This window comes from Toxotes jaculatrix, chromosome 1, assembly GCF_017976425.1.
Source record: "Toxotes jaculatrix isolate fToxJac2 chromosome 1, fToxJac2.pri, whole genome shotgun sequence".
Lineage (NCBI taxonomy): Eukaryota > Metazoa > Chordata > Actinopteri > Toxotidae > Toxotes > Toxotes jaculatrix.
This window is the reverse complement of record NC_054394.1, coordinates 11,688,229-11,798,400: the sequence shown is the minus strand read 5'-3', so window position 1 is coordinate 11,798,400 and position 110,172 is coordinate 11,688,229. Positions and strand designations below refer to the sequence as shown.

Below are 110,172 nucleotides of genomic sequence, written 5' to 3'. Positions count from 1 at the left end.
CGAGATTTATCGTATCACAGATAGATTGATATCAGTGTATTGGAGAGACTGAGACTACTGTGCCCCTCCATCACCCCCCCCCCCCCCCCCCCCCCCAATCTCTTTCTTTTCACTGAGTTACAAGGTGGGCTACAAGTCGAGTCCTTTTTTTGGGCCCACACTTCTAAATAAAAAAATTCTAAATTTTGGCAAATTTGCACCACTAAAAGTATGTCGAACAAGCCATTAGCAGTTCCTGTTTGCAGTGTACCCATGAATGCACAGACAACTAATAATAGATGACTATGATAGTGTAGAAACTTAAAATGTGATAATTCTCAGGCAAGTTCTGGAGTTATTAGTTTAAAATGATTTCTTATGGACATTTATTTGCGATGGACATCAAATGATATTCACAGAAAGTGTAAATCATACTTAATCTTCAGATTTGAGTCATGACTCCAAGTAGTAGTGTGATTTTTAATGCTAAACTGCAGCAAACATTATATAGTCTGTCCATTAGAGATTGTTGAAAAGTTTAAATTTAAAATTAAAAAAAAATCTGTGTACAATATAGAGCTACATTAAAAATGCAAAACAAGAAAAAAGTACAGTATAGTATTGTAGTATTAGTCTATAGTATTCAGTCATTGCAGTGTCACAAAATCCCTAATCTTATGCTACTTTGCATAAAATATCATTCAGTTGGATTCCAAATAGTCAGGTACAGAGATTTAAAATCTGGGGAAAATAGTGCACAGGTATCAGACCAGTACACAGTATTGGCAGATAACCTGAGTTGAGGTATTGGAATTGGTAGGGGACAACCTGAGTCAGTGAAAAAACTGCTGAACCCGTACGTGAAATTCAGGTGATACTGATACTCTTGGAAAGCAGACAGATAACATCAGATTTGGAATATATGGCACATTGTCAGTTTATGTCTTCATAGGACAGGATGAGCAGGAGAACACACGAGAACAGCTGACTTCCCAGGGTCAGAAATATTTTTGGAACAGAAAAGTCTGGATTATTCGTTTGGATGCTAGAGCACAAGGAGGGACCCAACATTACCATTATATTTCTAGTTGAAACCCAGATAGTGTGCATCTAACGTATAGAGAAAGTCAGAAAGTGACCACTCTGAGAGGTGAAAGGGTCCTGACACACCGAGCTGACCTCAAAGAACTAGTGCCAACACATGCAGACTAAACATCATGTCTTCTGTTCCAAAGTTGCACCAAGAGCAAATACTATGGCTGACAGCCTGTTTGAAGAATTAACTAGTCAGCAAATTATTTATCAGGCTAAATAGACAGTTAAACACGTTGAGCTCTAAATCTGCAGCTAAGGCGAGCTGGTGTTATGATAAAAGATTATTAAAAGCTGCAATTCTTAAAAAGAAGGTACATCAAAGTTGGATTTTTTGGTGGTAGAGTAAGTGCTGCTCCCTGAAGGTGACAATCACTGACATGCAGTTTGTACAACGCTGGTTCAGGTGTGCATTAAGTGTGAAAATGGGCAGTGCTCCAAGTGGCTCTGCAAATTCTCTTCTCCTTATTCAAACCCAGTGGCCTTGTGTGTTGGCAGCAACGGACAGGCAGGGATCACCTCCAGAGATGATGATACACGGGTGGAGTGTGACCATAAACGGGACAAAGTTTGGAACAACAGCTTGCGGAGAATTCGCTCAGCTTTTCACAGCTTCCCTCAACTTTCGTTACACTTGAACTCTGCGTTTTTCCACACTATACTTACACAGATGTCATGTGACACCAACAGTGGAATAATGTTCTGGATTTAAAAACATTTTGCATAGTTTATCATATTTAAGGCCTACCTCTAAATTTTCTGTTTAAGGCCATACACGCTTCAGATTATAATCTAATTTTTTGTCTTATTAAAGTAAAATAGTTTGAATTTGTCATCTTCTCCTTGAGGTTAAGCATGTGAAAGGTCACATCCAGTTCACTCGTGAAAACTCATGAAAGTAAACTATGCCATTGTTTACAGTCATAGTATAGCAGAGGAGGTCTGAAGTGTAGCTATATTCATGCACTATTTATAGTAACAACTTATAAATATTTGATTATGCTACAGCATGAGAACATTGACACAACATTTACACTACCCTTCTACGCACTCCACACACAAAATTGAAGAAAAATCTGGTGAAAAATCTGAATGAATGTTATACAGGGCAGGTAACAGTGACCCGGTCCATAAAGGGTCACTGAATAGTTTGATGAGTGTAAAAATGACTTGAATCTTACGCTGTGGCCATCACAGTCACCAGATCTCAAACTTGCTAAACACCTAGGAAATATATCAGGTGCTAGAAAGAATACCTTTTGGAGGAATAATGAACATCACTCAGGCTCCACAGGCTAATCTGAATCACGGCCAACACCTCAGATTTTGTTAGCGTTTTAAAAAAAAAAGTCTAGCGTTGCTGCATTTGTTATTGTAAAAGTATTGGAGACAGAAAATCCAGCATGTTCTGGATCTCACGCCCATCAGCACTGTGAAGGGAGGAAGCCCTCTCCTTAAACACATATGCAGCCAACATCAACACCAGCACTGGCACATGGGTTGCCAATTTGCGTCCATTTCAAATGTTGGAATCAAAGCGGTGAGCGCCAAGGTCGAGCACCACTAGCCAAGGAGTCGAACCGTACTGACCTGTAGTTCAGTGACCCATAAACCTTTCATGCTTTACTTCAAATTCCCCGAAATTAAGAACAAATGAAGCCAGAAGAATCAGGGCAGAAAGTCTGAAGTGTTGTATTTCTTCCTTTTTTTTTTTTTTTTGTTAAGAGTGCCAATAAACGGAAAAAAAGGATCTGGAACCAACACTGAATTTGCATCTATTACATGTGTCATCACAGCTTATAGCAGTTATAAATAGCAGATTTGAGTTATCCTATTTGCAGCACTTGAGGCAAGTATATAGTATATTTATGATGAGCTGTCCTTTGAGAGTAAAGTCCCAAAGTCCCAAACACGTGGTACATTAGCTGTAACATCTTTTCTTTCCTCTCCTTAAATGTGAGAGAAAGATGGTTTCATGATATAGTTCCTTCTGCTCATTGTCTCAGATTTTTTCATACAGACATAAAGGAACTGACGGAGAAGTCCGCTTTAAGAGGACATTAGTCCAAACCAACCTAAAAGCGTTAAAACATCGGTCCCAGATTTAATTATACTCCTACCATGTTTCACCCTTATGTTACAAATTCACTTGCAATAGCATAATAAAATATCGAGGCATGGAGCCATCACACAGAATCACTTTGAGTGGACGTATGAGAAAAGACAGTTTTAAGTCTCAATAAACGTCAGCTCTGCTGCTCTGTTAAATGCTGCTGTGGGCCTACCATTTTGTTCCAGTGCTTTGTAACTAACAGTTTCAAACTACATCACTCCTTCCTCCTCCTCCTCTCACCCATCACTCTTTCCTCATGTTTCCATGGATACACTCCCTCCCCTTTTTTCTTTCTCCCTTTCCCCACTTTTCATCACTTCCTTATCTTTTCTCTTCCAGTATCATCCCGATCACTCCTTCACTGCTCCGTTGTTCTCATCTCGACCAAGTTCTCTCTCTCAGATTTAATTTAATGCACATGTGGCGCAGTGATCAGGATCCCTACTCACACACATATGGGATAGAAAAGAAAGGACAAAACCCTTAACACCACTGCAAAGTATTTTGTGCATTATGGTGCACTTACCAAGTCTAAAAAGATGCTAAGCTAATTTCTGCTGTCCACTAAAACTCATAATCTTTCTCAAACATATCACTGGAAGCATTAAAGTGAAGCTTTGCTGTACATTGTTAAATTGATTAAAGAGCAAGAATTGAGCAATTTATTCTAAGCAGAGCTGCAACACTCGATTGATTAACTGATTGCCTTAAAATTAATCAACAAGTTTAAGTAAACAAAAAACAAATATTCACATTTATGTTTCTCAGACATGACAATTTGCTGATTTCCGTTGTTGTAACAATATTATATTATATATGTGTCATTTGAATATTCATAGGTTTTAGACTGATCGTAAGGCAAATCAAGACATCACCATGGGAAACTGTAATAGCCATTTTTTTTGAACTTCTACAAACACCTCAGCTGGAAGTTTGAGCCTATTTCTACAGAATGTTAGCCTATGATATTACAACAACCAGATCTGATTCATTTACTGTTAGTGGAGACTCTAGGAAAACCTCGACCTTGCAGCATTAAATGTGCACGTTGCAGTCTTGCACTATAAGCTCCTCTATCACAGCTAATTCTCAGCATCTTGCGCAGACAGTGTGTGAACGAGGCAATCTGACAGCACCATCTGAGGACTGCATCCACTGAGGCAAGTTGTGACAATGGTGATGGTGTGCATGTTTTGTTTTAAAAAACTTAAAGATCTGGTGGTTTGTGGTTATTTTTTAATAAAAATGAATAATAAATGATCAGAAAAACTGAATTTCCCCAAAACTACATCTAGAAGGCCTCATATTCACTGAAATCTGCACAAGAGATTTAGAAAGCTTTCGGTCCAATTGTCTTCTACAACAACTTTTAACTCATTCATGGCCTCAGTGTAAACTCAGTATCAGCAGTAATGGCAGAATAACACCAGATGTCAATCAAACCAACACTGTAAAATGGCTGTACTGTCTTTGTGCTCCCTTGAGCACAACAATATCCATCCACACAGGTGTAGCAAAGCAAAACATGCTTCACTAACTATAAAACTACTCAGATAACTAGCTCAGTATCACTTGCCCGAGTACTGCACAGTGTCTCCACAAAAGCCTCATCAGTGACAGTGACACAGAGACAGTGTGAAAGGACAGAGAGGGAACGAGAGAACAAGAAACAGAGACGGTGAGGGAAAGACACAAAACAGATAAGCGTGCACATGCACACGCACACAATGCATGCAAACAAACACACACACACAGCTAATATTACATTCAAGAGGGCATGAACTAGGCCACTGCTTTGCATTATGCTGGAAAGTGGTAGTTAGCTAGCTAAGTGAACAGAGGCTTGCAGAGACCTGAAGGCTAAAGGCTAACACTGAATATTGTTGCATACTGTATACTCTGCACTAAACCATGTCAGCCCAGATGATTATGGTCCAATCATGACTCAATACAGAGGCTAATAACCCAGACGCAATCAGAATGAAAGAGGACAAAAAAAAGGAGGGGAGGATAAACAACCGTCTCTGCACATGAGAAACGAATATTTTAAAAATAATTTCAGCCGTGAAATAATTAGCAGATTGTACAAAACCGTGTTCTGTTAAACTGCAGCAAAAATAAGTTCAACACTGCTAATCTTTTTCACGCAGAGAATTTGGCAGGATTTGGGAGGACTGACAGGCCCAAACCGACTCACCAGACAACTAGTAACAACTTCACACAGCAAAAGCTGGCAAGGACAGCATTTAGCCAGACCAGCAACGAGACCAAAAGTGACAGGCATGACTCGCACCTAATAAGCATTACATACTGGAGGTGTCTGTTAAAAGCTCCCTCTACATACGCTCCACGAAGAAGACTTAAAATTCATTAAATAAATATCCTGCATTACAGTGGTCAATTTATAGTGTGTATTTAGTCTTAACCTATTTATCAGCAGCACACAGATGTAGCTATTTTGCCAGTTGTCTGGATGCTCACAGAAAAGGAACACAACTTAACTTTAACACAATATAATTGATGCTGAGGGGAATGTCATTATTTACTATTTTTGCAGTGACAGTCATAAATCAAAGTATTGAACAGAATGTAACCTGATGATGGCACTCTGTAAAAAGTTAAGGGATGATCACAGTTATTACAGTCCATCCTGAGGAGAACATGAATGTATGTTCTAAAATTCATGGCAATCCACCTATCAGTTATTGCCACGTTTCACTTAGAAGCACAATCGCAAACCTCATAGTGGCACTAGAGGAAAAGTCAGGGGATCATTGAACTCAACAGGATTCATCCTCTAGAGACCATGAATATCTACAATATTCTGTGCCAGTCCATCTGGTAGATGTTTAGCGATTTCACAGATAAGTGGGGACTTTGACATGCTGGTGGTACTAAAGGAAAAGTCCAGGGATCAACAAAGCCACAATGATCCATCCTCTGGGGATCATGAAAAATTCATAAAAATCCAACAGTTGTTACTATAGACAAAAAAAAGTCAACCTTGTGATGGTGCTAGAGTGCAATTCAGAGGATCACCATTTCATGACAAACCGTTCAACAGTTGTTGAGATATTTCAGTCTGGACAGAAGTGGACTGAAAGACTGACACTGCAATCACTGGAGCCATGCTGCTAGCACGACAAAAAAACCCCACTGATATTTGCTGCCAATATATAATACTTGCCATCAGTCTTGTTAAATCATCAAAAAAGTGACACAGGGTGGTTTCATTTCCATCTGTTTTTGTTGTTTTTGTTTTGGACCACGCTCATATTTACTCACACGCTTCTTAAAAGTCAGACAATAATGACTGACAGTTGTGTTATTGTTATGCAATGTAAAAGTATCAAGCCGCATTTATCATTAATAAAGCCATATACAGTAAACTGTCAGCTTGCTTCAGGAACACAGGTAAACTATATTTGGTGTTATTTTTAACAATTCAACATTGCAACCTTGTGATGGTGCTAGAGTGCAATTCAGAGGATCACCATTTCATGACAAACCGTTCAACAGTTGTTGAGATATTTCAGTCTGGACAGAAGTGGACTGAAAGACTGACACTGCAATCACTGGAGCCATGCTGCTAGCACGACAAAAAAACCCCACTGATATTTGCTGCCAATATATAATACTTGCCATCAGTCTTGTTAAATCATCAAAAAAGTGACACAGGGTGGTTTCATTTCCATCTGTTTTTGTTGTTTTTGTTTTGGACCACGCTCATATTTACTCACAAGCTTCTTAAAAGTCAGACAATAATGACTGACAGTTGTGTTATTGTTATGCAATGTAAAAGTATCAAGCCGCATTTATCATTAATAAAGCCATATACAGTAAACTGTCAGCTTGCTTCAGGAACACAGGTAAACTATATTTGGTGTTATTTTTAACAATTCAACATTGCAGGCCTTTTTTTCCAGAAGGCCTGAGTATTGTGGTGTTTAAATGGGCCTAAACATTACACCCACACAGCACATACAAACAAACTGGCATTACACTCTAGAGGTCGTTCAGCATGGCTGTAACCAACAGGCCCTACACTACACATTAGGCCTTTGTGCTTCGAGAAACATCAGCCCCCCCTTTTTTTTTTTTTTTTTAACCCTGCCTGCAGCACAGCTGAGCGCTGCAATGTGCTGACACCATCATCAGCTATTCTAAACCTTTTACCACAGCTATATTCCCACATCCAGATAAAGAAAGGATGGAAAAAAAAGACAAAGCATAATTTCCATTTATCTTCATTTACGAGAGATGTGTCTAATTTTCTGCAAAGATGACTGGTTCAGTTTTTATATAAATACTGTGGATGCCCTGATGTGCTTTCTGTTTGGCCCTGCTGGAACTGATTCAACACAGTCACCCTGCCACTGATGATCCATGGACGAATGGCTTATGATCCCCTGAGTAGCATACAGATAACGTAGTAGCAGCAGCAGCAGCAGCAGTAGCAGCAGTGCAATAACACATTATCGATCCAAACTTGAGGAAATTCATTCATCACTGTTTAAGTCAAGCTGGCCAAGAAATAAAAAAAAAAAAACCCTGCACAGTTAAACTTGGAGGCATAAATTCTGCAGACAAAGTACGAGCCTGAATTGTTGAGAACTTGCCAGTGCTTTATGTTGATCTTGACAAATTTTCAGTGCACTAGTGTTAAATTAAGTTATGGGATCATCATACATAATGTCAAATACTATTCCACCATCATCAATCAATCTTTCAACACACCAAACAAAGCAGTCTGGTCCAAACCCCATTACACGATGCCTGTATCACTAAGCACAGTACATGAAAATCACAAGGCAGAGCAAACTCAGTGAGATAGTCCATTAACACAAGGTTAACACAGACGACAACAAATATAGCAGCCGGCTGAGAGATGACAAGTTTGCAAAGCAAATTAAAATCTGCAGAGATGCCTTCAAGCAAAAACAGACTGGTGAAGTTATCATCAAACAGTAGAAGTCAAAGAGCCTAAAAACTGCATTCAGGGAAGCAGAGCTCTCCGATCAATGATGTGGCCATGACTGGCCAGGCACTAGAGCTGCTTGGCAATTCAGGAAAAACTGTACAGTAAGAGACAGATACACTATTTAGAAGACAGAGGTGGAGGAGGACTCTACAGTGAGGACACAAAAAAACATATCAGGCCAACATCACTTGACAAAACACTCATAAGCCAAGAAAAGAAGACCGAGAATGATTGGAGATGTTCAATCTAAGAGCAGCAATGAAATGGGATCTTCTGACAAAGAGCTACAGTAACACTAGAAAAAGGGTGCGCTGGGCGGCAACCGTTGTCGCCCTACACTCCCTTGGGCACTGAGATGATTAAGTCAGTTAAAAGTGTCATTTCAGGACCCTCGTCTGTTCAAACTGACATCAAAAATGGGTCATTTCCAAATAACGCAAACAGTACGAATTAAGATCTGCACGGCAGCGATACCTTGTTGAAGGATGCTGAGTCATTTGAATGTTTCCATCTAAATGACCATCAATCAGATGACCCATTCACCACAAGGGGGAGGATGTCTTTTTAATTACTGCCAGCCACTGAAGTGCACTGACACTGAACTGCATGAGAGCACATCTATAGGCCCCGGGCTGCCAACTGGTATGCACAGTATGCAGCTGCCTCGCTGCATGCAGTGCACCATTATATGATTAGACACTGCATGGCAGGTATGCATAGGGTCGGCAGTGTGAGTACTCATTCTAGCTTTGCATTTCATTACATAAAATGGCACTAAAGCAGGCAAAAAAAAAAAAAATTGAGGGTATGCATTGTGCAAACCCAGACAGCCATACAGGAGCTTCACATCCCCTGACAGCCGGTGTTGAGATGCACTGCCCTCATTAGTACAGTGGAGGATACCTGTGGCCTATCAATGATCTCTGACAGAGCCCAAGTGACGAGTCAGCCAACTGTCTCCCCCCCTCACAGGAGCGAGCAGCCCGGGCTACAGGTTATCTGCTGCAGTGCATCTTCCCAGTGCGATGCGGTGTCAAAGAAAAAAAGAAAATATATCCCCTCTGTGCAGGGTTGTGACCACAATGTTGCCTCGACTGTACGTTACACACACAAGAGCTGACAGAGACGAGCGTTATCTTAAAACCCAGGGACACTATTGTCAGCTCAAAATAACCCATTAACACCCCCCACCCACCCCCTTTTAAAAAAAAGAAGAAGAACAAAAACTTGCACTGTATCTTTAAAAAGAAAGACCCGACAACTTAACGGCGAAAACTTTGTTGAAGACGGGCCTACGCAAGACATCTTGGCTCCCAGCGTCTCGGCATGGAGAGGTGGGATGTGTGTGTATATGTGCGGGGTATAGATTAGTGATGGGCAGGCCCGGGCTAATGTGGCCTGGTGTAGCCCCTACTCCTTTATGCGTCTCTTTCCCCATTCTCTCCATCCCCCCTCTCGACGCCATCTGTTTGTGGCATGAGAGAATGTGGAAGTAAAAAAAGAAAAGACGACATTTTGACTGTAGTTGCTGACCTACATCGACCATTTGTTTTTCGGTACAGCGTTAAAAAAAAAAAAGAAGAAGACAAGGGGAGAAGGAAAAAAAACCCACCCCGCACCGAGTGGACAGCCGTCCGAAACGCAGAGTCGGTAAAAAATCGCCATACATACGGCGCCATACATTTTTGTAGCCTGGTCAGGAGGAATTTAATAAGTTACGGTTGAAACACTCCTCCTCCTCCGCCTCGCCGGGCCAGACAAGTCACCGCTCCAGCGGCAGATATATCCTCTCTATTATCGGCAAAGGAAGAGAAACATAAAGCCATAACTCACCTGGTTCCAAAATCGGTTTATGGTGGCGACGTGACTGTGGTTAATTTTAATATGGGAAAAACAGTTACAACGGTGGGTCCCCGTTGTGTGTGTAGCAGGAAGGAGGGAAGGGAAGAGGGGCTGACGTGAATGAATAAACAACTGAGCTCCTCCTCAACGCCACAAGTAAAGGCGGAATGTGGCTGACTTAGTGCAATTCACCAGCAGCCATTAAACATCAGCTTCATGTAGTCTTTATCAGTTAATACTGATGTTTGTTTGTTTCTAACTGGCTTAAAACCTTTGATTTAGGCTATTATATCTATCCTGAGCTAGTGTTGGTTTGCTGTCTTGAAGTAATACTACTATTTGGATAATTCTCTAATTTTATATTTGTGTTATTTTTATATTAATGATAGACGACAAAAAGCTATTCATCATTTTTAATGTAAAACACATAATTTGTATGACATGAACAAAAGCCACCAGGTGGCACTATGTCTGCGCCCCAACACCAGGACTGGAATTTGTTATGATTTAAGATCCCATCCTGACACGTTGTAAGACGTGACATTATTTAACAAAAAAAAAAAAAAGCTAAACTACTTACAAATTCTTTGACCTCATTTTAAAAAACCTACAATCTGTGAATATGCAGCTAAGCACTACATTTACAGTGTGTGTGACCTGAAAGATTCAAGAGTCCACATTGTGGTTGGCTGTAAAATTAGTTGTGATGTCACAAAATCATGCTGTTACCTGCACGTCTTTAACTCAGGTTTAAAGTGAGCACTAAGGTGAGAAACTTTCCTGCTTCAAGAGATGAATGTGCAAACAGACTTCTAGTGTCAAACTGTGACACTAGGGGAAAAACAAACAAACAAACAAAAAAAAAAAAACAAACCTTAACCCCAAAATATAAAGGTTTATTGGTGGGACCCAGCTGTTTGTCCCCAAAATAGAATGTCTGTTTCCATAATGTGACTGCACACCCACAGTGTGTGTGTGATACCAGAAAACACACAAACACAGAGATAAAAACAACAAAAAAAAAACAATCAAAAAAAACTGTGACAAGCAATAACTTTGCATGATTTTATTGATATATTTATTTCAGAGCAAGTCTGTCACTTATGTACCAGCTTCAACTCCATACAAATATTGTGTTTTATTTGTTTGATTGATTGATCTTTAATTATGTCATTTAAAGAATAATCTGAAGAGTTGGGGAAAAAAATAGCCTCTTGATCCCCTTAATCAAATTAACATAGTTAATTTCTTCCATTGAAATTTGTCTCCCATAACCTCAAGTGAGCTGATTCTGATTTTTCATGTACGTAAACTATGAACTATAAGAACAAAAGTTTTGAAATTGTGCTGCAATTATGTGTCTTAAGAGAAGTGTACAACTTTGACACTAGAGGGCACAGTCACTCCACTGACCTTGTGTAACTGCATTAAACGTTTTTCTGTGTCCAGGGGATCAGTGCCTCATAAATTTAATCAGAAAGGTCAAAAGTGGAGGACATGTGATTGTCCTCCTTTTGCATCCTGTAGTTCAACAACAGAATGAGGTTCATCAAACTAACACACTGTCACAGAGATCTAATGCTCTAGAACTGTATGTGCAGACGTACTGGGACTGCAGTAAATTATGTGACCAGCAGGCTGTGTTGGTGGATTGGTTGAATGTGACTTTAAAAATAAATGTTTTCCTCTGCAATTCCTGTCACAGGACCTATTTTATGATATAAATATGTTTTGGTTACTTTTCCGTATTTCTGTACTGTATAATTACAGGGAAAGTTTTTTTTGTTCCCACTTTAAGGGAAATTCATCTTTGTCTTTTTTCTCCATTTTTCAGAAGAAACACTGAGAAATAAATGTCATCTGTTGACGTTTGACTGACTCTGTGCTCCATGTTTTCACTTCAGGCCAAAACCAAACATATATGGGGTCAGAAAGACGACTGAGCTCATTCTGGAGAAAAGCACAAACCATTTTAACTCTAAAAATACAAAAGGACTCTCGTAAATAATCAGTCGTGGGGGAAATTCACAGGTCCTTTTCTTAACTAAAAGTACCAGAACATCGATGTATAAATACTCCAAGTAAAAGCACTGCATACCATATCCTTCTTGGGTCAAAATTGTTCTTTCAGTATCAAAAGTAAATTATTATGATTAACGGGAGAGATAAAAAACTAAGTCCTCCTACGCAAATACGCGGTTTTCATTTTTGGACTTTTCTCTAATCTTTGCTAATTTTTGTTAAATACTGGATATAATTTTAACTCTTTGGGTGTTGAACAGTTTTTAAATTAAACAATTTCAGAGGTTTAGAAGATAAATGTCTCTTTGTTGGAGCTACCAACAACGCATAGACACCTGTAATGAAAAGGGAAGAAAGGCCAGAACTAGTCCCCAACCAAGAAAGTTAATGGTTTGATATTTCAAAATGTGTTTAACTTTATATATTTAACATAAAAGTAACTACTTGGTATCTGTCAAGAGATGTAGCAGAATGAAAAAATACAGAAATATAGTGGAGTGCAAGTAGAGAGCAACAAGAAACGGAAATACTCAAGCAAAGTACAAGCACCTCAACACTGTACTCCTACTACCACTGTAAAAAAAAATGTCAGGTGTTTTTAATCAGGCATAAAGTGGTGCCTCAGCAGGAAAAGCACAGGAGTAATTAAAAGCTGCATTACATGCAGGTGCAGCAGTTCCAGGGTTGTGGTATTGCACATGCTGATGTCCTGGACACTTCAAAGCAGCAGAGTCATGATTAGTTTTACTATTTGCACCTGTGCTTCTCCTGCTATGACAAGTCAAAATGTTTGCTAATAAAAACAGCATTAAAGCACAGGCACAAAGCAGTGGAGCGAAAATATATTTTCTAAGTTTAGTAGTTTTAGGCAGTTGTAATCAATAAAGTAACAATAGTGCACTCATTTTCAAGGCAACTTTATTTACACAGAACATTCCCATCACAGAAGCTTGTGCATGGCTTTCCAAAATAGATAAACAGCACCTGTGTTACATACATATACGTATATGATATACATCATCTGGCCTGTAACATGCCGACTTGTAATTTTGAAGTTGCTGATGTGCATTCAAGAAGATATTTTCTACTTACACTTAAAGAACTACTGTATGAAAATGAAGAGCAGGGATCGTGGAAGATATCATTATAACTCTTATTTTAATCATTTCAATTTTTTTATTTTTTATTATTTTATGTAGGTGTGTGTGCGTGTGTGTGTTGGGGGGGTAAACACATCCACCCACACACACGCACACAGAGAAAGAGAGAGAAAACTCTCTCTTTCTCTCAGAAAGAGAATAACTCAGAGAAAGAGAGAGGAAAAAACTCTCTCTCACTGATGAGGGAAGAAAGAGAGAGAAAACTCGCTCTTTCTCTCAGAGAGAATAACTCTGAGAGAAAGAGAGGAAAAAACTCTCTTTTTTGCTGTGGAAGGAAGAGAAAGAGAAACAGAGAAGCTGAGATAGAGAGAAAAGAGGAGGAGGAGAAGAAAGAGAGAAAACTCTTTCTCTCAGAGAGAGAATAACTCTTTGAGAGAAAGAGAGGTGAAAAAACTCTCATTGATGAGGGAAGAAAGAGAGAGGAAAAAACTCTCTTTCGCTGTGGAAGGAAGAGAAAGAGAGAACAGAGAAGCTGAGATAGAGAGAAAAGAAGGTCAGGTTCTCCTCGCTCCATCTCTCTCTCCCATAGACAGTATGGGGGAGAGAGAGGGAGCGAGGGAGCGAGGAGGGAAACTCTCTGGCGTCAACTCGCGCTCTCTGCCTGAGAGAGACGATCGAGGACCCAGAGAGAAAACACAGAGAGAGAGAGAGAGAGAAACACTGAGAGAGAGGAGCTCTCTCGCTCTCTCTCTCTCTCTCTCTCTGTGTCTCTCTCACTCTCTCCCTGAGAGAGAAAGAGAGAGCAATAACTCTCTCTTTCTCTCTCAGGGAGAGAGAGAGGAGGACAGCGTCTGATGGCCGGGGGTCACGTCTGTATTGAAGTTCTCCTGGATATTAACCACACAAACGCTCAAAATGAACCGAAAGCCTCCAGCAAAGACGTTGGTAGCGGATAACCCCGGCGACTCACCCCCACCAGAGCTGTCCCTTCCTCCTCAGAAACGTTACTGAGTCAGTGAAGGGAGGCTCCTAATTTATAGAGCTGCCATAGTGACGCCATAGTGACGCCATTGTCAGAGCCGTCACCTTGGTATCAAAGGCAGATGATATCGTGACATCATGAGCCGAACCTCCTTTGAACTGCTGCTCAATGGATGCCCTACAAACTCTACGGTGGCCGAGAAAGGCCACGCAAATGCATACGTCGCAACAGAAACGCAAAAGCCACAACACAAATGCAAAAGTTTTTGGTACGGGCGAACCTGTGCCGATAAGCGGTTTTCTATTATCTGCCATATTACTGTGTGGGGAATTGGCGCCCCCTGCAGCCGCAAGCGTCCCTGCTTGCTGAGGTGCTGTGCTCAGAAGCTGTGTGAGGAAGGGAAAGGGGAGGGGGGCGCGGGGGACAGTTCACCTCTGGGTCTCTCCCAAATGAAACAAAGGGGGGGGGGGGGGGGGGGGGGGTCTCGGAGGGGGTTTCGTCCAGGGAGTAATTCAATGTAGAACTGCCACTTCTCTCTCTCTCTCTCTCTCTCTCTCTCTCTCTCTCTGTGTGTGTGTGTGTGTGATTGCCTGCAGGTGCACCAAAGTCAGAGCAGAGTCACCAGCTGCATTTCATCACCATAATCAAACCTTCTCCAATACTTTGCCATTTCCACTCTGCCTGCTCATAGACTCTGCTACTAGTTAGTGTTTGCTAATTTTTGAGTCATTATTTACCAGTTTTTGCTATTTTAGCATCTAGTTCCTGTTGTTTGTTCTCTGAGACTCATCCTGTTCTCCACAGTCCTGCGTGTTCTGGCTCCAGCCCCCTGTCTCCCCCGTCTCGTCTGGTCAAGCCTGCTGTTCTGCCTTTGCCCTGCTGCTTCACTCTGGATCCCTGCTCAACTGACTTCCTTTGGATCTTACTCTGGACCTGCTCTCTGAGCCCCCAACTGACCCTTCCCCACCCTCAGTCCTTGGCTCCCAGGTACCAGCTTAAGCTATGGATATAATGGTTACCACCTTAATGACGAGAACCAGGCACGTGATTGGTCTTTATCTGTTCTCTGACTCGGCCTAAGAGCTTCTGTTGCAGTGGTGCCAAGAATTTTTACTGTATGCCATGTCAGCAGGTTATGATTGGCCTACTTTTGTGTTGGAAGTTTCTGTTACTTCAACTCTGTGCAGAAGGATGTAGGAATAGAGCACATATAAACACTAAAGGTCCTCAGAACAGTGAATGCTCTTACAGCAGCAAAGGCAGGTCAGCTCCTTGTTAATGCCCATGGTTTTGGAAAGAGATATTCAACATTCACATAAGGTTTTAATGTGTGGATGTCCAAACATTTAGAGATTTATTTTGAAAGGAAAAGTCTCCTGCACATGGTTCACTTCAAAACAATTAAAGTTTTTATTGGAAACATCTCAGTATCTAAAACCTTCATCAGATGAACTTTTAGACACACAGATGTGTATATTTTACCTTTGTCTGAAGCATTTGGACCATAGCGTATAGGATGTGCCCTTAACACATTAGTAATACTGTGTTCTGAACAGCTGTCTGATGTTGTATCCTCACTGGTTCATACAATGGTGTGTTCCCAATGGGTTTTCTAAATGATATTAAAGAGTCAGTAAAAGGATAATCTTTTTTATTGGGTGGGTATCTGATCAGTTTTCTGCTGCTGCCACACCTAAGGCCCACTAGAATTTAAATGTCAGAATCACAAGTCTTGACAGACTTGACAGGAAATGACTGGTAGAGAGGAAGGGGTGTGTTACTGGAAAACAGAAGTAAGCCAAGGATATTTAAATTTTAAAGTACTGATAAACATCATAACCATAAGGCCAAATGAAGGCAAATGAACTGAATAATTTTAATCTGCAATTCCAGTTCCCAAAAAAGCTTGTCCTCAGCAAAATGACGATTAAAGATCAGTGGCTTTAACTTCCAATGTCTTCATCCTTAGACATCCTTAGAGAGGATCATGTCTCAGGATCCATTCCTGTGACACACAGAGAGCTTGAACTTAGCTGTGCACTGTAGTTTAAATAAATAGAAATTGTGAGAATGATGACCAGTCAAGTCAATTTTATTTATATCGCACCAAGTGCAGATGTACTTAAGAGCTACAGCAACCTGAAACCAAACCTGAAATCTGTGTTAAGGCTGACATCTACTGGTGAACAGCTGGAACTGAACTTGCAATTTGCTATTGACTGCTAACTTGCTGTCTCTTGAATAACTCATAATAAGTGTATAATATTTCTGTTCATTTCTTTTAATATTAATTGAGAAAAAATGTATTTTTTTCACTGTAAAACACATCATTTGTATGACAAAAAAAAAAAAAAAATCAACCGTGATCTGTATAGGTGAAGGAAGTGCATAAATGTCAGAGAAAAAAATGGCCTCTTGTATCAAAAATATGCTTTTTTGCTCCCTCAGTCAAATCAAAAATAATTGGATTTATTCCATTAAATGCTGCCTTCTGTGAGCAGCTGTTATTTGATATTTTAATGAAGGAGATGTTTATGTCCTAAAAGAAATTTACTACTCTGACCCTAGAGGGCACAAGCACTCCACTGAACCTGTGAGCACTGAGCATGTCTTTTCAGAGTCCAAATGATTCAAGACTCATATGATTGTTTTCTTAATTGATTCATTGCTGCCATGTCAGTGCTCCTGTTGTAAATTGTTGAATGTTTATATTGAAGCAGGTCCCCTGTAAACAGCCTTAGACCATGTGACAGTGAGCTTTCTCTATCGACACCAGAACAGTGGAGCTCTCCTACTTCAAGGGGACCGATTTATTTATTTTCCATCATGAAAGATCACTGATCAGCTTAATTCGTTGCTGACAATCATTAATGGTGGGGCTTTTGTGTTATATAATTGTGAAGAATGCTTTTGTTATTTGTCTGTGCGTCACAACAGTGCCTTGCCACTGCTGTTGTACCATGCTGTCTGTCGACACAGAAGGCCGCGCAGTCCCCTGTGGCCTTTGATTATCCAGTTATTGACAGAATATGCTCTTTTACATAAAGATGCTCCCGTGCCCTTGAGTATTCAGAGGACCATCAATACAAATGCACAGTGATTTTAAATGTTTGCCACTCAAACTAAAGCTGTGTCAGCAGAGAAAGATGACTTTTCATTGATTATGTTAAAGATTCAAGGGTAAGAACTCTGCACATATTGACGTAAGGAAAATTCACTTGTTTTCCCACTGTTAAAGAACAGTTCAGGAGCATGACACTGTAGTTGTGTTTTAGGAAGTTCACTGGATTATAATTCATACTTGTTAAACATTGAGCATTTGAGGCTCTTTCACATCTATTTTCATAGCTATATGCCTCCACATTTCTGTCAGTTGTCAGCAGGGAAAAGTGGTGTTCTCATAATGGGCAGGATATGTGTGGTAATATGCAGCAAGTGCTTTGACTTAGATTAAACCATACTCCCTTTTTCCATGCCTACATATTAATATTCTAGTCTTGTACTGTTGGTTCATCATGATGCGCTACCATGATAATTTGAGAGCCTGCATTTTTGCACTCCAGAAATCTGTACAGTGGAGTCTTTGAAAACGGCTTTAAAATGTGGCTCCTGTGGGTGGTTGATTTAACAGCAAGGCCCATCTCCTCCTCGCCTACCTCCTCTCTGCCCTGCCTGTCTAGACTGTGATTACCATCTGCTTCATCACTTTGTACGGTCCACTGTTTACTGTGCTCTCTCTCCCTTTCTTTCTCTCTCTCTCTCTCTCTCTCTCTCACAAACACAAAACAGCCACAAACACTGTCAAATAAGACACTGAAGCAGATTCTTGTCTGGCTGATGTGCCATTTAATCCAGCTAACTTTCATTTAAATCGCTCACCAGTGATACGCAGCGTTAGAAGCTGGTGTCCACCTTGTAATTACAGACTAAAGCAGTAATATAAATATGAGTTTGGAGCTTGTGACTGCATTTGTTTCTCAGGAAGAGAAACATGTTGCACAATGATTAATCTGAAACAGGCATTGTGAAGGGAAAATACTTAAGAGCAAGAATATGCCATGTGCTACTTGTTATGGCCTCAGCTAGCTGAGACCTGTTTTGTGATCAAGTATAATTTTCTTCTGAAAACTACATATAATCGAGCCAACGATGATATAATCTGCAAGACAGTTGTGCAACGAGTTTCTGACGGCAAATGCACAGCAGAGTTTGTGAAAAAGGATAACTGGAATCTGGGCATTTTTCCCGAGGAATGCCTGAGATATAATAAAACTAACTTCAGTTTGACGACTGTGTAATACTGAAACTACAACTTTTGAGCCCACAAACCCACTTGAAGTCAGAGCAGCCCACTTTGTCCCTTAATTACATAACAAATCAGGCCCTTGATTTACATCCAGCCTTGGCAACAAGCTCACTAATAATCATCAGACTAAGTGAACAGAAGGTGAATTCTGGTTTAGGTGTGCAGCCACACAGGAGATATGGCTCTAAAGGTAACAATGTCAGTCCATTGGTCAGTTTGCACTTTGGTGCAAACTGAATTATGTTACCAACTATTGATGCTATTGAACTATTGAACTATTCATGACCCCCAGAGGATGAATCCTACTAACTTCAGTGGTCGCTTGACCTTTCCTCTAGCGCCACCATGACTTTGACATTTGTGGTTTTGAATTAAATTAGTACTTCTCATCTAGCACCATCAGCAGTTCAAACTTTAAATTTTGTCCAATACTTTGGTTTATGACCAAATATTGGATAAACTAATTCCCATCAGCCTCTGCTGTACTTTGTGTTTCTTTCTATTTAGCAAATGTAAGCTTACCAAACTGTGATGGTGAACATGTCATGATAGCTGTTATACCTGCTGAACATCATCATATTAGCACTGTCATTGTGAGCACGTTAGCATGCTGATGTTAGCATTTTGTTTCAAGAACCTCTGTGTCTAATTATGGCCTCACACTGATGCTATCATGGCTGTGGACCCTCAGTCATGTCCTATGATGATTTATGAAGAAATTATTCTTACAATTAAAATAAATCCAATCATTTCTGTCCATTACTTAGGTTATGAGGTTAATTTGCATCTCATGTAATGTCTCGGCTTGACCCAGCTGTTCTCGAAGACCATACTTATCAAACACTTCATATTTAATTACACACATTTGAGAGGGTATAAAAATTAAAGAGCCCAGCATGCACAGTTTGCTACACCAGTGGATTTTAACTTTTGGGCTGCCATGTGTTTGCTATTCATTCAAGGCAATGTACTACTCTGTTTTCCCATTCACTTGACAGCGTGTTTTTATTAGGGTGTAACAGAATTACCTCATTCCTCCTCTGACATCTCGCTCCAAGCTCTGAGTGCTTTCCAGAGATGTACAGGCAGGGCGTGTTGGGGCAACTGAAGTTCACATGTTCAAATTCAAACCAAATCCCCAGAGAATGCACAAGCTGTTGCATAAGACCCTCTTTCAAAGAAATATCCTGTGTTGTCATGAAGCATTTAAAACAGAGAGCATTCTCTCTGGCGTCTGCACAGGTGTGTGTTTAGGCTCTAAATTCAGCTTCATATGTGAAAAATGACTGAGTCTGTGTATATTACCTTTTTCTTTATGTATGCTACTTTACAAAGTGCCAAAATACTGCACATGATGTTGATTATTGCACACACATTCCTCAGGATTGTAGGGGAAGCATGCAAACTATGACAGCAGTGTGAATGCCACAGTGGGGTCAGAGTGTCTCAAGAATCCCACTGCAGTGAGGGGTCTAATATAGCCGAGGCTGTTCTCACCCCCTGATGAGACACCAATAATTAACACAGGGGTGACCCTCTTCTGCATGACAGCCAGCCTCACAGCCCACTGGACCGAGTTCTTGTGCCTATTTCGGGACATGTGGCTCCACTTAGGTTTGTTCAGGAGCGTACAGTGGTTAGTCTGTGAGGGCGTGCAGACAGACTGTCCACAGACGAGTAAAGGAAGAGACGTCTTCATCGACAACTGGGTAATAATCTCAACACATGCAGAATGGGAACCATCATGGTGGTCTACCCACCAGCCTAACAGGTCTCATTTAGCTACTACATTATTATTTATAACACCTGAATGAAGAAAAACAGAGGAAAATATATGATGAGAGTCAGAGAAGCTGTTGCATGAAAAAAACAGTATGTAGTTAAAAGTGAGACTTATTTGACAGGTACAGTCCAGTCCCCCTCTGTCGCAAGATGATTAACACTTGAGGAGAAATATATATATATATATGGATGTTCTTTTGAATACTGCACTTGATTTTATTACATGAGTGAAGAAGTGCTTGATTTATGAATCTTCAGCCAACCTTAGAATGTGTTTGCATCATTCGCAAGGTAACATAAATCAAATTATCCTTGTGTGTTGCAAAACGCAGTGTCTGGTCTGAGTGCACTGAAAGGGGGAGAAGCTCAAAGGACTTCTCCTAATCCAGACAAATTGTCCACCTGTTTGGAGTTTTGAAGAGTACATCCAGACACACCACAAAACTCCACAGACTCAGCAAGTAAGCAACTATTGTTAGAGGGGAATGTAGGGAAGCAGCATGATGTCAGGCAGCATGTGCATGACAGACAAGTTAGTTGGACTGACGTGTGCCTGGACAAGTGGCCTAAGACAGGGGTGTCAAACCTGTCCACAAAGGGCCGGTGTGGCTGCAGGTTTTTGTTCCAACCAATGAAGAGCACACAGTTTGACCAATCAACTGTCTGAAGACTGAGATCAGTTGATTAAATGAGTCAAGTCTGGTGTGCTGCTGCTTGGTTGGAACAAAAACCTGCAGCCACACCGGCCCTTTGTGGACAGGTTTGACACCCCTGGCCTAAGATGTTCTCTCTTGCATTAGCAGCAACTTAATGTAACTCTAATATGCTGCAAAGAGAGTAAACAATAAACAGTGAGATAAAATTGGATTACATGCTGCATGGTTTCCTGTAAATCTGTCTTGCATTTGCATAAAATGTAAATCCAGATGAGAAGGGATTGATTCAGCCACTAAATGAAACTTTCACATCAAGTGTCTTGTTGTACTCGGCTTCTTGACAGACCAACAGTGTGCTGTTTTGCAGCTAATGTAGGTTTTTCTTTTTAACATACTGGGAATGTATTAATGTCTGTGAAGGATATCCTCATTACAGGGCACTGAAAGTGGCACTGACCCATCAAGCTTCCTTGAAAACAGCACTTTTAATCAGCGTGTAAGCGAGACCAGCAAATGCTTCATTGTTCTCCTGCCACTTTTTCTTTCCTTTCAGGGATTGTGTGCATTGATTTCGATTGTGTTATTGTAGTGGGTGACTTTAATATCCATGTTGACAATCCTAAAGATGGAAGTGCTAAAGAATTCTTCAACATCCTGGACAACTTTGGACTTTTGCAGCATGTAACAGATCCAACACACAACAAGGGACATATATTGGATCTAATTATTTCAAAAGGTCTCAATATTTCTGAGGTTGTGGTGACTGATGTTGCTCTTTCTGATCACTACTGTGTTTCTTTTAAAACCATCACACCTGCTAATCATAACAAAGCTGAAGAAAAGGTGGTCAGAAAACGCTGTATTAATGATAACACCTGTGCAGCATTCACCCAGGCATTTGTACCATCACCAACCCTGCCCACAGCTTCCGTTGATGACCTTGTAAATAGTTTCATTTCCAAAGTTAAAACTATTATCGATCCAATTGCCCCGCTCAAGACCAAAGTTCTATCAGGAAGGAAAAGGTCACCTTGGAGAAATGCCACACTGGTTAAAGCTCAAAAAAGAATCTGCAGGCAGGCAGAACGCAGATGGCGAAAAAATAAACTCCAGGTTTATTATGACATCTACAAAGAAAGCCTACATAACTACAACCAAGAACTGAAAGTGGCAAGACAATCCTTTTTTTCTGACATTATTGATAGAAACAGTAACAATGCTCACACGTTGTTTTCTGTTATAGACAGACTGACAAACCCAGAAGTATCAGTCCCACCTGAACTGCTCTCCGAAAGATCATGCAACGACTTTGCACTGTTTTTCACAGACAAAATATCAAAAATAAGACAAACAGTTTGTAGTTCCAGCTCAGGTAAAATGATGATGTCACTTCTGCCTTCCTGTCCACCAGTTAGCCTAGCACATTTTAACCTGCTAGATAATACAGCACTTACAGAACTTGTCAAACAACTAAAATCTACAACATGCTCACTCGATGATCTGCCAACAAAATTTTTCAAAAATGTTTTTAACTGCTTAGCTTCAGATGTGTTGCAGATAGTCAACAAGTCTCTTGAGTCAGGGCAGTTTCCCCAAGCCCTAAAAACTGCAGTTATTAAACCTCTTCTTAAAAAATCTAATCTGGATGCTTCAGCTATAAACAACTACAGACCAATATCCAACCTTCCTTTTCTGGGAAAGATCATTGAAAAGGCTGCTTTTCAACAAATTCATGCATTTTTGGTGCAAAACAATCTTTTTAATGAATTTCAGTCTGGTTTTCGAGCACATCACAGCACTGAGACAGCACTTGTGAAAGTCTTGAATGACATACATCTGAATAATGATGCATCCAAAGTCTCTGTCTTAGTATTACTGGACCTTAGTGCTGCATTTGATACAGTTGATCACAATATACTCCTTGACAGACTGGAAAACTGGGTAGGACTCACTGGCACAGTGTTGAGTTGGCTCAAATCTTACTTACATGGTAGGGATTACTTGGTCTCAATGGGTAACTATGAATCTGACCGAACTAAGATTACATACGGGGTTCCTCAGGGGTCCATTCTTGGACCACTCCTGTTCAATATCTACATGCTGCCCCTAGCTCAGATCATCGAACATCACAATATCTCTTACCACACTTATGCAGACGACACACAACTTTATATATCAGTGTCACCGCACGACCACAGTCCCCTACGTTCACTAAGCAAGTGTATTCAGCAAATCAATGAGTGGATGTGCCAGAATTTTCTCCAGCTCAATGCAGATAAGACAGAATTGATTGTTTTTGGCTCCAAAAATGAAAGGTCCAAGATCAGTGCTCACCTTGACTCCATGTCACTGAAGGTTACAAATCAAGCCAGAAATCTCGGTGTAATCCTTGACTCAGACCTGAATTTCACCAACCATATAAAAGCTATCACAAAGTCTGCCTATTACCACCTGAAAAACATTGCTAGGATCAAGGGTTTACTATCCAAACAAGACACAGAAAAACTTATCCACGCATTCATTTTCAGTAGGCTAGATTATTGTAATGGCATCCTAACAGGTCTAAACAAACGATCTATCAGACAGTTGCAGCTGGTCCAAAATGCTGCTGCCAGAGTCCTAACTAACACCAGAAAAATGGACCACATTACACCTGTCCTCAAATCACTGCACTGGCTTCCTGTGAGTCAAAGGATACAGTTTAAAGTTCTACTCTTGGTCTTCAAAGCACTGAATGGTCTCGGACCAAAATATCTCATGGACTTACTGGTTCCTTATGAAGCATCCAGACCCCTTAGATCATCAGGGACAGGCCTACTGTGTGTTCCTAGGGTCAGGACTAAACAAAGTGAAGCAGGATTTAGTTATTCTGCCCCTCACTTGTGGAATAAACTTCCGGAATACCTGAGGTCAGCCCAAACACTCAGCTTATTTAAGTCAGGCCTGAAAACACACCTTTTTACTGACGCATTCTCTTAAATTGTCTTAACTGCACTCTTCTTACTTAATTATTTTACTGTTTTCTATTTTTTTTCTGCTCCAATGTTTTAATATATTACTTTTATTCTATTAATCTATTATTTATGATTTTAATGTAATATGATTTGCTTTTATTCTATGATTTTAATGTAATCTGTAAAGCACTATGAATTACCTTGTGTACGAATGGTGCTATATAAATAAACCTTGCCTTGCCTTGCCTTGCCTTCAGAGCCCACTGGTTATTTTCATTGTTTTAAAACAAGCAACTAGCCCATGGCATGCAGACCTGCCGTGGACTTTCTAAAAAAAAAAAAAAAAAAAGACAATCTCAATATTTTAAAATAATTTCAGTATATACTATAGTATAACAGTGTTTTTAGAATTATTTGGAAATGGAGAAAAAATCTTTAAAATGTCAAGACTTTTTTTTTTTTCTTGACATTTTAAAAAGTTTTAGAAAACTAGAATTAAAATATACACTTAAATATACACAGTCCAAATATTCTGTAATTTCCACTGAGGTAATACAAAAAGTAGACCTGTACTGCTGTTCTAAATGACCATCACATTTGTTCCCCTGTATTTTTTTATTCCTTTCTCTTAAACTTGTGGAATTTCTCTAAAGCTCTAGTCCCGAAGACATTACTAATGTTACTGCAACCCACTGAACAACAGAACAATGAACTGAGCGTGCTTTATCTTCCCTCTCTTTCTTGCCAACACTGAAGATCAGATCTCTCTGTACTATTTCACCATAGAAAAATTGAGATTGTTATCTGTTGAATAAAACAGTGTGTGCTCGCCTCTTCTGAAATAATGAATGCAGGTGTAACCATTCATTTGATACCCTGTTTACAGTGCTGAGGTTGGGCTGCCTTCCAGTACAATAAACACTGTTAGAATTATTCCAATTGAATTGCGAATATTCTCTATATGGACTGGTGCTGGGTTGTATTGGTTTTAGGAGAACACAGACACCAATACAGGCTGCTGCAGTGAAGCGTGTGCAGAAAAACTGGCTTACAGGCAGATGGGTGGGTGAATTGGCAGGTGAATTGACAGGCAAGCAAGCAGGATCAGGCAACAAATGCTGGTCGCAGGTTAACTAGGAACATAAGCAGGAATAAGACATGCCAGGAAAACACACAGGAACTAAATCAGACAAACTGACAAAGAGTGAGGTGAATACAGAGACTTAAATACACAAAGGGAGAACAAGGGTAATAGGGAACAGGTGAAAGTAATTTGGGCGAGGTGGGCAATCACACAGGTGGTGAAAAAAAGTCCCAAAGACAGGAAGTAAAACAACCAAATACACAACAGATAAGTGGTAACAAAATAAAACAGGAAGCACAGAGTCCAGATGAAGTCACTCAGGGGGTAGATTGTGACAGAAATGAATGTGGTTGATCATCGGCAACATGATGTATCATGTGCATTATTTTTCCAAATGCAGCAAAAACCCAAAAGTTTCACGTGCTTGTTTCTCCTCTTCCAGCTGAACACTTGGATGAAGCAAACATCCCGCCCCTAAAGCCGAGGGCAGATAATGCTGCATGCGAGCAAACGATTTTGTTCATCTGGGAGGAGAGAGAGAGAGCTCGCTGAGATTGTTCGTGTCTATCCGACTCCAGTACAAAGCTTTGATATAAACCTTGTGATTTGGTGGATGGGAGGATGTAAGCTGTGCACCTGTTAGGGGTTTCTCTGTCCTTCTTTGAAAAAAGAGAGTGTTTTGTAGCCCGAGGTGAGCGGCTAGCACAGGTGCAGCCTCCGTTTGATGTAGACACTCTGACTCGGGGAAATCCACCCACCTGTATCCATGTGAGTTATTGAAAACTTTACTCTGAATTCACGGTGAGCCTTACAGTACCTTCTGACACAAAGTCTTTGGCACATAACAGAAAAGACGGCGATGTTACAGTCTGAGGCTGAGACAATGTTAAAAACAGATTTAAAGCTTGAACTGGAATCAGAATTGTGCCGGGCCTCTGCAGCATGCAGTACTAATGGAGAGGTGGTGTTTTGTCTGGTTTTATTAAATTAAAGGTCAATCAGGAGCCTGTTTGTGTGTTAGCTACATATATAGCTACATATAAAATGGTTGAGGGTGAAGGTCTGGGCATTGACACAGCAACTGTGGCCTTGTGTCTGGAAAGTCATGTTTCACTTGAATCTTTCAGTTGCGGTTTTTCGATGCTTTAATCACCACAAATAAAATTCTGTTCATCCCTGTTGAAAACCAAAACAATCTGCATGGTTTACCCTTTAGTTGGAAAATATGTTTTTTTGCCATTTTGGTGAACCTTTAATTTATGTTTTCAAATGAATAATATCAGTTGTTTACTACATAGATCAGTTTGCAAAAGAGCTGTTCCCACTTTATTGTTGCAGACATATGGGAAGAAAAAAGGCTGGTGAGAGCTTGCAGCAGGCAAATGAAGAGTCACAGAGGCCACATAATGAAAGGCTAAAAATATGAGATGGGGCTTCATACTCAAGAGATCTCAAGTGTCTGAAGGAACTCGCGCAACCTGTCTGTGCTATCGTTCAACTGTTGGAAGAAAAAAAAAACCCACAAAGATCTTTGGAAAGTATTTTTTTCCAAAAATAAAACAGGACAAAACCATAAAGATTTATCCTTATACCAGTCCACATCAGCAAAAATGCACATCCATTATAAGTCATTAAAGCATGACTCTGGACACTGACTCATATGTCACTGCAATACATTCCTCTGTGGCTGTTTCACACATGCTTTTATGTATCAATTAGATCCCATCAGTCAAAGGTTATCCGGTATCTAGTGGGTCAGAGGATGAGCCTTGAATGTTATTCAGCACATCCTGTTAACAGTGAGTCACTTCAGCAGTGAAAGACCAATTGTATTCATCAAAGAGATACAAAATGTCCCCATGGCCCTGTTGGTCACATCTTCCTGACCTTATTGTGGGCAGTGATGACTTGCTACTCTTCTCTTCTCTCAAAGGTGCATTTTATCTCTCCCACCTTGCTGGGATATTAAGTTTTTGATGTGAGAATTTGTGAGGTCAAAGACGGCTTCAAATGTCAGTTTGGCTAAAATGTGATTTTAATGGAGCTGCAAGGTGTTTTGCATGTAGAGTGTGATATTCCCCCCCTTTTTTTTTAAATGGAACTGGGAAATTACGTTTTGACTCTGGCAGTGTCTTTTAACAAAATTTGTTAGCACTTTGCTGGCAAACTTTGCTCGACGGGGCATTCAATTTAACTGCGGGTCTCCTCCGGAAAAGAAACAACAGACCAGGTGGATCCAGAATTAAATTTATTAATTCATTCTTTCTCCTCCTTGCCTAGTGGGCTTTAGGATGAATGATAACGCCTACAAAAACACAGTGCTAGAATTGCTCAACACATCTGAAATGCACTCTTCATTCCTTCAACACTCTGCCATAAATCACACCGTGTATGTTTTGCCATAAATAAAGTCTAGATAGAGTTCTCTAGTTTGTTCTCAGTCATAGTGTTATATAAAGTGGTTTTAACCAATGGATGTAAATAAACCAGTGTATATCAAGAATATGCATTCATTACTCATGTTGTGGTATGGTTGTACTTCAAGGTAAAAACAGAAATGTTGTTTATGTTCAACATTTATAATCTAATCTCAATAGTGCTTACACCACAAATCCTTTTAGCCTTGTTTAGTTATTTGTTTTGGTTTTCTGTCTTGCAACTTGTTTTCAGCTAAAGAGATAAAAAAAAAAAAAAAAACCCACCATATGCTACCTGTCCAATAACAAACATCAGACAGGCAATGTTCATGGCTATCTCCTGGTAAACATAGTGCAGCACTGAGTAGCTAAAGAGCCACGTTTTATTTTTCAGAGCAAAAGAGAACTAAGAGCAGACTGATTCCTGGTTTTACATCTGTAAGGTGACCAGAAACTCAACTCTAAACAAATACCCTTTGGAGTGAGGTTCAGTTCTTGTTTTTTATGTCCTTCAGTATCGACAAGACAGACCAGCCGAGCTGCTAAACATCAATCTGCTGTGTTCTGACACTTTTCATAGCACAGTGTAATTTGTACTCTCATTGAGTAAGAAACATGCAAATTGCTGCATGTTTATCCTGAAACACTATCAGGCATCAAGGAATCTACAATGCAAAAATCTAAGTTTTGGTAGGAAGTATGAATAATTTAATAAAATGATGCAGGAAGTACAGGATATGACGAGCATTACTGGAAAATGACTGTGTTTATTGTCAAATCCCCAATCATACGTTGCATCATATCCCTCTATTCCCCTCTGGGCTGACTGGTTTCACATGTTCTGCGATGGGCTTGGCTGGGCTGGACAGCGATGACGCTCCTACTTCTCAACAAGGTCAGAGCTCAAAAGTGTAAGAGTGTGATTGTTGTCTGCTCTCTCCTGGCTCTCCTTCTGTCTCTCCCTGCCCTTCTTCTCAGATGTGTCAGTCCATCAATGATTGATGTCTCCCCATAGGAGTTGACTCATCTTTCACCTGCAGTCTGCCTCACAGCTGTTCAGTGAGCTCAGCACAGGCCCACATGCATGAACACAGAGCTCTGCACAGCATAATGCAAGCTCCTCAGAGGCGGTGTGGTTTTTGGAGAGTTCAAAGACTGCTGTAACACATGCCTCTTTCTCTACATGAATCATCTTGCATCCAGTGTTTCTCTCCCCACTGAGTTTCTTCTTCAGGAGGAGATTGGGTAGTGACAGATCAGTCGAGATGCTAGCTGTGCCTCCTTTACCACTTGCATCTTTGTATAAGAATCAATGCTTTTTATTCAATATATGTCCCACCCTTTATTGCCATTCCCAAGAGCACACAAATAAAAAGTCACTTTTCAGCAGCAGAGGCTGTAATTCCATGTTGTCAGAGTCTATTGTATTGCAGAAGCTGCATCTGTTCTTGCCTTGTATTGTCTATTGATGGTGTGGGAGCGGCAGACGCCTCGACGGGCACAATTATGCGGCTTCACAAACCAGCGAAACTGCATTTCCCTACACATGGATCAGTGTTTTCTTGAAGCCAAAGGTGAGGAAAGACTGAATAAATATGTTTATCTTCCTCAGCAATGGACCTCAAAGCTTTATGCTAACGTTCAGCTCCACAGTGCCTGCAGTAACATATTCATGCAAATATGATGAGCAGGTCGTGCACCCTCAGCACTGGCTCAGTCCTCGTATTGTTTCTGTTTGTTTGGCCTTGGTTTTTGGTTTAGGGCTGAGATTATGTGTGCAGAAAGTTTAAAACCAAAATCCTTGCTTTAAACAGACTGGCATGTGTTTGGGAAGATGTCTGCAGAGCTTTGGAGGGGTGACAGAATCTTGAAGTTGTGAATGCTGAATATTGACAGGAAGTGTTTTGTATTTGTATTCAACACAATGTGCAAAGCTCAGTGATTGTTTCACAAAGCAGCTGCTTGTAGCATGTTTTATTTGGTAGTAGTGCTATCAAAGCTCCAGTATGACCATGCTGGAGAGCAGACACATAACACAGTTGTGCTGTTAATGATCCGATATCCTTTGACTGGCTCCGTACTCATTCTGTATTCACACATGAGTAGAATAATACAGTAGAACACGAGCCAAACTGTTACAAAGGAGAGCTACCTAAGAAAAGTAGAACATGCCAGTGTGCTTTAACTTCCAGCTTGTTAAAACACAGAGGAACAAATATAGTGATTTAGCCTGTTACTGCAACCAAGCAGCATTGTTCCAAAAGCACAAAACACATGCCTGGCTGTTACACAATGGATATGAACAATAACATTGTTAGATGATTCATGTCTCCTCAGCAGTTGATATGAAACAGGACACCAAAGTTCCTGGTTGTTTATTCCAACTTTTTCGACGCAGCCTGCCTCCGCTGTTTGGAAAAATTCAAGGTTCAAAGACTTTGAAAGCCAAAACAATTATGACAGAATCAAGTTTCCTTGACAAATAACATGAAACCAACAGTTGAATCACAGTTGCTTTACTGGAACAAGACAGAAAAACATCAGCAATGCGTGTGAACTGAATTACTGTTCTAGATGGCTGGTCCAGAATCAGCTGCATCCAAGAAAACTGACACAACCCTTAAGTCCAGCTGGGAAGAAATATGCTCTCACTGCTGTGCTCAGTCCCTGGAGACAAATAATAAATAAATAACACTGCTTCACTTTGCCACTACACGTCGTTTAAATTGTTTGTCGAAATTTGTGTTCAGCCTTTATTCTCAAAGTCTAGTTATGTACTAGTGCATGTGCTTCATGTATGAGGGGACATTCTTACATCGATAAACATTAAGATGTCTTTTTCTTCTAAAATATGGAATAAATTTGTAAAGATAAGAAATAAATTAACTCATTACTCAGTGAGGGGGGAAAAATGCTATTTCTTAATTACTTTACATTCAAAATCTTACTATGTTGTTCAGACTCTCAGCATGTTTTCTGATTTAAAGCTGTAACATTTTGCGTGTTTATGTTGATTCCTGTCCTTGGACACAGATTCTTATTTTTATTTTTTTTTTTAAACTTGATGTACATTTAAAATAATAAGAATATATCCACATCAACTCAAAACATGCACCCCTCCTTGCCAAAGATAACTTTAATTATGCTCTTTCCTCTTGCACACATACAGTCTGTTCTGACAGTGGAAGGGGGAAGAGAGCCAAACCAAAATAATTTTCCCTGATAGATGTTGACAGAGGTTTTAATTCACTGCATCGAACCACAGTTTTGTTGGAATTTTATTGGTAACTCAAGTAATGCAAGAACAGAATATCATGTATTACGCCACCGTGTTACTCAGAAAAATCATGTGATTACAAGAGCACATAACCACAAGCTGTTCATACACCTCTATGAGTTAATTTATTGGTGGTGTTAGAAGCCATAGTTGAGAAAGTCATCTTACCACCATCAGCAAAATGATAAATACTTTTTAGCCGTCATCAAACAGGAAAAAGATCATTAGTTGTAATGATAATTGTCACATTAGTTGGAAATTGTCTCTTAATGATTTCGATGCTCTTATACTGAATATATTATAAACATATTGTTGGCATAAGATTAAAGAAATAAAATGAAAATATTCAAACAAATGTTACTATATTAAATAACAGCTGTTACAAAACTGTACTCAGTTCAAATCTGTGGGTTTAAATACTCTCCACCCTTGGTATGAAGTCAAAAAGGCATATGGAGCCAAGAGTGGCCAGGATCTGTTCCCATTTAGCCAGGAGGAAGTTGACCTCATCAACATGAGAATCGTCAGATGGCTGACATCATGGGGAACCTATCCACCACACTAATAATCCCCCTGTCACATCTCAAAGAGTTTCCTCTCCCCCTTGTCCGTGTGTTTAGAGGCAGAATTCACTCCTTGACTGGCCCGTGCACAAAACTCCATTGAGCCGCATCAGGGGCGTCCGCCTCAGGCTCCCTTTACCCTCACATTAGTAACAATGAGACAATCAATTGCTGGGCCTTCTACAGTGCTGTGAAGGGACGTCTGCCCCCCGCTTGACAGGTCTTATTGGTTCTAGGGAGTTTAATGCCCTTAACATTTAACTAGGCCCGATGTGGCCAAGCTGACATTTGCACATGACCCTGACAGATTATATACAGTCAATCACAGAGGAGGAACAATGAGGTTTTCATGGTGTATTTCCAGCTGACTGGAGAATATAATGCACATGGTCTCGCTTGTTATTGGTTGGAAGAGTGGGAGTTATTTAAAACATATACCAAATAGGGTTTGACTTTTAGCTGTTCAGAACATTTTTTGCAACTTAATTTGTACAGGAACTAATTTACACATGCATTCATTCATTCATTCATTCAGTCACTCACTCACTCACTCACTCATTTACAGAAAGCCTATTTCCTCTTCTCTGCAATGCTGTTGAACTGTGGCTCCGCATCTATGACAGTATTTGTCCTCACTGAAGGAAAACCTTTCGTCAGCTTTTTCCCATTTCCCTTATGTTCCCACTATGTCATCAGTCTTGTGGTTGACTGGCTGCCAAGCTGATTAATTGGCTGACTGGCTGATCTGTGATCTGACCGAATGAACGAGTGACTAACTGCACAATTACTTGGGTCTTTCGCTGACTTTTCACCAAGATGACCAGCCGGCTGGTTTGCTGGCTGATTGACTGACTGCTTTCACTCATGACTGTCACAGTACCAACAGAGTTAAAGGATGAGAATGAAGCCACTCTACATTTTAGTTATTGTCCATGTGTCTCATGAAAAAACCAACTGTGTTTTAATCTGTCCCGCAGGTAGCTCACAGCCCCAAACCCAGTTGTTATTATTGAACACATAATTTAGTTATAAAGTTGTGGTAAATATACACTTTCATGTTCAGAAAATGGAAAATAATTTCCTAAAACAGCTGGGCACTGTAGGTTATAGTAAATGTTACTCAAACAGGAGGAAATGTATGAATTTGTTGAGAACTATTTTCAGCAGCAGATTAATACTCCTCTGTTGCTCCAGTGAGTATTTCAGGCAGGAAGGAGTATGTAGGACTGTATACTGAGAAATAAGCTATATCAGGCTTTAGCTGCACAGCAGGATGAGTTCATAGTTGGTCTATTCATGGGGTTTGTTGAGAACAGGGAAATACAGAAACTGAAAAGACCTATCATTTAATATGATGCAAAATAGAGAAGTGAAGGGTTTGAGTTCTACTGTACCTTTAATCCTAATCTATGACTTTACGTTTTCCATTACACAACCCAAAAAAGGCAGTATTTAGGAGCCATTAGTGCATCTCTGGGCTGAAGGCAATCAACTAGATAACATTATGCGAGGGTCAGATGTGGATCTCACAGTCCCATATAAGGTTTGTGTTATAACTCTCTTTTTTGGAGCTATCGGTCGGCAAAGCTTGGGCGTTCTCAGTTGTTATGAAAGATCTGTCACTCTGATGGAAGCAGATGAAACAGGTCAAGAAGGGACAGATTATCTCATTCTCATGAAGCCTTTACTTTTACTCATTGTTTGCGTTTATGATCGAGTAATTATCTCATTACTTTAGTGATTTGTGTCTTTCATTGCCAGTGTCAACAAAACAAGCTGTTCCAGAAGATCTATCCGTCTGTCAGCCCGGGCGGTCGCAGTCAGGGTCCGCTCCAAGAAAACTCCATATTTGTCTCTTTTCTCTTTGGCTGCCTCGTAAAAGACGGTTAAGTGATGTTTTTAAGACTGTGGGACATCCTGCTTCTCTCTTCCTTCCTTTCTATCTCTATCACCCTCTCGCACACACTCAATCATTAAAAGAGGTATCTGTTTCGTCTCCTGTTGTATCTGGGAGCAAATAAATGGCAAGTGTTTGTACAAAGTATTTGCATACACAGAACAAGTTTAATACCAGTAATATGTCAGGATGAAGCCTTGAGTGTTTGCGTATTGTTTCCTGAAAAGGTAGTATACAGGGTGAACTTCAGACTGCACCTACCTCTCTCATTCTTTGTTGCCCTAAGCTCTGAGAGGCCTCTGACCAGATAGAGTCTGTGAAACTAGAAGATCTTGTTAAGAACAGAACAATTTGTTCCACCAAAGGGAAGATAAAACATACACACACCAACGAGTAAAAGCTCCTTCAAGACAAAACCAGGCAATTAAAGCTGATCGGTTACAGCTGGGGAGACAAAGTGATAACCATTCTCTTGACTCTGTATTAAATCACTCAAAACAGAATTTGGGGGAAAGACCCCTCAGTTTGTACCTGTTGTATTGTGTGATGTTATGGTGAAATAGGACGTGAGACAACAACTGCCCTCCAGTAATCAGCTGGTGTGGTTGGTGTGGTACAGTAACGTTCTAGAAACCTGTGTTGTTTCAGCGAACATGGTGTCAGATAAAACAATCTGTGCTGGTAATTTTGTAATGTAGGAGGAAACTGTTCTGTCAGCCGGACAGTTCTGGCATTCCTTGGAATCCGCTGCTCAGTTTGGAGACATTGATAATGTAGCACTTCAGTGTTTTCAGTAAAATAAGTATTGATTACAACTTAATGAGTCTCTTTTACTGAGGCAAAATTACTTGTTGGCTTATTATTCTGATTTTTTTTTTCAGTTTAAAGTAATACTTAAGCACTCTAATGTCTGTGTTAAGCACAGTGCTGGAGCCAGGACACAGTTATCCTGTAGTTTAGCATAAAACCTGAAAGCAGTGTTCAGCAGCCATCCTGACCCTGTCCAATGCACCCTAAAGCTTCCTTATTGACATGGTTATTCCTGCTTATTTGTTCTGCACATAAACTAAAATGTGGCAGAACTATTTTTGATGACCAACAGTTTCTCTGTCTGCTCGGCACTTCAGTGCAGCATCTCTGCTAGTTGTACGGTGACATCAAAACTCAGAGAACTCACTGTTCGCTGCAGTCAGCTACCATACACACCTACCCCTAAAACCATTTGCAATAATGATTCAAGGTGAAAATTTGCTTTGTGTTTTTTCTAAACACACATAACGTACGGAAATGAGTGTGATAGATCGTCTCATGTAACTCTCAGGAGGAAAGCGAAAAATCTTATTTCCTACAGTGCTGAACTATTTAACCCTGTGAGACCTGAACTATGAAAGAATGGTCAGAAAATTCTAATTTTTCAAATATGAACTCTTTATTTGTCCCTTTGACAAAATGTAAAAAAAAAAAATTAAAAAAAAAAAATTCTAAGTATATTTTTTGTTTGTATCACACATGTCAAAACATTTAGAAAAGTGAGGAGTGTCTACCAGGAGTCAGTATACGAGCATAAGAGTTCATCTAAAAGGGTTAAATGCAAAGTTTATGCTTGATGGTGATGCAATGAGTCCCAGAAATGTGGGTATCATATATGATACGTACGGGCTCACAGGGTTAAAGCTGGTCCTTTCTGCCCTGTACAATAAGCTTTAGCTGAAAGGATGAGACAGTGGATGAAAGCAGCACAAGAGACATAATGTCTGTGCTCACCTTTTATCATCCTGGACCCTAATCTATTCGCAAAATGACACAGCACATCATTGTTTTCCTATCTGGCACACCCTTCTGGTTGGAACACATTGCACATTTCTGATGTGAAGCCCAGAGGAGTTGATCCTTAACAGCATATGACCTTTACATTTCAGCTTTAAGCATATATACATATCTACATATATATATATATATTTATATATATATATATATATATATATATATATATATGTACACACACACACACACACACACACACACACACACACACACACATAGATATATAGATATATATACATAAAACATTTTTCAGCACCAGATATGTTTGACAAGCCTTTCTTGAGTTTGAGTGGAGCTATTTTCCTGTTTGTGGTCATGCAAGTGTCTCACCTTTTCATCTGCACAACCTTAGTGAGTCCTTCTTCAGCTGCTTGGGGGCAAGAACAGAAGTCCCTGTGTATCCTGAGAGAGAGAGAGAGAGAGAGAGAGAGAGAGAGAGAGAGAGAGAGAGAGAGAGAGAGAGAGAGAGAGAGAGAGAGAGAGAGGCCTGGCTGGCCGTAGGGTTGCCAAGGCAACAGGGAACAGTGCAGGCATGGTGATGAAAGAAGAGGGGGTCTGGGCTGATAGGAATAACTGAGACGCCAGGGGACACCTTTGTGCATTAAGATATTCCACACTCCCTTTTGATGGGAAAAAAAAGAGACTTTTTTTTTTAAAGCCAAACTAAATTAAACTATAAATAGTGCTGGTTAGGCAGTGTCTGAAATTGAAGACCCCAATATCAGGAAATGTACCTCACGGGCGGACACAGAGCATTTTCCGGTATCCGGACCAGGGTGAATTGGTACTTTGATCTGTTTCTCATGTCTGCTTTATTAGATACATGGTCTGCAGTGTGCTGAAAATGAACACACTTGAAATTATGTGCAGTTATTCAACATTAAAATAAATGACATCCTTTAAGAACTTGCACCAATGCTTACACTAAAAAACAAATCTGGATGGATTTGGATTCAGTAATATTGGTAAATATGTGCTTAATGTGAGTTGTCTTATTTCACTGACTACAAACTATAGATCTGACACCAACAACCATCATCTAACATGTTATCTTAACATAAAGATCATATCAATTTTTGCCACAAATCCTACTTTCAGACCATTTCTGAAAATGTAGTCACATTTTCCTAACAGCAGGCTCCGTCCTGGCTGTTTAAGGCCGGTGCGTGTCAGGTGACTTGTAGCCTGGAGATTTACAATAGGTAGATCTCTGGTTCAGTTCCACCTGGATGCATACTTGCTTGTATTCCCCCTTTATTCTCCCTCCACAATTCCTGTCTATATTCACTTTCAAATACCAAATAAAAGCAAAAATACCACCACACATGACCATATCCAATGGATTTAAGTATGCACTACGACACACTAAAAACCAGACGTGACCATTTCAAGTAGCACTCATGTGTGCGTGGCTTAGAAACATCGATTCACACAGCTTCCCTTTGAGGTCTTCCTTCTGCCAAGCATCTTCCTGAAGTGTTTGCAGGGAACACTGTGCCCCAATAGTTGTTATAGATCCAGCTTTCTCTTATTGTCAACTGCAAAGCATATGTGTCCAACTACAATGCATTGTTCCCTGGTTTAGTCAATGATAGTAAAACACACCTTGACTCAGAGACAGCCACTGCAGTTTCAATTGTAGAACCGCTGAACCTCCCGCAGAGCCGATAAAATGTCTATGAGCTTAGTGGAGAAGGAGGACGAGGAGGAGGTGTTCAGAAAATATATTTTACGGTAAAAGAGCCATTGTTATTGTTAACGTCTGTACTTTTATTGCATTAAAGGTTTTCCATAAATACAAATTAAATCTCAAGTTAAACAACATGGCAGCAAAACAACAAATCTGTTGCCAGCAGAACAGTGCATAGTGTGCACATGCTGCCATACTGACAGAACATCCATTGCAGCTCAGCTTCTCATGTCACAGATCTTGATTGCCGCTTGGTTTCCAGAGCCTGGGAACCCTGCCACCATGTTGACTTTAGATGTGGCCCCTTCCCAACAGGGCATGGTGTTGTTTTTGTAAGACTAGAAAGATACAGCTTTGCTGGAACTTACACAAAACAAGCTGGCAATAATGGGCCAAAGTAATGTAAGCAGCTTCATGGTGCTGTTTTATCTTTATAATTTAGGTATTTAATACCTATAATACAATATAATGTACTGTAATTGGAGACCATGTCAGTTACTGAAAAGTCATGATCCATTATTCTGACATCACGATCTTCACTCTACACTGCATCTTTGTACCTTTAATCTAATCTAGATTGCAGCAACAAATGAATTAAGAAGTATGTTTAACAATTTTTGAGCTTTTCTCAACAATGGCTACAATAAACAGGCACCAGTCTAGGAAGTGTATATTTTTGAAGTAACATCATTTAGTCTAAATGATTCACATCCTCTCTCATGTGGGCAAAGGGCCACATTGGCCTTTGTCACATTTCATTTGGTCAGTCAAGATGATCTATAACAGCTCGTGTGAAATAAAAGGTCAAACCTATTCAAAGTAGTTTACAAAAGAAGAAGTGAAGAATATACTAGTAATAGCTATGCTGTAGTTGTAAACAATGTAACTAAAATAACTGTTGCACTAATCCATGTTGCACTTTTGCTTCACCTTTAAAGGGAAATAGGTTGAATTGAGCTGAATAGAAAAAAATCTGCAGCACTACTTCCTAAAAGACCCAGGACGGGGAACTTTGCTGAGGTCCAGGCACAATCAAATACCACGAAATGAGTCACAACGAGGCTGATCTTTGATAACCCACCTCACAAAAGAAGAATCTAGCAAAGTCAGCGTTTCCTGTGTGAGAGATGAGAGGACAACAGTGTAAAAAGAGGCCATTCTTCTGCCAGTTACTGATTATGGCCAAAATCCACCTTAACTTGAAACAATGGCAAGAATAATTAGTTTGAGGTGTGAGTGTGTAAATATCCAATATCTCATAAAAATGATATTGGCAGGAGAAGCTCGAGTGGCAGCACTTCTGACCGCCGGCAGTATTTCTGGCAAATCTGCCAGAAATACTGTAAATAGAGAACAATCATCAATCATTTGCCCTGTACTTTGAGGTGTGCTACCTGCATTAGTGCTGCATTAATCCACGCTGCTGCTGAATCATTGTGCTTGTCATTTTTCAAACAAAGCCCAGCTGCTATTCCTGTAGTATCATACATAACAAACTTGTCTTTCGTCAGAAGTCTCTGAAGGTCTGGACACACCAGGGTTTGAAATGACTAAATCTCAGCAAAATCGTTTCAATGAAAAGGTATGTCACGATCAGAGTACAATACACTGTAGTCGAGAGTTCGACTTTTGCGCCATTGACTTCTATTTTGAGAAGAGACGTGAGCCAGATATTGCTGCATCCTGAATGAGAGTGCAACATAACCACATGCTATAAGTCACACAAAGCCTGCAGGGCTAAACACAGGCATATATGAAAATCAATGAGGAGAGTTGGGAGAAAAGACTTCCTTATCTTAGCGTTTCTGCCACCTGCACCCCTCCTGTCTCGTTTTCTGCCTGTCTTGTGCCAGATTGGTACAGACAGAGCAGAGGTGCGAGGATGACCCTGAGCTGTCATTGTTTTTCTGCTAACGCCCTTCCTTCGCACTCCCTCTTTCTCTCTTTCCTTCTCCCTCTCTGTTCCTTTTTGGGGATGGCAGGCTGCACAAAGACAGGTGATTGCTGCTGCTATAGGGTAAAAAAAAGAAAAGAAAAAAAAAAAAAAAGGAGAAGTGTGTGTTTTTTCACTTCCATTTAGAGATGTGCTATGTCAAACGCAGGCGAAAGTGTTTGGAATCACTCACCTGAAATGTCAGTGACTTCCTAACAGGGTGTCCATCAGTGCTTTTTCAAACTGACAAGCGAGCCATTAGCCAGTAGCTCTGAGTGTGTGTCCTGTGGTGAAAAGAGGTGGCACTGAAATTTTTTTTTTTTTTTTTTTTTTTGAATGTCCATCTGCAGCAAATTGTTAGCCTTCATGACAGCCATGTAATAGAAAAAAAAGGAAAAGGAAAATCAGCATCTGGAATGCATCTGTGCATGAAAGCTGTGACAATACTTATTTATAGTTACCAGGAGGTTTGGGAACATGATCTATGAAATGTGGTGTGATTATTATACCTTCTTGATTATAGCTGTTGTTTGTGTTCTGCTCATATACACACACCCACACACACACACCCACCCACACACACACACACACAGGTGCAGACACCATGACGACACTGCACTGTATGCAGCATGGACACGATCTTTAATCATCCCGTGGTCCGCTGTAGAGGAAGAATATGCAGTGATGGTGATGCAGACACAAACACAAACACACAAACGCACACACATGCACACACACACCTTCCCCCACCCGTAGCCCACCCTCTGCAAAACCCACCATTCCCTAGTCCATGATGTAATGCTATCAGACCCCTCCTCTGCTGCCTCTCCCTCCCTCCGTCTCTCACACACTCCTCTCTCTCTCTCCTTCTCCTCATTCTATTGGTGGCTCCCGCCTGCATCTGCTGGATCAGCTCTGACTCCCTGCACGCGCACACACACACACACACGCACGCACACACATACACACACATGCTTGCATATGCACGCACTCACACACACGCATGCACTCACTTACACACACACACACACTTCCACGCTCTCTCTCACACACTCTTACACATACACTACCGGGGGGATTCCTCCGCCACTGCAGCCTCTGCTCACTCCACCTGGCTCCTGTCTTTCGCTGTGGGAGGAAAACACGGTGAGTCCCTCCTTTCTCTTGTGACAGCAGGCAGGAATTGTGGTTAACAAAAAGACAAAAGGATGAAAGGACGTTGAGAGTGGCGGACAAACACCAGGAGGCATTGCTGCCACTGCAGCCTGGGAGGAGAGGCTCGCAGCTGAGTTTGTGCTTGGAGTAATAAAGTGGCGTGAGGTTGCTCAGTTACTACAGATACCGGTCATCTTGGCGCTGGGTGCCATGGCAATAGATTGCATTCAGTCAGGGTCTTGGCTCATTGTTTGTCTGTGTCCTAGTAAGGTGCTGGACGCCGCGGTGAGGTGCACGTGTGTGTGTGTGTGTGTGTGTGTGTGTGTGCTTTCAGTGAAATGAGAAGTCTGTTTGTGTGCATATCTGTGCTTGTGCAGCTTGAATTAGCAAACCTAAATATGCTCCAGGGCGTTGTGTCTTATCTGGTTTTCTCTTTGAAAAACGTCAGTCACCTTGCTTTGAGATAACACAGGGATGGAAAAATGAGCTGAATCACATGAATGTAAAACCAAAGCTGCTACTGCATGAAGTTTCTGTGATGGTTTAGTTTGTTCTGACTCCTGCCAGCTGGACAGGGAGGATGTATTGGTTTCAATGAAGCCCTGACAGTCTCATTATGTACATATAGATTGTTGCTGTTGTGTCACTGACAAAACAGAGTGTGTGCATGTGGTGTGAACTCCTGTGTCTGTGACATTTGGACGCTTGCAACGCTCTCTCTGTCTTTTCCTTCCCCATTATGTTCTCTGAGCTCTTTCACTATGAGGCTCAATGACATTGAGTCTAATAGGAAAAGTAATTCTATTATTGCCACAGCCTTTGACTGCTAAATGACACATTAATGATAATAGAAGTAGCTAAATGAAGCCATTGGTGCATTTTTCCTTCCTGGGGTGACCACTTTGCATTCTGTGAAGAATTGCACCGCTAACTAACCTTTTATATCCTTTTGTATCCATTGTGTTGAAATGTTAATTTTTCATATGACTGGTCTACTTCACATGTGGACACTCTCATAACTAATTCATCCAGATGTTTTTCCATTTCCATATCACGTAGAGCTCACAAAAAAAAAAAAACCCAGACATGATTCACGGCTGTTTCACTTTGACACAAATGCCAAAAAAAATGGTTCATTTTCAAGTATCTCCATCCTGTTAAACTGATCAGTACTGATCGGTGGGATCTATAATTTAATCAGATATCTAGTGAATCTGGAAGGAAGTGTAATGCATCAGATGCTGCCAGCTCACTGACAGCAAGCCAAACAATATATTTTCCACACTAGAGAATCTGCATGTAGCTCTCCAATTAATCAACAAACAAATTAGCTTTGCTATGCCTTTCAACTTGCACATTATTATCAATGATTGCAGCTCGAACCACATAGAAAGGAAGAAACCCACAAAGATATTTTGGAAACCAGCTGGCCTTATTCAAATTCTCCACAGTCCCTCATGGAACAGTGTGTGCAAATATGTTGCTGGATTTTTTAATCGATGATTAGCACATGAAACGGCTCTTCCTCGAGGCTGTTTAACTCTGACATACTCTCTGTAGGCATAAATGGAAAGTAATTATGATGGTGGCCCAACAACAAACTAATAAACCAACAGGCAATGAGGAAGTGCGGTGTACAGTCACCTCCCATTGGCTGTTAAAGCATTATTTGAGTCCTTAAAAGGTTAGCGTGTGGTCGTACTGAGATAGTTTATTGATTTCTCACTGTTTGAATCCCATTACAGTCGACAACAGACACTGTGTCTCCCCACTGCCCCAAAGACCTTTAAAAGTAAAGCCAGAAGCAAATATTGTAGTTATTCACTGCACTTTGTGAACTTGGCACAGAGTCTAAATGTTAATATTCTCCCTGAAGCAGCTTTTTTTAGTTACTAGATCTTTATTTGATTGTGAGGAGTCTCTTTCCTCACCCGTTTTGACACGAATTCTGACACTGGAGAAGTGGAGTTGAGGTCGCAGAACTCTGCTGGGACAATTTCATGCTGATCTGCCCTCAGTGGATGCACTGACATCAAACCAATCAACTGAACTGAATATGAGTGTATGGACTCACTCAAAGGTAGAATAGTGACAGACTGGCAAGGCAAAAAAAAAAAATTAAAAAAACATCAGTTCAGTCAATATTGCATTGACTCTGCCAACTGTGTGACCAAATGGGTTGCTGAAGACAGCTCAGGCTAGGATTCACATACCTCTTACTTCAGGTTTGTCACTCTTTCATTGACTCTGTGTGAGAGTGTGCTGTGCAGCCTTTACACAGGCTTCCACATGAGCACTGCCTGCTGTTGTTTTCTTTTTTTTTTTTTTATCAAAGGTTGTGATTGTTTGATAGCTTCTTTTTTCCCCCCATTTGCTCCAAACAGAGACACCACAAGTATTCCTAAAAATAAAACATGTGACGATGTGGGGCCTACTTATGGAAAAACAACAGACCCAGGGCAGCTGCTCCGGTTCTTCCACCATGTTCCATCATAACACTAAAGTACACTATCCAGCAAATGCCCTGCACACTACCTCATCACAAAAAGACTTTCAACTAAAACATTTCCAGCATCTAAATGAATTCAGTCTAAATTGTTGACTGCACTAAAAAAAACAATGAATGCTTCCAAAGTAAAGGGTTGTGTGTTTACAAATGGACACAGCTTAGATCACAAGGATACCTGGCACTGTACAGTGGAGTGGCAGAGACTAAACAATGAACAGAAGGTTACGAGCAAAGAAAATACGGAGGATGATCCTTGCCCATAAGAAAACCTGCATTATAAATTATTGCTGTTATTGTTTCTAAAAAGCCTGAATCTTTTTGGTGAACTACTCAAGCTTCATACTTGCTTAAAGCCCTACAGGATCACTAATATCCCGCCTTACTGCCCAAGCAGCTGATGGAAATTTCATTCTGTTTTCAATGTGCTTTTTTTTCTCAACAGCACAAACCTCCACAGAGCTTCACTGAGAGTGGAGCAGCTCCAAGTTTTGATTTTCTGGTCTTTAATTTCAGGAAAGAATCACAAAAACTTTAATGGATAAACCTGCCAATGGACCTCAAAAACGCAAAGGCAGTTTCTTACATTTAATGGTATTCCTCTTTAACACTGTACCATATTTAATGTCAGGATTAATAAAGTTATTTGCGCTGAAAAATTCATAAAAAAAAAAAGTATCATTAATTCATTCTCGGTGCCTGGAGGCTTTCTTCCACAGCCCTCCCCCCTCTCACTGTGCAGCTGTGCAGGACCTTCACCTATGCCCTCTTACTGCGGCATCCACAGCCTCCCAGCTTCAAAACCATGAAGAAAGAGCCAGACAAAGGAAAGCCATGTACTGAGCAAACACACACACACACACCAACGTCTTCATTTAAACTGCACTGGCCATCACTTCCCTCAAGCTCTCTGGGGAAAACTAAGGGAAACCAAACCACATTAAAGAGCATTCATCTCATAACGTCCTACAGAATTCATATGAACGCCACATGTTGTATGTGCACAGAAGCTGTCAGACTGAAGATATTGACTCTAATTCATTACAGAAGATAAAGAGGCATCCAAACGGTTCAGCTGGCTCTGGTATGTGCACATGGCATCAAGGTCATCCAATATCCAGCTCTACTTACTTATTTTCCATGATGATCGGTATCGACAAGTTAGCTGGTAAACCTCCAAGCTTTAATCGTGTGCGGGAACCAAAAAATAACACTCACTCCGAGATGATCGAACATGTCAGGAATGAAAGCAAGAGCCAATTAAAGCCTATGACATGATTTGCATCTCCTGTTTAATTATTTCCCCTGTCACCACAAACACAGGCCCACTGCTGACATGTGTGAGCATGAGAGAGAAAGAGACGGCTGTAAGGCAGCAAGGCACGAATGGAAGTGGTAAAAACAGAGGAAGCCACCTCTCTTGTCTTTGATATGGACATGAGCTGCCATCTGTGGTAACAAGAGTGACATTTCACTCTTCCACACTGATGCTGTTCAGTCACACTGGCTGTTCCCAACAAACTACATGGACATGAGTGGCTTTCCTGGTTTCTTACATCCTCAGTTGACCCAAATTACAAAAAAAAAAACAAAACAAAAAAACAAGCACATACTCTATCACTTACCTCTGGTGGTATCTAACCATTGCAGAGCGTTGTGGCTTTATGTGCTCAGATTTTGTGATATTTGTCGTTGAGATTTCTGCCTTGACCTCAGTACAATGGAGGTAAATAGAATTTTGTTTGTCAGGCTCACAGCTTTGAAAGATGACATTTAAAAAACTCAGCAGCTACACACCTTTGCACAAAATCTACAGATCACAGCATCAGTGCTGACAATTTTCATAGAGACTATTACTTTAGTGATAGTAGTTATGATGACAATTGAGGCCTGTGATTGTTCAGAATAACTGGTTCATTGCTTCTGTTGTATCTTTTACTTTTTTTCTACAGGGAAGGCAATGTTGATCTGTCAGTTAGCCGGACCAACACTGTGGTCCAGACTGAAATATCTCAAGGCGACTTTTTCAGTGGGTGCCACCGGCATTTTGAAGTTTTTTTTTTCTTTTTTTACTTTGAATTAAATGTCTTGACAATACTTTGATGAATTTCCATGAAATTTCGTCCACACATTCAAAGTACTGGTCAAAATTTCAATTTGGCCAGTACTTTGGTTTGTGACCATACCTGCAAAACTGATAACCAATATCGAGACCCATCTGCCTCACGACTCTCAGTCATTCGGATGAGCTGACCCTTTAAACTGTATCGAGGTCCAAAGTAGTTCACTGGTCAAGTTGTGGTGGGTTACCATTAGACAAGAATGAAGCAAAAACTGTTGCATTTAATTGCAACTATTTTTGGAGTATAACTTTGATTTTAGAGTGAGTTAAGTATGCAGACAGATGAACTGTTTTACCTTGAGAATCCAGTAACCCTGCGGCAAAAAAAATGTATGATGATGGTTTCACATTTACATAAAGGTTCCTGATATGTTTATTCTGATTATCATCTGGTCCAAGAAACATTAGTTTAGTTTTATCAGTTACCGAAATGTGCTGAAGACATATGGTGAACATTTCCAGTTTGAGTTAAAGGTATCAAAACAGTAAGTCATTCCTATCCATGATATATGACCAACTTGTCAAAACAACCGGTCTCTGGATCATTTATAGTGGAAGCAAGTGGGAAACTTTCAGACTGAAGTGCTGCATCAGTTGAATAGTCATGAATCATCAGAGTGAAGAGTGAAGGTCTCCTGTGTGGAGAGAGAGAGAGAGAGAGAGAGAGAGAGAGAGAGAGAGAGAGAGAGAGAGAGAGAGAGAGAGGGTGAGTGAGATGTGTGGGGACATTTTTGGGACTGTCGGAGCAAGACAAGGTGAGGACACGGGGATGAGTCATGGTGCTGCTGTTTGCTGTGCAGGAGGCACCTGCAGCGCTGGCTCTGACTTCATCACAGCCTGCAGTGGAAGGTGTGTGGTCAGGGGGAGCACACACCTTGTACTGAAGGAGTCATGAGTTTGACCTTGTCGCATGTCAGCAACTCCTGTCTTCATCCCCTCAACCAGCCACTACTCACACTAAACATAGCTGACAGAAATGTCATTACTTGCAGGTATTTGGTGATAAACCAAAGTATTGGGTGCAAATTTTGACCTGATGGTGGCTCTAGAGGAAAAGTCAGGAGATCGCTAAAGTCCCCAGGATTCATCCTCTTGATACCATGAATGTAGCAACAGCTGTTGACATATTTTAGTCAGGACCAAAGTGGTGGACCTACCAGCTGACAGACAATGCCATCCATAGAGCTGCCTGCTAGCATGACTGAAAAGTATTATTGTGATGATTTTTAAAAATCTTTTAATCTCTTTTTACTTTTTTACAGTTCTTGTTTTAGATAGCACTCAGAAATCCACTCAAAATGACGGACAAACATCTAAACTTACAGGCCATTTGAGGCTTGAGGCAAAAAAAAATTGTTGATCCCATTGACATATTGGCTCTGCTTTGAGTTGCTACAACTTTGTTGAGAGGGCAAATCCACAAAACATTTAAGAGAGTCTCTAAATCTGGTGTGGTGTGTTACTGAAAGAGTCTGTCATCTACTTAACCCCTATAAAAGCTCCATGGGTGGCCGTGACCTTAATATGAATGGCTGCTGTATGCTCCCTGGTGTGTTCACGTGCCAGGATATTATTTGAGCGCAGCGGCAGATTAAGGGTGATGTGGGCAATAACTGAGCGTTTGCGCAAATCAACCTTCAGAAAGTACCTTGATTGATGACTTTTTTTTTCCTAATACAGAAACATTTTCTTTAACGTGTAAAATGCTCCAAATAAACCTGCCATGCTCATTTCCTGGAGGCCACTCAATTCTAAGCAAAGAGCTTCACAAAAATCTGCAGAGCTACTCAGCATCTTGTTACTGCATCTTCAGTTTGTGAACGGCTTGGCACTTTAATTGTTTTTTGGGGTTTTTTTTTCAGTGCAAGGTAGGGGCTAATTTACATTTATATATATTCTTTAATCCATTTGTTTTTGGAGAACTCAGTCACATTTTGTTGTAGGTTTTCTTGCCATAAATCACAGCTAGAAGAATGCAGTACTGCAGAATGCAGAATGAAGTATTTTTCCCATTTTTGGAGGAGTTGGTACAGCTGCGTGGTCCATCCACCCCCTGTTGTTGCAAAGCTGACTTTTGCATAGGTTAGGAAGATCTTAATCTTCTCAGGAGTAATCCTTGATTGAATGTGAGGGATTACTGTGGGCTTGGCAGATATAGGGGAGAAACTTTGATTTGCCATTTGTCAATCAGAGAACATATAACAGAAACAGACATGCATAGAGTCAAAACAAAAGAAAGACAGGGACAGAAAGTCAGAGAGAGACTGTGCTTTAACCCCCACATGCCATACGTTTCTCCGTTGGGGGGTTGGCTTCATCTGTGGCACAGCCATGCAGAGCCAGTCAGAGAGTCGCAACAGCTCCAGAATAAAGCATGAGGACTCTGTCAGCCAAGACTATCAGGATACAGCCTCAAGCATTCTGCGCCAGCTTTGGTGTCTGTCATCACATTCTTGGTGTTAACAGTCAGAATATCTGACAAATTCACACATTGTCGCATGTCACTGAAAGAAGCTGGAGACTAATTATTAATATTATCTTCTCCCCTCCGGGTGTGAGGAGTGTTTTTGTGTTATGCATTAGAGCTTGATTTGTGTCCCTCCTTGTCGAGAAAAGATCACGATCATTTTGCTTGGACGTCCTGAACGGAGCAGAGGGGACAGCCATCCTGTCTGTTGTTTTGACAGACTGAATAAGATGACAAAAGCCCACAGTATTTTTTAACTCTTTTTATGGGGGTGAAATGAGATTACACGAATGGCTGATTCTGGTTGTGTTTAGGTCTTTGCCTTGGTACATAATCCCCTGTAATTCTCTTTGTGGTGGACGCCCTGAGTTGTCATTCATTCTGTCTGACGGCTGCAGGGGAGCAATGAGAAGAGAGCGGAAGAAGAGCACTGGTAACTAAAACAACTAAACAAGAAAACTTTCTCTCTGCAAAATAATTTGTCACTACCAGAATCTGAGAGACGAGATGCTGAGAGATTTGAGTTCTCTTCTCCTCATTCTTCAAAATATACTTGTGATTATACGTATATACTTACTTGTAAATGTATGGCTCAGTTCATCAATTCTATACTACTACTTCTTTTTTTTGGTCTACGAAAACAAATTCTCTGCACTTTTAGACATGTTTTGCAAAGTTTATGTTTATGCACACTTGTAGACTACTTCAGGCTTTTATTGTGATGGGACACATGTCCCTCAGTGCCCCACAGTAATTTGGGGCCATTTTTATGTTTTCTTTCCACAAACTCTTTTTCCAGCTTCCTACAGGTCTAATAAATATCCCCAGAGAGTTCTGGGGCCGGAGGGCTTTGCTAAATTACACAGGAGTTATCTTTGTCCATCATTTTTCTCTTTTTTCATCAATGAAAAATACATTTTTTTTTTGCACTTTAGCCACCTTTGCTGTGATTCATGAACACCTGTAGGCTAATATAGGAATATTTTCTGTGACCAAAAAAAAAAAAAAGAAAAACTGTAAAAACTGTAAAAACTGTAACTTGGATCATATTATTTTGATTTTCCGCACTTTGAAGTGATTTCCAGAGGAGACGGATGCAGACGGACAGCTTCTGGTGTGCAGGCGGGCAGCGTGTGCTGGGGGAGGGGCTAAAGTTTGGAGTGCTTGAAAGCGGCCAGCGTTCAGTGTGTAGTAGAGGAGGCTCGTCTTCAAACAGACGGAGGATGGACTTCACGGTCACGCTAACGGACTCTCTTACGACCGAGCCTAAAAAGTGCACTTTACGGATTTAAACACTTTGCTTCATTTTCCGACCGTTTTGGGTTCCAGCGACTGTGAAGACTCGTGTTTTCTTTATTTATTATTTTTTTCCGCCGCAGCCCCTGGATGGTAAGGTCTTTATGTGCCTGCTCGCTCTTCTTTGCTTTTCAGGTTAAACACCTTTACAACGAGGAGAGGCGAGAAGCGGAATATCATTTAAATACAGTACATTTATGTTATTATTATAGAAAGAATACTGTGTGCACCTCCTCAGATAGGCGTAAATTTAAATGTTAAGCCTTGCCAGGTTTTCTAAAATGGCTTTTTTTTTTAAAGCGTAAATGGAGGATCTCTGAGAAAATTGTTCTGGTTGGTGGTGGTTTTTGTCTTGTGATAGTCAATACTGAACCAGACTCTGGATGTTTTCCTCCATAACGTTTGTGGTGGCGTTACTTTGATGTCATTTCCATCAGGGTCTCATTCACATGCTGGCCAAGTTCTGCTTTATAAATCTGAATTAAAGCTAATTACATTGCAGCTTGAGCAGCGATATGCAGCAGTATGTGGAGGTGAGGAGACAGTCTGATGGACTGGCCCCTCTGTTTTCAGTCTACCCAGCTGCTATTTGCATCTACCCCCCCCCCCCCAAAAAAATACAACACTCAAGAAACACTTCTTTTGATTTGTCTGTGCTTTATTTTCACCAGACTTTAAAGAAACATTGGCAAATTTGCTGCTGCTAAGTCCTGGTTAATCATACAGGTCAGTTAATGACCATGTGAAGCCTTTAGGAGGAATTGATTGTGTCCAACTTGACTGAATGCTGTTTCCTGTTATTCTCTTCCAGATAGTTGCCTTTTCTTATCTCTGATGGCTGCTTGTAGAATGTGTTGACATACCTCCCATATCAATCTGCATTTCTTGTAAAGCAAACACAGTTTGACCCAGGATAAAATCACGCCTTCTTTCTGCGTCACAGAAGGAAAATTTGTACTTTATCCTGAACTGATGGACCAGATCTGGAGGTTTATAAAAACACGTGAGAGCCAAAGCCTAGTGCAGTGTTTACAAGGTGCTGATATTCTTTGCTAGAATCAGACAGTAAATGGCCGGTGGAACTGTCTTTCCCCTTTAGGCCTCAGCTGTTTTTCTCCTCCCCTCACCAGTGTGTGATACTATATCAATAACACTAATAGCACTGATAGTCTCAGGCTCTCTCACTGTAAACAAAGATGAAACTTTTTTTCTCCAGAATCACTTGCAAAAGCATCTTGCCCTCCCTCCCTCGCTTTTTCTCTGAAACACACGCACATACGCACTCACAGACCCCCACCCACACAATCACACGCACATTCAAACACTCAAAACAAACACACAGACTCCACCCAACACTCCACCCACTGTAACAACTTCAGAGGAATGGTCAGCATGTGGAGAGGTTGTGGTAAAGATTTGGAAGGGAAGGGGAGACAGTCTGATGCTTTTAACTCTCAAAAAGTCAGTGATATGCCTCATAGTGTCCAGAGGGACTGGAAGTGATCAGTGCAAACTGATGGGAACTTGCGTATCCAGAGTCCCTGTGCAGCCTCGCATATAGTGCTGAGATGTGGGAAAACAGTCATTTCACTGGGCTGAAGCCAGATTGCACCCGGGGAGGGAGCAGGCATGAAGCCAGCCTCTCTGCTTTTTCATCAGCTGAGTCGAGTTTGTGCAAGAGTTTAAAAAAGGGTTAGTTGTCTATCTGAAATAAAAAAGAGAAATGTGTAAAAAAAAAACAAAACATAGATTTTGTTTTCTTGGAGGTTTTCCTGCAGTTAGAACATTTGGCAGCGAAGGCGCTTTGGTTTTGAGGAATCTGAGAGAATTCTTGTAGCGTTAATGCAACCTAAACTGTGAAAAGTCGCACCTCGCCTTTTACACATGGGCGATAAGGTTTAATGGCCTGCATTTGCATTCACCAACACCTGGCTGCAGCCCTGTCTGCCAGCTGCAAAGCCATTCATATTCAGTATGACCTGCAGGTCCTGTAGAAGGGCTGGCCAGGCCCTGCAGGGGTATAGAAGCTGGGCCAAAGTGGTTGCTCTGGATGCAGGTGCTGTTCCTCTGAGGCCATGCGGATGAGCCTGAGATTCAGTTTCCTGATTTGACTTTTCATCATCACTGTTCACACGGGGCTGGAATCTAACTCTGCAGGTACACACATATCACAGAATTACACCCGTCCTAATAGATGTACTGTGTATTTGCTTAACTCTGTTTGCAAAATGCGGTTGAGCAAATTTACAGAGTAGATATGGAGCGTGTCCTGCATGAATTAAATGTAGTTTCTGCAGTATTTACACTGAAGATTCAACATGTCTTGAATCTTTATAGCTTTTCTATTCCATATTTGGTCACCATAGGAAAAACTCATGGAAAATTCTACACTAATCATTTTCAAGTGTGTATGAGACCAGATTATCTACTATAAACTTAAATTAGTGCAAAAATATTCCTATAGTAGTCCTATAATTGTTATAGAAAAGCGTGTTCACAGACCCACAGTAAAGCTGGACAGTGGCAGACCCAAGTTTAACTTTAGTTGGTATCAGTCTTCAAAACCAAGTTGGAAACCACACTTTGACCCATTCAGCTTCATTGTAAATGCAGGTTTATTCACTTTGCTGTGTCTCTCTGACAAGTGTTTAAGTTTGTCAGAAGTGTCCTCTGCATGGACCTGGATGAGGCCTTAACTGAGGTGGCTGTCATGGGATGGAAATATATTACGTAACATGTTCCTCTCCGGAGAGAAATTAATGTCTTCTCCTTTTTCCTTCTCTTGTTTTGAAAGAAATGTAGAGAGAAAAAGATAAAGTGAATTTGTAATGGAAAACAGACTTTCTGTGCGCCTGTAATATTTTTTTCTGGAGAATCCACTGATAACCGTATCTTATATTTCAATTGGGGCGGCATGGATATAGTTATTGCCTTTTTGTTTTGTTTTTCTGGCCCTAAGATCATCGTGAGATTCAGTATTTACATGGGACATTACCAAGCAGGATCACATTATTTAACTTTTTGTACATGTGGTAGAAGGTGAAAGTTATCAGGCACTTGCAGCTAAAGAAAAAGTGTGCTCTATCGTGATGTGTCAATACAAGCTACATGCATGTATTGATTTATTCATGCTTCGGTGCAGAAATCCTATTTATATTAGGGACTGTATGAAAATTATTAGGGCTTTTTAATCGTTTCCAGTTATTACCCTACTCAGCTGTTAAGGCTGAATAAATTCATTATGACCCTGTTCCTTATCTGCTCCATGTATCAGCTATTATCAGCGGGATTGTTTCCAGGAGGGACCGCACTGTTGACTTATTACTTCCTTTATTGGTGGCGACTGCTTTGCAGAGACAAAGACAGAGCCCCTACCTGACAGTAAACAAAGCAGAAGTGCCTCAGCTGTTCCTTTTGAAGTCGACATGTTTGCTGAGAGTAAACAGCCACCTGCCTCGAAGCGGCAAGCCTGACAAACGACTCAGACAAACTGTGTCGTGTTTCCACTCGGGATGAGTAATGCGAACAGTTCTGTGGTCAAGGCTTGTGGTTACGATCATCGACGTTCGTACCTGAGCGCGCTCAAGTGATTGCAGTGTGGGTCTGACAAGGTGAAGCTGAGGCCAAGAAACAGAAAATCGTCATCTGATACGCTTTTAAATCCCATTGCCCTGCTTGTCAAATCGTGTAAAGAAATGAGTCCTCACATCGGTTTAACTGCAGGGATTAATCGCGCTCCCCCCAAACTCGATGTTTAAGTCATGAGATGAATAACCTGCAATGGATAGCCAAGTCTTTGGATTTGATGGTGTAATTAGCAGATGAACTGTGATGCTAACACAGCATGGTCCGGACCTCACAAGGGCCTCTATTGTGTGATTACATGACTGTAAATCTTTGACTCTCCTTTGTCACGCCACAGAGTTTGTTCACAGTCTTGACTGACATCATCATCATCAGCCCAGCAGATGAATGAGATGTTGTGTTTCGTGGCCGTTTGCAGCTTTGATATAGCAACAGTGCTCCCTATATATCTGGGCTGTGTGTGGCAGGGAAATAAATGAAATGGCTTCTTTTTTTTTTTTTTTTGCCTCACTGCTGACGTCTTTGGACAATCATTAAATTGCATTCTGTCAAGCTGTAGAGCCCTAAGCGAGTGGAAATTTGAATTCCTCTGTCTCTTTTTGTTGTGATGTTCCAACTCGGGGCAAAATGTTCGGCTCTAATCAGGAGGATTTCCTGATTGGTCAGCGTACTTCATTAGTCGAAATGGGTCATCAGGTTAAAAGTGTAGAGAGTTTTTCAGCCCAGAAGCGTATAATAAACAAAAGGAGATTAGTGTAATCTGTTTTCCAGGGAGTTTGTAGTCTAATAGCAATGATTTTAAAACCTGCGAAGTGCTTTCCTCTAAGAGTGGCTCTCACTCATTTCCAAAGGTTCCCATAGTTTCTTAAACAGGGCTGTGATCAAGTGGAAGTCTGGGAAATCATGCCTCCTATCACACCGCGCTCTGACTGACATACACAACTCATTATTGACACTTTGCAGATTTTTCAAGAACCGATCCCCCACTGTTCCCCGTCAGGCTTGAATAATTTGAGGCAAGGGCAAATCTGTATCAGAGGGAATAGGGTGACCCCCATTCTCCTTTAAGCACTTATCTCCTCTGCCAGTTCTGCTTCACTCACTCGTTTGAAATGATAATTGCTCCTTCCTCCATGGTGAAGCTGAGCAGTATGTACACACTAATGTAAAAGGGATTTTGAATATTCTTCAGAGCCTATTCGAGCTTAGCCCGCACTTAAAAGCGTCACATCTCGCTCTTTGCTCTCTGTTTCAACACAGTGTGGATATAGCAGGTTGGGACAGATGTCGCAGGAAGACATGTCCTGTTGCCAACCTATAACATCCCACAGAGGGATGTAAAATCTGAGTTCATCTCTGCATTTTAATGAACACCTTTGACTGCGAGACACAGACGTGGCAGGATCATGGGAACAGTGCACGTACTGTAGTTAAACAATTAACACAGATCTGTCTGGTGGCTTAGGGTCATGCAAAGCCAATTAGGGCATATTCAGTGCCCAGTCTGGTACCTGATTAACATGTGAAAAGGAGGCTTGATGCTTAGAGGCGGATAAGTCAGTGAGTGTGTTTATATGCACTCTAATAACTCTATTATGAGCAGATTAAGAAATAGTGTGATTCTTGTCATGGCAGACCAACCCCAGATTACTTTACTCATATTGCATGTGATATCTGGATAAGCTTAATTAACACGTTCATCTTTCTTATCTTTAATAACCAATAACTAGTTTTTAGTGTATATTTTTTGTAAAATGGCTTTGTCCTTATACAGCAAGTAAAAGTTTTCATGAAGGCACTCTCAAAGCTCATCTGTGAAAGGTATATACTAGTAGCCTGTAGGCTACAGACACTCTTTTGAATACTAACTCTCAAACAAATCATGTCAACTCTATTACTCGGTAAGTTTTCCCATTACTGTATTGTTTGAAAATCATTATCGTGTGTATTTGAATGCTTCAGGGACATACCTCAGCAGGATGCATTACAGCCAGTCATCAATACAAAGATGATTCTGTGAATAATTAATAATACATGCAGGAAGAGTCTGTATCCTCATGTTAGCACTCTGGGATCACATGTGAATAAATAATTCAGCAAAGTCTGATGGTTTTAATTCTCAAAGACTTTGAGATACATGTCAGATGAAATCAGGGTGACACACCCTGTTGTGTCCAGGAAATAATGCTCAGTAACATTGTTGGTATTGGCATTGTTGGTGTTTCTCTCACTGTCTCCCTACTTTAAGATTTTAGCCTTTTTGGACACTATACCATGACTGAAATACATTCAGAACTGCATTCAGGAGTTGGCCATTTTAACAAAATAAAATTTTCAGATTTTTTTTTTTTTTTTTACTTGCATCAAAATACACAGCAAGTCTGAAATCTGTCAGTAGTTTTATGACAAGCAGTGGATGTAATAATTAATAAAATTTGTATTTCTTATCTGTCTTCACAGGCATTGTGACGCATGGGAAAAGTGCTAAATTGATCTTATGTCTTGCAGCTAATATCGTCAGCTTCTTGCTATCATTAAGAGAAACACATTTGCATAGAGGAAATGGAGAGGGGGTGCTTTAAATCAATGGTGACTGATTAGCAGTCAGATCAGTTTTTTTTGGTGCTTTTTGTACAAATTTGTCTCTTTCAGTGGAAGTTTGCCTTTAGGCATTAGGATGGGATCCCGAATCTTCAGTGTGCAGCTGTTCCATATTGTAGACCTAAAAGTTGGAGCGTGCATAAAGGTTTTTATTTTATCCCAGGTTAAAATCTCTTCTGTTGTGTACTGACACAGAGGCCCCGGTTGGCTTCAGTGCCAAGAGAAAATCATGTTACCTGCAGGGTAGGAATGATATTGAAGAGACTGCATAAGAAATAAGAACATTTTCCTGTGTGTGTGTGTGTGTGTGTGTTTTCTTCCAAATTGTAAAATTAGAGAGCTGAGTTTTGATAGTTGTTTATTCCTTTACTGCTGTTGACATTTAAAAAAAAAAACTTTTTAAAATATTTACATTTAATCAGTATTTAATTTCCTGCTCTGTAGGAATTTCCTCAAAGAAGCAAAAACAAAGCAGTATCTTGATGAAAAGATTTTTTTTGTTCAGGGCCTTCATTGTGTTCAACTTGTTATGAGTTATGAAGGGGTGGTCCATATTAAAAACTACTCATAGGCTTCTGTGAGAGGATTTCCTGGGGATTTGTCCAGGATAGATGTATTACCCGTAAGCTGCTATACATTTCCAACAAAGCAATTAAGCCATTTTAGCAACACTGGAGATGTACTTGAGATTTTGACCCTATCTTAATGTAGACTTCTTGTTTTTAAAATTCCACAAAACTCCTAAGTTGTTGTTCAGTGCCTTTTTAAAGATATACTGGATTTCTTTTTTTTGGAATGAAGACATCAGACTGGTACAATGACCTGGGTTAAATGCAGGCCCTGCATTACACATGTATTACGTGTGAAAAGGTGGATGGAGAGCCTTGTCTGATTTGCTAGGGCGTCCTAGTACTTTGCAGTCAGTGACGTCATTACTCCTCGTCTTTGCCTAACATCTTTATCACTGAGCTCCCTCATCCAGACATGCTGATTCAGGCATTGACGTTGTGTAAACTCACCGAGTCACTCTGATGTTGAATTTACTATGAACTCTGCCAGCTTAGGAAACAATTGCTGCTACCTCGACTGCTGTGGGGGGGTGGGTTGGGTAGGTTTTTACAGTTTATTTTTAACCCAGTTGTGATTTATTTAGGAGACTGCTTCCTTGGTGCTGGGAACAGTCTGCTCAGCTGAAACCTTCCTCTTCACTTCCCCGCTGTCTCATTCCCAGATGGGCAGTACAACAGTAAATGTGCTTCTCCCTATTCACACAACGTACCGTACACAGTGCTGTACCTCATAGATGGTATGGGTATTCCACTTAAGATTCAGAAAGTTTAGTTAGTTTAAAAACCGTACAGTACCTGTATTTGTCCCAAATCACATATTTATTAGTTATGTACCAGATGGACTGAATTGTTTTTAAGAATAGTAAGGGGAGAAAGTAAACTGCTGGTATATCATGCAAAAGATATAGTAATACGCGTAGTGTAGCATGGTGGGCCTGCCTGTCCTGACACATTGCATCCTTGCAATTGGGCCGTTGTACATGTGTATATGATGCAGACAAACTGGTATAGTTAGCTTGGGGCACAAACTCCCCCTGTTAGCACTAACCACTGGTAAACTTACATTCAGAAAAGGGTAATGGTAGTCAGTTCTATTTTTTTGGGGGGGGGGGGGTAATTATCCATCCCCCTGCTTGAATTTAAGCCAATCATTCACTTCCCACTCAGCTAAGCAGACTGCTATAAGTGTGAGTTATAATGCCAGACACAGCAGGGAGTCTCTGCCTTGTCAGTCACCTACTGAGGTCTTTTCTGTCCAATATAATGGCTCTATAAATCTTCCTGAATAGTAATATATACCCAAGGGGCCATGTTGTTTTTAGGGTTGCAGATGGAGGGGAAAAAAAGCTTTCACATTATTACAAGACAAATACAGTTATCTGACCCTATGAAAACAATTAAACCTTTTGCCGTCTCTTTTTTTTTTTGTTTATGCTGCTGGGATGTCAGTTACTGATGACTTTTTGGATGTAGTCTCACAAAGTCACCCTTAAACCTGGCAAAAAGTGAGAGACAGCCACGCAATTAAATGCAAATGCTTTCATAGTTCCCTTTCACTTTGGACTTAGATGTACTCATGATACTGTTAATGGATTTGACGGCGGCCTAATCTAGCCTCATGTCAAGCTCTGTGATAGTGCTCTCATCACTGGGCACTAAGTGCCTCGGTCCGTGCCAAAGACTAAATGAGAGACAAGTCACTTTGCAGTGATGAGTTATAGGGAGCTGGTCGTTGAGCACAAAGCCCAGTCGTTTATACAAAGCTAGCCAAATGGTTAGCATTCATGCTGCTCCCTATCCAATGAACTCGCCGTGACCTGGCAAAGTGCATCGGCCAATGTGTCTGTCACATATTCTCTCTCTCGCTACAGATGCAGGTATTAATAGAGAGCCTCAGGGGAGGTTCGAAAGGTTAATGAATCTGTAGCCTTATGCAATATGGCACCAGATTCACCCTTCATGGATACAAGGAGCCGCAGACCCTCTTCTAGATGAGCAGATGGGTCCTGTGGCACTGAGCATAGTGGGTCGCCTGTACTGTAACAGCTCCAGCAGAATAGAGCTCTAATCCTATAAATCCTGCAACTGTTGCTTCTAATAAGATCACTTTCTTTGGTCGAGTACTGGCCATCAAATATGATTTAATACTTATTTAATATTTAATACTTTTTCTTCAGATCCATGCTTCATTGTTCTTCAGAATGGATTACATGATTAATTTCACTAAAATACATGTAATTGTGACACGATAATCAAGCAAAAAATATGCAAAAGAAAACAGGACAAGTGCAGTATTACATGGGTTTACTTGCCCTTTTTTGCCCTTGCTAATCCTGAACAGATCCACCTCTGAGTTGTGGAACATTCAACTCGTCCTGCTCAGGTGCTTTGCTCAGTTATATGAACATTTCAGGTATCACACCCACGAGTCATCCTGGATGTTGGATTCCAACGATTCCTTAAATTTCCCTGCTGCTGGGGCCTCTTCATATTGACATAACTCATTTATGGTTGAGCACACAAACTTTAGTGTTTCAATGTTTCTGTGAGGAGGCGGCTGAAAAAAGGTGTTCTGATTGAAGGGACCACAAGGCGTACATGTAACTAGAGAAATTAGGATTTATCAAACTTTTGGTTTGAACTCACATTAAAAAGGTTTTACTAAGGACCTGTCAAACTACACCTGGTAGTTTGATACAGTAGAATTAGCAAATTGTTTAGGATGACGATTAATATGGCAGTTTGGACCAGATCAATAAGAACCGAATGTGCTTATTCAGGCCTTTGACTTTATTTGTTAAGTTACACACCTCTTACCTGCACAACATGACTGTGCATTGTGACCACCAAGTTTTTTTTTTTTGTTTCTTTTGTTACACTAACAACTTTTTGGGACACTGACTGGTCAATGCAAAAGTGTTGAGATATTTCTTCATGCATTGCTGCCCTGCAGAATTAGCCCAGAAGTTTCCTAATTCCTCAGAGAGCCAGAAAACCCTCTCTAACAGTACCCCTCTCTTTTCATTAAAATTTTAAAGGCCTCTGGAGTTACATAAGGATATGCCCTGGGAACATGGAGACTTGGGGTGTGCGACACACACAGGGCTGCCATGCTTGTTGTTGCAGTCTCAGCAGGCAAGAGAGGGACCAGCAGAGGAGGAGGAGGAGGAGGAGGGAGATGTTACAGGATCATGGGTGGATGTTTCAGCCTCCTGTGACTCAGCTGGCTTCACTGGAGCTGCTGGTACTAAAGCAGGCTGGTAGTGAAGCGTAGAGTGACACCGGCATATTGGTTCACTGCTCAAGTCCCCCGGGGACGGTCAGAGACCAGGGTGTGACAGTGAGACACAGATTAGATGCATTGATTGCATAGATTAAATGAAAAAGTTTTATTTAGTAAAACTCATGTGATGTGTATTGCCATGGCAAAAGTGAGACAGATAACCTTATAACCTACCTACAAAAATTCCTGTTCCCCAGTCATTGTGCAAGGCAACTACAGTATGTCTGCTACCAGCCAGTTATACAGTCAGGAACAGGGCTGTAAATCTGTTTATCCTGCATATTGTTGTAGTTCTTCCAGGTTGGCCTGAAGTTGAAAATGGCACTCCCCAGCAGGGCCCTGTCTCACCAGATGAGCAGGGGCCCCTCACTGAACCCCGCTCGTCTTGTGCTGTTGTTGGATTTATTAGCTACCGTAAATATTTGAAAGAGGTCCTGTGGGAGTTGTTGCAGTGATGCAAGCCCTCAACCAAAGACGCCATGTGCTCTCCAGTGTTTACTTTGTAAACGTCAGCATGTATGTGGGAGCTCGGGGGAGACATCCAGCACTGTCAGGCAAATAAGGAGTAGTGAGTTGTGTTATAACACAGGATTAAGCTTTGTGTGTTCACTGAACTGAGATGTTTTGCTTTTCTTGGTATGCTGATAACAGTAACATTGACATTGCTGGTGTTTCTGGCAGCTGCGGCTGCGTCAGGAAACAGGGAAAACCATGCTAATTAGCAAATGATAGCAAGCTAGCATGCTAAACTGAGACTGAACATGGTAAATATACTTGTTAAAACATCAGCATTGCAAATATTTTAGCATGTTGACGTTAGCACTTGATTTAAAGCACTGCTGTGCCTAAGCACCCGTTTCACAAAGCCACTAGCATGGCTGTGTTAAAGCAGCTATAATCGATATTTTTATACCGAACTCTGCAGTTCTCCAGGTGGCCATAAACATAGAAGTGAGTGCTAATGTAGCTTCGAATTGGCTGGACGTGTAAATAGGCAGCAGTTTGCTAACAAGTTCGCCACATTAGTTAAAAAGGTCGGTGTACGTTTTGTGTTCATAGCTTGTTGTTGCTGCCCCCAAGTGGACAAACATACTGTTATTGCAGGTTTAAGAACGACTAAGACACAATTTCACAGTTCTTTTTCATTTTTAAGGTTTTTTTTTTTTAGTTTTTAAAGAGCTATACAGCTTATGACGTGTTTTCTTTTAACAAAGAGGGATGAAACAGGTAGGAGTAGTACCTTTTCAAGTGTTTTCCGAGAAAGCTGACCCCCCTACTGAACAAAAACATGTCAGCATATATATCTACAGGCACCTTATCTGCACGCTCATACCGAAGCCAATAAAAGTCAGAGCAGATGTGTTCATTTCGCCTCTTTGAGACAAATTACAGAGTTGTCTTGGGAGTCACTGTTCTTTCATTTATTTCCCCACATAGCCACAAAATTAGAGCCAAGCTCCCACATTATCTTCTCCGTGATCTCTCACTGATTGTTGACGACAGCTTAATTAAATATAGGGATTTCAAAAAATCAAACAGACGTTTTATCTCACAGAGAAACTTTGTGGGCTGCAGTGCAAACAGCAAATCAGACGTTCACTTACATTTCAAAGTTTGTAGAACCCTTCAAGCCACCACATGATGTATGTATTCATGTTAGCTGGCTGGTGGTCTGAATGATCTTTTTAGCTGAGTTTTTCTTTGGCAGTGTGGCGTCTAAGTAAACGGTAGAAGCATAAATAGTTGTTTTTGTCATCAAGGCTGTAGCTGAAGCCACCGTTGTGCAATATGAAAGGACAGCGATGTTAAAGGACTGAGAGATGAAGCAGGTCGTTTTGGGTGATGCCATTGTTGGCTGTCAGAACTAAGAGCTACCTCAACTCTTGCATTCTTGATACGTTTGCAGAAGAATCCACACCGTCCTCCAGCATGAACCACGGCCACATGTCTCTGTTTTTCAGCTTTTGTAGTTGATGGTTACAGTGTCAAAACTTGGAAATGGATCTGTTGTTGTAGCTTGTGTTTCAACTTGTGTTTTTGAACATGTTCTTGGATCAAACATAAAGAAACAGCTTCTCCCTTTTCTCTCCACAGATCCAAAATGACTTTTACTAAATGGCCACTGGTTGGAGCTTTGCGCAGATCCATTGAAAAGAGTGCCATGAGTGGATGAAAACACCCAGCCTTTAATCCAGAAAGGATTCCTCTTCTCCGTGATAAGAGTCTGCTAACCGCGTGTAAGGACCACTGGGAGTACAAGAATCAAGTCAAGGACACGTTCACTCCCCCCTCAGCCCGCAGGAAGATGAGAATGAGAAAATAAAGCTCTGCAGAGTCGAGGATCTTAATGAATACCAAGGAGTCTTAAAAACAAGCAGTGTGCATTTGTGTATGTCTTTGTGAGAGGATCCAGCAACCATGTGGACATTAGCCTTGACTGTCCACTGCCTTCTGGCTGCTGCACTGCTATTGGCTTGCTGCCTCCAATCAGTAATGGCCACTGACGACGATGTCACGCCGCGCATCAGTTTCCTATACAGTAAGTCTAAATAATTACACATTGCTAGAATCATTCTGTTACAGTGTTATTACAGTTTTTAATTGAGCCAGTTGGAAAAATAAAGTCACCCAGAGACGGCGTTTCAGTCAACATGAGAAGGTAACTCTAACGCTAGCTACAGCTGAGATATCTGATACCACAGTTGCACTTTTAACTGACAAAATTGATTGTTGCCATCTCGAACTGACTAGCCTCCTTTTCTTTATGGCTATCTGAATGAAATAATGGAGAGCTTTATAAGTGTAGCAATATTAACAAACTATTAACTAAGATGGCTGTGTCTAAGTGAAGTGATGTCAATTCCACACCAAAAACATAATTAAGGTCAATGGTGAACAAACACAACAAACACAGCTGTGTGTAGTGTGTACTGAAGCAGCCATTGCTGCAACTGTGAAGTCACTGAAAACCACAAGTGCCTGCAGGCCCCGATGCACACATGCCAATTTGAAGACGCCTGCACGGCAAAACACCACTTCTCATGAATACATGCAATTATTTTAAGATTAGATGTCACTTTGCACAAAATTTTTTCTCCCTGAGACATGACGGGTTGAAGTATCCTGAGACTTGAGAACAAATAAAGTGCAACATTTTGGTGCCTACTAACTGTTGTACAGCACATGTAGTCTGGGCTCGTACCTTCACAATCAACAGGCTCTTCCTCTTCCTCCCTTTTTGCTTCTAATTGGCCAGTTGGTAATGTTCAGCTGAGTGCAACACTTGATCTCACAAATATAAATGTAATGTGCCTCCCGGTGAATCCACTGACTGAATGGAGGCCCTTTTTGCACCTGATTTCATCTTTGCCTGTAATTAGTCCGCACACACACTGCAGCGCCCCACTTATTATAATAACCGTGGATAAAGCTTTCATAATTCAAAAACATGGCACTGTTTCTCTATTTGTTCAGCTGACAGCTTTTTGGTAATTGATTGATGCATTATGGGAGCTGATGACAAATGAAGGAGTGGAGAAACCAGGTTGCTGTTTGTCTGTGGTGCATAGGCGAAACTGACTGCTTTTCAGGGAAGTGTCACTTAACACTTTCTTTCCTTTCATACTGTGATGTAGCTGTTAGAAAAGGACTGTTCATCATCATGATTGTTAAAATGAGGTCCCCGGTTCTTACAGTGTATTTTGTTTTCTTCCTGTCCTTATGTCTGTTTTGCAGAACTGCTCATACAGGCAAATATGCCGATCCAAGTGTAGGCTTAGATGGATGTGGGGGCGTGTTGGCTCCTGTAAACACTACCTGTCTGAATCTGAAGTTCCTTCCTCTGAAAACAACAATCTGATGCTTGTTTTTTTTCCACCTCTCAGCCAACTCAGTGAGGCATCATGTTGTAATGCACATGCACAATCTCAAATTGGCATCGCTCATACCCAAGAACAACCTTTCACATACTTGAGCCATTTAACTTGTTTCTCAAAGAACTAAATGGATTAAATTGGCCCAAGGCTTGTTCCCAGCAACTGAGTGTTTTGCAAACCACTGATGTTTCTTTATTCCCCCTCACTTTGCTTCACTCCACTCAGCAGTCATGATCTAAATTTCATGTATTTTGACATAAGCGGTTAGCAATTGAGATTCTTTCAAGTCGAGAGCATGAGTAGTAGTGTCAGACAACATGCTTTTCAGCTGATAATACGGCACGGAAAATCTTATTTAAACGTCACTGACACTGAGTGTAACCTATTCATTAAGAGCAAAGCTTTGCATAAACAGGGTCTGCAGCATCGCTCACATGCTAAACGTTTCGAATATAAACCAACCTCAGTTCAGCCCGCACCATTGATCCAAAACATGTAAAGCAGGTCACCCCTGTAAACCTCCATTCTGGTTTGTATAGTCTGATAGAAAAGGGGGACCCGGGCTGTTTTCTCGAGAGACGACCCTTGCCTCAACGCAACCTTTTTCCTGGAACAGCGTCCCTTTTCTTTTTGTCTGTCTTCCCTCTCCTTTCGCTCCTTCCTTCTCTCCTAATGAGCAGGCTAATCTCTCAAGTGTAGTGAGTGGAGGTTTTTGTGGTCGCTGCAGTGGGAGAGCTTGTCTGTTTTTCATTATGGCTCTTGTGCAGAGAGGCAGCACAAAGGATCATGGGACTTGAAGCAGTGAGCATTGGTTAGGCATGCGGTATGTATCACTGTTAGTTATCAGGAACTTCTCAGGCAGGATGTTAAAGTCATTCTCCAGAGATGTGCTGAGGAGGTTGTTTATTTTACTTCTTTATTTTTCTTTGACTTGGAAGAAGAAGGAGTAATTCAAGTTTAGCACTTCATAAGAACAGTTTACACTGAGAAGCTGGTGAGGGTGTTTGGCAAGCTCACTTGGTTTTGTTTTTGTTTTTTTCAAGATTTGAACCAAGTGCATGACCTGTATTGTATGTCACCCTGTTGTTGCTGTGAATATGGCTCCTTTTAAAGTGATAGACATATCAAAATGCTTATTTGCTGTCTTGCAGAGAGTTTGATGAGATTTTACTCTCATGTCTGTATATTCAGTATAAACCTGTTAGCTTAGCTTAGCTTAGCTTAACTTAGCTTAACTTAGCTTAGCTTAGTTTAGCTTAGCAGGGCTGGAATCAGGAGGGAACAGCTAGCCTGACTGTCCACCGGTCTCTGTAAGGTTCGGTAATTAACACACCCTATCTTGTTTGTTTAGTCCATACAAAAGTGGAAACATTCTGTTAGCTAAGCTAACCAGCTGCTGGCTCTAGCTTTACATTGAACAGACAGATATGAGAGGGATATCAAGCTTCTCATGCAAACATTTCCCAAAATGTGAAACTGTTCCTTTAACTATCAACTAACAACAATCCCAGTGTAGTTTAGTGTTACAGTGCAGACTGAATCTGCAAGTATTTATGGGAAGAAGATCCAAAATGTCTGGTGATGTGTACGGTTCAAAGACTTCAGGCATTGACTGCACAGAAGTTTCCACAAAATAATGATAATGATGGTTGATTTGGTTGGTTTCATGTGTATTTGTCCAATTACTTTTGAACCCTTAAACTTTGGGCATAATGTGTTAAAAGGCTGCGCATCTCCCACACAGTTCTTTCTACACTGATGTAAACTTACTCAAAGCTGAGACTTGGCACTTTAATACAGTATCTATCATTTTATTTCAGTTTGAATGCACTGAAGCACATATGTGCAACAAATGCATAACTGTCCACATATGTGGTCTCATTAAGTGGTTATCAGTATAGCTTATCTTATGTCAGAATGTCTTTCTAAGTTTCCTTAAAAGTTTAGAACAATATACCTTCACAGTCAAGAGTTAGAGTCAGCTGTGTCCATGAATGCAGGTCATTTTGATTTGTATTTTATATTTAATTAATTTCTGCTCTTATGTATCTTAGTGACAGAAAGAGAAAAGAGAAAAGAACTTTTATACAACAGAGGTCACACAAACCATATTTCAAAGCCCCGGCATCTCAAATAGGCAATTTTACATCTGAAGTTTGTATTGTTTGTACTGGATGTGCAGCAGAGGAAACATTCAGATCAGAAGGGAACATTTTCAGTCTTAATGTTTTTTACACAGGTGGCCAGGGGAGAAGCAGATCAAAATGTCCCTTTAAGCCGAGCGACTGAGCATGCTGTGAATGCTCAGTGTACACAGTGTCCTCTCCCGTTTACGTTTGGTTTATGTTCGGTGAATATTGTGCGCTTTCTCTCATGCATGCTAATCCAGTGACCTTGGCAGTGTGTGGATCGCGGTGCAGAAACAGGAGGGGGGGCGTCAGGCCAAATACTCGTGAGGTTTTAGACATGCTTCGATGCCCACCTAAAACCCGGCAAGGACACGCCCACTGATCCTGAAAGAAAAGCGGTCTGTGGCTTCCAGCAGAGGTGGCACTCACAAGTGCCTGCATATAACGCCATAACAGCCGCAACAATGGAGCATAATTACAGCACATCAGCTCTGTCTGTTTCAGACGTTTTAATGGCTTCGTCGCCTGCACGCTCCAGGGAATGTACAGAAAAGTTCAGTCTTTGCAGATTTCGATCAGGAACGTTTGATATGAAGAAAATGGCAAGCAGCGAGAAATAATGGTGTAGCTTTTAATTAAGATGGACAGAGAGGAATGTGAGGTTAAAGATTGTCATTAGGTGTTTTTTTGGATCGTTGTGATGCTGTGGAGATTTTTATAGATTTACAGTGGCTGTGACATATAAAAGACCTTCTTCTGGTGGACTGAATTTAACTTTTCATAACAAGCTGAAGCCTTTATCATACATGTGGTTTCTGTGGTGATGGCTGTAAATTATCGTTATTGTTGTCATTTCTCTCATACACTAAAAACCCAGATACCTAGTTGCATATTTTTTTTTCTGCTAATGCGTCTCAAATAAACGACTAAAAGCTGGCTGATTTCATGTTTTGATGCACTAATTGAAGTGAATAGTCTGATAAGTGAACACAGTGATTTGCTGTTTCTTGATGCCATTTAAAATATACCACTGTCGCAGACCATTATCATCTAAAAACATCACCACACTACGTAAAATAAAAGATGTGTGCTCGTATATTTTCCATTTCAGGTTTCACATTTGAGTTGAGGCAGAAGTGAAATGGTTAAAAGCAGCCGTCTCATGTATCTTTCATTAAAAGTCAGAACTTTCCTGATGCCGTTCCAGTGTGTTAATACACTCCACATGTCTCTTATTCCTACTTGTGGATGTGTGTGAAAAGAGAGAGTGAGGTGTGTGTCCCACTGAGGCCTGGTTGACTATATTTTATAAATATATTGAGTTGAAGGATTCAGTGAAAGTGCTTGAATTAGTAGAAATCCTATCTGTCTGATTTTTGGTTTATTTTATCTTTTTTTTTTTTTTTTTTTTTTACATAATCTGATCAGTAACAACAACTGACAATCTGCTGTGCCTGCAGGAAGTTTTGTTCTTATCAGTATGAGTGACACCTGTTGACAGAGATAGACTAAACCACGTCTGAGCAGAATAACCCTCATGAGCCGACTGCAGCATGACTATAGGAAATAAATGTGACAGTGGAACAACAAGAGTAAAACCTTCCAGCCACTCAAATGAAGGTGGGTGTGTGGTTGTGCGGGTGTGTGTGTGTTTGTGTTTGTGTTTGTAAGAAAAGCCATTAGCAAGGAGCATAAACCAGTGTGCTTGACCACTTCTCATCCTCAGTTACTTTGTGGTGGATGAGTAGAGAGCAGGAGACTTGCTGTGACTCCAGCCTGCTCTTCTCATCAAGGACCTCTCTTTCTCCCACACACACACACACACACATGCACTCACACATGCACTCACACTTACATGCACTGTGGAGGGTTGTATGCTTTGGTGGTAGCACTCAAAGACCTTCAACATATGCCAGTCCAGAGTGAGTGCACTTAGCAAACTGCAAGCAGCTCCACTGGTGTCCTAAAAATCGACAAGTGTGCAAACCAGAAAAGTTCAGCTGAGCTGTATTGAAGTGCGCTTTGATGGGATTCTTGCTGTAGCAAAAACCATCTGCAAGCATGTGCCCGCCAGCTGGATTTGGATGTTTGCAGTGCCAACACAAATGACATTTTTTTTCCTCTTCAAGTCCACTTGGCTGAGCCATGCATATCAAGCCAATCTTTCTTGTGTGTGCTTGTGTGTGTGCTAAAGATTTTACTCCTGGTTGAATCTGACCCCCATGGCCACTGGTGTGAACAACAAGCGTGGTTTAATGTGAAGGCAAACACTCCCTGAGAAGCCTCTCAAAAAACAACAGCAAGTAGCATATCTGTTCAAAAAATTCAGAGAGTTATGGTTTGTGGTTAGTGCTAACATCATCGACAATGGCATTGCATTTCCTGTGAGTGCTTCACAATAAAGCTTGTTTTAACAGTAACTTAACAGAGATTACATGCATGCATTGTTTCCTGTGAATCCCACGGGCTTGTGAATGCAATTTGAATCCAGTGCGGGGATGGCTCACTCTGCTCTTAATAATGAAAACGACTATATAGAAAGGTAATTATTGAATGTATGAAATGAAGGTATGTATGAAATATAAATAAATAAAGAAAACGCTTATTTTGATATTAATACTTGTATTTTACTCATATTAAGACGCTCATTTTTTTTCCTGTTTTCTACAAGTGAGAACATTTGTTTCTTAAAATATCCTTGCTTAACTTTTTTTATGTAGTCTATTTGAACCCTAAAACAGTGTTGATCTTTCTTAGCTTTAGTTTTGGGCGCAATTTCTGCTTTAATACCAGAAATACAAAAGCGAGAGGCCTGAATCTATGTGTGTCAGATCCCAGTGACATCGACTGTCTCTCGCCCCTAGAGAGAGGGACGGAGTTAGATGGAGAGAGAGGTTGAAAAGGCATCCCACACATGACAAGCACAGGCACGTCTATAGTCTAAGGTTTTGAATTGTGAGTGAGGAAATTATACCACCTATCTGTCTCTCTGTCTGTCTCCCTCATTCTGTTTTCAGTCTCTGTTTGAATCACTCCCTCAGACACCACACAAAGTATCCCTCTGTCTCACCAAGCTAATATACAGGATTTTGTAAGCTTTCAGCTGTGATAGACCACTGCGCTCCATCGCTCCGCTTCTTTGAGTGTTGGGGAGGTGCGTGACAATCCAGAGTGCATCAGGATGACACCTAAGAGCCAATAATTACAGAGCAGAGCATCATGTCTGTGTCAGCCCCTTGTTTTCTGCTTTCAGAGATATGCAGCGTTTTAATGCACTGACCTCATCTGTGGTGCGTGTGTGGGTGTGCGCGTGTGTGTGTGTGCGCGTGTGTGGGGGGTTGGGGTGGGGGTGGAGGGGTTCTTCAGCGGGTAAAGGAGGTATTTATCAGTATTTCAGGACTTGTACAGTACACAGAACTGTTCCACATTTCCAACCAATATACAGTCATTTCATGGTTTTCTGTTGTCGCCCTGATGTGTTTCTGCACATGGAACCATGTGGCACCATTAACACCTCTTTTGCTGCATAATCCTCGCACACAGCCGACACTGGACTTACACACTGTCAGGCTCTGGTTATTATCTGCAAGGTGCAGCCGTCTCTCAGTATTATGTGTATACGCTCAGATACAAACATAATAAAGAGCATATGCGCACAAAATTGCAGCAAAGCCACGCCGTCATTCCCAGTAATTACAAACAACATAACACGTGTGAGCCCGATGGCCTGGCCTTACACTTACTATAGATGTCACCCTCACTCTGCTGCCGGCTTCCATCTAAAGGGCCGAGAAAGTCAGATTATTCTCTGCCCCACTTTCACTCTGAGTTTGTCTTCATCACAGTTTGCTGAGTTTTCACTTACTGCGCATTAATTAGTAAATTTACCCTTTTAAGTAGAACAAAATTCACCCATGTAAAGCGATTACTGTATAATCAGCCTCCCCATCAGAGGTCTCTGTCCTCTGACTGTGCAGACAATGTGTCTGCGCTGACTTGGCTGGCACACTATATCACAGCAGCAGAGAAACAGTGCTGCTTTTGCTTGCCAGTAGTCACTGACGATTAAATAACCGTCACTTTGCCCAAATATCAGGAGGAGCAGCCTTGCGATGACCTTGAAGTGACTTCTGTCGGTTTCTGTCAGGAGCTCCAGCGCCGCTATCAAGCCCATTGTCAGATCATGTCAAACAGAGAGCCTTGAAGCTGTGCACTGCTGTGTAGCTTCGGCTGACAGAGGGCAGAGCTTTATTTATTTATTTTTATTTTGTTTTTTTAAATAAATTTGTGTCTTGCATGTAAGATAAGCAGAGCTTGTGTGAGATTAATATCAGCTGTGCTACGCTCTCCTCTCCTTTGGGTTTTCTCCACCCGGCTGCAAGTGAACCCCTTTGTCCCCGTTGCCCCCTTGCCTTGTGACTTGGCTCATGCTGCTTTAGTAAATCTGGGGCATGTTTACAGTCAGGGCTTTTAGGAGTGTCTTGGCAGGCATATACCCACCAAGCGGGCAATCAATTGCCCCACCATTGGAGTACTATTATACCGTCGAGAAAAAGCTTGATCCTGCTCAGTTTTCACTGAAATATGACACATGCCAAAGCGCTGGCTCGTATTTTATTTCTCAGCAACATTATGTCTGCAAGCTGGCACCCTCTGATGATATCTTAGATACCTCAATGGTGGGTAAGCACACATTGAACACACTCAGCTGTGATGTGAATGAAGACATTCAGAGGCGCATAAATCTTAATAGATGTCACTGTGCAAATTTGGAGGTCTGCTCTTTCAGCTCTGTTAGTTACTGAAAAATGCATTTTTGATTCTAAAAATGAAAAAGATTTGGTGCATATTAAAAAAAAAATCATATTAATGTGTCTGCTTCGTTACAGCCACTCTCGTGTCTGTCTCAAGGTCTTTGGTTCTGTTAAAGAAACAGTTCCACATTTTTGTAAATACGCTTGTTTTAGAAGAACGGCAGCAGCTTCAGTCACTGTCTACACAGGACACATTCAAGCACAGTGTTGAGTTGTAGGTCACCATGGAAGCAGGACAAAATTTGTTGTACTGCAAAACATTTTGCCCAGCAAAAGAAAACCACCTGTTTGACAGCAATGCGTTTTGCACATGGTACAATAATTGAAGTGCAATATTTGCATATCAGTAAGGCAGCTTACACTGGCACTGCCGTGTACTCACAGAAAATATTATATGATGTTCAAAGTGATTCTAACAATCACTGAATTTAACAAGCATGTAGGAGAACCTGCATTGGCCTTCAGGTAAATGTGCAAGCCCCTCTCTGGAGCCAGTGTTTGGTTTGTCTGCTCTGGGCTACTGTAGAAACATGGTGTTGCAACATGTCAGGCTCTGTGGAAGACGATCCACTTCCTGTGCAGATATGAAGGGCTCATTCTAAGCTAAACATGATTGTTAGTTTCAGGTGATCACACACTAATGAAAGCGTAATTCTGAATATTATATTTCATTTCTGCAAATAGATTCCCCCTAAATCCTTCACACTGGGGCTTTAAGGCACAGATGAAAGACTTCCCCTCGTGTGTTTCACACAAAATCAGTCTGATTCTCTCACTACAAAGCAAACATTTCAGTGATCACAGAGCAGCTGCTCTCGCAAATCCTCTGATATGATTTGTTTCTGCCATCTTTATCTCCACTGATTGAAAAAATGAATACAATGAATACACTGCCAAAATTAAATTTCACCTAATTAATTGCTGAGAGGTTATTATTTGCCAGTGGAGAAAAGATATTCAGTTCTCGAGTGTTGCATGCTGACCCTGTTCTTCCAGCTGTAAACTGTCCTCAAATGATGGATCTTTTGAACTGTGCCACTTGACCGAGATTTGGACCAATGGACCAGTTCCTTTTGCAGCTTGCAGACTTTCATAACCACAGAGAACTGATGCAAATGTACTCAGTTTGACTTCCAGGGCGGAATTCAAAGAGCCTGTGGTACTAACTAATTCAGCGTGTTATCAGTGACAATAAAGCAGCCATACTGACGGTAGGTGTGATGTGATGAGCATTAACAGAGGTTTGAGGGCCCGGCTTGGTGACAGGCAGCTGATTAAACAGGGGGAGGGTGATGAATGGACCTGGAGCCTGGCTGTGAAATGGCCTGCAGTTGCTGCCGCTCTCTGTGGATGCGCGGCATTCTGCGGCAAGTATGTCATAGTGCACAAGTGGCCTGCTGCATCAGAAAGTGCAAAAAAAAAAAGAAAAGAAAGAAAGAAAGAAATCTCCAGCCTCTGTGAGAGAGAGAAAGCTTTAGTGTCTGTTTGCGATCTCTGCAGCTTGACACAGCACTGACGTTTGTAACTGCTTGACCTTCTGCTCTTATCAAAAATCCATCTCCGAGTGCTTTGAAAATAACATTTTTTTTTCTCCACCCTCTGCATGTTTCTTCATAGGTCAACATCTCAATCCAATCTTCCTGGTTACCACAACTCCCACTCAGTACCTGACCTCAGCCCCCTTCACCCTCCCACTAAGTAGCCCCGGCCTGCTCTCTGAGTAAAAGTTTCATGAGTTTGCTCTCCTCTGCTCATTATTCCATTGTCTGTCTAAGAGGATGTCACTGTGATTTATGTCAGAGAGTTTTAATATGCTGAGGGAAGGCTGTTTTTGGTTCCAGTGAATAGCCAAAACCCAGGGGAGCCGTGACAGTCAAGCTATGATATGTCCCCCTGTTGAGAGGCGAGATGGCACTCCTTTGTCTGCCAACTGCAGGGTCCACTGGGACTGAGTGCAGCTCTCTTTATGAGCATTTAGGACATTTTTTACAGACTTAATTTACCTTGAAATAAAACCAGTTTTTCTCCACATTGGAAAACTTGTATTTCTTCCTGTCCTGAATGACCTAAGGATGACAGTAGGAAGTCTCTTTCTATTTCGTATTCCCTCCCCTAATTTTAATGACAGGCCCCTCTCCTCATTGACTCCAGATGTCACAACGTTTTGAACAGAATGAGGACTGTTGATCTGGAAAGAGCCTAAGATTTGATTTTGGACAAGATGTAGCTTGTGCAGCTGGCTTTCGCTCCCACAAGGGGAAGACGATCATCTGCCAAAGTGCCTTGAGTGTTAGATGAACCATTTGTTTGCGAGCATATTGAAAAGTTTAAGTTGTGGGTTGTAAACATTTATTGCCGTTTACTGGCTCCATTTGCATTATGGTCCAAAGCACCACCTGGAGTTTTGGAGATAAACATGCTGCTGGTGTCTTTTTCTTACTATCAGAAGTGTCTAAATTCAGTTTGCTGGTTAGGCATGGGGAAAAGGCTGTAACCGGTTTAACTGCAGCAAATATTAGTGTTTACGACCCCAGATACGAGCCAGTAATCTTATTTGGACAAGCAAATGGAGTCTGTGACCCCCAGCGTTTTGGCTTGGGGAGCACATTGAGTGTGTTTAATATGTTTGGAATGGGAGACAAGAGATAAACATTTACAAAGATGGTCAAAAACTGCAAAGAGTATGAAGCACATAAGCAGTGGATTCACAAATATTTGATTGCATATATCCTGTGTTTTGGGCGAACTCTAGAAGATTGTTAGTCTTGTTGTTAGATATCAAGTGATAACATCCACCCAACCAGATACAGACTGGGCCCGACACGGCTGGGTCACAAAGCTTGGAGTTCTCATAGAAACCATTTTCTAGGACTTCTTGGACCTTGTGTTGGCTTTTTTATTTGGTATTTTTGAGCAGTTTATAGCAGTACAGCGGAAAGCAGCAAAAAGCCGCTGTTGATGCCACTGTAGAGGACCCCGAGTTGTTTGCGATGCTGAGGGGAATGCTATAAAAAGATTCAATGTGTACATTGAATCTGTACTTCATCAAAGGAACTATTTGAGGCTGCAGGGAATGGAACGATGTGGGAAAAAGTAACTCATTTGACTTATGGCCCACTGCTAAAGAGATCCATTTGAAGAGGGCTGGCGAGCAGCAGAGTAAAGGGATTTAGATTGGTGTTGAGTGGAAGGAGCTTTTACCCTGCTGCCAGTGCTGAGCGGAGCAAAGACAAAGCCGGCCAGCATAGGAAAGTGTGGACGTGGCTCACTGGCATAGGTATGACATGTTCTCATGGAGCTACAGTAGCTGCTGGCTGCCACTGTGGCAGAGGGATAAACAAGGAGGACAGTAGCCTCCAGTTGTGAGGGACCCAGAAACGACAACACGCTCAATGAGAGTTTTCCGCTTTGTGTCATAAATCGGTTTGACTGAATCTCAGCACTCTGTGTTGTGATGTAGTTGGATGCAATGTCAGGTCTGTCCACTTGTTCTTGTTTCCCTCTTGACGTGTGGTTTGCTGTGAAGCTCTGACAGAGCTTTCCAGATCTCTGTGGAGAACTGGAAATAGCGAAACAGTCGAGTTCCAGTGGTGTAAAGGGATTACTGTTTCCTCTTCAGCTACGCTGATCTTACATTAGTGTTTGAATTCCAGAGACGTACACAAACAAAAGTCGTGGTCATTTTATGGTGATTTGTGGCTGTCATTGGTGGGTTTGGGGTTAAACAGGTGTTTGGGTGTGTGTAATAATCAAAGAACAACAGAACTGTACATCTAGTACCACATTCATGACGAACTGCATCTTTCGGACAATAATTATGAGCGTCTGAATTGGAAAAAACATTAGCCTCCACCGCTGCATTCCTGAGTTTGAGGTATCATGACATTTCAGACAGCAGACGTGTCAACAAACCAGTGGCAAAATGGCTGCAAAGCCACGCTTACTGACAGTAAGCACATTTCCATCCACCTGTTTTCATACGTTTTTCAAGTGGAAGATATAAAAACCTGAATGGAAAAGCAGTTCAGGAAATTTAAAAAAAAAAAAACCTCTTGGCTGAGGTGGAAAAGTTGTCAAAATGAAATAGAAAAAGACTTAACAAATAAATCATGATACATGACACTGAAGCTTCCACTCCACTAAAGAGGCAAAAGAAAAATATATATCAGCAGATGAAAACTTCGGAATCTGCGTGGAACAAAATTCCCCAAATTAATATATGAAATAAACATATATTCTGTGTTGCCTTTAGGTTTTCCACAGTTTGTGGTTTGACTGATGCTCTTCTACTTATTTGATGTCGCTGTGTCCTCTTCTTCAGCAAAGGTTCAGCAACAGGTTGCTTGTATCTGGTTTCACTTGTTAACATATTTCTCCAAATATGTAACATAGGAAAAAGAGCTAATTTAGAATATTTAAATGATGTGAATACTACACTAACATATAATATCTATAATAATAATGCACAAAAACTGTGTGAAGGCAGCTGAAGCCATACTCCTGAATACTCTTTAACTTCTATAGGTCCTTTAGCAAGATACTGAACTCTAAACTTCTCCTAATGTTTGTGCATGTGGAAGGAAGAACTGCAGGTCACTTTGGACAAAGGTTTCTGCCAAATTAATGTAATGAAGTCTAATAAAAGTTTTATCATAGCATGACATAAAGGCACACCCTCACATCTGTCCTGTCTTAATATGTCTTTGCAGACTGAATTCTCTGTACACTCATGTTACTTGTGTGTTTAATCACAATCTAATCATTGTGTTAGGTATTCTGTATCTACTAACAGGAAATATTTTACATCCTGAGAGTGAGGTGAAACATTTTGGACCCCCTTAAATCTTTAAACACTCCTCGGCACATATTTAAAACCTTTATACTGTGAAGGGAAATCATTAATACTTTTCCTCCCTGAGGAAGGCAAAAACTGTATTCACAACTTAGCAGAGCGCCGTCATTTTTGACCTTTTTTATGTGCTTGTGAGCACTTTTATGTGTGTTCTCATACTTCAAGCGTCAGGAAATGTTCCCTTCTGTTCTGTCCTGCTATGTGATGATAATTGTCTCTCTCTGTTTTTTTTTTCCTGCTATTTCCCAGATGCGAAGGAGAGGTCGGCCAAGAGATTCTCTGTGGACGGCGTCTTCAATTACACCTCTTTGCTGCTCAGCCAGGAGGACGACATGCTGTACGTCGGAGCCAGGGAGGCACTGTTTGCCCTCAGCCTCTCCGACATCAGCAAGACCAAGCTGCAGAAGAACGTGAGCATTTCCAAAGTGTCGAAATTTCAATGAGCGTTTGCTTAGAAATGTGCAGAACTGAGCTGGATAATTTACTCTCACTACAGCCATGGTTGCACATGGCATTTTGAGACTAAATTAAGCAACAGTTAGAGTTAATAATGTGGTGTTAAACAGTCATGAAGTGCAAAGTCTCACAGCTTACTTGTTTCCTTATGTTGTTTGTGCATCAGAATAAGAGGTCGCTTTTGTTTTTCTCCACACCACACCCGCCATTTATTTATTTATTTATTTATTTTGGGTATACATTTAGATTTTAAGAAACAATCCTCAGTCTTCTTGAGATGTAGTGGAACCAGCATGATTCCCTGAATTTCACATGACTTATTCAGAGTTTCTTCTTCATCTCCAGCTGACGTGGGGCACTCCCGCTGGAAAGAGAGAGGAGTGCAGCTTCAAAGGCAAGAACCTGGAGGTGAGTGGCACCTTTTACTGCCCCAGCAAAACACCAAATAATGAAAATACCCAGGGAAAATAGTTCAATAATGACAATACCGAAAGCATGGGTTGTTTGTTCTTTCCTTGCAGTCTTCTCTGACTGACTGCGAGAAGATGAAATGAGCGTAGAGTTTTATGTTGACAAACCTTTCCACCAGTTACAAATAGATTCATCAAGTGTGGAGGCTCGCCGGGGAATTGCTCTTTTTTTGTGCACTGCTTCTTTCTCTCTGTCTGTCTGTTACCTTGTTGTCATGCCAGCTGTTGTATCCCTGGGCGACAAGCCTCGGTAATCTGTGTTCTGCAGTGTACAGCTCTGGTCTGTGTATTACACAGAGCTCACCAGGCAACCGCTGTGTGATGCTGGGAGGTTTCTGAGAAAGGGGAAAACATATATATGTTATAAAGGGGAAAACACACACACACACACACACATATATATAGTGTCTGAAGTATTTGTGTCTTTTTGCTCTCAAAGATTTACTTATGACTACAAGTATTTCGGTAACAGATTTCAAGGAGCTCTTAAGAAAAGCACAATTCAGTTGTGAGAATTTCTTACAGATTCATGGAGCTCACTTTCTCCCCATTTGTTCCCCCATCCAGACTGATTGCTTCAATTACATCAAAATCCTTCTGCGGCTGAATAGCACTCATCTCTATGTGTGTGGCACCTATGCTTTCAGTCCCATCTGCGCCTACATAGTAAGTAATGACCTCTCAGTCGACGTTTTGTTCGCTCCTAAGAGTTGATTTTCCTCCTGCTATTAAAAGTCTTGATTTTTATTTCTCTCCACTCCTCTCACCAGCCCAGCTTTGAATTTTGATATATATTTTTTGGTGTTCTTTAGGAATCAAGCTCTTTTATCCACCATGTCAGTATTGGATCTGTTGTTATCCAAGCGTAACCAAATCCTGCTGAGGCACTTTAGCCAGACAAGTCAACAGGGGGTACACGAGCTGTGTGGTTTCCAGGGAGAGGGAAGCAGTAGATCTGTTTATCTAGCGGAGGAGTACATCTGGAGCGACAGTAACCGGCAGCAGGATGACATTGATTTCAGTGATTGGGGGGGGGGGGGGGCAATTGAGCTTGGCGACAGCTTAGCTCTTAAACCAGGGCATTAAACTCTCCTCTTTGACGTCAGAGGGAAAAAAAAACACGGGACGTCTCAGACTGAAGATGACTTGGCAGGACTTTAGGCCCTGAACTGGGATTCCAAGCAAGTCTGAGCCTCGGCTGGCGTGGATGAACACTCATCAAGTTGACAGAGTCCTGAACTGTGTGCGTGTGCGTGCACACATTCTCACACGTGTGTGTGTGTGCGTTTGACCTGGTATCATTCCTACCGGCCAGACGCTCTCAGAGATGGATAATATTAACATTAATAAATGTTTTGTTTTTATAGCTCTTCTCAAAACAGTCGCAGAGGGTTTTACGGGCAGTGTAACAGGACACTGAAGCCAAGAGGATACACGAAACAATCAAAATGACAGACACGAATTAAAACAAGCTCTGAGTAAAACAACTTCTTATGAAGATGAAGCATGGGAAGATTTCCCAGGAAATGGAGGCACTTTATGCTGTCCTGTTTGGTTTGATTTGATTAGTAAATGGAACAAGGAATTACTATTACTGTAAACTGCCTACTTACATTTTTTCCATTATCTTATCATATTCCCATGTGTCGTTTTTCTTGCTGTACATACTGACTGCAGAGGGAGAGAAACCCCTTTTAAAGCAGTTTTATTGTAGGTGGTGGGGACCAGGAAACACTGTCTGTGGAAACACAAACTAAAAGGACTGAAATTTTGGAAGATGTCCTCTTGACTAACTCACATTACCGAAGTTTCATATTATCATCAGTTGCACTGTGGAACTTGGCAAAACTGCAGGCCTTGCAAGAGACAGTTTGGAATAATATATTTACTACTATGAATCATAGTTTGCCAAAATATTGAATCCTAAACTCTGAAAACCATTTGTTTTTAAACTATTGGTTCTCTGGGTTTGGATTAAGCAACAGTTTTGATCAGTTAATCATTTAAGTCAAGTATCAATCAAACTTTCCAGATATTTGCTGGTTCCAGCTTCTCAGATGTGAGATTTTGCTACTTTTCTATGTTTGATGTCTTTGTACAGTGAATATCTTTGAGTTTTTGGAGTATTGGTCAAACAAAACAAACAAAGATGTCATTCACACAATACGAGATTGTCTTTTGTTCCTTCCCCTCCCTGTCTGGTAGATCCCATCATCTTTCTAACTCCCTGCCCAGTGTTTTTTTTTCTTTCTGTAAAAAAAAAAAGCCCAACCCTGAGATTACTCAAGTGTTTCTGTCACTTTGGCATATGCGCTTCAGCAAACAGTACATTTTTGAGCCATATATACTTAGAATTACCTGTTGATTGACAATGTCTGCAACCAAATCCCAGTTTTTATTATCACTGAAGTTATGAATGACTCTTTTCTTCCTGCATAAACCAAACAGTCTGCCAGAGGACAGATGTGCTGAAAAGGTCTATATTTTTCTTATTTTGAACAAATGCAATGAAAAGACCAAAACCAACAGAGTGTAGTTTTCAGTAAATGCTACTTAAACAAGAGTAATCATTGCATTTTGGTGGCTTTTGTGAGCAAGGGATTAATACGCATTAACAAAAGTTTATGACAACAGGGCGGTGTAAGACTGACTCATGATAAGCTTTGAAGAAACTTGTCACCCAGTGCAACAGTGTGGCTCACTGGTGTGTTTTTAATCGTTTTTGTAAAACAATGAAACTCTGTGGCACAGAGGAATAAAACATCTGGCTACATAAGAAAAACTTTTTATTAGATCATTTCATTGCTGGTTTTGTCCTCTTAACAGGATTTGTTATAAGTTTTTGTTTTCTCACTATAGAAATAACATTCCTATAATGTATATATGTACTGTGGTTTATTCATCAGACAGAGTTCATGTGTGTGTGAAGTGACCAAACACCCAAAAAGTCGGTGCTCTCTGTGCATTGTAATGGAGAGAGTGAGCTCAAAGTCACTGAGCTCACTTTAGCTCACTCTTTACTATAAGCAGAATTTCATTGGACTGTGCCTGAGGGATATTTGCTGTGTGCATCTGTCTCCAGAACACGTCAACGTTCACACTGGAGCGAGATGAAATGGGTGAGGTCGTGATGGAAGATGGGCGCAGCCGCTGCCCTTTTAATCCAGAGTACAAATCCACTGCCATCATCGTTGGTATGTAGTCATATACAGTTTTTTTCCTTCCTTTATGTGACTTAAAAAACAAAAAAACAAAACACAAGGTATTATTATGACTGGCTTCCTTCTGGGAAGAGAGTCTTAAAACAGGCTCAGCTGTTTCTGGAGCTACTTTGATGCTCCCTACATCTTTGATTCAGTAATGAGTCATGATGTGCCTGCTAATGTTGTTTGTCTGCATCAGACCTTCTGATAAATAGCCGGACACCAACAGACACTGTTTGTTTTCAACTTCTTTAACAAGCAATTAGTAAATAATTGAGCTGGATATGAGTGAAGGAAATGATTTGGATAATCCCTCACTCACTGCTCTGTTATGGTGCTAACAGTTCGCTCTGAGCTACTACTGACTTCATCTCTAAATGGCACACAGAATATGATTCCTTTGTCATGTATCCTGTTTAATTAATGGAGAATCAAGTTCATAGTGTACAATCTTGCAATCTTTGTTGTTTCCTTTGTTTTTTCTTCCAGATGGTGAATTGTACACAGGTACTGTCAGCAACTTCCAAGGGAATGAGCCAGTCATTTACAAGAGTTTGGGACAGGGAACTGCACTGAAGACAGAAAACTCTTTAAAATGGCTGCAAGGTAAACCCCATTTACCCCATCAGATGGCAGACTGTGTGTTTTTTTCCTTCTACGCATCGTCTACACATCCATTATGTACCCAACAGAGCAGATAAGCTCCAAAAAGTAGTGATCATTAGTAAGGCACAGTCGCTAATGCATGCAGACGGAGAGCAAAGACGATCTCTGTAAGATTGCGTGCAGTCGGTCCTATCAGTCGCCGCACATGCACATCAAAACAGCCTCAGCCGGCTGCCACTGGTTTTGCCAGAGCAAGCCGCACTTTGCGCACAATTAAGACCTCTCTTGTCTTTTGATCTCTAGGTAATTCATGCAGAGTGCTCCTGATGAGACATCTGAGTACAATTATACGGAGGATGCTGTTTCCTCTGCTCTTCCAGGATTGCATGACACAGCTCTCCTGTGTAGACTCTGACGAATTCTTTCCAAATTCTGTTCAATGATACGTTGAACAAAAAGTGACGAAGCTGCTGCAAAAATAGCTCTCTTGATAATAAAAGCTATAACGTTTCTCCAACAAGAAGGTTTCCTTTGTGTTTTTCTATTTTTGACAGATCCAGTCTTTGTCGGGTCGGCTTACATCGAGGAGAGTCAGCCAATAGGGAACCCCGTGGGCGACGACGACAAGATTTACTTCTTCTTTAGCGAGGCGGGAAAAGAATTCGACTTCTTTGACAACACCATTGTGTCGAGGATTGCTCGCGTGTGTAAGGTAAGTCACCTGGGATCGGGGTGAGGTCATTACACAAGACGGCCATGCAAAAGTAAGAGACACAGCAGGGCTCAAGCTTCTTCCCCTTAATCCCGATACAATTACCTCAAAACAAGGCGGGTCAGTCCCATGTCAAAGCATGTTTGGTAACATTTAACTGTACGTCATGCCTGTGTGGATGCAATGGAAATATGTCACTGGTGCATTGGAGCTTTTTCTGTTCCATACAAACATGTTTTCAGCAGATTTGGTTTCCCCTTGCCTGAATCATCCCCTCTTCTTCCCTCCCTCCCTCCCCTTTCTCTGCAATGTCAACTCCCCCTCTCCTTCCATCTCCCTCACAATGTCAGCTGCACTCGTCCATCCCTCCAGCTCTTTGCCTTTCTCTACCAGCGCTTTGAGCTTTGCAGACATTATTAGTATTCAAGGGTGCTTCGCAGCAATATGAAATGCGTTTCTCACTCTACTACATGGCCGGTTGTTGTTGCAGGCAAAGCATGGAAACTGTAGCAACTGCAGAATACACTCGAATCATTTAAACTGTCGACGTCATTCCTCCCCCTCCCGCTCCTCCCGTACAGTTTAGTTTGGTCGATCACCCTGAATAATCTGCCGCAGACTTTATCCCTTCTCCACCTGTCATCAGATCAATTAAACAGCTATGAAGCTGCCTGATATACATGCGCTCAGCATCCGTTCCTGACTTATGCCTCTTGTTCATGGAGGCAGTAATGTGAGTAATCGTGGGGACAGCATGTAATCTTAAGTGACAGTTTAATGACTTAGTCCTGCTAGGCTCTGGCACTCGGTGCTGTGACACCTCACAGCCGGCGGAGCACCTCCTGGGTTCTATATATGGAAATCATTGACAGAAAGGCTCCCAGACTGTGGCAACTTGCTGCAGATGAACTGTGCAACAGAGACAGAAGAATGGCTTTCTCTGCTCTATAAAGAGCCTTTATTTGACTGGAATGCAGCAGCCCCTTTTTTTTTTTCTTTTTTTTTTTAATCTTTTCAGTTCTTTGGCAGTACAGTAGTGTTGCAGGTGGTTTATTCTTCGATTTGCTGGATAAATGCTTGAGAGCATTAACAAATTTACATATGAAGATGATGCATAATAATTCCACCTACTGTCCAATTTCCACTAAAAGAAATGTTTTTGTGGTTTGTAATTTTTTTTTTTTTTTGCAAATTATTGTCCTGCAAATGTTGTCCACGTTCCACAAAATCCCTCGTGTTTCCCCTCATCAGTTTGTTACAAGTGAGCAACTGATGCCGTAAAGATCTTGGGCTGGTTTCATGAAAGACAAAGGCCCAGATCTACAAACAGGCAAATTCAAGATAAATGTCTAAGTTCATTTGTTGCACAAAGCTGTCTAGTTCTGGACCGTCTTTGGTGAGACTAATTTGCCATGAAGTCTGGGTAAATTAAGTTTTTGGATTTTTTTTTTTTTTTTTTTAAATTAAAAAAACATGGCTGAATAAGCAGCCACTCCAGCAGAAAATGTTTGTCTTCTGCAAAAATTCAACTTTTACATGGAGGACATTTTACTGTGAAGGTTCGTTCCGATTTTTGTATCAAAAATAATAACAATAAATTACAAAAAAAAAATCAGGTGCCATTGATTGTTACCATGGAAACAGTTTAGAGTTTCTTCTGGGGGTAGGAGGGCTAACTTTTTAGTTTTAATTTTCATGAAACTCTCATGAGACCAGAGCCTTTCAGAGTCTGACACTGTGGGCCCACTTAGACAAAACTGAGATTACTGTGTGGGTACAGTTATCTCAGTTTTAAAGCTTGGGTTTGTTTACATTTTGGCAAATTGTCACTATTAAAAGTATGCTGAATTGGCTACTAGCAGTTCCTGGTTGCAGTGTGCCCATGGCCACACAGCCAACAATCACTGGATTAGTCTGATACTGAAGAAAGACTTCGAAATTCTGTTGATTATCAGGCAAGTTCTGCAGCTCTGTGCAGTGCACCTCAGAGATAATGATATCCTCAGAAAGTGTAAGTCACACTGAATCTAAAAATATATATATATTGTTTTTGTGTTTAGATTTGACTGTGTTATAATGGAAGAAGTATGATTTTGATGCAAATTCCAGCAATCGGGAGCTAGCTGTGTGTCGCAGCCACGGCTGCTTTAAACAAGCCCCTGAATTGCCACAGGCTAACACCATAAACTGTTACCATATTCACCTCTTTATCTCTCAGAATAGTGTATCACATTTGAAATTGTGCCCCGTGTACTCCATCAGTAAGCAGAAAGCTCTAACTTAGACTAGAGCTCGGTAACACCGAGGCATGAAGGCCCCTCCCTGTCAGCAGGATCGGTATCTGTAACACACGTTTGTGAACTGACAGAAAGCGTGCACTCCTTTTCCCCTCTGTGTACCAAGGCCAAGTCCAAGTATGTTTAAATGTGGTTTAACTTTAATATTTGAAATATTTTTGGTGTGTTGGTTCATCTTGGCGGACATTTCGCCACCTTATAAAGAGGCTCTCGGTTCTTTATAAGATAAGATAAGATAAGTGAAAGTCTCTTCAGTTTTTTCATGCTGTTCAAACTACTGTTTTACTTGTGTTTGCCAAGTAATTCTGCTTCCGAGTTGTTTTTTTTCTCCCCCTCTTTCCTATCTGTCCCCCTCCCTTGTTCCACTCCCTCTTTCTTTTGTTTATTCAGGTGTGCACACTGAGGGACTGTGGAGAGCAAGCAGATTATGAGCATTGAGTGGCACTATTTTTTTTTTCCTTCTTGTTCATCTGCTCTTTGTCAGGTTGGCAAATATACGAGGAACCAAAATCTTAATCTGAAAAGATAAAATAATTAGAGAGCGACCCAGCACAGCACAAAGGAACGAGCATATTTTTGGAGGGCAGCTATTTTGGAAGGGGGGGGGGGGGGGGGGGGGGTCCATATGAATTGAAAGTACAAGCTGTGCAGTGGAGCACAGAAACAACGACGGTGGACAGCTGAGAGAGCAGGAATGTGGTCTCCTCATTATGTGGACAGGCTACTACCACAGCCTAGTAATTGGCTCCCAGGCCCCACATCAGTCCCACGAGGTTTCGCCTCAGCGTTGAGCGAGATGATTGTTGTGTGTGTAACAGCACTCAGAGGAGGAAACAGAGGTTGTTATAGTTTTGCATTTTATTATCTCCTCAAGGGTGATTCACTCCTTTGTGCTGTTTATGTAGGAGTTGTTCAGGGTTTCGGAGGCCGATGGGATAGTTTGGATCTGAGGCAGGAAAACTGTCTAGAGACTGGGCGAGACCACTTGTTCTGGTTCTGGTCTTTCCCTCCTCCTCCTCCTCTTCCTCCTCCTGCTGGAGGTTGCTTGCAGTATTTGGGAGGAGTTTCTTTTGGTGCGTGTTTACAAGCCTTTTGATAATTGCTAGTCCTAGCAAAGTCCTCTGATAACTGTTTATGTGAGTATTTTGTGACAGCTTAAAAGAAAAAGCAAACGTCTCTTCTGTTTGTTTTCCATTCCACCATCTCCTCTCCTTCAAAGCGCAAGTGATATTTGGCACTAAGGCATCTTTTATGTGGAGAGCCCTTTTGTCCCCCACATTTTATTGTTGAAATATCCTTTGTAATCCAGTATAAATGCACCACACATATGCTGCACCACAGGAAAAGATTTTTAACACTTGGAATTGCACTAGAACATTGAAATTCCAGTTGGTTGTGATTATTTGTCCATCTCATTTCCTAAAAAAGAGGTCAGGAGAGTCACAGTAACCAGATAAGATTCCCTTGTATGGCCTCAACAGCACCCTCTAAAGCAAAGGGGAGGAACTGCAGCTGTGACACAACACAGGACTCAGAGTACTGTAGTGTTTTTTTAACAGCCAGTAAATTGTAGCATATTTAAGCCCAGAAATGTGTTTTACTTATTGTTATTTCTCTTAGATGTTTTACCTTTACTGTGCAGAAGGATGTTTGTGCAGAGTCTGACACAGAAGGGGGGGGTTGTGAGGAAAATCCATATCCGTCTTTCCACACATATGTCTTAAAACATGAATGGAAACAGAAGGGACCTTAAAGTTAATATGTTGCACAAGTCTAAACTCATCAGCTATCTGATTAGCTTGCCGTTAGATTTCCCAAGCCCAGCTTGTCTGACAGCTTCATTGGAAATCCAGTAGGGATCTTACTGGTGCGGGCTGGGTGTGGCCCCCAGAGGCTGAGCCTGCTCCACTCCTGTTTTCTGGAAGTCTTGGTTTGTTGTCCAGAGGTGACTCAGAGGCCATGATATCCTCCCTCCTCACCACAGCCACAGCTACAGCTGAAAAACACATTTCAGCCAAAGTGGAGTAAAAGTTCCATTTTCACCCCTTGTTCATCCTCCTCACCACAGTGTCTCCTGCCTGTGAGACCGAACTCCCTCTCTGACCTCACCCCCTCGCACCCTCCTTCCACTTCTATCAGTGGATCATTGGTGGACGTCAGCCTCAAAGAAACTCAAAGAAAAGATACTCAAGTAGCACTTGCCATAATGAAATAAGAGGGATAAATGAATTACCTGTAACGATCATAACAAATTGTTTGCAGGGTGATAAAGGAGGTGAGCGGGTGCTGCAGAAGAAATGGACCACATTCCTGAAGGCCCAGCTCCTATGTTCCCTCCCCGATGACGGCTTCCCCTTCAACATCATCCAGGACATGTTTGTCCTGAAGCCTATGGGAGACAGCTGGGAGAGCACCGTCTTTTACGGCGTCTTCACCTCGCAGTGGTAAGAGACAAACGGAGGGACGTGTTCTGATCACTTAGCTGTGACGTACAGGCACTTTAGCACATCTGATTTGGGGCATTCCTATCGTTTACGTTTATGCACAAAGACACACAGACACTTGAATCCACAAAGCTCACACACACACACACACAGACACACACACACTCACACACACACAGACACACACACACTCACACACACACACACAGACACCATCTAGAGCCAGTTTTTATTTAATATCTGCTCTCAAACTTGGCGAGCTGCCTTTTCTTACTTGGCTCCTCTGAATTTAGAGCAGCTGTAATGAGCTTAAACACAAGCTCGTGCAACCCCAATGTCTAATTAATGTATCAACAAAATAAAGATTTTAATATGGAAATCATTCAGATACACACTCACAAAAAAAAAGATCTCTGGTGAGGAGTTGCTGCTCCAGTTTCCTGACTAAAATGACAACAAATGCAGAAAGGAGGGATTGGGTAAAAAAACTGCAACACTCTGTGGGTTTCAGAGCCACAACAGTGTTGTGTCATAGACCATTTTCAAACTGAAGAAAGAAAAGCAATATAAATGTTTCTTTTGTTCACAGGTATAAAGGAGCCTCAGGCAGCTCAGCGGTGTGCGCCTTCACCATGGCTCAGGTGGAGAGAGCCTTCAGCGGGCGCTATCGAGAGGTCAACAGGGAGACCCAGCAGTGGTACACCTATAACCACCCTGTGCCAGAACCACGGCCCGGGGCGGTGAGTAGTGAAGGCAATATCCTGTGACCAGCTATCTAAATCAGCCTCTTTTGGTTCAGTCTGTTCATTCAGGTATTATCAGTCTATATCCAGTCAGAAAAATGAAACGTTCACATAAAAAGATGGAAATATTAGAATTTTTTTTGTTATCACGTGCATAAGCTATGTTACAGTTTCCAATAAAACATCCAGCTGAATCTGCACACTGATTTTTGGGCTGTTCAGCATGTGAGCTTGATGTAAAGCAGATGCTCTCCTTTTAGTTTCTTTGCCAAATTAAAGACAGAATCCAACAGCACTGTCTTACCGATGTTCTCCATAAGTCCCTGGAGCAAAAAAAAAAAACAAAAACTTAAAATTAGTACAGTAAAGTTAAAACGTTTTGTATCAGTCAACACAGTTGTCTGGGGGTCTACTTTTGTATTTAGTCTTTATTTTTATTTCCAATGATCTCTCACCCCAGATGTTATGCTCTTCATAAGCAAAGCCAGTCCTACACCTGCATACAGTTTTATCTCATCTCTTTGTATGTTTGTATTTCCAGGACTACTCCAATAAGCAGAGATTCATTTTTCATTTCTGATTTACCCCCATACAGTGCGTGACCAACCACGCCAGGCAGATGGGCATCCAGTCGTCATTGCACATGCCGGATAAAGTGCTCAACTTTGTCAAGGACCATTTCCTGATGGACAGTGTGATCCGCAGTGCTCCCCTGCTGCTGAAACGCAGCGTGCGCTACACACAGATCGCCGTGCACAAGATCCAGGGCATGGAGAGGGCTTACGACGTGCTCTTCATTGGAACAGGTACAGACGGCGTCTGTATCCTAATGTGGAACTTCCATAATAACTATTTGCAAACACGAAACACACTTTTCTTTGTCTTCCAGATGATGGAAAGCTCCATAAAGCCATCAATGCCAATGATAAGATGCACATCATAGAGGAGCTGATTCTGTTTCCTGAGCCTCAGCCCGTGCAGCACATTGAACTCGATCCTCAGAGGGTAAATCACAGCTCTGTCATCACTTCATTAACAGTATTTAATGCAGAAACTAGTTCAGAAACATTTATTATAACTAAATACACATTCATAATGATTATTGCCATTATGGTTGGCGCTCACAATCAAATTCATTTTCAAGTAATAAAAATGTGGACGAGCTAGATTTACCGGAGCACACGTCGGCTACAGACATTGTCTCTCCGCAGGGGCCATTCCATTGAGTTTTCCTGTAAGTTATAGCACCGTCTGGAACAGGGTTTATGATCCTCTCTTGCTTTCTACACAGAGCTAAATTTCATTACCTTTTCTCTCTTTATTACATAATGGCCTTACCCCGGGCCAGAGCAGCCAAACTGCAATCTTATCTAAGATTATGTAAGTCTAATAAAGTCCAGGATACTTTTTGTGTGTATATTCTTAGCTCTAAACAGGGATATGAAAGACTAAGACAGAATCCGCATGATGTCTATCTAATATACTGGAAGATAAGATGGCCTAAATATAGACTGCACTTGTGGGAACTCAGGGTGCACTGTGCATTGGGTTTTATGTCCCATTAATGATGAAAGTGCATGGATGTGACACACATGAAGACGTGTATTGTCAAAAAAAGCGTTAAAATCTCAAAAGATTAAAGACAAATTGAGGACAAGCCTTTGTAGCAACCATTGTGAACATGGTCGCCACGTGTTTTTGACCACAATCAAATTACTCAGCTGGCATCAAGTAAAAGAACAGCTGGCCAGAGTTAGTCCTTTGTTTAGGTTATATTGGTCTGTTTATCTTAAGTAATTGTTTCAGTATGGTTTCCCTTTTTGGGATCAAAAATCCATAACCAAAAGCAGGAGGCCTGTTCCACCCTGCACTCACCTTTTGATGATAAACTTCTATCGCACAGACTCACACATGGTGTCTCTCTTCTGCAGGGTTTGTTGTTTGTGTCATCCCACTCTGGACTAGTGGAGGTTCCTGTGGCCAACTGCTCCAACTACCTGAGCTGTGGAGAGTGTGTGTTGTCCAGAGACCCCTACTGCGCCTGGACCGGGCGGCTGTGTCGGGACGTTAGGATGGCTCCACCTGACAGGTACGAGCTCACAAACAAATAACCCACTAACTTTTTCTTTACCCCTTTTGTTCCAGATGAAGTACAGTTTTCCTATGACAAGACAAGTAAATGAAAAAATAAAATGATCTAGTCATACTCATTAACTCAACTCCAAAATAGGAATTAATACAAATAACTTAGACAAAAGAAATTACAAATACACAAAAAAGGGTCTGAGTGCAGGGCTGACAGTGGTAGCATAGCTACTAAATATATATACATTTACACTTAGAATTTACCCACATATACATACATGTAAATATGTATGTATATGTGGGTATATGTGCTATTTTCTCCATATAAAAAAGGAGAATATAGCACACACACTGTACCTATACAGTGAAAAACAGGAAAATATGCTATGTCAACAAGTCATTGTGAAATGAATGTGTTTCTGCTGTGAAGATGCACCCAAACAAACACATAAAATAAACAGTCATGTGCTCCAACAAGTAGCTTTTAAAAGAAGACTGTTCTCTTAGTCACACTGATGAAGCTGTACTCATAATAACAGACTCTCAGAGAGTAAAAAGACCGCATGCATACAACGCTCCTCTCATTACAGCTGCTAACCCTCACCCTGTTGTTTTGTTTTGTTTGGTGTGCTCTGGCTCAGTCACTGGCAGCAGGATGTGGAGGAGGCCGATACATCAGCGATTTGTAACAAGACGTTTCCCAGCTCCAGATCTGCCAGACCAGCAGCTTCTCGTGAGTGTGTTCCCTTTGTGCAGAGGTCTTTAATCAAAGCGTTGTTAGTCACCTCCCTGGCACCACAGCAACATGTACACAGAGCTGACACACAAAATTTGGAGATGCTTAATACCGTTAATCATGTAACAGGTTACATGAGTAACCTGGACTGAGTCTGGCTAGCTATTTTCACCATGGTCCCCAGTCTTTATGCTAAGCTAAGCTAACGGTCTCATGGCTCTGGCTTCATATTAAACAGCCAGACATAAGTGTACTTGTACCTTCTCATAATGTTGAGCTATTCCTTTAAGTTTGGCTTATGGTACAATATTCCTTCAATGGGATCTTTCATTGTTGTGAAGCAGGTTTTCTTTCTTTTTTTTTTATAGGTGGCACCCATTGCCAGCTCATTACAATCCCAGCCAACACATTCAGAGTGCTGCCGTGCAAGCTGCGGTCCAACCTGGCAAAGAGGAGGTGGCGTTACAGTGACAGCGCCAGCCAATTCCTCTACGCTACTCCAGAAGGAAACCTGGTCGTGGTGGCTCAGGCCGACAGGATGGAGACCTACGAGTGCTGGTCAGAGGAGGAGGGTTTCCGCCAGCTGTTGGCTAACTACTGCGTGAGGGCAGAGCCCCGCCAGGAGAGCACCACTCTGATTGGTCACTCACGCACACCACACATTAAGCAAGAGGAGACCATCATCCTGCCCGGCAAGTCTCCCTCCGAGCAAGTCCACACGAAGACGTACTGGAACGAACTGATTGTCGTGTGCGCCCTGCTGGCGTTCTCCCTGGTGGTGTTCTCCTTGTTCGTCATTTACAGGAACCGTGATCACATGAAGTCCATGCTGAAGCAGGGCGAGTGTCCAAACATGCAGCAGAAGAAGCCGAGGATTGTGGGAAAGCCTGCTGAGAGCTTACCCCTCAACGGTAACACCATCCCTGTTTCCACTTCAGATCACAAGGGCTACCAGACGTTAAATGACAACTACATCTGCAGCACGCCCACGCACGAGTCCTCACCAGACAACAGCAAGAGCTTCTCCGAGTCCTCCGACAGGCGGCCGCTTAACCTGAAGGAGAGCCACGTGGAATACTCCCCAACCTGCCCTCGGCCCAGAGTGAGGCTGGGCTCGGAGATCAAAGACTCTATCGTATGAGAGCGCAGTGTGCGCTAAAAGATGCCACCCTGTATCTCTGTGAAGGATACAGGCTCACTGAGAAAAAGGGAGAGGAGATGCTGACATCCTCCTACATCACAGCACATCTTTTATTTTAGCCATCTTTGTTCTGTGATCATGTGCGGAGGTAATTTCATTTAACCATTTCCACTCCGAAGCCAGAGGTTGGTCCAGTTTGCTGCGTGGGGGCCAGTGGAGGAAGCAGCACAACAATTTGGTTTTCAGCCAGGATCACGAACCATGGCAGCTGCTAAGAATAATTATAATAACACAGTGTTTCTTTTTTTTTTTTTTTTTTTTTTACCTGAGTCATTCTCATGGCCACTAACAGCATATGTGTGTGTGAGTGTAGGGCTGGGCAATATGGAGGAAGAAAAAAATAAAACAATACTCTGAAGACCTTCCTCCTGTATTAATATTTATCACAGTATCTCTTTAGATATGCAAGATCCAGCATTAAATTGTCTAGTTGATGTCCATCACATGATATAATAAAAACAATAGACAATAAATAATAAATATTGATATTTTGTCCAGCCCTATTTGAGTATGTGTAACCCTGCACATGGCTGCCATACATACTGTTATTATGCACACTAGATCCAAGCTACAGCTACATGGAGAACAAGAATTCAGGTCTAGGGGAATATAATGCATACTCATTATGATCCGCATGTTATGGAAGCAAGTCAGAAGCACATTTGTTCCCTTTCTCTGAATAAATGTCATGACTGTGTGAGGATAAAGGCGATGAAAGACGAGGTAGACCAGAAGCGAACACCACACCTTGGTTAAATAGAGCCCTCTTAAACCTGTTGGAACAACATTGAAAAGGACTTTAAGAAAGATAATCAAAAGACGTGACCAAGAAATTATGCTCCAGGGCCTAAATACCTGCGTTTACCTCTTGAATGTATGTTGTTGCTCAAAAAAAAAAAAAAAAAGGTCTGTTTCATTCACACAAAACTGCACCGTGGACTGTTTAGGGAACCTGTTGCTTTACATCTCTGCTCATCTGAGACAGCCCTGCTCTTCAGAACTGACCTGTCGGTACCATGATGAGTTACTGAAGTGTCTGAGACACAGATATCCTGGTTTTGAGGTGAATGTGGAAAAGAGACCTGACATTACAAACACAAAGAGCCAAGAAAAAAAAAAAAGGGTGGGGGGGGGTTGGGGGGCGTCCACACCTCTACCATGTTCAGGGCAGCATCGAAATCATCACGTGCACTGTGCCAAAAAATAGAAATAACTTGATTGTCTTATCTAAATGCAATAGTGCCATTCTGTTATGACCACTCCCATCTCATGCATTGTGTTAGCATTGATCACTGTCGAAGAGCACATGGCGATGGAACCAGAGTTGGGTTTAACAAAAGCAAAGTGGCACTAATAATATGAGTGGAATGTGAAGTGCAAGTGGAAATTTTTCAAGACTGTTAGCTTATGAAAAAAAAAAAAAAAAGCTTTTCAAACTGTGTTGGGAAAAAATAATTGACTTTTATGTAAAATCAGAACTGGGGCCAAAGGATATTGCGCGGAGGTAACTTGCCTTGTGGTTGTCAGGTGAGAGAATATTCCAGTTTTCCTTCAGCTACCCTTAAAGGAGTTATCTGCCTTCTTAGTGATCACACTGAAACATACAACTAGTTTTAGTCTGAGATTGAGCTGGACGAGCACTAACACCAAACACTTTGGGGTTAAGTGCTAACAAGCCCACTCAGAACCGCTGTAGTGGAGAGTTAATTTTAGGTGGTCTCTTGTCCAGACTGCATCTGCACTGTGTAGTGATATAGGTGCATAGAGATCTCTGTATTAGCTCAATATAAGCCCCGCCCCACCAGGTTCCATTTCTCACACGTGGCATCCGCTTAAGTCCAATGTCAGTACGTTTGTTAATGTGAAAGCACAAGTAATCAGGGTGTTGAATACTTACAGGTTTGCACATTTCAGTAAAATTGGAGCATAGTCTAAGAAACTTTGCAACTACTGACAGAGAGAGTGGCTGCTAAGGAGTTTTTATAAATCAGCCATTACAGGGACCAGTACAGCCGTCACGAACAGCTCTTGCACCCACATTGCTTAGACTTTTGAGACTTATCAAGCAGAAATTTCCAAAGACGTAGGAAGCTGATAGTGTTGTGTAAATCTGAATGAGAATCATTTACATGGCCATAGGGACAACATGGCGCCACATGTCTTAGAATACATCACCAGTTCACTGTATTGATCAAATAAGCCTACAGTATATTATTCCAGTATCACACAGAATCAGCATTTTGCTATTTTGGACACTGAGCAGATGATGAAATGCTATGTAACTGCTACGAGTTGACAAAGTAATTGCACAGCATACTGCGCAACAGTGGTCAGTGTTTTCCTTTTTTTTTTTTTTTTTGGTTTGGTTTTTGTTGTGTATATACAGTACCTGTGCGTAATATTGTGTGTTTTTAAGGGACCTTGTGCAAGATGTGTTGTAGAGATAGTCTTGAAACTAGAGAGTGAACACTGCTGATATTTTTTTTGTCATGATGCTTTTTACTGCCTACTTCAGCAAACATTTCAACTCTTGCACAGAATGCAGCACATTTCTCAACAAGCTGTTTGTTCAGCACCTGGACTGGTTTTTTTATCAAGCACATCAAAGCAGAATATCTGTTTTTATTTTCATGCCATACTGAATTAAATTAATAGTTTGAGGTCTTAAGAAAATATGGTATAATTTAGATGATATACTAATAATATGGATAGAATTGTAAATATGAAGCTACAGATAGCAGCCGGTTAGCTTAGCTTAGCACAAAGACTGGAATCCAGGGGAATAGTTAGCCAGGCTGTCAAGATCTAACAGTATTAACACTGTACCTCCGTGGAGTCTTGTCATCTTGAAGCTAAAACTCGAAAACTCCAGGAAATAAATGCTCTCAGCCAAGAAATAGCCCAGCACATAACTCCCTCTAAAATGACAGGTTTTTATGCTTCATTTTTTTGGAAGCTCAAAAAAATAAAATAAATAAATAACATGTTAAGGATGGAGCCCAGCCGTTTCTTCCTGTTTTCAGTTTTTAATGCAAAGTTAAGCTAACTGGCTGCTGGCTCCAGCCACATATTTACCATAAAGATGTGAGTGGTATCAGTCCTCTCAAAATCTCATTTTTTTAAGCTGAGGCTGATCAAATTAACATGTGCCAACAGGTGTCTAACAATAAAAAATCTGATTCTGAAAGCCTCAGCAAAGAGCATTGTTCATCACCACTGCTAAGACTAAGAATTTCTAAACCATAAAGTCTCTGGAGGCTGAATAAGCTTTGATATGCTTGATGGATAAACCTCACACACGTTTTCAGAATGCCTTTAGACATCACGTAGCTCTGCCTTTAGCCATGTGCCACATTCTACACTACCCAGCAGTGACCTCACCATCAGAAATGTGGTGAATGGCATGATTGTAGCCCTCCGTGGGCACACTTAACTCCACAACACAACACGGGTCAACTATAGATTTACAGTTTCACCCAAGCCACCATTAACTTTACCCAGGAGCTGCTCAAAATCTTATACCGTTCTGTCTCTGCTTGTGTCAAAAGTGATGCTGTGTGCATAGGAAACACTTTTCTGAACAGTTCAGTATTTAACAGTAATATTACTTCCTGATCTCATATAAAAAGCTGAAGTTACGAAACCATTTGACCTTAATAGTCAATAATGCCAAAAGGGGTAAATACTGTGTCGTAAAAGTTGTGCATATTTATTAATGACATGCTTTTCATTAAAAAAGCAAATAATCCCACGGTGACTGATGCTTCATTTTGAGTGGCTCCTCAGTATAGCAACATACTGTACTGGACATGAATGTAGCCAACTATATCATATTTACAGCAGCCTATTTTCCTAAAATAGCTTAAGTAGGCCATCCAGTGCAACACCTTTTCAGAATTTTGTTTAAACGGTCATACAACAAAGAAACAGCACAACAGAAGTAATTAATCATTTGTGCTGCACGATGTAGTCCTGCAGTAAGATGCAAGCACAGCTCCAAATCCTCCATATCGGCTCAGCCATGAGACACAGCAACAGCTTTGCCTCAGCATACTGAACACCATAAGCTTAGTTGACTGAATAACTATTAGACAAATGTGGTCTTGCCTGCATGATTTTTTTTTTTTTTTTTTTTTGTTGTGTACAAATAACATTGTGAACTGTATTTTTTGTATCATTGAGATTGTGACTGTTGTTTTTATTATATTGTACATAAAAAGCACTTTATTTTAATTTTTTAAGATAAATAAAATACATGTTTTGACACATGCATGTGTCCGTCCATTTCATGTTGTGTCACGTCTTTGACGCTTGCATTGAACTGATGTTTGAGAGAATGGCATTCGATTTGATACCGAATCTGCAAATAATTTTAGGTTTTAAAACAAACCAGGAGCGTAAAAACATTTTTCCAAATGCATACGGACTAAACCTTCCTGACTCAATACGTTTGTTTTATATGATTAAAGGGTTAAAACAACCTGTCTTCCTCTTTGGAGTGTTGTCACTGAACTTGTGAACTGTGCACAGAGGGACATTAGAACATTGTTATCTGCTTAAACACAACCTCTTTTTTTAGCACCACACTAAAAATTAAAGCTGTGATTGGTCAACTAAACACAGAGGCTCCTTATCACAGCACAGAAAATGATGGCTGTGAGCAAGGCCTGAGCTCCTTACACCCAGTACTAATTTTGCTGCACACTGGTCATGGATAGACACAGTCTCAGAGGACAGCCTGGTCGTAAACACAGCTTCAGTGAATCAATACATTCAGTTTTTCCTTTTTTGGGGGGTTGGAGGTGGCTCTGTGTGTAGCTGTCACCCAGTACTGAATGATGTTTACACAGTAGGGACATAGATGATGACACACAGCTGCTAAGTTTGATCATGGTACAGGACAGGTAAAGACTGGGCTCAGTTTGTCTTGTCTTTTGGACTTCAAACATCAAACTGATGGCAGCATCCCTTTCTCACTTTTTCTCTCACTCTTTTTCTCGCACCGCAGTTAAACTATCGCGCTCAGTTCTATTGAGGCCACTGAAGATGGTCGTCTCAAGGCCTTTGCGATCAGTGATTATTCTAGACACATCTTAAATTGAATTTTTTTTCTGTATTCTTTCTGGGACATTTAAACAAATGAACAGGTTTTCTCATCTATTCTTGACCACAGCTGCTGCAAATTTTAAGCAACTCCCCACATCCTCTGATCATACTCGTGCACGGCACAGCTCCAACCATGGTCTGCAAACATCCAGCCTGTTTGAATGATTCACAATTAACTATATTTATTACAGTAAGGCCACATTACAGATGGTGTCTTTAGAGAGAGAGAAAAATGTATCATCTGTCATAGATGTGTCACGACAGATGTTATCTGACCATTTGATCATCAGCAGCCAATGGTAAAGTGCTTTAAAGAAATGAGTGCAGTTTCTGAACATCTGGCCTCATAAACAACAACCAGACTCTCACTGGAATATATTTTAGTCTAGGTTTCTGAGAATATCAAGACCAGGTTCATTACTCATCATTCACAGATATTTACACACGCAGACAAATGCAGCTCATTAAGCTCTCATGTTGTTTCCTGGGGCAGCAATATGTTAGTATACTTAGTCCTACAGAGCTATATCAGAGTTATACATTTAAGAGCTTAACAAAGAGCTTGAATCCATATGTGTTGTGATCAGTCCTAAACTGAGCCGTTTTTTTAACTGTTTTGGACTTTAAGATTACGTGGGACTGTTGTGGTTTCTTGATTTCTTTTGGGCATTGTGAGCCCTGTGTAAGTTTTGAATTCTTTTTGGGATATCTGTTAATATTATGGACTTTCTAGTGTTTTTCACTCATTCCTATTAAGTTGAAAGTCAGATTATTCTGTTTCTTGTTTGGTTCTCGTACATTCATACAGGTTTTTAGTATTTCTGGGCTGTCTTTTGGTTCCTGGGTTTGCTCTGCATTTTCAGTATTGTTTAAACCTTGTCACTCTTGTTTTAGTTTCTGAAGTTTGGTTTAGTATTTTCCTGTTTTATTCTGAAGTCCTAGCCCTTGCGTATCTTGTTTTAGTCTACTTCCTGTCATTATCTAGTTTCCCTCCTTTTGTGATTGTTTGCCCCGTCCTAATTGGTTTCACCTGTTGCTTGTTACCCTAGTGTATTTAAGTCTTGCGATTCCCTTGTATACTTGTCAGTTTGTTTGTGTCTGTACCTGTGCCTGTTCCCGAATCTGCACCTGAGTTTGGATCCGTTCCTGAGCCTGCACCTGAGTCAGCCTTGCTTCCCCGAGTCTACTCCCTGTGTTCGTTCCTGTACCTGTGCCTTGTGTTTTCCCACCGTGGTTGCCTTTTACTCTTAAGTAAGGATGTTTGGAGTTTGCCTTGTGTTTTATGTCTTCTGCCTTTTTCCCTCCTTCATGGATGATTTTTAGTTGCTTAAGTTTTGTCCTCTGGTCCTGGGCTCCTCCACTGATTTTGAGTTTAATTAAAAGACTTTAATTTTACTCATCTGTCTGTCCTGGGGTTTCTGCATTTGGGTCCTCTTCCCTCGTGTTCCTGGCTGCACAGCATTACAACAGTAGGACTGTCAAACAGATTAGGGATATATGGAAAATACACAAGCGGTTAACAAGCAATTTGAGTGAAAGGGAGCATTACTGTATGTAATGATTGGTTGAGCTTCTAAAAGAGTTCATTTTATGTGGTTCACCCCAAGGATCTAGTTTTGGGAGTCATATTTTCTTAAAGTTCTTTCTTAAATTAAGGATTTTTCATTGTTTTGACAATTTTCTTTTCCCATTTTATTTGCTAATGATACCAATATGACTATCAGATTTACATATTCTAAAAAACTTTGAGAAAATGGCAACGTTGCTCCCACTTAATAAGCCTGCAACAGTATTAAAAATGTGTTGCTGTTGTTTTTTTCTAAATTAAAGGAAAGTCCACTATCTAAGCCTGTAGTTTTGTTTTGTTTTGTTATACTGTTGTATAGGCCACGTGAATGAAACTATGGTGTGCAGTCTTAAGTCTCATTGGATGCAATAATATATGGGCCAATGATATATTAATATCATAAGCCCTTATTACGACTAAGCATGTTTTTATGATCCAAAGGTTTTTTTTCTGATAAAACATTTTTAGTACTGTGAAGATATTATTAACAAATTGTTTCTTTGGGCATCCCACAGGGCTCCTGACATGGCCTCATGTATAAACAGTCCTCCCTCTTACACTGACAAGAGAGTGGATCTGGATCTGCTTCATCTCATTTGTTCAGGCTCTACTGCAGGTCAGGGGATTTAAAGGCTTTGGACATCTCTGACCTTTGGTTGGCAGGTGTGGTGTGATGACAGGTTTGAAATTACAACTTCATTAGAACACAAGCACACAAACTATGTTTGACATATGAAGACAAGGGAGATGTTGAAAAAAGTTGAAACATAAGGTGGTAGGGATACAGTACTGTCTATGACATTGTGTATGCATTTTACATTTATGATATAGTACATTTCTGTGTGTAGCAAACCAAAAGATTTTTTTCTCCATATTTTCTTCTCTTATATTTATTGAAGTGTAATAATGTATTTTTTCCTGGACTGATGTTTTATTAGAATAAGTCTTGATGAGAGCTTTTCATCTCCTGATTCTCTTCATTTCTTTGGGACTGTTTAAATAAAGATGAATTGTGACAATCACTGCTGCTGTCACTTTTAAGAAAGGCCTTGTTTCCAACTCACCCTGCCAATTCTCTGGACTGACTTGTGTGGCATTTATTTTGTGAAAAGGGTGAATAGCTGTACAGAAAGTGAGCAATGTGATTCATTTTTTTCTCTTTTGATGTCTGTTTACAACAGCAACAATTTAATCATCAACTTTGAGAGAAATAATTTTCTTCTCACAAAACGTTTGGTCGTGGCTTCTTTTCTGACTTGTGCTCAAAAGAAAAACATCCATCACATGTAGAATTGGCAAAACAATACTCTAACATTCTACACATAGTGAAGTAGAGTAGAAATAAGCAGGCTGTTTCCAGTCAAACATGATGTCACCATGGTACCTCTGTGTTTGCTTCAGGCTAACCAGGCTAATGTGCAGAGAAGACTCCGTGCTGGACTCCCATCTGATGTCCCCGGCAGTGACTCCTCACACATCAGGGAACAGTCTGATGAATGTTGCCAGGTGTCACACTAACACACAGATTTAATGTTACTGGCATGGAAATGCTGGTTTTAAAGAGGAAAGGTGAAAGTAAAAACTGCAGGTGTGCATGTGTATAGTTAATTGATTTAAATTTAACTGTAAAAGTATAAGAAATAACCTTACACAATCTAATGTTGTCCAAACAACAGCACATTCACAATACAGTTTTGTTAGATTAATAAAATAACCTGACAACATGGTCATGTTCCAACATTTTCAAGTACACAACACAACCGTCTATAAACAGTGAACCAAGATCAGGACAATGAGTACTGAAATACCTTAGCTTTGCCCAAATTTCACTTGGATCTCATGAATCTGAGGACGTTGTAATACATGTTGTTCATGAGCACAGGTGTTGTTCCAGTCATGTGCAACAATGTCTTAGCACAGTACACAATTGGTGTGTTAAAAGTGGAACCTTGTAAATGTTATTCTGAAATGATCTTCAGCATATTTGTGGAGCAGATGGATTACATTCAGTGTTTAGTTCATAATATTTCTGATGTTAGATGTCCCTCCAAAGGGTAGGATCACTTTGGATCAACATGAACAAGATCAGCCAGAAGTAATACCAGAAGTAAAATGGGTTTCCACACAACCAATTTATGACTGAGCCAGTAATTAATAACCTACAAGATCAAGTCGAGCTAATCACATCAAGTACACAATAAAATTAGTGTACAATTGTAACACTGAATCTTCTCCCTGGTTACACATAACGTCAAATTGTGCATTGACATCAATTTCCATCTTGAAGGTCAATTTACAACTGTCTAAGAAGTAAATCAAGCCTGAGAAATAATGAAATGACCACACAAAACAGGTCTACTGAGGCTGATGCATGCAACAAAAGGTGTCATCAGGATATTTAATTACAGCTCAATTCACTTAATGCACTAATGAGGGAGTGCATCTTCATGGACATGCCAAAAACTGAACCCTGTGAGTGTTCGCCCGAACCTCAGACTCCAAAATATCCTGCAGGAAGTTCTGCTCGTACAGTGAGCATGCAGCGAGTACACTGTGAATAAATCTCACCTTACTGATGTCCTGGCACTCCTGCTGAGACAGAGATCAGCTGCCAGCAGGAATAATAGGCCTCTTCCCTCACAGACTGGGCATGTGTGTGAAAGCTCTGATGGTCACATGAATAGCAGAGAGTGGATGTCCAGTGCTGATTGTGACTGTGCAGAGCACCGTGCCTAAGAATGACTCAGGGTTAATAAAAACACAAAGAAGCCTGTCCGTTCTCATCTTTTTATTTTTTCCTGGCACCTTCTGCCCTTGTCTGTCTGTCTTCCTCTCTTTCTGAATCCTGCCAAACCTCAGTGTATTCCTTCTCTCTTTTGATGCCCTGTGACAGATCCCATTTACTTTCAGCACCAGCCGCTCATCTGCTGTCACCGACCGTTTGATGAAGAGCAAAGATGGTAATTTGCTATTCATTATTAACAAATCACTGTGCTGTGAAAAGTGCCTTTTGTTTGCCGCAGCCTTGAAAACAATTACAGTCAGCTTGCATTTCAGCTGTGATTGCGTTGCATATTTCATGGCAATGCTTCACTGATGGTGAAATTGAAAAGCAGATTTGCTTTTCACAGTCAATGAAAGGAAATCAGTCCGGACCTAATTTCTCAGGTCGCACACCATCTCATCTCTCTTTAAAACTAGGTGTTCATATAATAGTTAATATTGTTGAGTGGATGATGATTTCAACTCATCTGGTAATGACCTGAAACATCTCCTCTATAAAGTGATCCAGAAATAGAAATGGCAAGACTTGCTTTTTGACCTGCTCAGTTTGGTTCAGTCTTGATTTCAGTGAGTAGATTTTGTGGACAGACTAAAATTAAAGAGGAATTTGAGTGTTTGTAAATGGTGTAGTGTTGAGTCTTTATTGTCCTGGGGGGAGGAAATTGTTTCCACAACTTGCACAATCTTGTTTCTTAAGCACAGGCAATTAGACACAAGCCCGTGCTTGTATATCAAGCTGAAAATGTCAGAGTATGGTTCAAATTCCTCCACCTTTTGTGCTTTTGTGTCTATTTTGGCAAATAAAGAGGGAGAGAGTTTGATATTTTGAGAAATACACTTGTTCACTTCAAGTTATTTACCACTCTCATATCTGTGCAATAAATATGAAGCTCCAGCAGGTGGTTAGCTTAGCGCAAGGGACTACAAACTGGAAAAGGTCAGCCTGGCTCTGTCCAAAGGTAACAAATACACCCACCAACACCCCTTAAGCTCACAGGAGGGTCATGTGCTGGAGCATTGCATTTTTGCATTTACTATACAGGAGCTCAACTGACTGTCTGGTTCAGAGAAATAGTGATAGTACAGAAGTGAAATGAGCTTCAGCCTCTCGATTTCCATCATGAGGAGCAGTCATGTGCAAGAGACCATTAAAAACAGTGAAGCAGAGCAAGAAAAGTACATTTTCTCTGCAATGTAAATGGGTTTTAGGTCGGCGCAGTCACATCGCTTAAACTTTTAAGATCAGTATGTAATTATATAGTGCTGTGATGTTAAAACTACAATTGTATTATGAAATATTTGCAGACAAATCCAATGTCATTAATATTGTGTAGAGCTGAGTCACAAGGCAGCACCATGGGACGTACCTGAGGAGAGGTTATAGTTAATGTTCCTCCTGCTCCATCATCATTTATCATATTAAATGCAAAAACACTGTTACTCGGTTTAGGCTCTGTGTACACACTGAACCTATCAGCCAGTTACATATTTCAAAACACCCATCACTCATTGTACAGTCATTATCAAAGTGGCTGCAACAGTGTTGTTGTTTAAAGTGTTATTGAAGTGCTGTCCTGCCTCCACCCTCAGAGTAATGAAAGAGGGGGAGTTCCTGCCTGTGGCTATATTTATCAACCACATGATGAATGTGGTGATCACTTTTTTCTTTTAAGGAGAATCCACTTTATTATATGTAGCTAGCAAGCAGGGGAGTCTCACATTATTATACATGTATTTGATATTTCAACATACAGGTGAAGTGAGATGGGATAAAATGAGGTACTGATGTGTGACAAAGACCCTGTTTTTTATTGTCTTGTGTTCTTTTCCTTGAAATTTCACTTGAGGAGGGATTTGTGATGGACCTCGACAGCTTCACTCACTGAGTAATTCATTGGGAACACCTGTACACCTGCTTATTCAGGCAGTTATCCAGTCAGCCAATCATGTGGCAGCTGTTTAATGCACAAAATCTTGCAGATGCAGACCAGGTGCTTCAGTTCAGTTTCACTTCAAAAATGTGAGTGAGTCTGTCAGTGAGTTTGACTGTGGCATGATAGTTAGTGCCATATGGACCGGTTTCAGTGTTTCTTACTTCTGATGTCCAGTGATTTCCAAGTTCAACAGTCTCCAGAGTTTATTCAGAATGGTGTGAAAACAGAAAACACGCACTGAGAGGCAGAGAGAGGTGCGAGGAGAATGGCTCACCAAAACTGGACAGGTGAGGACTGGAAAAAAACGTAGCCCAGGTCATAATGCTCCATGCCACAAAGAAAAACTCATACAGCTGTTTTGAAAGCAGAGAGAGGCCCTACCCAGTATCAGTATGGTGTTCCCATATAAAGTACTCGGTGAGTGTATATTTTATCACTACCTACAGACAATGCACAGCTGGAACTGGCTGGATTACTGAAGTGCAAGAGCATAAATAAAGCTGGATTACACTCGTCTTTGCTCTGGGTAATTTTAGACCATACTTAAAATATGTAAATCCAAGCAGCTACAGAGTATTATTGTCCATCTTCTCCCCAATTTGTACTTTGACACTGGACTATTCAACATTGTAAGTAGCATAAATGAAGCACCAGCTCTGCTACAACAGTGCCTTTTTATCCAGTGTTTCCCACATCTCAACAAATTCAGCAGAGGGAGCTTAAAGAGATGAAGCTTCTTGTGTGAATTTAATTAGATGGGCTGACTTCATCTTTTCTCTGCATTCTGAGTCACTCATCATCACTGAGCTCCTCTCTTAGTCTGTTTTAAGACAATTTGTCGGAACCCATAGATTAGTCTGCATGTTGGGCCTGAATTTAAGTGAAATGTACCCAGAGCTTTGAGCAGAGTATCATGGATGATGGTGGATAAGGTCTGAATTTTCTGGAATTTGAGTAACCTGCTGATTCTGCGTTTGTTCCTCATCACTATTCAGCTCTTCAGCTACGCCCCAGCTATCTGAGATGAAGAAAGCTAAACTGGTGACTTAATTATACGCCCTGTAATCTGAGGACCCAAATTCACTGGATTTCAGTAAGTAGACACAGCTTATTAACTATAAATAGGCTGAGATGTAGCTTGATGGCTCAGTGAACGTTATAACGTATCAGCAATATGTGTTTTGTGCTCATGCACACTAAAAATACAAAGGCTCTGTCACAGCAGGGCTGGAGCAGGGTACATGTGTGTGTTTGCTTCATTTCAGCAGAATAAAACTTTCATCCAAAGCCTTCAAATTGACTCATAACTGTTCATAGACTGTATGTTACTTGTACATTGTTCAAGTCAAAAGGACACAAAATACAACCTTACCAAATCAGCAAACTCTGCAAACTGCATTGCCAATCTGATTAAATCCAATGTTCAACATAAAGATTTAGGTTTTTAAAAAAAAAAAAAAAAAAAAAACATGGTGTGTGGTTCCACCTAGTGGTCAGTATGTTAACAACAGGCTGATTCTGCCTGCTGGCATACTTGGTTTAATTACAGTAAATCTGGCAGACTCCAGTGTTACACAACACACACACACACAGCAGAAACAGAACACAGATGTATCCTCTCCTACGCCACAAGTTATGTGGGCAACATGTTATTTCTTGTGTTATTAATGGAAATTAGGACTTCTATAAAAAGCAATTCTGCACTATTAATATCAAGATGTAACCATTTGGGGAATGCAGTTTAAAAAACACAAATAGTGCTGAAGAAGTTTTGCATAAACTTGTGTGCATGGCGCTGTGCCCAAAATGTCCTGCTGCATTTTTCCCCGGGATGCAACTCACTGAGACTGATGGACCACTATTTATGGAAGGAGGCCAGGAGGAGCCATGAGCATACTGTGCTGTACCTGTTTCACAGATACAGCCACTGTTTACCCTGTAGCAATGTGGTGTTGATAGCATCCTGTCAGAGAAACGCTGGGAGAGATTGCAGTGGCTAAAAAAAAAAAAAAAAGTGAATATTTCTCCATTTTCCATGCCCTCGTTTTCTCGACTGTTCTTTAAGGCACAGAGCAAATCAAATCATTCAGTAATTCCAGAAAAAGCAGTTTTATTGGATTAGTAAAAATATTTTCATACTTTTTGTGATCAGCATCACAAAAGCAATCCATCTGAATCTAAGCATGAATGCATTTTAAATATTCAAAAATATAGATTCAATGCTCCCGTAACAGAATAAGATCATGTGAAAATATTACACAAAGCAACATTCAGAGTAACTCAGGCAAGTGTGAACTACAAAGATACACTTTATTTAAAACCAGCAGGGAACATTTTGGTACAAAAAGTATTAGGCCACCTGCCTAATGTTGTGTTGGTCACCCTTTTGCTGCCAAAGCGGTCCTGACCTGTTGAGGCATGGACTCCACTGAAGGTGTGCTGTGGTATCTGGCACCAAGATGTTAGCAGCAGATCCTTTAAGTCCTGTAAGTTGCGAGGTGGGGCCTCCATGGATCAGATTTGTTTGTCCAGCACATCCCACAGATGCTTGATTGGACTGAGAGCTGGAGAATTTGGAGGCTTTGTGGCAGCTGATCAGCTGATGGTACGTGTCAAAGTAACATACACATGGACGGCAGGACCCACGGTTTACCAGCAGAACATTGTCCAAAGCATCGTGGTGCCATATGAAGTCGTCCCACATTTGCCCACATAACTCTGAACACTCAAGGTGGCTCACATGTTTTCCTTTATTAACTTTTATTCAGTCGGACATTTATGGGTTTTCCTATAAATGGGCTGTCTCACATTTAGCAATCTATGAATATAAAAGTATGATGTTTTGTGGAATATCCTAACGGATGGTGATCTTGGTTCCCTCGTATTCAAGTTTCTGTTTCCCACTGACAGCCAGACACTTGGTTGTGAAGCTTCAAAATGACAACACCAGGCACACCTGACTTGGGGCCTCTATGACATCTGTCCAGCCGAAATTTGCCTGTTTTGGTTTCCAAGTTACGAAGCTTTGGTAGCTATGTTTCAACGAATGACAAAACATTCTTCCCCTCGACTCCTTCTTTGACCCCGAAAATCCTAATGTTGTCCCTGTGAGATCCCGCCTCCTGGTCATCCATGCAGTTAACAAGCACAGTTAACTTGGCCTCTGTATCCATTAGCCTCTTCTCCAGGTCCTCTGCATTGGAGATGCGACTCTCAGCTTTTTCCAGCCATCGCCATTCGCTCTCCGGCTTTGCCGTAATGATATCCAACTGCACCATCGAACCTTCTTTGCCAGACATGTTCGCCAGCCACTCCAATAATATACTTTTAGATTGGGTACTGTTATACAAGTTAGATCCTATAATTAGAAAGAGTTTGGTCAGGAGCTGCTCAGCCTCGATACCCTCAGTATGACGTTATCACCGGAAACTTCCTTGGACCACTTTCGATAAACACTGACCACTGCAGACCGGGAACACCCCACAAGAGCTGCAGTTTTGGAGACACTTTGACCCAGTCGTCTAGCCATCACAATTTGGCCCTTCTCAAACTCGCTCAAATCCTTACACGTCCATTTTTCCTGCCTCTAACACATCAAATCTGAGGACAAAATGTGGCACGATGAAGAGATAATCAGTGTTATTCGCTTCACCTGTCAGTGGTCATAATGTTATGCCTGATTGGTGTAGGTACTTTGTGTTAAGAATTGTTCATCTTTCTCCTGCTGCTTACACCACTGATGCTCCTCAGCATGCAGCACCAACGTGGGACAACCGCTAACTTGCTCAGACATAATTTCAGAGTAAAATAACAAATCCAACAAGCAATGTCATTTGCCATAGGGAAGAATGTAGGATCCTAGATTCTTGAGTCTAGACAAAAATGACAGATCCATTCTCATAAATATCAGGAAGAATGCTGAACATGGGATGTTCTTGAAACACTGAGTTGAATTAATCTCCGCCTTCATTCTTTACTGGGACTTTGTGCCTCCTTTCCCAGCTTCAGACGCCTTTTTCTGCTTCTGTTGCATTATCTCAGCATCCCTTGAGAAGATTTCAGGAGAGAATACACTTTGTTAGGGCAGAGCTCAGTGTATAACACGCCTGTGTTAGGCACATTGGAGACATCAGTAATTATTTAACTGGATTCTCAAGCAAAAATAACTTGCTTTTGTAGCAGAAAGTACTGAGGTGGATATTTTGAGATTTTTTTTTCTCTTTTAATGGCAAAAATCTGCATAACTGAACAATCAGTGAGGAGAGAAATAGTCCAGATCATTACCTTTAAGTCAAGATAAAACATGCTTTGATTACTGCGCCGCAAAAATCCATTATTCAAAGTTGTTTCTGTCCCATTTCTTAAATCTCATGCAGACTGCTGCCTACCTCTGCTTCCGTGCAGCAGCAGACAGTCCATCGTCGCCCCTCTTCCCTTTAGTGTGTTCAGACTGCTTTTTGGCATTCTTCTGGCGTGCAAGCTCACGTTGATTTCCTCCTGCATGTCAGACAAAAGGAAAAAAACATAACAGTGCGGCTGAACAAACTGAGCACAATACAGAGCAAAACACCACGTACGCGAGCTACAGCTTTGTTATTAAAGGCTATATAGGAGCAGGGGACGTCTATATTAAGGACGAATGAATAGTGGCATGAACACCAGTGCAAATCATGAGAGCAGCCGACGTGGCAAGAGAGTCGCTTCGGAACAGCTTCAAGCCCAGAACAGCCGCACAGGGGGCAGCAAAGCGTCTTCCACCACGGTTTGTCACACCAGCAAGACAAATGAGGACAAGCAACGAAGGCAGTAACACAACAATGGCGTGAATTGCGTGATATAAACGTAACGTAACATCTATTCCAGCAAATAGACGGAACCCTGGTCGACTGGTGGCCAAGGCTAACTGCGGCAGAAACAACGAGAACAGACTACATGCCATCGAATAAAATACATTAATGCCTTACAGTCAAAAAATATATATAGATACCCACTTGTCATTTTAATATTCGCCGCTTCTTTCGTCCGAAATCCAGATAAGCTCAGCAACAGGGCCGCTGGCTCCCTTCTCGTCGATCCGGTTGCTTTGGTTGCGCCTGACTCTGGCTGCCAAATGTGCGCGAGATTTCTGTACGAGAATCACAACATTCCGTCTCCCCAGTTCCACTGCGCATGCTCGATCGATTTAAGATGAAATGCTTTATATAAATAAATGTCCGTGTTAAACTAATCCATTAAACTGAAAGTCATATGCTCAAAAACTTAAATAAATAAATAAAAATTTATTTATTATTATTATTATACTTTTATTATTACTTCTTCTTCTCCGCTTCCGTCATCCTTTGCAGCTGCAAACAATGTAATGAACATGACAGGTTTTTGCTGAAAATTAGATATTTACTTAAATTAAGTAAACATTTATAAAGTAATTGTTTTAAAAAATAGCAGGAAACGACAGTCTGTGGTTGGTAAGACGATAACAACTGTACAGTCTGCATGTTGCATTTGGAATAAAAGTCTTAAAATGTGTGGAAGTGAGCTGTGGGAGGAGAATGAGGACTGGGTTGGGTTTCTTTCTCAAAGACGAATACTGTATTTTCAGGACATAATTACCGTTTGAATACAATGAGCCATCAAACTACTCCTGTGATTGTCTAGCAAACAGTCTATTTGGGTGAAGAACAAGATCTTCTTTGAATTTAATTATATGCTGCAAGTTTGTTCTGGTCTGCAGGTCTCTGCAAATTATTTCTCAATGGATGCTCAGCTTAAAACTTACTTTAATGGATAAAAGTAGAGCCCAGATCTTTTTTTTTTTTGGTCATATTTCTGATCAAAGCCTTGAGGTCAAAATCATGTGTATGCTTTCTCAAACATAATGAGCAGTAATTTAGAAATGTCCTCATGACAGATGGTCATACATCACTAGCTAGAATAATCTATAAACACATTGTCAGTGAACAGAAATGCTTATTTCTGTACATAACCTGTATTGATTTTCACTAATCAAATGGTGGATAAGGTCTGAATTTTCTGGAATTTGAGTAACCTGCTGATTCTGCGTTTGTTCCTCATCACTATTCAGCTCTTCAGCTACGCCCCAGCTATCTGAGATGAAGAAAGCTAAACTGGTGACTTAATTATACGCCCTGTAATCTGAGGACCCAAATTCACTGGATTTCAGTAAGTAGACACACAGCTCATTAACTATAAATAGGCTGAGATGTAGCTTGATGGCTCAGTGAACGCTATAACGTATCAGCAATATGTGTTTTGTGCTCATGCACACTCAAAATACAAAGGCTCTGTCACAGCAGGGCTGGAGCAGGGTACATGTGTGTGTTTGCTTCGTTTCAGCAGAATAAAACTTTCATCCAAAGCCTTCAAATTGACTCATAACTGTTCATAGACTGTATGTTACTTGTACATTGTTCAAGTCAAAAGGACACAAAATACAACCTTACCAAATCAGCAAACTCAAATTATCTGTATTGCCAATCTGATTAAATCCAATGTTCAACATAAAGATTTAGGTTACAAAAAAACAAAACAAAACAAAAAAAAAAACAATCATGGTGTGTGGTTCCACCTAGTGGTCAGTATGTTAACAACAGGCTGATTCTGCCTGCTGGCATACTTGGTTTAATTACAGTAAATCTGGCAGACTCCAGTGTTACACAACACACACACACAGCAGAAACAGAACACAGATGTATCCTCTCCTACGCCACAAGTTATGTGGGCAACATGTTATTTCTTGTGTTATTAATGGAAATTAGGACTTCTATAAAAAGCAATTCTGCACTATTAATATCAAGATGTAACCATTTGGGGAGTGCAGTTTAAAAAACACAAATAGTGCTGAAGAAGTTTTGCATAAACTTGGGGATGCAACTCACTGAGACTGATGGACCACTATTTATGGAAGGAGGCCAGGAGGAGCCATGAGCATACTGTGCTGTACCTGTTTCACAGATACAGCCACTGTTTACCCTGTAGCAATGTGGTGTTGATAGCATCCTGTCAGAGAAAGGCTGGGAGAGATTGCAGTGAAAAAAAAAAAAAGACAACCATTTCTCCATTTTCCTCACCTTAATATTACTGACTGTTGGTGGCTATTTTTGTTAACTGACACTTTTGTGTGACTGTTGAATGCATGTCCGTGAACCATCCATGATCAAAGGCCAAGACGATAAACCTAATTTGATAGAAACTGTTGCATTAATGAAGGACATTTTTAATTATTCAGTAATTCCAGAAGAAGCAGTTTTATTGGATTAGTAAAAATACTTTCATACTTTTTTGATCAGCATCACAAAAGCAATTGATCATTTTGTAAACTGTCTGTCCCACAGTGGTACTTACAGGCCGAAATGTGATGTTGTGATGTTTAACCAAAAGTTTATATTCGTTTCAGCAGCACAGGTGGGATTATATGTTACCTTCCACTGCTGCAATTATTCACCCTCTGTTTGTAGAAAATATTTACGTATATTTGCAGCAGTGATTTTCTTATGGTTTAATCACCTTTCTACTCTCAAAAAATATGAATATTAAAGTATGAATGTATATTAAATATTCAAACATATAATTCAATGCTCCAACAACAGAAAAAGATCATGAAAAAATATTACACAAACTAACATTCAGAGTAACTCAAGCAAGCATGAACTGAAAAGATACACTTTATTTGAAACCAGAAGGGGACATTTTTGTACAAAAATACACAACTGTCACGTACAGTAGATGCTTTGTGTTAAGAATTGTTCATCTTTCTCCTGCTGCTTACACCACTGATGCTCCTCAGCATGCAGCACCAATGTGGGACAACCGCTAACTTGCTCAGACATAATTTCAGAGTAAAATAACAAATCCAACAAGCAATGTCATTTGCCATAGGGAAGAATGTAGGATCCTAGATTCTTGAGTCTAGACAAAAATGACAGATCCATTCTCATAAATATCAGGAAGAATGCTGAACATGGGATGTTCTTGAAACACTGAGTTGAATTAATCTCCGCCTTCATTCTTTACTGGGACTTTGTGCCTCCTTTCCCAGCTTCAGCCGCCTTTTTCTGCTTCTGTTGCATTATCTCAGCATCCCTTGAGAAGATTTCAGGAAAGAATACACTTTGTTAGGGCAGAGCTCAGTGTATAACACGCCTGTGTTAGGCACATTGGAGACATCAGAAATTATTTAACTGGATTCTCAAGCAAAAATAACTTGCTTTTGTAGCAGAAAGTACTGCGAGGTGGGTTTTTGCAGCACCTTTTGGATATTTTGAGATTTTTTTCTCGTTTAATGGCAAAAAGCGGCACAACAGAACAATCAGTGAGGAGAGAAATAGTCCAGATCATTACCTTTAAGTCAAGATAAAACATGCTTGATTACTGCGCCGCAAAAATCCATTATTCAAAGTTGTTTCTGTCCCGCTTCTTAAATCTCATGCAGACTGCTGCCTACCTCTGCTTCCGTGCAGCAGCAGACAGTCCATCGTCGCCCCTCTTCCCTTTAGTGTGTTCAGACTGCTTTTTGGCATTCTTCTGGCGTGCAAGCTCACGTTGATTTCCTCCTGCATGTCAGACAAAAGGAAAAAAACATAACAGTGCGGCTGAACAAACTGAGCACAATACAGAGCAAAACACCACGTACGTGAGCTACACCTTTGTTATTAAAGGCTATATAGGAGCAGGGGACGTCAACAACCGACAGGCGAGTGTGTAAGAGTCTACACTGCATGATGTATAGTGACAAAAGGTCCGTTTATATTAAGGACGAATGAATATGGCATGAACACCAGTGCAAATCATGAGAGCAGCCGACGTGGCAAGAGAGTCGCTTCGGAACAGCTTCAAGCCCAGAACAGCCGCACAGGGGGCAGCAAAGCGTCTTCCACCACGGTTTGTCACACCAGCAAGACAAATGAGGACAAGCAACGAAGGCAGAACCACAGTTGAACAAATAAAAACATTAACTGGTCACTATTTGACATTCTGCGTGCTACAGACCCAAACAATAGTGTTACGTCTCTGTTAAACTATGGCTCTGCAGTAGGCCGAGGCTCGGGTTAACAGCTGGACAACTAACGGCCCGTCGATGTTGACAAACGTAAAATACGCACACAACGCAACACAGCTACGTAACACTCACCACAGCACAAGCCCGTCAACGAATCTAAACCTATTGATTCAGCACAGCCAGTGATGTGTAAGTGATTTATTAACCAAGGCAATAATGGTGCGAGTTTCGTAAAACAATCTATTCCAGCAAATAGACGGAACCCAGGTCGGCCGGTGGCCAAGGCTAACGAGCGGAAGAAACAACGAGCACAGACTACATGCAATCGAATAAAATACATTAATGCCTTACAGTCAAAATATATGTCGATACCCACTGGTCATTTTAGTAATCGACGCTTCTTTCGCCCGAAATCCAGATAAGCTCAGCCACAGGGCCGCTGGCTCCCTTCTCGTCGCTCGAGTTGCTGTTGCTGCTTTGGTTGCGCCTCGCTCTGGCTGCCAAATGTGCGCGAGATTTCTGCACGAGAACCAGAACATTCCGTCTCCCCAGTTCCAATGCGCATGCGCCAAGGCAGGCAACGCTCAAGATGAAAATTTTTATATAAATGAAAGTATGAGTTAAACTAATTCAATAAATTTAAAGTCATATGCTCAAAAATGCATATAAGTAAATTATTATTTTATTATTATTATAGGTCAAGAAAAAATTCTTTTATTACAGAATGCTTCAGTGATGTCTTCTTCTTCTCCTCTTCTGCATTCCTAACCAACAAAGGACACACAAGTGGGCGCACACGTTTGTGCACAGTTGATTTGCATCCAGTGTAAAAAAAAAAAAAAAAAACTTAAAATGAATTTAACTTGCATTCACTTTGTTTGCACTTCATGCACTGTGGGTGTGCAAGGTTTTCTTTTCAGGTACTGACTTTTCACTATTGTGAAATGACTCTGTAAAAGCTTACTACTGAAGAGCCAGCAGGTGGCAGACTGTGCTAAAGTAAATTTGGAAATGAAGGTCCTTGGACAACTGGGGAATCTGTACAGCCATACCTGACACAGAGG

At 41.0% G+C, this 110,172-nt stretch overlaps 2 protein-coding genes and 1 long non-coding RNA gene across 3 annotated transcripts; 1 reads left to right on the top strand and 2 right to left on the bottom strand.

The window, feature by feature from the left end:
- Nucleotides 1-47,951: 47,951 nt before the first annotated feature.
- Nucleotides 47,952-92,967, top strand: sema4bb (sema domain, immunoglobulin domain (Ig), transmembrane domain (TM) and short cytoplasmic domain, (semaphorin) 4Bb). The gene is made up of 15 exons (XM_041039811.1): nt 47,952-48,133; nt 60,173-60,617; nt 73,998-74,158; nt 74,550-74,612; nt 75,242-75,340; nt 77,757-77,868; nt 78,367-78,483; nt 79,038-79,195; nt 83,755-83,936; nt 84,526-84,676; nt 85,275-85,485; nt 85,569-85,684; nt 86,611-86,768; nt 87,406-87,497; nt 87,869-92,967. Exons 2-15 carry the CDS (start codon nt 60,497-60,499, stop codon nt 88,639-88,641), a joined length of 2,514 nt encoding a protein of 837 aa, XP_040895745.1. The 5' UTR covers nt 47,952-48,133; nt 60,173-60,496; the 3' UTR covers nt 88,642-92,967.
- Nucleotides 92,968-104,105: 11,138 nt separating this feature from the next.
- On the bottom strand, nt 104,106-105,069 carry LOC121180809. Its single transcript, XR_005893968.1, has 3 exons — nt 105,057-105,069; nt 104,481-104,589; nt 104,106-104,138 (listed from the first exon to the last, which is right to left on the bottom strand). It is a non-coding gene; the product is annotated as an uncharacterized LOC121180809 (long non-coding RNA).
- A 2,689-nt stretch (nt 105,070-107,758) lies between these two features.
- Nucleotides 107,759-109,630, bottom strand: serf2 (small EDRK-rich factor 2). Its single transcript, XM_041036450.1, has 3 exons — nt 109,485-109,630; nt 108,554-108,662; nt 107,759-108,192 (listed from the first exon to the last, which is right to left on the bottom strand). The coding sequence occupies exons 1-3, from the start codon at nt 109,489-109,491 to the stop codon at nt 108,120-108,122; spliced, it is 189 nt and encodes a 62-aa protein (XP_040892384.1). The 5' UTR covers nt 109,492-109,630; the 3' UTR covers nt 107,759-108,119.
- Nucleotides 109,631-110,172: the final 542 nt, after the last annotated feature.

Excerpts from the sequence above, each read along its gene's own strand:
- sema4bb (XM_041039811.1), top strand. The coding sequence starts at position 60,497 with ATGTGGACATTAGCCTTGACTGTCCACTGCCTTCTGGCTGCTGCACTG. Across the intron at positions 74,159-74,549 it reads AGACCAAGCTGCAGAAGAAC|CTGACGTGGGGCACTCCCGC; the intron begins GTGAGCATTTCC and ends CTTCATCTCCAG. Across the intron at positions 85,486-85,568 it reads CGTGCTCTTCATTGGAACAG|ATGATGGAAAGCTCCATAAA; the intron begins GTACAGACGGCG and ends TTTGTCTTCCAG.
- serf2 (XM_041036450.1), bottom strand. Across the intron at positions 108,193-108,553 it reads GCTGCTGCACGGAAGCAGAG|GGATGCTGAGATAATGCAAC; the intron begins GTAGGCAGCAGT and ends AATCTTCTCAAG.